We start from the raw sequence: 144,179 nt of genomic DNA, 5'->3' as shown, positions 1-144,179 counted from the left end.
TGTATTCCAGGAGACTCGTAAGTAAATATTAGGTTCTACACTTTAGATCTGCAATGACTTGCTACAGGGTAAATGAGGGTCGCATGGGGGGCGGGGAATCTGCATGGAAATCTATTTCATCTGCTGTGCTAAAGCCATAAGACATCCATAAAACTTACATCATTCAGTAGAGGCCTAGCTCCATAATTATTACTCCTTATGTGCTTCACCTCATTATAAACAGTATTTTAGTTCTGATTGAGATTTTACTTTTAACAACAATCCCCTAAATCTTATTAATCAAACCTAAAGTGAGAAACAGCAACACAGCAACTCTTTTCAATGATAGAAGGAAGTCATTGTGGTTAACAGGATTTAAGAGTTCTCTTCTAGCTGCTCATAAAACTGGCAAGAGGATTGTGCTGGCCCGTGAGTGCCTTTACATGCCAGAGCAGCCACCAGGGGACTGAAAGCACAGCTGAGGTGCTTGGATTACTTGTGTGACAAGCCCCAGAGGAACTGCCAGGCAGATGCCCACAGTAAAACTAGCATTGCCTGTGTGTTACAAATGTGAAATTAACGATGCATCCCATGGTACAGCCGTTAAGATAAAGCCATCTGTTGGTTAGCCATCCACTATTTTGTTCCTTACAGATGTGTATGAAGGAATGGTAAAAGAAAGAGGGTGAGAGAAAGAAAAGAGAAAAAAGATCATGGAAACAATTTACACATGGATGCTCCAAAGGCATACAGACATAGTCTATGTCTAGCCATTCAGAAATTTGAAACTCCCCTCCCTGTGCTGTCTTACTTTACACCATCCACATTCTTACTTGTGTCACACTCGAAGCTTACATTTTCAAACTGCAAGCAGCAGCAAAATCCGCCTAGTCATTTAAACTATTACTGTAAATATTGAGGCAGGATATAAGAGGACTAGCAATAGCTTGCAAACGTGCTGAGCATGCAGAGGTAATTGATTGGGCTCTATCAAATTAAAAGATGAAAACCCCAAAACTCGGGGTTGCCCAGCAGGACTCGAATTATTCTCAGTAGTTTTATAATAGCAAGTCTCACAATAGTGACCTCAACACACAAGTCTTGCCCTTCAGGAAAATTAGGAGCTTACCGACTTCTATAGTAAACCACAAAGTTCATTCGATACAGTCAGTATCTTCTGTTCTCTGAATTTATCTCTAAATCAAAAGAAAAAACAAAAAAACTGGGGATCTGAATGTTTTTTTCCAGTTTATGAGTTCTATACCATTGCCTTTCTGGTGTGATACAACAGCAGACCCAGTGAAATTCATGGAAGAAAATGTTTCTTTGGCTTATGTTGGCAGAGAATTCGAATCTGTAAAATGAAGACTTTGTGCTAATTCACCGCAATAGTGGCCTTTGGCACCTTGTTTCTAAGATCATTCAGTCATACGTCCCTGCCTCTTACTGCTCTTGCTTCCCACCCCTCTGTAAAAATTCATATTCCAGCATCAGCTGGTTTCCCTTTACCCTCAAACCATTTCTTCTTATTCATATCCAATCCATCTAAATTCAATCCACTAAATGCTTTGTAACGTGCTAACATCCACGAACTCTGCTGAGAACAACAGAGAAGCGTGCTTTCAATCTCAAACAAGAAAAGAATTGGGCAATACTGTTATCTGATTTTTGATAGAAACGTAATAAGGCATCTAAACGACACTTTGTATTCTGTGACGGAAATGAGAGTTTTCTGCTCCCTTCAAAATTATAGGCACGTTGATCATGTTGATAACCATTTTATACACAAAAGTAGCGCAGAATCACACAAGTCATTCAGCTATTAAAGGTTGAAAATCCAAACAGCAATCTAGGCCAGGGAACCTGCCTAAAAGACAAGAGCAACTTAAAAGATACACCTTTGATCAGAACATCACTCACGATTCCTGGAACAAAGGCCACAAGAAGCATTGTTCCTGTGTTGCACATTGGGCCCAGATGATTCTCTTAACATCAACGATGCCAAAAACAAAGCTTTGCATCTTTATTGGTGATTCCTGAATGCCGGACTCAGTAGATGCAGGTGATTACTCTTGAACTGGCAACACCATTGCTTCCCCAAATAACATTCTGTCCCTGGGCCTCCTGCTTCCACCTGATTTTGCTGCTCAAGAGTGAAGAGCATTGATTGTACTGACACATTTTATTGTGATATCATTTTCCTTTTATGTGTAAATGAAAATAAATTGAGAGAGAGAAGAGCTGACATCTGTCAAAGTTCAAGGCAAACCTCACAGAAAGATTTCCATGCACTGTTTCTGGACCCAGTGTTATCTTAAGTACCATATACCTTTCTCAGTACATTTTGACAACCCACAGTGAATATCCGTAAGAAACCTGTGTTGCCTTCTTCATCCACCAGTTCTTTTAGTTTAGTGAATTTGTTTTTACGAAGAAAACCATTAAGGCTGCAGCGACTTTAGATTAATATACAGCCAAACCTGTAAATACGACTTGGCACATCTTTCAGCCCACAAACATGGGAGTTGGAAAAGCAATTGACTTGTTTCTATTTTGTTTTCAGACCAATTCTAAATTTGTCTGGGTTGTCAAGATCAAAAGTAACCTTTCGAAATGTGATTTATTGTTCATTATTTGTATCTAAAACCAAAAAGGGTCTTTCATTGATTTATTGATTCTTAAGAGCAATTACGGTGGTTTCAGACACTAAAATTGCTATTAACTATGACTTTATTTGGGCAGTAGCAGAGCCATGCTATTAGTTAACAGTCAGACTGATAGTAATTGCCATTTTTCATCATAAACATAAATATACTCAGTATAAATGCTCAGCTTTTTTCTCTTTGAGAGTTATGATTCTACCAAAAAATATATTAAACATATTACATGCCTATGTCTGTATATAATATAAGATTAACTGCTACTTTATTTCTGCACATTTAATATTTCATATGTCCTTCTAATGAAAAACATTTACTACATGATTATTTGGTTCATTTACTCTAAGTTTCTTAACTTTCTTTTATTTTCTGAACATTCAGCCTCCTTTCTTTATTAAGAAAAATGTAGATTTGGCATTATCTCAACATGGGAAGAAAATAGATAATGAAACACAAAGTTTTGTTAAAAAGAACTTCAGGCAACTTATTGGAATTGTTACAACGAACTGATTGTTAATTAGTCAGTCAATTGTAACTAAGTGGTAAGTAATTGTTACAACTTATAAATTATCAGACTTTACAACAAAAGTTTATGAATGGAAATCCACAATGTCCATAAATAATCAATTAAGTTAGTGAAGAGAAAAATATCTATTTATGTAATCAGAAAGACTGCAGTACTTGAAACATGCTCTAAATAAATAAACCCATAAGCTTTACTTCTTCAGGAACTGTTTCTCTTTTTATCTGTAATATATATATATATATATATATATATATATATATATATATATATATATGTTTATTTTTCATTTCTCAATTTTTCATGGAATATATATTTGATGACATTCTTTCCCGTAGCCAATTCCTCCCAGAACATCTCTACCTTATTACTTCATTTCATTTTCCCCCGAACAAAATAAAATGAAAATCAAAACAAAAACAAACCAATTTGACAAAATCATACAAACAAGCCAAGCATAGTAGTGGACACTTCTCATCATCACTTTGGAGGCAGAAGCAAGAGAATCTCTGTGGATTCAAGTCTACCCTTCTCTACATAGAGAAAGAGACCCTGTTTCAAAACCAAAAATAAGAGCATTAAAAAGGAAGAAAGGGAGGAAAGAAGGAATGATGGAAAAAGGAAAGAGAAACAAAAGAATGAGAGGAAGGGGAGGAAAGGGAAGGAAGTAAGAAAGAAAGCAAGAAGGAAGAAAGAAAAAGCAAGAAGAAAGAAAGAAAAAGCAAGGAGGAAGGAAAGAAGACAGAAAGGAAGGAGGGAAAGAAGGAGGGAGGAAGGGAAGAAAGGAAGGAAGGAAGGAAAACAGGAAGGAAGGAAGGAAAGAAGGAAGGAAGCAAGGAACCCGTGCGCGCGCGCGCGCGCACACACACACACACACACACACACACACACACACACACACACACAAATGTAGAGTCCTTTTTGTGTTGGTTTTCCATTTGCTGGGCAAGGAGCCAGCTGTAACATGTGGTTAATACAGCCAGTGACCCACCTTTGGAATCACTGATTTTCCCTTTCCCAGGGGGTATCAATTGCAGTTGCTTCTTGGGTGGAATTTGTGTCCGCTTTCCCTTCTCGGTGATGGGATTTTGTCTATTCTGAGTCCTTGAGTCTTGTGCATGCTGTTACAGTATCTGTGAGTTTATATGTGTATTAGTTCTGTTATGTATGGAAGATACTGTTTCCTCAGAATCATCTACCACCTCTGGTTCTCACAGTCATTCTTTCTCCTATTTCATATAACTCCCTGATCCTTGAGGGGAATGGCCTGATGAAGACGTATAATTTAGGACTGAGTGCTCCAAAGTTTCTCACCCTGTACATTGTCAAGCTGTGGGTTTCTGTGTTAATTGGCATTTTAGTGCAAACAGAAGCTTCTCTGATGGTGGCTGAGCAATGTCCTGGTCTATAGGTATAGCAGTATGCCATCAAGAGTCATTTTACAGCTATGTTCCTTTAGCAGAATAAAGTAGTAGGTTTTCCCTTAGCCCATAAACTGTCTAGTCTTGGGGTCTTGTAGACCTTGGCAATGTTATATACAGAGTCTATCTCATGGAGTTGGCCTTAACTAATCAAGATGTCGTTAGTTACCCCCCATAAATATTGTGCCTTATTGCTTGCACCAACTTATCTTCTAGTCAGATAGCTATTGTAGGTTCCAGGGTTCGTAGCTGAGTGATATTAATGATTACTTTTCTCCTCCAGCAGTATGCAAAGCCTCTTCCGGCACGTTGAACATTAGTAAGTAGAGGTGAAACTTCTACTTCGTTAGCAGTCTTCTTTCTCCATATTTGATAACATAAGTGTTATCTTCAGCAAAGGAGTTTTACAATAGTTTATGGAGAAAAAAGCAATAACCCCGAGAGTACCCTGTGATGTTTGGTGAGATCTAAGGGATCTTTTTGGCCAATGTCTCCACAAGATATAACTTGTTCCTGGTCCTGAATGTTTTATTTGGTGGCATAAGTTATCTAGTTGGGGTATTGTCTCTTCTACTATATGGAGATTACATTTAAACTATAGATAGATAGATAGATAGATAGATAGATAGATAGAGATATAGATATAGATATAGATATAGATATAGATATAGATATGTAGATATATATATATCCCTAAACTCTGTGACTACTCAGACCAAAACACATACATTGAAAGCTTAAAAATCTAACATCCATATATATGAAAAAATATGCAATATTTGTCTTTTGGGTCTGGGTTGGTTTCCTCATTCAGGGTAACTCTTTCGAGCTCCGTCCACTTTCCTGCAAACTTCATGACTTTCGTTATTTGACTGACAGTTAGGCTATTTTCAATGATTAATGAGCAAGTGTCTCTGTAGCAAGACAGATTCCTTCAGGTAAATACCCAAGAGTGGTATAACTGGATAGTGGGGCAGATCAACTTTTAGCTTTTTAAGGAATCTCCACACTGATTTTCATAATGGATCGGCCAGTTTTCATTCCCAGAGAGGGCCTCAGATGCTCACCATAGAATATTTTCAAATGATTAAACTTATGTTGAAAAGCAAGTAAGTAACTGGTTAAACTGTTCAATCCTACGTGGGCAGCTACATAGCCTCCTCCAAAGGACAGGGGCCATCTTGGAAGAAGGAATCAAAAGAAAGCTGAGATGCAGTGACGGGAAACATACAACAAAACGGTATGTTCTGGGCTTGGCATGGCTAGGATGAACTCAAGGAACTGAAAAGTGGTGCATCAACAGCTCACCGTGGATAGGGCTGCTCTCATGGATCCTGCTCTCATGGAAAAATGTTAGTTGGCAGATGTTGGGATGCCAATTATCATTTTATTCCACGGTATAAACACTAATAGGTTGTTCTCGTTCCAGTAGATACTTCTCACCCATACTTGATAACAAAAATATAATTCAGCTCAGTGGGACACATGAAAATAGGAGGCAAGAAAGTCATAGTGGGACAGAGAGAGAAGGAAGCGTTTCAGTGGGAGAGGGAGGAGCCAAAGAGAAAATCGCAGTAGCAAATGACTACAATTAATTATATAAATGCCAAGCAATAGAAGTGTGATAATACAACTAGCTATTACAAACAACAACTTGGAGAGTGAGAAGATGTTCACCAAATATCTCAATTCTTCTATGGCTATAAAAGTCTTAATATGTGAATAACTTATGTAATTGGTCTTCCTGAAATTAAGTGAATAAAAATGAATTCTTACATACTGAGAAGATCATATTTGTATAGTTAGGAATATATAACATATATGTATGTACATATGTATATGTAATGTAAATATATATATATATATATATATATATATAAACAACTAAATAAGATGATACCAGAGATCATGAATTTGAGAAAGAGCAAAGGAGGGCCTGCCTGGTAGGATGAAAAGGAAAGGAAAAAATGCTGTATATATAGTTAGATAACTTGCTATTCGTATATAGTAACACAGATTTTTATATGTTGAATTTGTGACTGGCAACTCCATTAATCTTGTTAGTCCTATATTTTGGTTGTGAGCCTAGCCTTTAATGGCTGAGCCATCTGTCTAGCCCATAATGCTGTTAGTCTTAACAGTATTTTTGTGGAATTTTTAGAGTCATTTATTGGTATATATTTATCAATCTGTAAAAGTGGCATATTTTTTTCTTCTCCAGTATAGATAAATTTTATTTTCCTTCTTTGACCCTTTTGTCCAGGACTTCCAGTTCTGTGTTGAACATACAGACAACAGCTTTTGGGATAGCCCCCTATCATGCCCAAAAATAGTAAAAAAAAAAAAAGTAAATTAATTAACAAATTTAAATAGCCTTAGATTACTTTTGATTCTTATTAAAATATTTTGTTGAACCTTAACCCCCAATATTATGAGAATTTTAATAAAAATAAAGTAAGTAGCAGATATCATAAGGACACATTATCTCAGTATGAACAGCACACAGTAGAATTCTAGGGATTATATTGGTTATTTTTGGAGATGGATTGTCAAATCAGAATCATCCAGTGTAATATTATGCCTCCTAAGGTTTGAGGTGGACCAAACTACTCCTGTTGTTTCCATACAGGAGTACTTTCTTTTAAACAAACATATCAATATAGTGGTCAACTGGACAATCTCTTACTGAATAGAGAAAAGAGCTATGCTCCGTTGATTAGTTTCAAATTAGATGTGCATTAATCTCTAAATTCTATTGAGTGGATAAAGCCTTACAAAATATGAAGTAAATGGGATAGAGTAATAAGAAGACTCTTCATGTGAAAAATTACAGAGTTTTGAAGAGCTATTACACTATCATCGAAAGCCCCTTTCAATTATAACAAGGAAATGGAATGTGTAGTCAGCAGCAAAACACAGAGTCATAAATCCATGTTACTGTTGTCTGAGAAGATTTAAATGCAACAAAATGTCTGCCTGAAATTTTAAAAGGTAGTGTACAATTATCTACATGCACATTTATATAAGCAAGCATTTTGGTAATTATTTTAAAATACTGCATAATTCCTCTTCATATTTGACTGAAAAAAAATATATCAGCCTTCTGAGTTGACTTTTCACTGAAGTATTTAAGGCCTCAAAATATTCAGTGGATCCTTATAAACGTTGCTTCTGTCTTTCTTCATTTTCTAATGGTCTCAAAAATGTATCTGAGCCAGGATCTCCTCATTTTAATCAAAATAAAATCCTTAAGACATCAGATATTCTTTTTACGTTTTCCTTCATGAAAAATATTTTCAAACATTGTGGAATGATTACGGATATCTGTTTAAATGTATTAGCCTACCTAGAATGATTAGAAAAAACAAAATTAATAAATTAATTAAAGTTAAACAACAAAGTGAATTTTTCTCTTTATCCTAAATTAAGATTGATTTGAGTGAATCTGCTCTTAAGAGTTACCTGAGACTATCCATCTAATCACATGATACCTGGTCTATAGTCATCTTTCTTTTTCATCCTACTGTGTCCCCTTTCTGACGGTATCTGAAAGCCAGGAAATAGAGGTTGTCATTTTATTCCTACAACTCTGAATCATATTTTATTAGCACTTTTGGTTTTCTAACAAGCAGAAAACTTACTTAATCAACTTACTTTAATTCTTTGCCTCTAAACATCCTTAAAATTGTATGAGACACAAAAATATGATTTTATACTATTTTTATTCCATAATAAGTATATTTATCCACTGATGATGTCTGACTTAAATGTGTTTAGTTTTCCTTCTCACCTGGTGTAATTGAAGGGAAAAGCTATGATGTTGCTACTCCCTTTGTTTCCATGTTTGTATAGTAACACATAGCAGACCAGTTGTGGTGATTTGAATATGCTTGACCCATAGTGAGTAGTATTGTTAGGAGGTGTGACCTTGTTGGAGAAGGTGTGTCACTGTGGGTGGGCTTTGAAGCTTTGTCCAGTAGAAAAGAGTCAGTCTGCTCCTTGGCTACTTTTGGATGAAGATGTACAACTCTTATCTCCTGCCTGGACACTGCCATGCTCCTGCCTTTTGATGATACTGAACTGAACCTCTTAACCTGTAAACCAGCTCCAAATTACATTTTGTCATCTATAAGAGTTACCTTGACCATCTTGTCTGTTCACAGCAGTAAAACTGTAGCTAAGATACCAATATAATGAACTTAACCTCAAATTACATGGAAATAAAAACACTTTTCTCCACTCAAAAATGTTTGTCTTATACTTCTATTATACTAACATAAACACAACAAACACGACAGAGATACGTTTTTGAAAATATATGTATTTTATAAGCTAAGTGGTTGTTTTGTTTAGAAATATGTTAAATAATAATGTCAAATCACATGGATTAATTCATTGTGGTGTTAGAATACATTAGAATGATGACATCAAACCATTCCTAATTTTATAATGCTAACTTCTATTATTTTTTTTAAAAAATCCTGGTTTTTAATAATAGGCCATTTTTTTAAAAGTGGGGGAAATAACATAGTTGACCGAGATGCATTTAATTTTAATCTTATTGCAAAATATTTTCATGATCTGCTATGGAGTGAAGCATAATCTCATCATTGATCTATAATTATGCCTAGATTAATAGAATGCAAAACCTCCATAAACTATTATATCCACCTAGGGAATATGAAAGCCCTTTGTATAATGCACTGCTTAGCGTCTAACTGAAAATCTAATTAAGTAAAACCTTAGATGCCAAAGAACCTTTGGGCTTTCAATTGTCTGCATTAGTTGCTGACATGCAGATAACTTTCAGCTTGCTATTTTCAAATTAATAATAAAGTCCACTAGTAACCATGGCTTTTCATTAAGTAAATGCCTTTTGATTGTCAAGTCAGTTGTGTGTATTTCCTCTTAGTAGTGGCTCAAAATGCTTAGGTAAGTTTAAAGTATCATGAAATATTTATTCAGGTGCATTTGCAAATTGTATACTCACATGAATAGCTGTGAAATTGACAAAGCTTCCTGTGCAAGTTTCATGTCTTCTATTTGGTTGTCTTCCTCCTCACGAGGCAGCTTAGCAATTCTCCATTTATGAAAATCTAAACTTAAGAATTTTTAAACTAATGATTGTTACAATTTTGAAAGTTAAGGTTTCTGCAAATAACAGAAATGTCAACAACCTCATGTATACCTACGTTTTAGCTCAGCTTCATTAATTTCATGGTTTCTAATTGTGCTATTCTAAATGATGTCCTTGAATTCTCTCTCCCCTTTGATGACTTTACCAACTTTTGTCCTAGATCCCATTCCATGTCATCCAATGAGAGGCACCAACTAATTTTTAATCCTTGTTTTCACTAAATTTAAATTGAAAATAATTATTTTATACATTTATCATTTCATAAAACTTGTATATTAAAGTTGTTTAACACCATGTTCAAATTTCACTTGAACCCATACTTCAACTTAAAACTACGTAAGTATACAGGTCAAGTTTATCCACCTTTATAATTTTACTTTATTCCAGCTTTATTATAATATAAATGACAAGATTATACATATTTTACATGTTCAATTAATATTTTGTTATAAACCTATACTTGAAAATTATTAACACTCTGCAAGATAATTGACCTATCATTCCTTTACATGATTCTGCATGTGCTGAAAATCATCTGTGTGTAAGAGAAAGGGAAGTTAAGTGGATATATAACAGTGTGTGTGTGTTTGTGTGTGTGTGTGTGTGTGTGTATGTATGTGTAAGAGAAAGACATTGTGTATGAGATATATGTGTATACACATATATATGTACATGTATAAGGGAAACTGTGTATGCTTATGTATGGAATAAGATCTAATTTACTAGCAAAATTGATATTCTCCTTAATAATAGTCACTATGTGCTCTCAATTAAATCTCTAGAGAAATTCTACATGCATAAAACTTAGGGCCCTTTTATTAACATCATTTCATTTTTCTTCCGCATATCCCGAAACCACAATTCTACTCTGTCCTTTGTATTAAGCATCTTGCAATTTCACATCTAAGTACAACCATGAAGCATTTGTCCACCTTGTCTTGACTTATTTTACTTAGCAGGCATTCACCAGCTTCATAGATATCACAAACAGCAGGGCATCCTTAAGACTAGGTGTTAAGGCAAGGAATCGTTTGAATGTGCTCATCACAGCTTCTTTATTCATTTATTTATTGATGGACATTGGAATCAGTTTCATAACTTGGGTATTATAAGCAATGCTGAAATGAGCATGGGACTCAAAAGCATGTATTTTTGAATTGTCACTAGCATATAAACATCATATAAAGACTGATACGCAAAAGAAACATTTTCTCTCAAATCTTCCATTGTTCTAGTTCCCCAAAGTTCACGATTTTTAATTAATTCTGATCATGCTTCTTTGTTTACATTTTATGATGGTTATTATTAATTATCTACTTGACCAAATCTAGAATTACCAGGAAGACGGACCACTGAAGATGTGTCTTGGGGATAATCTTGATAACATTAATTGACATGATGGGAAAACCCATCTTAATTATGGGCAGAGTATTCCCTGGACAATGAATCCCAGACTCCAAAAGTGAAAATGAAGGAGCTAAGCACTCACATGTATGCATTCCTCATTCTCTACTGGCTACAGACCCCAGCTGTACCTTCAAGGCCCTCACATGTTGACTTCTTCACTATGATGAACTGTAACCTGGGACAGTAACCTTTAGCCCTTCCGTTGCTTTTGCCAGAGTATTTTGTTACAGCACACAGAAAGGAGACAAGGGCACATACCTTTAAGGCATATGCCAGTACTGTGTTTTTAATTTAGCAAACTATGGTGTATTTAACTATCAATTGGGATTTAGTTTGTTGGTCTCTTTTTCTTTTAATATCCTACATCTTGGTACTACTATCTTCCCTGGTCTTTTGATGTTTCTAAGATTACATTTTGTGTTCCATCAACAGCATCACTTGACTTCCCATTCCATGACTGTTGATGAGGAATGCATGCATTTGAGTGCTTAGCTCCCTGATACTTGACAGCAATGGTTTTATTTTCTCAGGATAACATTTTATTTTTTAGTTAACTTAGGTTGCCCTGGTGCAAACCACCATAGAGGCAAGACTGCCCATCTATGCACACTGTATCTTGTTATTTTCTTAATAGTAATACTGTTTACTTAAGAAAGAGAAATTTAGGAGTTGGGGATTTAGCTCAGTGGTAGAGCGCTTGCCTAGCAAGCACAAGGCCCTGGGTTCGGTCCCCAGCTCCGAAAAAAAGAAAAAAAGAAAGGGAAATTTAAGCAACAATATGAAGAACAAATTGGCTGACAGCTCAGGTTCATGTTTCCCTATATTGATCTGAGGCATTTCTTCAAGCGTTTTTTTCAAATACATGTAAAACCTAGCCTTTGAGATATATCCTTTGTGAGGTTCTCAGCAAGAATAGCATAGTGAAGAGGTAAGGCCATTTCACTATGCCTTAGTCCTGAACGTTGCAGCCAGTCCCCCATTTCCACTTTATAGCAAACACAAAGTCAGCTAAGTATGCGTGGGTGGAATCTGATTATGTTAAAAAGTCTGTACGGTATTTCTGAGTCACAGAGAAAAGGCATAATGAACTTTTATGGATAACAAGTTGTATCTCTCATGTGCAAATACATATACAAGCAGACATATACAAACAGCATACTATACATTATATATCACATGCATATATTTATTATATATACATGCATATAAATTTCCTAATAGTGTATGTGTTCATATGCGTTTGTGTGTGTGACATAAGAAGTGCTCAGAATAATAGATGGGATCTTCATCAGTCAAGGACAAGGACACTGATTTCATTTCTATTGCCATGATAAATAGTATGACCAAAACCAACCTGGGTAGGAAAGGGTTTATTTCTTCTTACAATTTAGACTCCATCATAAAGGGAATTCAGCTGAGAAATTCTGATCAGGCACCTGGAGTCAGGACTAAAGCAGAGGTCATGAAAAGGCTAATTACTGGCTTGTTCCCCATAACCTGTTGAGCTTGCTTTCTTACAACACCCAGGACCACCTACCCAGAGAAAGCATTGCCAACAGGAAAATGACCCACAGATTTGCTGATGGAGGCATTCTCTCAGATAACACTAGCCTCTATAAAATTTACAAATATCTAACCAGAGAAGCAATATAGACAGTCTGGCAAGCAGTGGCTAAGGCCAGAAGTATTTCAAGTGTATAAGTCTTCACCAAACCTGAGTCACCCCTGATTCTGCCTATTGGAATATTGCTAGCACGAACCAGATGGTGCCTAAGCGAGCATCACTTAAACATGGATAAAGAAATAAATAAATACTGCCTGCAGGAAATTATCAGTGTTAAATTATGATGGACATTAGCGAAAAAAATCCAAATTAAGTGAACTTTCTTCTTTTATCTTGATCTCTCTTTAGGACTAATGACCAAAAATGAACATTGAAGGGGATAAGGTTTTTTTTTCCACCACATGCATAGACTGAAAGATCACTTGGCCACGTGATCTTGCTTTTTTCTAAATAGCTTTATTATAAATGAGAAAGTGAGCTTTCCAAAGACTTACCAGGCTTAAGTGCTTCTTTGGAAAGAGGCAGTAAATGAAAAGCCAATCTGTCACAGGGCTTAAAAGGTCCTGATGATCTTTATCGATAGCCAAGTCTTGAAGAAGAGCACTAAGTCACACTCGGGCCAGTACTGCAGGGCCAGCAACAGGAGGCTTACAAAGAAATGTAAATTATTTTTAAAGATGCTGATGGGAAAGCAAGAAACTTCAGATAACATTTCTGATAGCAGCTGCCAGTGATGCGCAGTACAAACTCGGGAAGAAGATAGTTCTGTGTAAATGTCTTCTATGAGTGGAAAGAGTGGACTTACCACTAAGATACTTCATTGTTCAGGTGCTGTAGGTCTGTAGAGGCAACAGGAACTTGGCCCATTAGACTTTGGTTTTGTCTTCAAGCTGGGCAACTGGAAGCACCTGGTATCTTAGGGAAACCATCAGTAAGAAAACATCCTTAGGTACCATTGAGTCCCCATGATAAGTCCTGAATTCTGCGAGCATTATTATGGACAGGAGTTATACTCTAAATGTTGGGAATTTACTTCTATCTTAAATTTGACTTCAGTTAGAAGTGGTTTATAACAATTTTATGCATCTGTTTTATTGAATTCTTTAGTCTCTTTAATCAACCCAGCACCACAGAAAGTTGGCTTTGAAAATATGAAGTCTGCGTGTGACTGAACCAACTCTAGGGAGACAGGGTCTTCGCGGATATTAAACAAGCTTAGCTCATCCCCTTCATCGACAAAGTCTCTGAGTGTCAGCCAAGGAAGAGACTAGACATGTCTCTGGATTTTACCTGGATTTCAAACCCATGGCTACCTTACTTTAATTTTCAAAGATAATTAATGATTTCCCCAGGACATTCATAGGTAGACATTCTCAAAATTGTGTAAGCATGTGTGGCTGTCATTTTATTGCTTATATACTTCTTCTATGATATCCTTATTTACATTGTATATTCCAAATTCACCAAATCTATAAGGCTTGCTATAAAATGAAGGAATCCTCATCAGGGATGACTTCCCAAATACAAAGTGCCTTTAGTCCTCTGTTGAATGTTGACATCAATATATATATATATATATATATATATATATATAGATAGATAGATAGATAGATATAGATATAGATATAGATATAGATATAGATATAGATATAGATATAGATATAGATATAGATATAGATATAGATAGATAGATATAGATATAGATATATACATATTGATATATATTATATTATATGAGATCATTATATATATACATATATATATATATAAAACTTGAAATAATTTTTATTCAAGATCAAGCTTCTGCAGCCCATAAGGTTTTGCTTTGCATTACCCATGCTCTGTTGCTGTGTTTACCACCTTGCTTAGATTCCCATGAGAAATAATAAAGACTCAATGTATTTTGTACTATGCCAGCCCAGTACCTTAAAGCATATTTTCTATGGGTAATAAGTTATTCAAAATAGCTATGAATAATCTGCCATAAAATACATGACTGATAGTGACCAATAATACCACCAACTGACATGGGAATGATAAATATCCAAAATAAAACCTATCTCTTGGTAATGGTTTCTTCATATATTTTTTAATTTTACTATATGAATCCCATAGGATATACATTTTTCCCAATCTGTGAAGTCATTATTGTTTGTATAGAAGTTGATAATTGCACACTCAAAATTCAATGACAAAATTAAATGTTGGAAAAATCAAGAATTACAATTCAGGTCCAGCTAAGACAGAAAGTATAGAGCTAACTTTTAAAGAACCCCAACAAAGCTGCACAATAATGTCTGAGATCTGAATCTGAAGAAGAATTGGTGTCCTGTGAATTCAAATGTAACATTATAAATGTCCTTAAAATCTCTTTTTCAAATGTGCTTCCTGTCTCCTTACAAAGAAGTATATGAGTCTCTCAAAGGAAGATGAAATCTACTTTTTTATATTTTCCATAAATCACAGGATGCCTTTCTTTTTTAAAATGCTCATTAAGTTGAACAGACTTCCTGTGAAGAAATATTTGGCCAATTTAAATTTTCTAAAGAGTGAAAGCTCTTGAAGTTATAGGAAAGCTTTCATGATCTAGAACTACAGAACTATGTAAAATGTTTACTTAAAAAGCAGAGAATCTCAGGCCTTATGTTTGATATTTTGTTTGACATTATTGCTTTTCATTACAATTTCACTTTCTATTAATACTGATGATAATGTTATCTTCGTATTTCTTACTTATTTCTTCTTTCTTCCAAGGTTTAGTTTCAAAATCACTTATTGGAGAAAATTTATTCGATGCAATGACTCAATTATTTATATAGATATTTTGTCTGACTGTCAAGACAAATTGATTTACTGATGGGCATTAGTTTAAAAGGTATATAATAATGTCTATAAAGATTGTGGTTCAATATATAAATTTTACATGTTGGGCTGGAGAGATGGCTCAGCGGTTAAGAGCACCCGACTGCTCTTCCAGAGGTCATGAGTTCAATTCCCAGCAACCACATGGTGGCTCACAACCATCTGTAAAGAGATCTGATGCCCTCTTCTGGTGTATCTGAAGACAGCTACAGTGTACTTATATATAATAAATAAATAAATCTTAAAAAAAAATTTTACATGTTAATGCATACAAACAGCTCTAAAACATTGTCTGATGAATAAGAAATTAGACTCTAATTTCTAATTTGACATTTAAAACTTATTCCACATTTTAAGGTTATGGTTTAGTAAATTTATTTAGAGTATTCGTGAATATATAGTGTACAAAATGCCTTTCCATTTGAAACAATGGGTCCATAAGCATCACCTTTCCACAGAGTCTGAAAAGGTACCAAGCATGTTTCCAAAGGGAGGTAACCAACAGTCCTATTTTTTCTGTTACTGTACTTACCAAACACAACAGTCAGCAAGCCATGACAGCCCTATGTGTTCATTCATTGGTGGCATGCAAATCTTCATGGTAACTAGCAGCGCTCTGTGTACCCACTAAAGAAAATAATGCCTGGTACTAGAAACTTACCCAACTAACCAAGACTAGTGAAGTCATGGATCTTGGAAGAAAACCTACAACTGCCACTTTACTAGATCACTGCAATTCTTAATTATACTCTAAATATTTAACCTGATACCCACAGATAAGCATAGTCCTCAGCCCTCACCAAGGAAATTTCTCTTTGTAATAGAAAGAGTCAATTGTAGAAAACTACAACCAATAAAATGTGCATTTGTAACCCCAGTCCCAGTGGCTATATCTACAATACAACTCTTGCAAATAAGGCTCGGTTTGGGACATGGTAGAAAAAGAAGTGCTTTTGTCTCAATTGATTTTGTTGTTGTTGTTTGATTTTGGTTTTGGTTTCTCAAGACAAGGTTTCTCTGTGTAGCTCTGGCTGTTCTGGAACTTGCTCTGTACATCAGGCTTACTTCAAACTCAAGAGATCTGCCTCCTAATTGCTGGGACTAAAGACATGCACCATCACTGCCTGACTTTACTCTATTAACAGCAGAAAGTGAAATGGCAACTCAATTCCCATGAAGACTACAATTAACCATTATGTAGCAAAAGTTCTGGCATCATTGTTCCCAAAACTTTCTGTTACTCTTTTTCTAATGTACTAACAACTTTATTTACTTCCAACACTTCAAAAGTCCCTCACACTTACATAGCAAAACCTTCTTCAATTAAAAGTTTAACCCTGTGTCCTCAGATCCCTACTGTATATGTCCCTTAAGATGTTCAGTAATGTTTTAAACTCAATGAATCCTTCAGGTGAAATAGCATGGCTACCCCTGAGATCAGCTTTCATTGTTAATATTACCATACCTACTGATCATATATTCCTGAATGATTGTTGGAAGAGGTGAGGTGTTGCAGTCATGCAAAGACTTAGATTATAAGAAGACCCATGTAGATGGGAAACTGATGATCACTGTGGTTTAATAAAATGAGAGAACATATGGCAAGACTACAAGTGGAAATGTTTTTGTAGGATGGACGTTTACCCAGAGAAAGAAAACAACTCTTAAATAATGTTGAGCCAGCTAAGAGGATCTTCCTTTACCATCAACAATCTGCTTGTGAAAATCAGACTTGGTGTTAAAATATTTATTTTTAAGAATGTAATATAGTTACAACATTTTTCCTTCCCTTTTCCATTCCCTAGCCCTCCCACTTGCCACTCATTACTCTATTGCTATTGTTTTCATATACACACATGGAAACACATACAAATTCCTAAATATAGCCTGCTCAGTCGGTATAATACGACTTAAATGTATGTTTTCAGGGCTAAGCATTTGGGATTAGATAAGCAACTAGTGTGCTCTTTCTTGAGGAAGAATAATTGTTCCACCATCAGCCTCCCTTCGTTGCCTGTGGTTCTTTTGTGCTGTTGAAGCCTTTGCAGACTTTCTAGCATCTGCCTTAGCCTGTCTAATGTCGGTCCTTGTTCAACTCAAGTTGATGAGACTTTATAAGTGTAGCTTCCAACATTGCAGGGAATTACTAGGAATCACAGTCACACAGAAACCTCTCTGGTTTCCTGGCTGTTAAAATCCTTCTGTTGCTTCCTCAGCAATGTACCCTGAACCTTAGGTGTTTAAGAGTTGTATCTTAGAGTTCAGGCTGACAGGAGCCAGATGTAGATCTCTCCTGAGAGACACAGCCAGAACACAGCAAATACAGAGGCGATTGCCAGCAGCAAACCACTGAACTAAGAACAGGACCCCCACTGAAGGAATCAGAGAAAGAACTATAAGAGCTTGAAGGGGCTCGAGACCCCTTATGAACAACAATGCCAAGCAACCAGAGCTTCCAGGGACTAAGTCACTACCTAAAGACTATACATGGACTGACCCTGGACTCTGACCTCATAGGTAGCAATGAATATCCTAGTAAGAGCACCAGTGGAAGGGGAAGCCCTTGGTCCTTCTAAGACTGAACCCCCAGTGAACATGATTGTTGGGGGAAGGGAGGCAATGGGGGGAGGATGGGGAGGGGAACACCCATATGGAGGGGGAGGGGGAGGGGGAGGGGTTAGGGGGATGTTGGCCCGTAAACCGGGAAAGGTAATAACACTCGAAATGTAAATAAGAAATACTCAAGTTAATATAAATAAGTAAATGAGTTGTATCTTAGATACTGGGCTCTATCACACTACATTTTATTGACTGGGTTTTTCTGAAATTGTCTCTTTCTGTAGCAAATATCTGTGGATGTATGGACAAATATTTAGGGGAGGGGTGAGTTTGTGTTGTTATTCACAAGACTTATAAATCAGCTGTTCCAGTCATTGTGAACTATTCAGATGAAAAGTAAACATTTAAAGTACAAAAACATACAGATACAATCCTAATCAACACAATCTTTATCCATTTTCACCAGCAAGAATAGGTAACATTGTATTAATAAATGGTAAAGAAAAAGATTTAAAGTTCCTATAAAATTGAACAAAATTTACTTAAAGAACTCCTGCCAATACAGATGTGAAGTCAGCCACAAGGCAATGCGAGTGAGATCCTGGGTGTGACAGAAGAACTTGTAATAACAGTAATAAAATCTTTTCTATTGTATAATACAATGGCAAATTTTTGAAAAATATTCCCGTCTCACATTGATTGTCATACTGTGTTTTCAGTAAATGGACAAAATCTGAGTGAAGGTGTTTCTATTTCACTAAACAATTCCACTTTTCCAAATGGATTCATATTGATTTTTATGAATGCCTCCTCACAAAAATAATGTGTTTCTGTCTGTTATAACTACCAGTTACCTCTTCCTGTTATTGTAACATAGCAATTTTTCAAGAAAATAAACATTCCAGAACTAGGTACAAAATGCATTTTAAAGAGTCCCAAAACAACAAAGGAGGAAAATGTCTTGGACCTTAGAAATATTAGTAGTTTATTCTTTGTCTAGATAAAAATTTTATATCAAGACATTATAACAATAGTTATTAAACATGGTTTTAATAAATACTATTATAAGGGAATGACATTTGTTATGTGTAGCAAACCTCAGATTCATCAAGAAAGTGCATATTAGTTGTATATGTGCTCTTCTTACTGTGTATGACATTCTAACATGAGAATTAATGTAGACACTTAGTAATTAGGGTCTTCATGTTACAAGTACTAACAAGGTTCTTGAACATAATTCTAAGTCAAAAATTCCATATTATGTGTTAAGTACAGACTGGAGCCTAGCATGGCTGCCCTCTGAGAGGCCCAAAAAGCAGCTGACAACAGCTGGGATGAACAGCAGTCTCAATAAACCTGGGCCCCTGAGATCTCTCAGATACTCAGCCACCTACCAGGCAACATACAGGGACTGGTCCAAGGCTGCTGACACACATACAGCAGAGGACTGCCTGGTCTGGCCTTGGTGAGAGAAGGTGCACCTAGTGTTTGAGAGACCTGGGACCCCAGGGAGAGGAGAGGCCTGGCAGGGTAGATGGGGTTTGGGGGTATAGGGATATCTTCTTGGAGACAGGGGAGGGCACAATGGGAGGGGGATAGAGAAAGATGGTGTTGGGATGGTGATGGTGATGGTGACAGTGATGATGATGACAATGATGATGAAGAAGACCAGCAGTAACAAGGATTTACCTAAAGGTTATATAATTTGGTGTTTAACATGTGAGAAGGGTAACCATATGTTCGGATATACCAATAGCAATCCTTACCTTATATTCTTTTACAGTTTCCATTAAAGTGCTGATTAGTTCACCATCTGAGGACTTTTTTTCAGGTAGTGTTATTAGCTAAGGGTGTAGAGAACAACACAGTTAATTTATGAACTCTCTGCTTTCACTTAGTTTACCTTGCATTCAGAGGAAATGAAAAGCAGACATAAAATACCTAAATTGGAAATTGTCACTCTGTCTCACAGAGAGCTGACATAGAGTAATACAAAAGAAATTCTGTCATCTGTGACAACATGGCTAAAGTTAACAGACATTATGATAAGTGAGATAAAGAAAGCACAAAGAGCTCATGAAATTCTCTGAGTTTTATAATTTTGGCCTCTTTCTCAAACCCTTACCATGGGAAACCATTAATTCGGGTCTCAGAGAAGTGCTATTAAATGCTATTATTTGAAAACCTCACATATTAAGCATGATATGTGATATGGATAATAATCAAAGAATACCTCATGCACTGGCTTTAACTGAATTACTCCTTCCTTTGCGACTACACAGATATTAACTCTAAAATAAGTCAGTGTCTAGGCTAAGAAAACTTTAGCCCTTACTTTATTGAATTTTATAATTGAGATATTTACTTTAATGGAGCTAAGAATCTTAAAGATATTTTTACTGTATAAATCAGTAGTAAACAATACAGCAGATGCAGCACAAGAGTCATTTGTCTTCCCATTTCTAATACTTTAAAGTTAACCTCTACTATGAACAGAGTTTGCTTTGTTGTTTTTGGAATTAATCTTACTATTTGAATACATTTAAAAACATATAAGAAGAAAATAATACACAAATGCCTAAATCAAAGAGGATGTTTCTTCTATGGTGAGTAGATATAATTTTAATCCAAGCAAACATGAATTCTAAATAATTTTATTTATGAAGAAATCTTACTAACCACATTAAACAATAATATTAAATCCTAGATTCCAAGAAATATAAACAAAACTATAGGGTAATGTGTCTATTTTGAGACTTGGAAAACTGATTTTCTTACTGATATATTTAAATTAAAAATTTATGAAAATGTAAAAGCTTCTTTATATCTTATATTGAATTATAACTTGGAAAATTACACTTTAAAAATAAAAAGAATGACAATCTTATATTTCAATATCAAAACTGTACTTTTTGCTGAATAATTTAATTGGATCCAAACAAGGTAAGTTATAAACATTTCACTCTCAGATGAATTGATGATTTCCTTTCATGTTGGTGATACTCATAAAAGAAACTCATTCTCATCCATGCAACAAATTGGAACCTGAGGCGAAAAGTTTATTGCTCTCCTGTGAATGGATGGGTAGCTGCCTTAGCCGAAACCCTCATTTGTCTAGAGACATCTATGTACATTTATACTCAGCCTTATTCTTTCCCTAAAAGTTACAGATCCAGGCTAAGGAGAAAATTCAGTGCAGAAATTTCTCTTTTGTTGCTGTGATAAAACACCAAGGCTACTTATTGAAGAGAGTTTATTTGGGCTTATGGTTCCAAAGGGATGAGAGTTAATCATGGCAAGGAAACATAAAAATTAAGTGGCAGGGATGGCAGCCAGGAGCTGGGAAATCTCATGATCAAACATCATCAAACAAAGCAAACAAGAAAACTACCCTTGCCTCTCTCAAACCTAAGCTTCAGCAGCAATCTCTCAAGGTTTTTACTGGCTGCATGTTTCTCACCAAGTATTAATTTCCTTCTTTAATCACTCAGCAAAACTTACAGTAATTATTATTATTATTATGATTATGATTATTATTATTATTATTATATCATTTTTATGGTCCAGTCGCTATCCTTCTCTAAGTCTGCCCTCCTACAATTCCTCCTCCAGAGTCTCCAAAAGGATGTCCCTACCCTCCAATCTCCACCCCACCAGATCTCCCTACTCCCTGAGGCCCCATAAGTCTCTTGAGTCTTATGTGCCTCTTATCTCAGTAAGGCTGGACCAGGCAGTCCTCTGTTGTATATGTGTCAGGGGCCTCATATCAGCTGGTGTATGCTCCCTGGTTGGTAGCTCAGCATCTGAGAGATCTCAGAGGCCCAGGTTAGTTGATATTGCAGGTCTTCCTATGACATTGCCCTCCTCTTCAGCTTTTTCCAGCTTTTCCCTAATTCAACCCCCCAGTGTCCCTGGCTTTTGTCCATTGGTTGGGTGTAAGAATCTACACCTGACTCTTTCAGCTGCTTGCTGGGCCTCTCAGGGGGCAGCCATGCTAGGCTTCTGTCTGTAAGCACACCATAGCATCAGTAATATTGTCAGGCCTTGGACACTCCCCTTGAGCTAGATCCCAATTTGGGCCTTTCACTGACACTCTATAGCAACTCCCTAGCATTTATCCATCAAAAACATTTTAAAATCTTACTCATCCAACAGGTTCGAGGTCTTCCCCTCCTTTCACTCCTGCCAGAATTTAGTCCCTAATTATAAAGTGACTATTGTGGAAATCTTTGATAAATAGAATCATGTCATATTTGTTCTTCTGTGAGTTGCTTATTTTACTTATCAACTCCTATAACTCAATTACAAAAATTACATGGTCTAATTGATTAAAAAACAGAGCAAGGTGGAAAGATGGCTCAATGGTTAAGAGAATTGGTCTCTCTTCCAGAGGACAGGTGTTTGCTTCCCAGCACCCAAACACATGGCCCTCTTCTGCCTCTGTGAGTAATATATTCAAGAAGTACACAGACATGCACACATACAGACAAAACACCCATAGAAATGATTAAAAATGAACCATGAAAGTTTAAATTTTTCAAATTGGCTAAATTCTTAAACATTTTTCAAAAGAATGCATACAAATGACCAATGAGTTCTACCAAAAGATGCTTACTGTCGTCAATTAACAAAGAAAGATACTAATGTATACCATGACTAGATATACTGTTCTGCAAGGTTGGCTGTTTCAGTTTTCTTCTGTGTGCAATAGCCTCTCTATTTGTAGCCATAACATGTTCTTAAGGACCTTGCAGGGAACTGGCAACTGGTTCATATAGCATAAAATATGTTTGTCAAATGAGGTGTTTTCTATAGCTATTTTTCATGTTCAATGAACTAAGAAAAACCTGGTCTGTCCAGTTCTCTGCAAGGTCCTAGAGAAGGTTTGACTACAAATAAAAAATGAAACTGGTAAGAGCTACCCCATGAGTAGGAGACTGGGAAGAAGGGAGTCTCAATCATACTGTAAAGTCAACAGATGATAGATAAATAGACATACAGACAGATACATGATCCATGGATGCATAGTGTATGGACAAATAGACAGAAAGATATACAATAAACGGCATATGAGAGGCTCCCAGGATTCAATGGGGATGCCCTTAGCCAAAATGTCCAACAGTGGGAAATGGGACTTGGAGAGACCATTTCCAGTACTTAGATAGGGCCTCCATATGAGAGATGGGTCTACTCATGCATCTTCAAAATTTTGGACACAAAATTGTTACTATTTAAAGGAAATGTAAGGACAAAACTGTAGCAGATACTGAAGGAAAGGCCAACCAGTGACCAACCCAACTTGGGATTCAACCCATGGGCAGACGTCAAACCCTGACATGGTTATGGCTGCCATGTTGTGTGCTTGCAGACAGGAGCCTAGAATACCTGTCCTCTGAGAGGCTCTACTAGAGGCTGACAGGGACAGGTAAAGATAGTTACAGCCAATCTTTGGTCTGAGGTCAGGAACCCCAATGGATGAGTTAGAGGAAGGACTTAAGGAGGTGAACGGGATGGCAAGCCCATAGGAAGAACAATAGTGTCAACTAACCCTGACCCCTCAGAATTCCCAGAAGCTAAGCTGGTCTGTGGTGCCTTCTACACATATGGTAGAAGACTACCTAGTCTGGCCTTAGTGGGAGAGGACGTGCCTAATCCTGAAGAAACTTGCTGCCCCGGCAAAAGGGGGAGGGGGCTTGAGGTGAGGGGAGAATCTTCTCAGAAACAAATGGGAAAAAATGGGGATGATGAAACAGGGGAGGGTAGACTGAGGATGGGGGCAACATTTAGAACGTAAATAAATAAAATAATTTAATATCAAAAGTATTCCAAATAAATAGATAAATAGATGAAAAAAATCTCACTACATGAAGTTGGAGAAATAGCTCAATGGTTAGAAGCAAGTACTACAGTCTTAGAGAACTGCAATCAGTTCCCAGCTTCCACATCATTAAGTTGCTCACAACAACCTGTAACTTCAGCAACAGGAGATCACACACACACAGCACACACACACACACACACACACACACACACACACACACACACACACCCTACAAAGGACCCATCAGAGTTCTGCTCTGCTAAAATGCCAGGATCCTATAGTACCAGAACACTGTGTGTTCTTAATTCAGGTGATTATACTTTTGATAATTATTCTTGAGTAAAAACTACATTAATAAAAATTAATAAAGTTGACGAGTCTATAAAGCTAAAAAGTTGTTATTATCTATAATATATGCCTATATTTTATCTCTAATTATTTTCATGTGAGCTCATCTCTGAAGGAAGTAAGGTGCTAAAATTATGTTGGGATTTTTCTTTTGTTTTACACCAAAGGCAAATCTCTCACAGGAGCAATATTGATTGATTGATAAGTCAATCTCACCACTGGCATCTTCATGGATCCCTCAAGACAGGCATTAATTAAGTATACCTTAGAGGCACCTAATCTGAGGTAACTCTTTTCAGAAAAAAAAAATCTGAAATTCACATTATATTAGAATTCTTATAAAAGCCACATTATAATAATTGATTAAATTTACCCATTCATCAAACACAATAAACTTTTGCTTTTAAACATTTTCTTATTTGTGTGATTGAGTATGTGCCCAGGCCAGACGATAATTTATAGCAGTTGTTTCTCTTCCCACCACAAGTCCTGGGATCAAACTCAGGTTGTCAAGATTGATGGCAGATGTCTACACCCTTGTCTGAGCTATCTTGCTTGTCAAAAACAAAAAAACAAAACGAAACAATAAAAGATTATTTTAGCTTTATTTATCCGTGTGTGTGTGTGTGTGTGTGTGTGTATGTGTGTGTGGTGTGTGTGTGTGTGTGTATGTACCCAGAGAACAATTTATTGGAGCTGGTTCTCTTCCGTCATGTGTCCAATAGAACTTAGATTACCAGACCTTCCCAGCAATAGCCTTTACTGACTGAGCCATCTCAGTAGCTCCCTGAAATACTATGATCAAATACCACACAAAACCTCTCCAACATAAGACATAGCAGCTCAGAAGAACACACTCTCGGACCTGTTTTCAGACATTTTCGACAATGTTCTTAGTAAGTTCTTTCTGATAATATGATTCTCTCTGGGGGATGAGTTTGACTCTGCCACTAAATAGCAGCCATCTTGATCTGTTTATGTGACCTTAGAAATGTATCAGACTTGTTGGTTTGGGAACAACATGAATTACTTTTAGTCTGGATTTGGAAATTCCAATGTAAAGAAGTTATCACACTTCAAGTTCAATAAGTTTTTCCACTAAGTTTTCTCACTATTTTGAAGGTTCAATAGCTACTTAAAATAATGAGTCTGAAGTTGGGGATTTAACTCAGAGGTAGAGCACTTACCTAACAAGTACAAAGTCCTGGGTTTTGGTCCTCAGCTCCAAACGAAAAAGGAAAATTAAAGTAAGTAGTTCTTTTATGTGTTAAATGATTGAGGTATGTGGTGAAGTGTCTTCAAGTTTTCTAACATCAGTAATAAACTTCACAATATTTTTCCATAAGCATGGTAAATTGTAGGATGATAATTTGAATTATGGGGCAGTTATAAATGCCATTGATAAGTAGCTTTAATTGCAAAGTACCTGTGTTGTCTCCTCTGTCCATGTATGAGAAAATGTTACTTAATGGAAAAACTTATTAAAATTGCTGATTGATTGATGACAGGTAGGCAAATGTATAGATGACTGAGATGTTTATAAAAATATTCTAGTCAATGACCAAAGGCATGTTAAGAGGTACCATAAGAAAGTATCATCTAATAATGTTGTAGATTTCTTAGTCTTTGTAATTGATGCTTGCATAGTGAAATCACTCTAGTGAGCCAGTCATCCAGCAGGCAGTTTTCCATTTCACCATAGCCCAAAACCTGAGAAGGAATCAAAGGTGTGAGAAGACTTGAGCTATAGCATTGAGTTCCACACACTCTACACTAATAATTCTGATTTTTGTTTAATGTAAGGTAATTCTCAGACAGCACATCTCTGCTCTCACATGGCATCTCCATTTTTGTTAGAATGGCTGTTACTTTATTATTTGGATTCTAATTGCAAACCTGTCATTTTCAACATATGGACAGCCCTCCAAAACATAGGCTTTTCATTTTTTTCATAGAACACAATAAATGAATGATGAATTGGACCTTATACATTTTGCTTTAAAAACAAATACATTAGACATTATATTGCTGTGCCCAGCAGCAATCATTGATTACATTTTAAATGAAAGGAACCAAAAGAATTGTCAGTGGGCAGAAAGTGATTCATAAGCCCTGACAAGGGGATTCTAAATTAACTCGAAAGTAATATTGTATGTTTTTAATATGGACTTTAAGCATAATGAGAGCAAATAGAATGTTGTAGATTTTTGCTGTCCTTGAGACTCTCCCAGTACGCAACCCACTTTAGGACATTATAAAGGATAAGCAACTGAGACATAGAGATATAGTTTGGTTTTCGTACTAAAGAGATAAAAATCAACCGGTACTCTTGGCCTTCTTATCCCATATAGTTGCCTAACAGTTGTCTTCAGGATTTAAGGTCTGTGTCTGGGTAAATAGGTACTAACAGATAATTTACCTTAATGTGCAAAGAAAGCACTAGCATTCTTTAAATCAAGAACCTTGTGGAGTAAATTACTAGAGGGAACGCAAGTATCTACACAACAGTCCTCATCTTCCTTTCTAAGGAGCGACCCTCTCCCCCATTCACATATAGATACATATTGGCATATTATACCTAGCCTAGGTAGCCAGGTCGATTGTGCCTACCCTAGCCACAGAAGTTACCTTAAGAACAATCCTACATGTAGGATTATATTTTTAAAAAAACTCTACTTTAATAAGTGTACTTAAAGGTTTTAACCACCCTTTTAGCCTACCACCCACCAGTCTTAGTGGGCTTTTTTGGGGGGGCAAATACAATCTCAATTGTCAGGCTATCCGCAGGTCAGTTCACATGAATCAGCAGTAGTAGTACAATCCACTCACAAACACCATTCATGAATCAGCATTTACAGCTTGATCCAGAAGAAACCATGAGGCTCTACCAATCTGCCTGATTTTGAGGAAGCAACAAGAAGCTGCCAGAACACCACCAGAAATTCTCTGGTTCATTTCTCTCTACAAAGCCATGACAAACAATGATCAAAGAAGAAGGTAAGGCAAGCCAATGAAGACTAGCAAGAGTAAAGTCAAATGAAGACCAGCAAAGAGTAGCAAGATGAACCAATGCCTTGTAGCATCATCCACTGTCTGTTGGGTTATATTTATACATTTTCCAAACATCATGTGTTCTCTCAAGCATCCCCTCTAGCAAAACATCACATGTTTGCTGTCCTTGAGCTTCCAGAAAAATACCACATGTCTATTATTAGCAAAACATCCTTCCACATGTCTGCTGCAGCAAAAACAACCTCTTATAAGACAGTTTCCAGGAAAACCTCATGTAATACAACTGAGCCTCCAAAGAAAGCAGAAGTTTCCACTTCACCTGCACTCAAATCTAATCAGGGTATTGTATGAGAAGTTATAAAAGTCTTAAGAATCAGTCATCCAAGGACTGTTGGAAGAGGGCTCTATCTATAGTGTAGTAAATACACTGTGGACGTAAATTCAACAAGGAGAAAACCAGAGCATAAAGCAGAGAGGGAAGGATGTGGTCCCATCCTTACATGCAATAACACAGAAGCCAAAAGTAACTAGGAAATTCTCGATTATTTTCATCCAGGTGCTTGTGTTCTATAGATGCACTAATATTTATTTATAGTGATTCTAAGTGCTGCTCCCTGACAGGGAATTTAGGGTGACCAAAGAACAACAAAACAACACCAAAAACTTCAGCTGAGCAACACAGGCATCAACCCTATCACCTGGGAGGATGAAATAGAGTTCAAGCTTATCCCAGGCTACCTAAGACCTTGTCTTAAATGACAAAAAGGGAAGAAAGAAAGAAAGAAAGAAAGAAAGAAAGAAAGAAAGAAAGAAAGAGAAAGAGAGAGAAAGAGAGAGAAAGAAAGAAAGAAAAAAGAAAGAGAGAAAGAAAGAAAAAAGAAAGAGAAAAAGAAAGAAAGGAAGAAAGAAAGAGAGAAAGAAAGAAAGGAAGAAAGAAAGAGAGGACAAAATAAAGAGAGAAAGAAAGAACAAAAGAAAGAAAGAAAGGAAGGAAGAAAGAAAGGAAGGAAGGAAGGAAGGAAGGAAGGAAGGAAGGAAGGAAGGAAGGAAACTAAACCAAATAAACAAACCCTGAGCACCAAGGTAATTGTAGCTAAAGGTAAGTTCTCCAAGAGATGACTAGACCATAAGTCTGCCAAAACTATTGGGAAATAAGATTTTGATGTGTAAAAGCTAACAATTCCATTATATTTTGACCTAGCTTCCTGAACAGGCCCATGTACCCCTTACTTGCTTTGTTTTGTATGCAGCGCCCACAGAAAGCTAAGCTGCCCATGCTGCTTGTAGGACGAATTGGAGGAGATATTTGGTGAGAAAAGAGAAACCAACTTCCACATCTCCCTGGGCAATGGAAATAAGAAAGACCAAGGGTGGCTTGACAGCAAGCATTTGGAAGTTTCCATAAGCAAAGGAGAAGTGACTCCTACTGTTAGTCATTTGTCTTGTTTCTGCAACACAATGTCCTGACAAAATCCATTTGAAGAAGAAATGGATTTTTTGGCTTCTGATTTCAGACATTTGTGGTAGTGAGGTTTGGGTTTCAGGTTTGAGGCAGCACTGATGGTCACGCTACTACCTTCACCATGAGGAAGCAGGAATGAATGACGGCTGCTAAAGACTATCTGTTTTATTCAGCTCAGGGCACAGTACAGAGAAAGGGATCACAGCAGTTAAAGGTGAGGCTTGCCCCTCAGTGAATATAGATAATCTCTCACAGAAATGCTGAGAGACTGGCTGTGACTAGATATCCCCTCCCTGTGTTTACTACTCTCTTACAGGACTTGATCCTGTCAGGTTGACAATAAATGTAAACCATCAATCAATGCAAATGTCCCACAGGCTTTGAAGAAGTTTCTCTCTTTCCATATTTGACAGAGGACACTGAAGAACTCTACTGAATTAGAACTTAGGATGAGACTAAATCCAGGTTAAAATAAGTTTCTTATTTTTGTATGTCCTTGGAGTTTCTGTAGGAAATTCACATTCAAATGATAGTTTAAAACCACTGCCTGACAACTTACAGAGGCTGGACTAAAACACAAACCCAGGTACAAAGCCTTCAACCTACAATCCATCTTACCTGCAAGACGGACTGGGGGTAGTAGAGGTGCTGAGCTTGTGGGGGCAGCCATCTGAAGGCTGGTCCAATTTGAGGTCCATGCGAGGAGACAGAGCACATGCCATTCACTGCCTGGATGGCTAGGAAAGGAAAAGGCTGGATACCCCAAAGACGTAGGATTTAAAATAATAAATCTGTTCCCTGATAGGTTCGACCAGCACCTGACCAATACATGTGTGGATACTCACAGCCAACCATTGGACTGAGCTTTGGGACCCCAATGGAAGAGCTAGGGGAAGGACTGAAGGAGCTGAAGGGAATTGCAACCCCATAGGGAGAACAGTAACAACTAACTGGATGACCCAGAGCTCCCAGGGATTAAACCATAACCAAAGAGTATACATGGAGGAAGTGATGGCTCTAGATACATATGTAGCAGAGTATGCCTTTATCTGGCATCAATGGGAAGGGAGGCCTTTGGTCTTGTGGAGGCTTGATGCCCCGACATGGGGGGATGCTAGAACAGTGAGGCAGGAGTGGGTGAGTGGGTAGAGGAGCTCCCTCATAGAGGCAAAGGGGAGGGGGGAAGAAATTGAGATTTGTGGAGGGGTAACTGGGAAGGGAGATATCATTTGAAGTATAAATAAATCAAATGATTAATAAAAAATAAAAGAAAGATATCAATAATGTCAGTCTAATGTCATTTTACTATACTTATAGATGAGTATCAAGCCCAGTTATTATCAGATAGGCTTCCTTCAGCAGCTAACGGGAGCAGGTGCAGAGACCCACAGCCAAACATTAGATAGAGAAAAAGCCTGAATTGGAGTTCTACATTCCCCTCAGAGCTGGGGAAACCCTGTAGAGGAGGGGAAGGAAGAATTTTAGGAGCCAGAACGGTGAAGGACACCGCAGAGAATATGACACACAGAATCAACAATGCAGAACTCACGAGGGCTCACAGAGACTGAAGGGACAGTCATGGAGCCTGCATGGGTCTGTGCCAGGTCCTTTGCATATATGTTATGATGTTAGCTTGCTGGTGTTGTGGGGCTTCTAACAATGGGAGTGAGGTTGTCTCAGACATTTTCACCTGCTCTTGAAAACCTTTTCATCCTAGTGGGTTATCAACACAGCCCAGACATCCGGGTTTGTACCTAATCTTACGGTAACGTTTAATGCTACATAGAATAGGGTTGATATCCCTGGGAGGCCTGCTCTTTTCTGATTGAAAACAGAGGATGAATGGATCTGAGAGAGATGGGAGGTGTGTGTGTATAAGGAGTGCAGACTGGGAGAAGTGGAGAAAGAAGAAAGCGCAGTTTGTATGCATTGTATAAGAGAAGAATTAATGAATAGATGGATAAGCAAACAACCCTGCCTCCTTGTGATTTTTACAATGAAAGCAAACACATCCCTAATTCTTTATCAGAAAGATTTAAATAACACAGAGCATTCAAGTTTGATATTTTTGTCAGTGACTTCTTCGTCACTTAGGACCATACAAACAATTCTGTGACTTAAAAATAAGAAGTAAATCAACCCAGATTTCTAAATTAGCAAAAACACATTATGTAAAGAAATTCTCAAACACTCAAATTAGTCACCTCTGCACACAACAACCTCATTGCCAATTTTATGTTATTCAAATTTCTTTTTCTGTCCAAAATCACCAAGTTACTGGATTTTTGAGGCTTTCTTTTATAACATTTTAGGTAATTCAAAAATTAAAAGAATATGTAACGTGGTACAAAGCCCATTATTAGAAGCAGTAAACTAATCCTGAAAAATGAATAATTCATGTAGTTAAATGTAATTTTGTGTCCAAAATGAAAACAAGGACTGTGGGAAAGTCTCTTTTAGCATTATATTTTTAATAGGACAGTTATGTCATGAAAAATGTGTTTTCTAGAGTAAAAATCAAATAAATAAATATATAAATAAACAATTATGTTTCCAAAATCAAGAGTGGATAGTTGTGGTAAGAACATTCACATTTCACTGAAGCAAATCACTACAAACTTAAACAAAAACTGTATTTAATCAGATTTAAAATGTTAAGCATGGGGCTGCTGGCTGGTGACGTGGCTTCCTGGCAAAGCAGGTCCTTCCTGGAGGATTTCTCTGTGCTGCATTAAGAACACAACAAAAAGAACACAACACTGCCACAGATTCGTGGACTGTTTCATCAATAATTTCAACGAGAACACCTGGGAAGCCTTGTGTCCATGTTCCAGGAATCTAAAAGGTTGTTGATATGTTCTGAGGACAAGTCATAAAAACTCCCTAAGCTACTTTAGGAAAAAGACTAGGGAAAACTATTTTGAAGAACTTGAGAATATCACTTGAATAAGAAAACCCTAAAGAAGGTTGAGATTTGGTTTCTTTGGTTTCTATGGTGTCCAGCAAGGGAAAGTGGCAGAGGGGTTAGAGAGATGATGGTCAAAATATATGAGATAAGGATACAGTTTCTCACAAAGAACTAGAATCAACCTTTCCCTCTCTTCCCCTCTTTGTCTCTCTGTCTCTGTCTGTCTGTCTCTTTCTGTCTCTCTCTCTCTCTCTTGCTCGCTCTGTGTGTGTGTGTGTGTGTGTGTGTGTGTGTGTGTGTGTAATACCTCCTCTTATTTAGACAAAATAGCTGTACACAAAATCATCTGGCATCTTGTGCACCCTTTACTGAATTCTGTGATTGAGGAAGGATGAAACCATAGCTCTAAAGTCCTTTCATCAGAATATACAGTAGGACACAAGCATAGATATGGAATAGAGATTTGTTACAGGGAAAGCTCTAAGTTTATAAGAACTGATATGAGGGAAATCTGGGGTATTTCCTTGGGGGAAAAGGAACCCCCAAATTTATTCTGAAAACCTCAAAATACATTTTTTAAAGTATGAACTTTTTGAATAATAGAGGAGTGGGTGGCAGCGAGTGTGTAGCAAAGTAGCAGCAAGAATGCCCACTCTTTGACTAAATTTATAGAATATAATAAAAAATTAGAAAGACATTTGTCATGCATTTTAGAGAAAAAAAAAGGAGATCAAGAAATGAAGTTACCCTAGAAGGTATTAATCCACTTGCTTTCGTTTTGAAATCAATTTACATGCAATCGAATGTATATGGGTTTTCTATTTATTGTACATAAAATAAATTATTTATAAGAGAAGTTTTTTGTAGCTTTATTTTTAAATATTCTTTCTATGTTGTTTGTAAAATTAAAGGAACATGTGATAGAAGCTCGAGAGACAGCTCAGTGACTAGGAACACTTGCTGCTCTTGCAGAGTACTTGGGCTCTGTTCCCAATACCCCAATGGCAGCTCACAACCATCTAAACTCAGGTCCAGAACATTTTACACCTTTTCCTGGACCCTGGGAGCACCAGGCATACACGGTGGACATGAATACATTGAGCCAAGACTCTGTAAGTTCTAAAGGTTACAGGTAAAAATGAATGCGACTTTCGTCACACTACACTCCATAGAATTGTTGAACCAAGGTGAATGGGAAATTCAGCCCAGTAAATTCCTGTTGCTACTCAGTCTTCTCAGAACACATCTCCCAGACTCAAGTAGGAAAAATGAAAAATATCATCAAACCCAAACTGCTCTGGGCTCAATTCCTGACTTGTGATTTTATTTCATTTTTTTAAAACATACTCATGAGTCATTTTCTGCAAATGCCAGAATCTCAGGTTGTTCATTCTCAGTGACCTGCAATAGTGGTTCTCATAGTAGTGCCTCTGTGAATGATTACTGCTGTTACACATGACTAATGAGGGTGTAAAACAGTGTGGGAGAACGTCTGGGGCATCTTCAAAGGGGAAACAGAATTAACATATGACCTATCAAACACTGCTTCTAGAATGTATAAGAACTAAAATTACAACTCCTTACAAAACATGGTCACAAAATTCTCACCGCAGCTTCATCTCCAGTACTCAAAACAGTTTATCCTGGGTCAAACTTTACATAGAAGCCTCCCTTCACTTTCTTATTGCATTTCCTTACCTCAGAATAGAAATGGAATAGATAAATGGTGATAAATGCCCTTTATAAATGTTATTCAAATGTCATAAATAATATTAGGACTAACAACTGCTATTATAAAAAATTTCCCTGCAATTATGACATATTATCCAAAGGACCCCTAAAAAAGATATAACCTTTAAAAAGATGTAATAGTGCCTATTTGCGAAATATGTGTTTGAAGGCATAATTTAAACTATATTTAAAAAATGTTATTATAGCAATGGTGGTTCCGATTAGCAAGGAGATACCCACGGAACTTATGTCTAACTACCAACCTGATAACCAAGACTTATTCAAAGCCATTTTCTCACGGTTTATATCTAATTCTGGAAACTGGAGGGGAAATAGATGAAATGAGAAACATGACTACACACTCATTGAAACTAAGTATTTTCATTTGGACTCAAGCTAATAGTCTTTTCAATAATGACACATTTGTTTATGCCGTGATAGTCAAACCAACAGAGTAAGTTCAATTTATTTCCCTAGAAGTGTATTCTGCATAATTGACTGGTGACATACTATGCTAAACATCGTTTAATAGAAGGAGGTACTTTATTATTTAAGATATGAAATAATTCTAGGTAAACTATGAATGAACTATTTAATTCATAAACATTTTCTTTAATTGTGTGTGTGAAGGCATATGCTTGAACAGAGCACAGTGTACACATGCAAACAGAAAGAATGGCTAGAGTCAGTATTCATCTTCCATCATGGGGGCTCCAAAAATTGAACTCAGTCCTTCAGTCTTGACAGTGAGCACCTTTGTACATAAGTAATCTCAATAGCTGGCAGTTGTTATAAGTTTAAATACATTTTGACCTGTACAACACTTTATAATAAGTCAAATAAAAGGACACTTGACATATTAAGACATATTAAGTATTTTCTCACAAATAAGTACAGGTTTTCCTGTTATCCACTATCTGTAAAACATCAGAGATTTGAGATCCTGAGTTCAACAAAGCCCCTTTTGTGCAGTAGATCAGTAAAGGGTGGCACAGTTTGTAATATCTTGATATATTTCACTGAGCTACGAAGTATGAATTTATAAATTCTTTGTATCAGGTCTTTTTATGAAAATACACTCACAAACATTATCAAAGAACTCAGTGATAAACATCTCCAAAGGATGAAGAACTGACCATAGAATATCACAGGTATCTTTTGGATGTATGTCTAGAAGTGGTATATATATCTGGTTCCACTGGTACCACTATGTCCAGTTTTCCGAGGAACCACCAGATTGATTTCCAGAATGGTTGTACCAGCCTGGAATCCCACCAACAATGGAGGAATGTTCCTTTCTCCACATCCTTGCCAGCATCTGCTGTCACCTGAATTTTGATCTTAGCCATTCTCACTGGTGTGAGGTGGAATCCCAGGGTTGCTTTGATTTGCATTTCCCTGAAGACTAAGGATGCTGAACATTTCTTGAGGTGCTTCTCAACCATTTGATATTCCTCAGTTGAAAATTCCTTGTTTAGCTCTGTACCCCATTTTTAATAGAGGTAAAACTTCTTGAGTTCTTTGTATATATAACATATTAGCCGTATATCAGATGTAGAATTGGTAAAGATCTTTTCCCAATCTATTGGTTCACGTTTTGTCCTATTGACAGTGTCCCTTGCCTTACAGAAGCTTTGTAATTTTTATGAGGCCTCATTTGTTTATTATTGATCTTAGAACATAAGCCATTGGTGTTCTGTTCAGAAAATTTCCCCTGTGCCTATGTGTTCAAGACTCTTCTCCACTTTCTCTTCTATTAGTTTCACTGTATCTGGTTTTATGTGGAGGTCCTTGATCAACTTAGACTTGAGCTTTATACAAGGAGGTAAGAATGGGTTGATTTGCACTATTGTAACATGCTGACCTCCAGTCGAACCAGCACCATTTGTTGAAAATCCTGTCTTTTTCCCACTGAATGGTTTTAGCTCCTTCATCAAAGATCAAGTAACCATAGATGTGTGGACTCGTTTCTGGGTCTTCGATTTTATTCCACTGATCTACCTGCCTGTCTCTGTACCAATATCATACGGTTTTTATCACTATTGCTCTGTAATACAGTTTGAGGTCAGGGATGGTGATTTCCCCAAGAAGGTCTTTTATTGTTGAGAATAGTTTTTGCTATCCTGGGTTTTTTGTTATTCCAAATGAATTTTCAATTTGCTCTTTCTAGCTCTATGAAGAATTGAGTGGGAATTTTGATGGGGATTGCATTGAATCTGTAGATTGCTTTTGGCAAGATAGTCATTTTGACCATATTAATCCTGTCAATCCATGAGCATGGGAAATCTTTCCACCTTCTGAGATCTGAGATCTTCTTCAATTTCTTTCTACAGAGCCTTGAAGTTCTTGTCATACACTTCTTTCACTTGCTTGGTTAGAGTCACATCAAGGTATTTTATATTACTTGTGACTGTTGTGAAGGGTGTCACTTCCCTAATTTCTTTCTCAGCCTGTTTATTCTTTGAGTAGAGGAAGGATACTAACAAATTTTATATTTGTTAATTTTATATCAGCCACTTTGCTGAAGTTGTTAATCAGGTTTTGAAGTTATCTGGTGGTATTTTTGGGGTCACTTAGACTTACTATTATATCATCTGCAAATAGTGATAAAGATGCTCCAACCTATAACAAGGACACATGCTTCACTTTGTTCATAGCAGCTGTATTTATAATAGCCGAAAACTGGAAGCAACCCAGATGACATTCAACAGAGGAATGGATAAAGAAAATGTGGTACATTTATCCAATGGAGTGCTACTCAGCTATTAAAAACAATGACTTCATGAAATTCTTAGACAAATGGATAGAACAAGAAAATATCATCCTGAGTGATAATATCCCAGTCACAAAAGAATACATATGGTATGCACTCACTAATAAGTGGATATTAGTCCAAAAGCTCAGAATATCCAAGTACAATTATAGACCATATGAAGCTCAAGAAGGAAGACCAAAATGTGGATGCTTTGGTCCTTCTTAGAAGGGGGAACAAAATAGTCATAGGAGGTAGAGGGTGGAAGGAACTTGGGAGAAAGAGAGGACAGGGAGGGGGAAAAGGTGGGCATGATCAAGTATGAGAGAATTCAAGGATGAACATAGTGTGTAGCAAAGGGAGATGTGGAACTGGGGGTAGTCACCAGCAAGACCCAGATGCCAGGAAAGCAAGTGGCTCCCAGGACCCAACAAGATGAGATTAGCTTAAATGTTCAAAAAAGGGGAAGAAAAACCTGTAAAGACCATATCCAGATGCCAGGCAAGACCCCAGGCTGGGGGACCAGGTCACCAGCCTTCTCAAAATTTTAACTCAGAAATGTTTCTGTCTAAAGGAAATAATAGGGATAAACAGTAGAGCAGAGACTGAAGGAAAGGCCATCCAGGGACTGCCCTACCTGGGGATCCATCCCATATGCAGCCACCAAACCCAGTCACTATTACTGATACCAAGAAGTGCTTGCTGACAAAAGCCTAATATATGGATGTCTCCTGAGAGGCTCTGCTAGAGCCTTACTGATATAAATGAGGATGGTTGCAGCTAACCATGGACTGAGCACAGGGACCCCAATGGAGGAGTTAGAGAAGAGACTGGAGGAGCTGAAGGAGTTTGCAACCCCATAGGAAGAACAGTCATATCAACCAACCAGATTACTCAGTGCTCCCAGGAACTAAACCACTAACCAAAAAGTACACATGGAGGGATCCATGGCTCCAGCTGCATATATAGCAGAGAATAGCATTGTCTGGCATCAATAGAAGGAGAAGCCTTTGGTCCTGTGAAGGCTTGTTTCCCCAGTGTAAGGAAATACCAGAGTGTAGAGGTAGGGGTGGGTGGATGGTAGGGGGAGCATCCTCATGGAAACAGAGGGAGGGAGGATGGGAGAGGGGGGAACTAGGAAGGGGGGTAACATTTGAAATGTAAATACATAAAATATCCAATAAAAAATAAAGTTTAAAAAAAGAGAATATCATGGACTTGGACTACTAAAATCTCAGCTCTTAGAGCTGGGGCTATAATTCAGTTGGTAGAGTGCTTGCCTAACATGCACAAAGCCCAGGGTTTGATCTTCACCAACACCTTAAGTAAGTATGGTGCCACATACCTATAACTTCAGAACTCAAGAAGCAGAGGCAGGAAGCTCAGAAGTTCAAGGTAATTCTCGGTTATATTGTGAATTCCAGGCTATCCATCAGTACCTGTGACCCTATATCAAAAAAAAAAATAGTTAAATCCTAGCTCTTCAACTTCTTTACAATTTAAATTTGTAAATGAATTTTCATAATCATTTTTATTTTACTAAACTACAGAATTAATGTCTGCCTTAATGATTGTTAAATGATGATAGATTAGATAGAGAGAGAGATAGATGATAGATAGATGACAGAAATATAGATTATAGATAGATGATAAATAGATCAATAGATAGATAGATAGATAGATAGATAGATAGATAGATAGATAGATAGATAGATAGATAGATAGTAGATAGATGATAGAGATCTAGATGATAGATAGATAGATAGATAGATAGATAGATAGATAGATAGATAGATAGATAGATAGATAGATAGATAGATAGGAGATAGATGATAGAGATCTAGATGATAGATAGATAGATAGATAGACAGACAGACATGGATACACATTTAAATGCTAGGTAGTTGAACAGACAGATAAAAGACTATTTTAGTACACAATAAAAGTTGTAGATAGGCCTCGCTTGCTAAGCTTGTGCAACAGTTTGGACAGTTTGATAAGTCAGAAATTGCATTGCGATTTTAATTTTAAATTTTTTTTACAATCTAATTTTAATAGCATCATATGTTATTAATGGGTAAGCTCTTTAACTCTCTCTAGTAAACAAGCATTGAGTCTCTTTCCAATTATAACTCCACTATTAATAATTGTGTTTCTTATGAGCTTTTTCAATATCAAACATGTTTATACTTATTAATAAATGTGGTTTTAATTTTCCTTTATTTTCCTAAGAATAGTTCTAGTTGCATACCCCAATAAGGTTTATTGAGACAAAGGAATATGCTTGCTTTTTTGTGGCTTATAGTATAGTGTGGGATATAGATAATAATCTCATGTGATCTAGAGATTTCTAGATGTCAAAAACTTATTAGTTATAAGCTTTTTTGATAAAAAATGAATGTAACAGACAAAAATGAAAAAAAATTTGTTCGGGTAATACTATAGATTAGGGAGGTACGCTGATACTCAGAATAGCTAACAGCTATAGGGCTTTGATTGAATAGACATCCTCTAAACAAAATCATTACCCCCATGTGAAATATTTATGGGCATCCCATGGTATGGATGGACTGACCTCATTCTTGTTGAAAACCAAATCCTCCTTTTATTAATAGCTCGCAGAAGTTCCAGTGGGCACAAACTTTATTTAACTGTGGGATATACTTTATATCTCCATTCTTCAAGCCTGCCTTTCCTACTGTGTTTGTGATTTATTAGCTATCTCGTTGCTCAGGAATCTCTAGAAATAATTAGTACATTCTTTTTTATTTTTTATTGGTTATTTTATTTATTTACATTTCAAGTGTTATCCCCTTCCCAGTTTCCCCTCCACAAACCCCTGCTTCTATGAGGGTGTTCTCCTACCCATCACCCACTCCCACCTCACTGCTTTAGCATTCCCCTACACTGGGGCATCAAGCTTTCACAGAACCTCCCCGCCCATTGATGACAGATGAGGCAATCCCCTGTTACATATGCTCCATGTGTACTCTTGGTTGGTGGTTTAGTCCCTGGGAGCACTAGGAAGGATCTGGTTGGTTGCTATTGCTGTTCTTCCAATGAGGTTGCTCCTTCAGTCCTTCCCCTAACTCCTTCACTGAGGTCCCCATGCTCATTCTGATGGCTGGTTGCAAGTATCCACATCTGTAGCATCTGTATCAGTAAGGCTCTGGCTAACCTTCTCAGGAGACAGTTATATCAGGTTCCTGTCAGCAAGCGCTTCTTAGTATCAGCAATAATGTCTGGGTTTGGTGTCTGCAGATGGGATACATCCCTAGGTGGGGCAGTGTCTGCATGGCCTTTCCTTCAGTCTCTGCTCCACTCTTGTCCCTGCATTTCCTTTAGACAGGAGTAATTCTGTTTTTTGTTTGTTTTTGTTTTTGTTCTTGAGATAGGTAGGTGGCTCCATCCCTCAAATTAGGCCCGTGCCTAACCTCTGGACATGGTTTCTACAGGTTCTCTCTCCCTTTTGTTGAGTATTTAGGCTAATGTCATCCCCACTGGGTCCTGGAAGCCTCTTGCTTTCCTGGCATCTGGGACTTTCTCGTGGCTAATACCCATTTCCCCATCCCCCACTGCTGTGGCTCTGCTGTTAAAGGTTAGGTTCACAACCAAAACTTAGTACCTTCTAAACTTTTACTTCAAACTAAAATTAACCTATTTTTATTTTCTCTAGATAAGGAACGCTGCACCTATATCTATCCTTTGACTTCCTTGTGAGGCACGTCTTAGCGTCACACCCTCACCTTTTGACCTTCCTCTTAATTATCGTACACACCTGTAACCTCACCTGTACTGTCACTCGATCAATGCTGCCTGTGTTGGTATATCCTTTCCTGTGACCAAATACCTCAGTAAGCCAACTAAAGGAAAATAAGATTAAATTCGGGTTACAGATCTGAGGTTGCATCCACAGTGGTGGGCATGAGAACTACATGATATGGCAGTCATAACACAATGGGCAAGAAGCAAGGGAGACTGCACAGGCTGGCATGTTTTCCCCTTTATTCTGTCTTGTACCTCAGCCTATGAGAGGTTGCTACCCACCTTCTGCGCAAATTTTCCCCACCTTACTTGTCTCTGGAAATATGCTTGTAGACATATCCAGAGCTGAGATTTACTAATGCGGAAGATCCTCAATCCAGTCAATCAACAAACATTATTAACCATCTCATTGAGGTAAATTTCCAAAATCACAGCTTTGATCATAACTCTTCTCCATTTAGACAAAAACATTTTTGCATCCAATGATAAAATTTAATATATTTAGCTTTGCTTTAAAATCCTTATGTTGATCTAGGGATTTAGTTGATGTTATATGTTATCTTGCCTAGCACACATGAGACCAAGGTTTAATTCCTAGCTAAACAATGAAAAGAAAAGAAGCAAACACAAAAGAAAAAATGGGCAACGTATTTGTTTCTAAAATACCTTTTGGAATACTTACTGTGGTAGTTTGAAGGAGAATGGCCCCCATTGATGTACATGTTTCAATGCTTGGTTCCCTCTTGATGTGTTAATCAGGTCGAATTAGGAAGTATGTTCTTGTTGGAGGATGCATGTTTCCGAGAGTGGATTATAAGATTTCAAAGCATACACCAGTCAAGCGCTCTTCTCTCTCTCTCTCTCTCTCTCTCTCTCTCTCTCTCTCTCTCTCTCTCTCTCTCTCTCTCTCTCTCTCTCTCTCTCTCTCTCTCTCTCTGTCTCCCCCTGCTAGCTATTTATCAGAATGTAACATTCTCAATTACTGCTCCAATGACATGCCTGTCATGATGACCATAGACCTAGAACTATAAGCAAGCCCCTACCTGAATCCTTTCTTTTATAAGCATCGCCTTGGTCATGGTGTTTCATCACAGCAATAGAAACCCTAAGTCACTTACTAATCTTAAAACATATGTATTAGTCTGACTACAAAGACAAGGGAATTATGCTTTTGAATACAAAGAAAATGGTGGCTTATTATGTTACCCATATCGTTTTTGATAGATAAACAATCCTGAAAGTTCTAATATGTGTTCATAATTAATCTCCTCTTATTAGAACTATTGGAGTATATGTATAAAGTGACCATGAAATTCCACCAGCCTGCTGTAACTGGCTCTACCCTCTCATGTTTTAGGGCTTATATAGCCAAGACACGGCACGCTGGGCCAAGCTTTTTCCCTAGCAATGCTCCCATGGAAGCTGACGCAATACCTTGATACCTTCCGCGCATTCTTCACCTCCTCTGCTCTTTTGAGGCACCATCGCTGGTTATTTCTCTTGTAGCTGACCTCTGAACAACCTTACCCCTGCCGAGCCAGTTCTTTATCCTGTGTCCTAATGTGTTCCTTTCTTGAGGGAACTTATCCATTGGAATTCAACTGCATGGTTAGTTCCTAATTATTTCCCTGTGTTCATATTCTCCTTAGTCTAGGAGTCTCGGGAGTCTTACTTAGAATCTATCTGCTTCAATGTCTTAAAAATGTGACAAAATTAACGTATTCAGAGCTAAACTTTTGATGCACCATCAATAAATAATTTTGTCTCCCTTTATCTTTATTTTGCCACATCATATTCTGTAACAAACCTGGGTCTTTTATACCCTACTATGTTTTCACATGCCTACAAATATCCATAGTCTCTGGCTCTTTAAAAAGGTTAGTTGGAACAGCATCTCTTTAAATGGTCTTTCCTGATTCTCAAGTAATAAAGTTCCCACAGACCTAAACTCTGTCTTAGGCATGTTAGATTGTTTTACTGAAATTACTATTTTGGTATTTTAATACTTAGTATTATGTTTATGTTTTAAATATTTACATATTATGTTTTAAATATTTCAAGTATCTTTTTGTCTGTCTCCATTATCTGACTCACATCCATGAGGACAGACTCCATATATTTGTAGTTTAATTATGTAGCCCAATACATAGCATATAGTAATATCTATAAAATATTTGCCAAATAATGCAAAATAAAGGCATGGAATAAATATTTAAGACACCATTATATATGAGTATCTTTGACAACTAGTCTACATCTGTTTTGCAGTTTACAGAACCCAAATATATACACCAGAAAAGTCAAACTCTAATAATCGTTTAAAAAAGTTAATAACAGTTCCATGCATTATTCAATTTCATCTAAGCAATCAGTATTTACCGTATACTTTCTGCAAGTGTCGAGGAAGGCAGTTGACAGCATGTGTAGTTTATTCATAAAGAAACTGAAGGGGGTGTTCGTTTTTAGCTACAGATCCACATAATCAAAGGCCAATGTCTGAAGAGCGACATTATCTGACTTTCAAAGTTTTCATGCCTAACAACAATTTACTCTAAAAATATACCAAAATACTTCTAAATTTAGACCTCTTTCTCAATATCATAAATGAATTTGAATTTTTAAACACAAAGCAGAAGCAGACCTTCAGAACCATAACTGCAGTTATCAAATAGGTGAACTGCATCCTGACCGCAAACAATGTTTTAAATGTGTGTATGTATCTCCTTCTGATTTAAGTGGAACTTTGTAGGTCAGCTGTCTCTGATTTCAAAGGGGCAAACACCCCACCTTATCATCTTACCATATGTTTGAACAACCACACATTCATCCATGAGTTAAACTCCATAAACAATAACCGTATCTTCAAAACTGACAAGTCAAGAAAAGCTTATAAACTTGGCCTCAAGTGTCTCTCCAAAGGACAATTCTCTGTAGTCCAATATGGACTGTCAGGAATTTTACAATTATTGCTATCATAAAACTTTCATTTAATCAGAACTTTAGCATTAAGAGTCAAAGACTTCTGGTAGATAATGTAATTCTTAGAACAGCCCTTCACCTGCTATTAAAATTAATTATGAGAAAAAGTAATTTTGTGTATTCCTTACATATGGCTTTAGATACAATCTCTGAATGCAGTGTTGCAATGTTTTGTTTGTTACTTAAAGAAATGATCTACTGTCATTATGAGGGAAAAGCAAGCTGCACCATGGTTCTGGGAGGCTTAGCATGTACAGCCTAAAATGTTTCTTCCTTTTCTATAAACCAACTTAGTCATCAATTTCTAGATCACTAGTCATAAGAGTCTCCCATTTGAAGTTGTTTAGAAATTCCATTTTTTCTGGTTTCTCTTACTATTTTTGGCTATTTAGTATTTACAAAAAGCTTCAGTTTTCTTCTTTCAAGAATTTAGACCTGTTCTTTTAACTTTAACTATCATTTTCTTTTTTTTTATACCGTAGCCAGTCTTCACTTATCTGTAAAGAAAGATGACATCAAATTTCTACTTTTAGATATTATTTTCTGTGAACAAAAGGTAACTTAAGGGCTTGCTTGCAACAAGCTCTTAAATGTAGAATTAACTTGATGTTAATCAATAATGAAATAATTAAGCATATTAATAATAATTAGCACATTTATGACACTTATGATAAATTATAGGAGGCCTAATGATAAAAAAGTGGATTCCACATGACATGATTATATGTTCATGCATCAAAGAGTGGGGTCTGGAAACTGAAATTGTGTCCTAACTGCTAAGTCATTTCCTCTGTCTCACACAATTAAACATTAAGAGCATAGCAAAAAGCCTTATTTATAATAGCCAGAAGCTGGAAAGAACCCAGATGCCCTTCAACAGAGGAATGGATACAGAAAATGTGGTACATCTACACAATGGAAAATTACTCAGCTATCAAAAACAACGACTTTATGAAATTCGTAGGCAAATGGTTGGAACTGGAAAATATCATCCTGAGTGAGGTAACCCAATCACAGAAAAACACACATGGTATGCACTCATTGATAAGTGGCTATTAGCCCAAATGCTTGAATTACCCTAGATGCATAGAACACATGAAACTCAAGACGGATGATCAAAATGTGAATGCTTCACTCCTTCTTTAAAAGGGGAACAAGAATATGGCAGGGAATAGAGAGGCAAAGATTAAAACAGACACAGAAGGAACACCCATTCAGAGCCTGCCCCACATGTGACCCATACATATACAGCCACCCAATTAGACAAGATGGATGAAGCAAAGAAGTGCAGGCCTACAGGAGCCGGATGTAGATCTCTCCTGAGAGACACAGCCAGAATACAGCAAATACAGAGGCGAATGCCAGCAGCAAACCATTGAACTGAGAACGGGACCCCCGTTGAAGGAATCAGAGAAAGAACTGGAAGAGCTTGAAGGGGCTCGAGACCCCTTATGAACAACAATACCAAGCAACTAGAGCTTCCAGAGACTAAGCCACTACCTAAAGACTATACATGGACTGACCCTGGACTCTGACCTCATAGGTAGCAATGAATATCCTAGTAAGATCACCAGTGGAAGGGGAAGCCCTTGGTCCTGCTAAGACTGAACCCCCAGTGAACTAGATTGTTGGGGGGAGGGCGGCAATGGGGGGAGGGTGGGGAGGGGAACACCCATAAAGAAGGGGAGGGGGAGGGATTAGGGGGATGTTTGCCCGGAAACCGGGAAAGGGAGTAACACTCAAAATGTAAATAAGAAATACTCAAGTTAATAAAAATAAATAAATAAATAAATAAATATGAAAAATAAATAATAAGCAAACATTTTGAACAAAAAAAAAGCATAGCAAAAGTGTCCAATGTAATGTTCATCTTGAAATAGTGAAGCGGCAGACAGTGCAAAGTTTTCCTAAACAGGTAAAAGTAAATCACTGAGATGTGACAACCTCTTCCAGCTCAATAACAAGTGGTGATTATTTTTCCTGTTCTTCAAGAAGTTTGCACGATGCTCTTGCTTTTTAAGAGGACTAGAGAAGTGATACTATTACTCAATGGACTTTGAAGGAATGTCCTGAGAGGCACCTGTCTTTGTTCCTGGCTTTACTCATGAATTACCTTAGAAGCCATTTACCAATGCCAAGACTTCTATCTACCCCATTGGCTGTGTAACAGAGATGAGCTGTACTTCTTGACCTGTAAGTTGCACAAATTATAGGCCTATGAGCAAAACAATTGCTATTAATGTTTTAAACCATTGAGATTATTCTGATGTAGCAACAACTGATAGAACAAATAGTAAAAATCAAGGAGAAAATGCATTGATATTTGAAAGGAAGACAAAATTATTTCTAAATGGTAACTAACACAATTATGTAACAGAAAAAATGGTAAGTGGACCTTTGCAGCAAAAATAAAATTAAAATACTTTAGATAGACTTTGCAGTGTTTATTGTGTGTGATATAAGGTGATGATGACCTAGGGCTCATGGATGGAGTGCATGCCTAGTAAATGCAAAGCCATCAGAAAGGAACCAATCCTCAGTATTTGAAAAGAAGAAGAAATTTGAAACAGAAGAAGGACAAGAGGAGGAAGAGGAGGAGGAGGAGAAAAGGAAGAAGCAGCAGCTGCCAACTGAGTCAGGCATGTTCCACCTTGGAATATCAGTCAGGAGGCCCAGAATTCCAAGGCCAAACCTGACCTACATAGTGTGAGACCCAGTTTCAAAAACAAATGAATAAAGAAATGAAACGAAAACTTTAAGAGGATATATGGCTGTGCCGGGGTTTGCTATATAAAGACGTTTTCAAAACACAGCTGTGCTACTGGCAGTGTAGTGGGCAGGGCTACTGATGAACCGATCATTCTACAAGGAACACCTCTCACACTAAAGCATCGTCCTTTTTCTTTTTCTTTTTTTATTAACTTGAGTATTTCTTATATACATTTCGAGTGTTATTCCCTTTCCCGGTTTCCGGGCAAACATCCCCCTCCCCCCTCCCCTTCTTTATGGGTGTTCCCCTCCCCATCCTCCCCCCCTTGTCGCCCTCCCCCCAACAATCTAGTTCACTGGGGGTTCAGTCTTTGCAGGACCCAGGGCTTCCCCTTCCACTGGTGCTCTTACTAGGATATTCAATGCTACCTATGGGGTCAGAGTCCAGGGTCAGTCCATGTATAGTCTTTAGGTAGTGGCTTAGTCCCTGGAAGCTCTGGTTGCTTGGCATTGTTGTACATATGGGGTTTCGAGCCCCTTCAAGCTCTTCCAGTTCTTTCTCTGATTCCTTCAACAGGGGTCCTATTCTCAATTCAGTGGTTTGCTGCTGCCATATGCCTCTGTGTTTGCTGTATTCTGGCTGTGTCTCTCAGGAGAGATCTACATCCGGCTCCTGTAGGCCTGCACTTCTTTGCTTCATCCATCTTGTCTAATTGGATGGCTGTATATGCATGGGCCACATGTGGGGCAGGCTCTGAATGGGTGTTCCTTCTGTATCTGTTTTAATCTTTGCCTCTCTATTCCCTGCCAAGGGTATTCTTGTTCCCCTTTTAAAGAAGGAGTGAAGCATTCACATTTTGATCATCCGTCTTGAGTTTCATTTGTTCTAGGCATCTAGGGTAATTCAAGCATTTGGGCTAGTAGCCACTTATCAATGATTGCATACCATGTGTGTTTTTCTGTGATTGGGTTACCTCACTCAGGATGATATTTTCCAGTTCCGAACATTTGCCTAAGAATTTCATAAAGTCATTGTTTTTGATAGCTGAGTAATATTCCATTGTGTAGATGTACCACATTTTCTGTATCCATTCCTCTGTTGAAGGGCATCTGGGTTCTTTCCAGCTTCTGGCTATTATAAATAAGGCTGGGATGAACATAGTGGAGCACGTGTCTTTTTTATATGTTGGGGCATCTTTTGGGTATATGCCCAAGAGAGGTATAGCTGGATCCTCAGGTAGTTCAATGTCCAATTTTCTGAGGATCCTCCAGACTGATTTCCAGAATGGTTGTACCAGTCTGCAATCCCACCAACAATGGAGGAGTGTTCCTCTTTCTCCGCATCCTCGCCAGCATCTGCTGTCACCTGAGTTTTTGATCTTAGCCATTCTCACTGGTGTGAGGTGAAATCTCAGGGTTGTTTTGATTTGCAATCATCCTTTTTCTAATGCTAACATAGTCAGTTTAATAATCCCTACAATGATAGCTGTGGGAATAAGCAGTCATTGGTGACAGGACTGTATTTGAAGACATCTAATGCAGGGACAATGATTCCTGGCTTTGAGACTTTAGCAGCTGACCTGGGATCACGACACAACGGTCATTGACAATAAGGAATGGGGAACAACACTTTCACACTTAGGGTGATCCATAGTTCTGTTTTTTTTCTTTTATTGGATATTTTCTTAATTTACATGTCAAATGTTATTCCCTTTCCCGGTTTCCCAGACATAAGCCCCCATCTCATCCCCTCCCCTTTTTGTTTTGAGACACCTACTACAACCCATTTTCCCCTCCTTCCTAACCTTCCAGTCCCTTTACCTCACCTTCCCTTTTCCCCAAGGTCCACTTTTCCTCCTCTGTTTTCCTTCAGAAAAGAGCAGGCCTCATGGGGACATTAACCAAACATGGCATAATAAGTTACAATAAGGCTGGGAACAAATCCTCATATCATGACTGGATAAGGGAACCCAGTAGGAGAAAAGGGGTCCTGAGAGCAGGCAAAAGAATTTGAGATACTCCCAAACCCACTGTCAGGAGTCCCAGAAAAACACCAACCGAAGAACCATACTACATAGGCAGAGGACCTAGCACAGACTCAAGTGGTCTCCATGATTGTTGCTTCAGACTCTGTGAGCCCCTATGAGCCCTGATTAACTTATTCTGTGGACCATGTTCTCTATGGTGTCCTTTTTGACCCCTCTGACTCCAACAATTCTTCCTCTCCATCTCCACAAGGTTCCCCAAGCTCCAGGAATCCAATGTAGATCTCCAATTTAGGCCCTTTCTCCATCTAATATTTAACTATGATTCCCTATATCTGCTCCCATTGACTGCCAGAGGATGCTTGTCTGATGATGATTTTACTAGAATAATACAGTAGAATATAGTAGAATATCAGCAAAAAGCATTTCATTGATTTTTTTCTATCCTAGGTCTCTGGGGTATCCAGTCTCTGGTTTCTGGTCCTCCAGGCAGTGTCAGGGATGGATTTCTTTTCCTGGTGTGGGCCTCAAGTTGGACCAGTCCATTGGTTGGCCACTCCCACAAGTTCTGGGCCACCTTTACCCTAGCACATCTTACAGGCTGGACAAATTTTAAGTTGAAGGTTTTGAGCTGTGTTGATGACCTAGGTCCTCCACTGGAAGCCTTGCTTGGTTACAGGAGATGACCAGTTCAGGCTCTGTGTCACCCATCACCAGAGGTCTTTGCTGTGGTAATCCTCATAGTTTACAGAGAGTTTCCACTGTACTAGGATTCTACTGCACTTTCAAACACCAGCTCCCCACCCCCATTTCAGTCATCTCTCCCAGTACTCCCTACCTCTATGTACCCATGGAAACAGAAGGGATCAGTGTTGGGAGGCTGTACTTTCAAAGGAACTTTGGCAAATGACAGATCTAAGCTCTGTTAAGCTGTTCCTCCTTCAGTCCCCACAACTTTATAAAAAATGTGTCATCTAGCATCTGAGTAAAAGAGGAAAAAATTATCGGTTTCTAGAGGCTCTACTTTGAGAGTTCACAACAAAGGAAAAAAGGGAAAAGGGAGCCTGAAGTTATTATACAAGTCAAACGCGCCAACCCAAATAATAAAAAATCTAAAATCGAACTTGCACTGCAGCCATGTAGCAGCACCACTGCATTCTTTCCTGGGCTCGATGGAGATTGAACTCTTGCCTTCGTTCTTGCAATCAGCATATCTTAATTAAATCCCTCCTGTAGATTGGAAGTTACTTGCCATCTGGAATCGAAGAGCAGCTCAGAGACTTTTAACTTAATTGGGGTGCAAGCCCTTTTGCTTGGCCCCACTGCCGTTTGGCAGCCCTGTCCTGTGCTGCAGTGTGGGGTGAGCTTCCCCTTCAGACTGCAGTCAGCAAAATGAGATGTCAGGAAAAGCGCTGATGCCCGAAGCTCTGCAGCCCCAAACCACTTAATTAATATACAGGCTTAATGCACTGGGCGATTAAAATTTAATTCTTTCAAGACACAATAGCTACAACTCCTCTTGCAAGCATTGAATCCATTGCTGCTAAGGAGCAGGGAATGACACAGGGTTCTTTCTCTTTTTAAGCATTCATCACACAGCACTGATCAGCAAATGATAGCATGTGCTTAGCCCTGCTTGATGGATCGCTATTCTGGCTAGGATTTCTCTTTTATGGATTTTTTTAATTCTGTCAGAGAAAACCTGTGCATGCAAAGATATTCTTTTTAATGTATTAACAATGCAATATAAACAAGGCCACACATATTTAAAATACTGTGAATAAGAAATAGAGTTGGGACCTGTGAAATGTGACTGTACACACATGCAGGCCTACACACACACACACACACACACACAGAGAGAGAGAGAGAGAGAGAGAGAGAGAGAGGGATTTAACAAGAATTTTAAGGAAAATGTAATACATGCAGGCATGTACACACACGCACACGTGCGCACACACACACACACGCACACACACACACAATTTAAAACAACCATTGAGGAAAAGAGGACTTACTAAATCAAGTATGGACAAAACCACCATATACTTTCACTCTTCTGGAACTTGTCTAAAATCATTGGCTTCTCAGTTAAGTGCACCTGTGTCAGTATTTCTTCTAGGCTCCGCCCCACACTTAACTGGCAACAGCCAGGTAAGGCTGACTGTTATAAAAGGGGCTGTTAACTCGCTCCCCATCTTCTTACTCTCTTAAATTCTCTGTGTGCTCTCTCTCTCCATTCCTCTCCCTTCTCTCTCCACATGTTCCTGCTCTCTCTCTCTCTCTCTCTCTCTCACAACTCCCCTCCACATGCTCTAAATAAACTATTCTATACTATATCCATCATATGGCTGGTACCTCCCTGGGGAAAGGGATACTTCACAATGGGTCCACAGAGGCACCCCCTTCCACCTCACCATATAGCACCTCTACAAAACATATCCTGGCTCTTTCTTTTGTACAAGACACAGCAACCTGCCTTTGATACTAGTCTCCTCACTTGTCACACTTTGTGTGAGACGAAGGAAAGCACTTCTCTTTCCACACATCCACATGTCAGCTGCAACTTGAAGAAGATAAGACCTTTTTTTTTCCTGGGCTATTGAAATAATTAAATGGGATATCCAAATAACCTACCTGTGTAGAAGCATAGTTTATCATGATAGAGTGCCACAGACTTGGTGGGTTAGGACATTTCTTACTGGAAATAGAATCCATAGTCTTGGGATTTGTAAGCAATCCTCTTGCTACTGGAAAGTATCCATGATCTTTTGTTGCTGCTGTTGCGGTGGTGGTGGTGATGGTAGTGGTGGTGGTGGTGATGTTTTGTTTGTTTGTTTGTTTGTTTGTTTGTTTGTTTGAGGCTAATTGTCTGGACTGACTGTGATTGTTCACTCATTCTCCATCAGTCTTCTGAGTGGCTGAAATTCCAGGTATTGCTGTCACACACATCTTTTTTACATATCAAGAACCTTCTTCCCAGAGTCTGGTGCAGATCTCATTAGACCAAAATCAAGATGTTGGCAGAGCTACGTTCCTATACTGAGGACTCTGGGAAAGACTACCTCTCAGACCTCCTGTGTTCCAGAGAATATCATTTCTCTGGCTCATGGTAGAGAGCTTCCATTTTGAAAGCCAGCAGTGCTCAGCCATCAAACTGGGCCAAATCCCCCTGGTGTTGTTAGCCATCACATGCTGTGGGCACAGCTAGAATTGTGCTGAACGTGTAAGGACTCTCAGGATAAATCGGGGCCACTCTGAGGAAGAGAGAGCAGGCATGGGGTGGGGGCATACTGCTTATCAAGGTGAATGAGAAAAAGCTTCAGGTATTGTCTTAATTTTAAATTCTTTATTATTTTCAACTTTCATACATTGATCAAGTAACCCATACCACCTTCTCTCCCACTAATCCTTTCTCCTCCTAGACACTCTAACCTCTACCTCCATGTCATATACACATATAGAATTGTATATATGTATGTAAATTCTAAGAGCCACAAACAGGACAAAACATGTATTTGCCTTTCTGACACTGCCTTAATTCACTTATGGGACTGTCTCCACTTACATTCATTTTCCTCCAAAACACACAGCTCTGTTCTCCTTTAAGTTATGTGTGGCAGGGAGTACCACATTTTCTCAATCCACTCCTCTGCTTTTGTAGACCTAGGTTGGTTTTATAACTTAGCTACTGTGAACATTCTTTGATGTGTAGGAATCTGGGCAACCAAGCCCTAGTTTCAGAGAGGAAATCCACTCCAGTACTACATGAAACTAAATGGTTCAGTGAGAGGCCAATCTGGGCTATGTACTGAGTGAATTCTAAACCACTCTGGGCCACTAGACAAAATCTTTTCTCAAAATTTCAACAAACAAAACCATCCCAAGATAGAACAAATCTTTCTGACAAGCATAAGTGAAAGGAAACCATCTGATGTGCACAGTACCAACATTTACAACTTCACATACCAAAGAGCTCTCTTCCAAGAATTTACATTTGCATAAATGCTAAGATATTTCTTTCCCTATCCACGTTCCATCATTTCATGTGAATTCCTTATTGAGACAGGAAGTTTTCCTCTGTCTTGTGCATTACAATTTATGTAGCAGGCTTGTTGACCTGTCCCCTCCAAATTCCAACAACACCTCTTCTCCCTCAATTATGACAAACAAGTGTCTTCAGATATCGCCAAATGTCCTTAAGGGTCAAAATTGCCTTCAGTTGAGAAACACTGTTCTGAATTAAAATATATAAACTGTCTAGTTAATGGATGTACATTTTAAAGAATAGCATTTTTAAAAACAGAAAACACTGGGTCCTACTGCCAAACTGTTCTTGAAACATTGAAACTGGTTTTGAAATATTCAATATTCTACTTGCCTACATGCCCAATACAGTAGTAAACTGAAGAGAAAACACACGCATTCTGAAGTTTTTATTTCCCTGATATATTTGTTTTCCCAGAAATGTCATCTTCTCAGCAATTCCTCCTGGGTATGTAGGGGATGTGATCAGAATCCAGAGAGGAGACAGAAGCAGTGTAGCACAAGTGTCTATGTTCTAATCTCCGCCTTTACCCAATGTCAATGAGGATGTATAGAGAGTTTCTTCTATCACTGCTTCTTGTGTTTCAGGCAAATATTGGAATTCTTCAGACTAAAGATTCTATAAAGAAACTCTGAATGACCAAAAGTATTCAAGATTGAGGAAAAGAAGACGACCCCCACAAACCTTTGTGTGCGATAAGCACTGAACAGTTCCTTCTTCCATCAAATGGAAAAAATTCCAATACATGTTCATTTCCACCACTGACAAAAGCATATGTCTAGTATCTGTATATATTCTTCTAATGATGCACACCTCAATTTCATAGCAAAAAAAAAATCTTGGAATCTTCTATGGTTGAAATTAATCTTTAAGTAAAGCATGCTACAAAGCCACATTAGTCTTTCTCAATTGCCAACTTCATATAGGCTCTTCACAAAAAAATAAAACTTCTTTGGAATTGATTTATTTTTAGATTTCTAATCTATTATATGAGACAACAATTATACACTCTTGTTGGAACAATAATATTTAAAATGGTAAAACAATAACTTTAGAATTAATAAAATAATTATCTGAAACGTATCCTAAATTCTATGTGTAAAACATACATGGACTGTGGTTATTTTATAAATATTAAATTGATGAGGTAAAATAATCCACTACCACATTTAGTTCAACAGCCTGACCATGGAGCCTCCAGCAGTAGATCTGGCCAATATAATGCACAGCTATAAAAGGCCTCTGCACATGTTGGATGGTCTCCAGTAATTACTGCAGAAGATGAGACAGTTTCGAATATGGCATTTTTATTCACATGTTATGGCCCAAATGAGAACATCTGCCCAAAGGCATTATGGGCATGCCATCTGCTCTTTGGCTAACCCAGCTTCCCTGAATGAAGAAAGACAAACTCTTCTTGGAAAAACACATAGAATTTTAAATAAATTGTAATTATCATCTCAGAGGTATGCTTAACAATAAGTTATTACTTTTAAAAGTCTTGTTCTTCTTATCACAACTACTAGAAGATGCAATTTCATTTCATATTTGGCCACCATTAAATATTTCTTTCTGATTGTCCCCAAATGTATAATGGCAGATGAGCAAGACACACTGTGGAGAGAAAAAAACTCTCGAGCAGATAATAGACAGCACACTATGATAAGCACTGTGATAAGATGCAGTTTCAAAGGTATCCATGGAGTCCTCCGTTTACACACTCTTGATTCTTCTGCCTGACCTCATGCTTCTGCAAGTGAAAGGCACAGTCTGTGCAGCATTTCCTTTGAACATGGGTAGTATTTGTGGTCACTGATATCCAGCTTTCATCCATGGTGAGCAGATATGAGACTAATGTCAGTGTAAAAAGTGATGATGGTAGTACCATGTGACACCTATGATGTAATCGTAGTTGAAGTTAGAAATTCCACCTTCCGTGCAAGCTGCAATACTATTGAGAAAGCCAAGGAACCTGGAGAGAGACCAGGAGTCAGTGCATTTGTTGACAGCCTAGACTTTAAGTATCTCCAACCCCAGAAGAGTCTTACAGTGAATATAAATCAGAAAACATGAGGCCCTAGACATCCTTCCAACTTTAAATACTGTGTGTGTGTGTATGTGTGTGTATGTGTATGTGTGTATGTGTGTGTATGTGTGTGTATGTGTGTGCATGTGTATGTGTGTATGTGTGTGTATGTGTGTGCATGTGTATGTGTGTATGTGTGTGTATGTGTGTGTATGTGTGTGTATATGTGTGTGTATGTGTGTGTGCATGTGTGTATATGTGTGTGTATGTGTGTGTATATGTGTGGTGTGTGTGTGTGATGTGTATGTTTGTGTGTGTGTGTGTTCATATGTGCATAGGTTGTGCATGCATGTTTTTGTGGAGGTCCAAGGTCAGACTAGGGTGCCTTCCCTCAAGAGCCATCCACTTTTTTTTTTAAAACAAGGCCTTTCATATGGCCTGGAACTCACAAATCCTGCTAGGCAGGCTAGCCAGGGCAACCTGGAGATCCTCTTGTCTCTGCCTTCCCAGCCCTGGGTTATAAATGTATGCGGCCCCACACACCCAGCATTCTCTGTGTATTCTGGTAGTCAAACTCAGATCTCAAAGTCATGTAGGGCAAGTACTTTAACAAGAACTATCTCTCCAGACCCTACTGCAAACTTGTCTCATCTAACTCCCTGATATTTTAAAACAAAGTCTTTATCCACTTCCCTCTTCAGAAACTCCTAACTGACAAAAGCCATGACCACACACATTTTATTCAGCCAAATTTGGGCAGATTTTTTTCCATGACAATAATCATTGGAACAAATGGACAAGCCGCAGGCAAACATACTTCAATATTATATTTATAGAGAATTAAACAAGAACAAATCCATGACTGCAGTGAACTTAACTGACATTACATAATCTGGAACAGAGTTGAAAACTAAGTCCTGACTGACTTTGATTTGCTACTTCATGTGGGTGATTTTCTTAAGTTATTTTTAACAAACAATAAAACTGGTAAATTCTGAAGTTTAGGCAAATGAGAGTTTAATATAAGAAACTCCTTTTTCTTCTGAAGATAAATTAACTGGGACTTGAGAGATGTCTCAAATAGATGAAGATCTTGGTGTCCTCTTAGGAGGCTGCACAAGTGTGATAACCAGACTTCAGGTCCCCAGGAATCCACCTAACTGCCACACAAGTATGGTGATTCACCTGCAATCCCAGCAGAGACAAAATCTGACCTTACAAGCTACCCAGCTAAACTAGCCTGGACTCAATAAGAGTTCCTGCATTAATAATTTAGAGAATGGTCAAGGAAGGCACTTAATTTCAATGACAAACCTAAGTACTCATGCACATGCTCACACACATGCACTTGCACACACACACATGCGCATATGCACATACAATACCCTACACACTCTCTACAAAAAAGCACACATATAGGTGATACTATCATTGTACATACATGAACATATACAAAAACATACAGAACATTAATTCAGAATGAGTTGCTTTTTATGTTCTTACTCATACACTGCAGTGTTTCTACAGCTCTCCTAGGATGGTAAGTCACTTTACCTTCCCTCCCAGTGTGTGAGTATCTAACACCACAGAATGAGCAGCATGGCCATTTGGCCTGCAATCTACTGTGAGAGCGCCCTATGTCTACAGAGCCTTTAAATTTGTTGCTTCCAGGATTTCCTTTCAGTGGATTGATGGGGTTGAGGCTTTAAAGCTACTTAGTACAAGTCTTGTCTGTCTTAATTAGCTTTTTATGCTGGCCTTGGAAAGGACAAGAATTAAATCAGTACCTTCCCTGTAACACTGACTACTGAAGCCTAAATGCTACATCAGAAAGAAAATTTTCTGTGAAGATCGTAGTCCCCATGACTGTCTTTCTTAATCAGATAAACTCTGTGAGACCTGCTCCAATTATGTAAGGAACATGGTTTCCCTAAACTCAATGGCCTTGCTGCTATATCTTGCAATTTCCTGAAAACCTTCAATACTATTCCCTTTTGTTTTGCAATTTTCTTTTTTTTCCATCTTTATTAACCTAAGTATTTATTTACATTTTGATTGTTATTCCCCTTCCCAGTTTCAGGGCCAACATCCCCCTAACCCCTTCCCCTCTCCTTCTATATGGGTGTTCCCCTCCCCATCCTCCCCCCATTACCACCTTCCCCCCAACAATCACGTTCACTGGGGGTTCAGTCTTAGCAGGACCCAGGGCTTCCCCTTCCACTGGTGCTCTTACTAGGCTATTCATTGCTACCTATGAGGTTGGAGCCCAGGGTCAGTCCATGTATAGTCTTTAGGTAGTGGCTTAGTCCTGGAAGCTGTGGTTGGTTGGCATTGTTGTTCATATGGGGTCTCAAGCTCCTTCAAGCTCTTCCAGTCCTTTCTCTGATTCCTTCAATGGGGGTCCTGTTCTCAGTTCAGTGGTTTGCTGCTGGCATTCGCCTATGTATTTGCTGTATTCCGGCTGTGTCTCTCAGGAGAGATCTATATCCGGTTCCTATCGGCCTACACTTCTTTGCTTCATCCATCTTATCTAATTGGGTGGCTGTATATGTATGGCCACATATGGGGCAGTCTCTGAATGGGTGTTTCTTCTACCTCTGTTCTAAACTTTGCCTCCCTATACCCTCCCAAGGGTATTCTTGTTCCCCTTTTAAAGAAGGAGTGAAGCATTCGCATTTTGGTCATCCTTCTTGAGTTTCATGTGTTCTGTGCATCTAGGGTAATTCGAGCATTTTGGCTAATATCCACTTATCAATGAATGCATACCATGTGTGTTTTTCTGTGATTGGGTTACCTCACTCAGGATGATATTTTCCAGTTCCATCCATTTGCCTATGAATTTCATAAAGTAAGTGAGAATGGCTAAGATCAAAAACTCAGGTGACAGCAAATGCTGGTGAGGATGTGGAGAAAGAGGAACACTCCTCCATTGTTGGTGGGATTGCAAACTGGTACAACCATTCTAGAAATCAGTCTGTAGATTCCTCAGAAAACTGGACATTGAACTACCTGAGGACCCAGCTACACCTCTCTTGGGCATATACCCAAAAGATGCCCCAACATATAAAAAAGACACATGCTCCACTATGTTCACAGCAGCCTTATTTATAATAGCCAGAAGCTGGAAAGAACCCAGATGCCCTTCAACAGAGGAATGGATACAAAAAATGTGGTACATCTACACAATGGAATATTACTCAGCTATCAAAAGCAATGACTTTATGTTTTGCAATTTTCAAATTATTCATGGAGACTGTTATAAAAGGTTACTGTACTTGGTATACAGGTAGGAAACCCTACCTAGTGCATTTTGTTTCACAGTAGAAGCTGAGCAAGAACAGTTTCCCTGGTATCTCCCACTTCTTTCCTTTCTCCATCCCTCTCTCTGTTTCTTCTCTCCTTCCCCCTCATCCCTTTTCTTCATTTCTCTCTCTTTCTTCCTTCCTGTTTTCAGAGAAACATAAATTCCATATTTTCTATGATGTTGAACTTACAAGAAAGGACAGGCTACCCCAAAGGAGCCCAAGAGGAAAGGCCAACCTTGGGAACAGTGATTAAGTAAGGCTGGCTTGATAATCTGTTCTCTGATTTAAAACTGATCGGTATTCCTACTGTCTTTTGAATTCTCCAATAAAACTATTGTTCTGTCCGTCATGAAAAACCAAAATCTGATGGAGAAGATGTGTGTGTGTGTGTGTGTGTGTGTGTGTGTGTGTGTGTGTGTGTGTGTGTACTAAAAGGACAAATTAACAGTAGACTAATTTCTGTGATTCAAAGAGCAAGTTTGCTGGAAGACTGTCTCAATTTCTTCATTATACAATGCTCATTCAAATTCCTCCTTCATAGACACAAGCTCTGTCTTATGTGGATTGTGTGACAGCTCACCATTCAGTCCTGGACCACTTCTCAGGCCTTTGCTAACCTGTTTCTAGCTATCTTCATCTTAGTATATCATGATAACAACTTTTCTCCAGTAAACATAACCTCTTAGACAAAAAGAGCATATCATTCCCATTTTATGCCATTTATACATTCTACCTTTAAATAGCACAACTACTTCTGAATTTTACCATCACTGTCATAACTGTTACTGTCATAGTCACTGTTATCATAGCTATTGCTATCTTGAAGTAGAAAGACTTGTCGGAAAAGCCCCTTGAGATATCCAAGGCTTCTAACATCTGCTTATGGAGCTAGTTGGGGGTCACATGGTTCATGAGGCCCTCATTATATCCCCACAAGATCTTCATCTTCTTGTTTCCCTCACCATAATGCCGATCTCTACTGCATAACAGAAATTAACTAGAATGGACCTCCTTAGTGTTACAGGTTTTCATAAATCATCTAAAGAACTTCTTGGTGTATTGGTGGTATAGCTGTCTTATGACTTACCCATGTTCCTGTAAATAATCTCAATAAACTACCACTCTCATCAAGCTGAATTTGAAAAACAAATATTCTTTGTTTAGTCTTCTGGTGTTCTATCTGGGGTAAATATTTGTTTTTTTTTATGTAACTCCAGAGAAATTATACAATACTTTCAAAAAGATATTAAGTGTAAAATTCATACTGTAGATGCCTATTAATTAAGGCTAGCTCTGAAATTATGGTAGGCGTCATTGGACCTACCTCTCCTTCTAGTTCTTGTCCCTTTCTTACTTACTCAATCAAATACTAGCATAACCAGCACTCTGTAGGGCCTTGGGAGAAGAAGATAAGATTGATAATCAGTTAACCTTATTGAGGAAGAAAAATGTTCCCTCTATGCTTTTAGTTCTGCCTCTTAGGGCTTATGAATTAAACTAACAAAGAACAGAATAATAAGAACTCCCAATTTAATTAATATTTACATGAATGATAAATTGTGATGTGACAAGGACATAAATATTGGTTCTAACAGAACATGAAAGGTATTTTAATAAAGTCTGTTTATGCAAACTCACTTTGGAATCACCTTCCCATTCTGGTGATGAGTTCTTTCTGTCCCTGGTAGAGGAGCAGGAGGCACATCTACCTTGAGGAGAATTTTTTATTCCACAAATATAAAAGGTTGCAGAATTGTGACAACATGTGTTAATTTTAAATTTATGCCAGCTCAAAACTGTCCTTATGCCAAAGTGACATATTCTGATTACATCATGAAAAGTAGATATATTATCTTGCAAACCGTGACTGAGGGTGGGGGAATTCTAGGGTACTGAGGCAGGAGTGGGTGGGTGTTTGGGAAGCACCTTCATAGAGTCACAAGGGAAGGAGAGGGGATAGGGGGTTTGTGGAGGGGAAACTGGGAAGGGGGATAACATCTGAAGTGTAAATAAATAAAATAACCAATAAAAATGAAAAAAAAAGAATGACTCAATGTGACACTCTGTTTTGAAGATGAGAAAAAAACAAAAAACAAAACAAAAGTAGAGATAAGAGATAAGGAATTTCTCAACTTCTAGAAGCTACAAAATACCTTCAGTCAAGATTCAATAAGGGAATGTCAATCCCGTAGTCCCATGCATCATAAATCTGACAACGTTACAAATTAACTTAGAGGTAGAGTGATGGCCAGGACTTGAGAAAGAATTGGTTCTTATGGCAAGTGATTTCAGTTTCACAAAATGCAGAATCCAGTAGATATCACCTAGATTTTTCTTATTGAACAATAAACATATTTCTAAGCAATTTCTTTCCAGATTCGTTCTATAAACAACAAAATGTATACACTAAATGGTAGTTTTTATAATAATTAACCTTCTATAAGCATACTGCTATATTTAAGAAACCACTTAAGAAGATTACCACAGACAGCACTAAAGAATGTCAAGAGGGCAGTGACCCCAGACTTCAAGAAACTGATCTAGAATTGACCTGGACACCCTTTCTGAGGACAAGCTCCCTTAATGGCCAGGTGCTATTTAAGCTGCTAGGAGAGAAAAGAAGTCAAAAGTTCTACTCAGGGGGGCTGGAGAGATGGCTCAGTGGTTAAGAGCACATGGTGGCTCACAACCATCTGTAAAGAGAGCCGATGCCCTCTTCTGGTGTGTCTGAAGACAGCTACAGTGTATTCACATACATAAAATAAATAAATAAATATTTTTAAAAAAAAGTTCTACTCAGTTGTGGCATCTATGAACATCATAGCAATATACGATAGTGGCACTTAATGACCAATGGCCATTTAATTTTAGTTAGGACGTATTCAGTAAAAGGGAGTTTGTGACTGATACTATAAACACAGAGAACTATCCCTGACTGGTAAGGGCCCTGGAAAAGAATCTAATACTGCTGCCTTCTTAAATTAATATAAATTTTAACTGTGTTCTCTAAACTTATTCTCATACCCACAATAAATGTAGTTTTCACCATTCATCAAAGAAATTTCTTTTACAACATATGAAAACCACATAGAAATCTACAAGTGCTAAAAGTATAAGAATTAGGTGATCTTGGGGTGACCAACTCCAATTTATACATCTACAACATAACTTCTACACATAAATTCTGAGTGATATTATAGAAGTAGAGGTGGAAAGATTCTCTGACAAGAGAACCAGGACATCTGCTGTGAAATAGTGTCTTCTATATATGTAAAAGTAGCATGCAAACATGGATGGGAGAAATCTCTTCACAGCCCACACCTAGATGAAGAACTACATGTAATGTATGGCTACTAAAAAGAGAAAATAAAGATAATACAAAATCAGTGTACTCTTGGAGTGAGGCCTTTGGTGGCTTATCCAATCCCAAGAAGTTGTTATCACAAAACACGGACACATCTGTGCAACACTAATGGACTCAGCAGATTGCATGGTATATATAAACATGTGCATGAATATATAAAAATAATTAAAGAAGAGTCCATGAATTGAAGAGGGATCTGAAGGGGATATGGTACGAGTTGGAGGCAGAACAGAAAATGGTTAAAATAAACACTTATGTATGAAGGCTCCAAAAATTAACATGATTAAATTAAAACAACAGAAGGGACATCAAAAAGTTCTTCCATAGACTGCCTATAATTTAAGAATATAATAAGATTACTTTAGTCTATAACACAAAGAGGAGTGGAATCAAGACTATCAACCATTCAAGGTCAGTCTGCTCTACATGAAAACTTGCCTCAAAAACAAAACATAACATCAGTCAATAAATAAATAAATAAATAAAAAAGCAACAGCAAAACTAACAGGAAATAAATTTTTATCATTTCTGCCATTCAGTTAGGTGTAGTTTGATGTAACATGTTGAAGTAAGACATTGCATCATTTTGCAAAGCAAGCTGTCTATTACACAACAGCTTAGTGACAACCACTTGATGACATTAATTTACATGAGATAGGCACAAGGCTCCTCAAGGGACATCATATTATCCAAAATGTGAAACTAGTTGATCTGATTATTGTGATGAAGACACTATGCAAAACTTTGCGTGTCCTACTGTTTACTTAAGCAATATAGCTAGCTGAGGGACTAGACTATCCATGTTTATAAAAACCAAAAGGCTGAGACTTGGGGAGATGAGCATGACCCTCACATTTCTTATAATTGTGTGAGATATGGTTCTAAGAGTTCTATAACATTTAAGTGGTTAAATATCTGTCTGAATATGTGGGCTTCTTCAGTAGAACATTCCTTTATCTGGTGGAGAAATGGCTTCTGGCTTCAGAGATGTGCATATGCAGATGGTCTTTTCAGTGTGAGCCCCTTTCATTCTGAGATTAGCCAGGCCCAGCAATTATATCCAGATGGAGGAGCCACACAAAAGACAACAGTTCACCTCAGAAGGACACTTTCCCCTTTCTGGTTTTACCATCAAATGTCATTAAAGCTGAATCACAAACCTGACTCTGGTGATTGTTTTACAAATCAGGAAGAAATTAAATAGGACAGAAAAAAACAAACTCAAGCAGTATGTTCAGCAAAGAAAAATAGATTCACCAATTATACAACAGGGAGACAAAGGAGTGTTTATACAGACATCAGTAGCTTTAATCCATGACTACTGAGAGGGCAAAGAACCTCCACACGAACTTCTGTTCAGTGACAACTAACCTTTTAAATTGGTTGTTTTGTTGTTTGTAGTAATAGTAGGAATAGGAGAAGGAGGAGGGTGTGGTTTTTTTTGTGTGTGTGTGTGTGTGTGTGTGTGAGAGAGAGAGAGAGAGAGACAGACAGACAGACAGACAGACAGACAGACAGAGACAGACAGAGACAGAGAGTTTTTGTGTATATGGGTTGAAAGTCAACTTTGGGTATCTCGCTCTATTGATCATCACCTGAATTTTGCATTGATTAATTTTGTTCTTTCACAGTCTCATACATGTCTGTAATGTATTCAGATTACTATCACCCCACACCAACTTCTATCTCTATTAACCACACCTGAGAGTGGAATAGTTACACCAGGTTACTCACACTTAAAACTGAGTTCCACAAATAAGAGAGAACATGTGCTACTTGTCTTTCTGAGTCTAGGTTATCTCGGTGTAATTCTTTCTAGATCCATTTATTTACCTGCAAATTTCGTAATAAGTAAAAGTACTACAGTAGTAAGATAGAAGCAGCCCAAGAGAAGGGATGGAAGGAACAGATGCTTTGAAGTGGGGAGAAATCGGAAAGAAATCTTTCTCTAGAGAGGGAGGAAAGAAACAAGGTAAGGAAGGGAATGTAGAGAAGAGGATTGAAAAAGCTAGATGAAAACATTATTTTATGTTTACTTTAAAATACATAAAAGTACATATTATATATAATATATATATATATGGTTACCACTCTTGAGGATATAATTCTCCACAAAATCATAGACAATTCAGAAACTTCTGTGCTGGGAATAGATTTGAGCTGTTGGTCAGAGGAGTTCAAGAAGATTCCCAACAAAGTAATATAGCCTATTCCATTATCCTTAGCTGTCTTCTTGGAAAAAAGATGCTATAGCACACTCTGTGACTGCAGAAGCTAGCCACTGGAAAGGAGGCTTCCAGGTCACCTCCAGCCTGTTTTATCTGTATCTCCTTGCTTTGGAAATCTGTGGAACTTCCCTAACAATAACTTGTAAGGAAACAGAATATTTGTTCCTATTCAGTTAAGAAGTACTTGTCAACCCCTGAACTAAAGGAACTAGCAGTGTCTACCATGATTCATAGAACCCAAAACAAATGGCCCTGGAATGCCAATGGAACTATAAAGACAGAGATTATTTAAAAATAGAAATATCTTTCATTTGAAGTCTGCCAAATAACCTTAACTTTTGCGTATTTAAAAAACTAATAAAGAAATGTATTATACTTTTTTGTATGCATGGTATAATATTTAAATGAACCTATACCTATCTATATATTCAATTATTTTAATCAAGGCACTCTAAAATGTTTATTTTTTTTAAATTATGGAGTGTATGAGTTCTGCCACATGTGCGGAGGTGAGAGGAAATTATTTGGAGCCAGGCATGGCCATCTATCTTGTTTGGAGGCAGAGTTTTTGTCTGCTCTCATGGTTCTGCTCCCACACACTATCCTCTGAGATTGCTTACCTGAGCACTTCTGCAGAGTTCTCCTGTCTCTGTCTCCCAACTCACCACAGGAACTCTGGGCTTAGGAATGCATGACACTGCACCTTTTCACATGGGCTTGAGAGATCAGACTCAGGTTGTCAGGATTACCATGCAATCTTTATTTATGCCCACTGGGCCACCTTTTTGGCTCCATTTATTTTTATTTCCTGTTAAAACAGCCAAAATTCTGCATGTGGAAAAGTAATAAAGTAAAAGATAAAAACATACACTGAATTATGTCACACTACTGTTCAAAACCACATCAGAATGTTCTACCAAACTCTTCAGTTAATCCTCTCTGGTCTACATTAAGATGTAACTAATATGTAAATTGAGATCACAGCTAGAAGCCTAACACAAGAGCTGACTGATTTTAGATTCTTATACTTTGCTAGCACATTATCTGTTTGCTAGCTGGTTGACAGAAGAAGCCTAGGCAGTGTAATTTAAAGTACAGAAGAACTTGAGCCCAGGAAGCCGTGTGAGGCCCATCAACATCTGGAGAGGTTACCTTGGGGCCTGCAGCAGGAGCTGCACAATAGCCAAGAGCTTCCTAGAGGCTCACTTTCTGCGTGTGTAGTGTGCCATTCTTCTGTGTGCACGCTGCCAAATCCCAGCACTGCTCACCCAGGTAGGCTACTTTTAAAATTACTTAGATGCGCAAACTCAGGAGCTCTAAAAGGAAGAGCTCAGACAAATGTGGTCTGCCTAACAAGATGGTCTAAGAGAACTGTAGCGTATTTAAAACACATTACTGCTGTCATCTGATGATCAGAACATGAAGCTACTCTCTCTTTGCCAAGCAGAGCACACAGGCCAAAAAAAGAAGGGGGGTGGGAAGCTAAAAAATGAGGATAGAATTGGAAAACGGGCAAGTCACTTTTGCCCTCTTCCAGGATACTGAAACACTAGCTAACAAGAAGGTACACAGTTCAGCTTTGATCAAAATCGCATGAGGCAGAAACCTAATGTTTGTTTGCAATGCCAACAATCTGGAAAAAAAATAACTTTTCTGGGACAAATAAAGAAAGTGAATTCTCATCTTCCCTCTTTATAATGTGGATCCAACAGGATAGTAAGAGGCTCAGAATAACTGCTTTTAAAATAAAGTAGTGAGAAACTGCCAAACAAAATAGCAATCGTCACCATCTCCATTTCCCAATCCTTTTTTGAGGCTGACAGAATCTTTCCTTGGAATACAGTGAGAGTTACATAGACAAAGAGTTGTTACAAAGATAGACATATTCTACTTCACCCATGCTCACTATATTTATAATAAGTAAATAGAGTAAGTAAATAGTTTTTGTTTAGAGTGCTAAGGATTGAACCCATGACCTTGTGCATGCTAGGCAAGCACTCTAATACTGAGCACTCCCCATTTCTTAAAATTAAATGTGCAACAAAATAAAGATCACTCTTCTCTCTTTATTCCTTCAGAGAAAAGTTGAAGATTGGATAGTATAATTCATTATAACTTAAAATTTGCATACTTTATGGTCAAAACCATCGTGATTTTTCAATAGTTTTCTATTGCTTTACTTTGTTAGAGCAATTTTGAATATAACGTGCTTTCTTGAGACATCTTACCTTTTTACTTCAGTAAGGTATCACTTCCTAAACTCGTGTGCCCTGTGCCGTACTCCTATCTCAAATCAAGCACTTGTAGAAATTAAAAGAAGTAAAGCAATCATTTGGGAGTACACACAGTTTCACGTTTCTCACGAATTTTAAGAGAAGATGGAAGAAAATCACATTCAGCATTTACAACAATAAAATGTAAAACAAATATTTAAAGTGTGCTCTGTCGTGAAATGGAGCTGCGAAAGCTGGCTGTGTCCTGGGGTCAGTGAATTAGATCCCGGTGGCCTGTGTGTACGTGTAAATCACCTTAAATTAAACACTACCTGAAATTGCTTTGGGTGACACAGGCTAGAAATCATTGCAAGTGACAGGGACACCGGTTTGAGGGAAGCAGGCTCCATGTAAATGTGGCCTCAAGGTAAGTCGTCCTTGTGAAATGAAGAATGATAAATGAAACTACCAGGTCTCCTAGCGGCAAACCGAAATTGCCATATTGTTTTACATTACTCACATTTAGATGCTTCGAGCTACATGTTAACTAAAAAATGTGATGCCACAGTACAATATAATAATGCTATAAAATATGAATAATTACTTTCTCAAATATCAAATAATGCTGATATAATTTCCTTCACAATAACTGATGCCAGGAATTTAAAATCAAATGGGCTTTTAATGTAAAGATATATATGCAAAAGTAGAGATAGATGGACAGGTAGTCAGTCTCAGATACTGGGGAGTAGAAATAATATTTTTAAGCAAGCTCGAATAACCTAACAAATCATATGTAAAATATTTCAGATGAATGTGCTTAGCTACTAATCACTAAACAAATTTTTCTATCTACATTGTGGTGTTGCCTCAATATACTTACCTGAGTTTCGTTAGATAAGTTAATGGGAAATATGAGACTCAAGAATTAAAGGGGAAAACTCTTCGATTATATTGAATAAATGCCAAATATGTAATTTTGTAAAAGTATGCCCTGATTAATAATCCCCGGCAAAAACTAATTTTTCATAAGCTAAGAAGTTATTACTCTGAAAAAAATATTTGTAAGTTGTTAGAATATTTGAATAATGACATTTTCATAATAGTAATGACAAACAATGATATAGCATTAAACAAATTATAGAGACTATATCAAATAATTCATATACTTTAAACCATTTTTATTATCTAACTAGCACTAAAACATAAGAACTACTTACTCTGTTCTTTATGTACAAGAGGTCAAACTCAGGCCCTTACATATGTTTGATAAGCACTCAACCATGAAGCTGCAAATGCAGCCTGTTATACTGTCTTCTGTACTTTGGATAGAAAGTAACACAGCTATTATATGAGAAAACTGAAAGTTTTTTTAGTTCTCTCTCCCTCCCCCTTTCCCCTCTCCTCCTCCTTACCCCTCCTCTCTCTCTCTCTCTCTCTCTCTCTCTCTCTCTCTCTCTCTCTCTCTCTCTCTCTCTCTCTCTCTCTCTCGGTCAAACTATAACATGCAGGATTTATTTCCCTCCTTCAACCATGTGGGTTCCAGTGACTGATGCCAGTCATCAAGCTCAGCAGTAAGTGCCTCTAACTAGTTATGTCATCTTGCCAGCCCCAAAACTGAGATTAAAATCCAGGCTTCATATACTTAATCATAATTTTTAAAAATTACTTGAAATGCAGTTTGAGATGAGTGGCAAATCCATCCCTTTATATAAAAGTAAAGATAGACACAAACGTTAAAATCGTGACTTTTCAACTTTTTGTAATATTAACTACGTTAGACAAGTGGACATGGAATAACTATTTCATATTGGCTGGAAGTAAGATGTATCAACTGACACACACATCTAAGCAGAATGAATGCATAGCTATGGTGCTCTCCCTTGATTTCTTAATAGATAGAGAATAATTCAGGGTGCTTAACCTGGAAGTTGAACTCTCAGCACTTAGTGTCATGACAGATAGAATATTTATGCTACTCATTGCGTTCAGTTATAAAGTGTTTCCCTCTAGGACTTCCTATAAGTCAATCAGTTCTATCCACTGAGAAGGAACATACTACAGAAGGGGAGGTAGCTGATTTAATTGAGCTTCATGAAGTGCTGATTCCTTCGGTTTTAGTTGAATCTTAACTAATGAGTGGTAATGTTTCTCCCCCTCAGACATTTGTTTATACTGGATATCTAAACCCTTAGAATGGTTCAGCCTGAGCATAGAGACACACACGCACTTAAGCACTCTGCAGCCATCAAAAGCAAAGACACCCCAGAATGTCAGCTCAGTTTACCATGCACTGCTCTAGGCATTGAGCCAGATAGAGTTGGCCTGATGACGGCCCTGGCAGACCTGACTACATACGTAATAGGAAAAGAACATTTGAACATGGGGGAACTCCAGATTAAAGAATTCTTGGAATAGAAAACTGATGGCAGAAAGTTAAGAGGGGGGGCGAAATGGGGTTTGTTATAGGTTACTGAGAAGGTAATTGCTTAGCACAAATTTGATCTGTGGTGTTATGGATAAAACATTGTAAGAAAGCAAGGAGAGGAAAAAATAGAAAGGGGAGAGAGGGTGAATGGGGTTGGGGAGGGAAAGAGGAAGGGGAAGAGAGCAAGGACATTAAGAACAACCTTCAAATTAAATTACTTTCCACAGTGAGATGGTCCAGGTGTATTGACCTTGATTTGGACTCTGATCTCCAACCCTGCGAAGTCAGAAACTGAGGCTTAACACCGACCTCAGGTAAATGACACAGGAGCCAACCAAATGCTCAAAATTAATACATAGTGTAACATAGCATTTGGATAATCACATAACCTCCGGTATTTATAGTCAGTAATTGGATCAGTTGGTGATGAATGACACAGAATTAAAGTACAGTCCAAGGACTGACATGTGTGGTAAATAACCTGACGAACTCTCTGGAAATAGTTCATCACTTGGGCCAGAGATGGAAGCGTACACTTTTAATCTCGGTATTCGATGGGGGGCTGAGGAAGGTGTTCAAAATTGTCTTGGTGTACAGGACAAATTCCAGGCCAGTCAGAGCTATATAGTGAGAGTTTGTCTCAAAACAACAACAACAACAATAAAAACAAACAAACAAAAAACCCGAACTAACAAGAAACGAACTTTCTGCTTCACAGCACAGTGAGCTGAGTCCCACAAATGATGTCTCATTCCCCAAACACCTAAAATGCAATTTTGTTTTTTTCCTTCAGAAAGCTTCTGGAGACAAGCTAATCTTTTAGCTGTGTACATAAGATTTCAAATCTTAGTAGGTATAAGAAGTCATGAGTGATTGAAGTTCTGAGTGGGAGCGTATTGTGATGTGACCATGGCCTGTCAAAGACTCTAAGACCTCTCTGCCTATTGTATATTGTAAATCCATTACCCATATGGGCCAGGCTCAAGAAGAATGGAAAAGCTTTTCTTGGGAGACACAGTGCAAGTGTTTATATAGGATTGATTAATGTATGCAAACGTTAGCAGCCAGGGTGCCCACTTCCTGAATGTTTAGAGCCTAAGACTGCTTACCTACAGAGGCCTTCCGTGGAGACTAGTAAAGATATCTCCTTGCCCTGTGCATAATAAAGGGGTCTGGGTTGCAGTGATACTGAAGTGATACCCAGAGAATTAGAGAACCCTACCTGACCCCAGTTCACTGTGCGTGTGTATCTATGTGTCTTGGTGTTTTATCCTTCCTTCATGCCTTCATAGAACTGCATTCCTGGATTTCCTTGGACAATTTAGAGGACAGTCTCCTCCCCCAAACAGTTGCTGCTATGTGTGTACTTGGCGTGGAGGCATTATGAATCATGTAACTTTCAGGAGCTTCTTTAGTCTTATAATTTTCTTCAGCTCTTACCTCAGTCTTTCCTTCCTTCCTTTCTTCCTCCTTCCTTCCTCCTCTTCCTCCTCCTCCTCCTACTCCTCCTCCTCCTCCTCCTCCTCCTCCTCCTTCTTCTTCTCTCTCTCTCTCTGACTCTCTCTGTCTCTCTCTGTCTCTCTCTCTCTCTGTCTCTCTTTCTCTCGGTCTCTTTCGGTCTCTCTCTTTCTTTCTCTTTCTGAATCTTACTAGTTTCTTACCTCCTTCCAGAAGGGTATATTTCAATTAAAAGGAAATATATAAATGTAATCAGTCCACTAACGTTAGACTAGAGTTGGGAATAGTCATCTAACATGAAGCACATTTTTTCTATTTGATTTTATTTTGTGTGTATGGTTGTATTGACTGCATCCTTGTGCATATTGTGTTCAGTGCCCATGGAAATCAGAATAAGGTGTTAAATACCCTAGAACTAGAGCTACAGATGGTAGCATCCTACCTGACTTGAGTACTAGACTCTAAACCAGGTGCTCGGGAAGTGCAGCCAGTATTCATAGGCCCTGAGCCATCTCCAGGACCTATGAAGCACATTCTGTAATCCAGCCCTGAGTGTGGCATGTATTTTGTGGAGGTCTGTTTCAGAGGCAAAGACTACAATGAATGCATGAGTATGTTTACACAGCATGGTAACAAAATATAGTAAGTCAAGTCATCTTAAGTATGGAACCCAATCCCAATCTCCTCAATCCCAGGTGACCTCACTCAATAAACCCTCATTTTTTTTTAAAACAAAAAAGGCTTTCCTACTGAAAGAAATGTCTAGCATGAATACAAGACATCATGCTTCTAAAACAGCATGAAAAAACACCGAACCCCTACATCTTTTCAAGCAAGTGCCACATTTTTAAGAGTGAAAAAAGCTGCCACAGTCATGTTACCAAACTTCTAGAAATATAAATATAGCTATATCTTACATTCAAGTGCTCCAAAAATGCAAATATTTCCTACCTGCCACCATTACCAATTCTCTACATGGTTTAAGATACCAATAACATGAATCATTTGTACTGGTTAAACAGCATTGCTTGTCTCAATTGACAGATTGGTGTCTACAGCTTTTCTTGTACCTGGAAATTTTCAGTGCCAAAATAGTTAGCAATCCCTGTGGAAAATTCAAATTTATATCCAGATTTCAAGATTGACCTCCCCTGGGTTACAGTGAGCCTAGAAAGACTCTTCATACTAACGTATAAGGTGTAAGGGGAGCAATCGTGCCAAGGCATTTCTAAGACAACAGTGGTTCACTAGAAGACTCATACTCTTCATAAAACTATTAGCACTAAAAAAGTAAAATGGTCCTGAGTTGGGTACTCTCCTGGCTACATGGGATTATAGGCCATCCAGAGATCAACAAGTCTACCTTCCCCTTCTATAAGAAACATTTGAGGTCAAGGGAGTGCACAAAGGTTGGACAAGTGCATGGCCTTCCTATTCTTCAACTCTGTTTTCATCTTTTCATTTACCTTCAGATCCAAAGACAGTGTTCCAGGAGCAGACTTCAGAAAGTTGCCTTCTTCCTAGAAATGGAGTCATTTTTATTAAATTAGTCTGCTAAGGCAAGAAAAGTAGAGACACAGCATTTAGTTTCTGTAGATTTAAGTAAGAGGAGATGGAACAGAACAATGAAGTAGAGACCAAGAAATAATTTGCTATAATTAATGTAACTGGGTAAGAACCCTTTTAGCACCATGGCCCACAGGGTAGTTCCTCAGTCATCCTGACTATTAGTTAGATGTCTTCATAAGATACTGGTCCAGTGTTTCAGACCCATTCCCATCTTTGCCCCCATCAATTCTGGGTAGCATTCCTTTTTAAATTAACCAAGAAATAAAATGAAGAAAAAACATCATACCAATACATCCAGAAAGCTTTTGTCACCTAGAATAGACAATGCAATTTCTGAGGTGATTTCAGCTACAATTATCTGTGTAATAATATGTAGCTACTAGAGTTTCGTTGAGTTTGCTGAATGGAACCACTGAGGTACCTGAATTTCATAGGACTCTGAGGAACACAAAGATTGCATGCAGCCAAGGCCCCATCATCAGGTACACTGGGATGAACCGATTCCTACTACATTCACTTTTCTTTAGTACATATTTCTACTTCTAAATTGTGACTATAACACCTCAAGTACAAATAATAAAATTTTTATTGGACATTTTATTTATTTACATTTCTAATGTTAACCTTTTTCCTGGTTTCCCCTCTACAAACACCCTATCCCATCCCCCATCCACCTGCTTCTATGAGGGTTTTTCCTCCGCTTACCCACCCACCCTCACTTCACTGTGCTAGCATCCCCCTACACTGAGGCATCTAGCCTTCAGAGGACCAAGGGCCTCTCTCCCCATTGATGTCAGACAAGGCCATCCTCTGCTACATATGCAGCTGGAGCCTTGGGTCACTCCATGTATACTCTTTGGTTAATGGTTTAGTCCCTGGGAGCTCTTGGGAGTCTGGTTGTTTGATATTGTTGTTCTTTTATGGGGTTGCAAACTCCATCAGCTCCTTCAGTCCTTTCCCTAACTCCTCCTTTGGAGTCCCTGTGCTCAGTCCAAAGGTTGGCTGCAAACATCTGCATCTGTATTTGTCAGGCTCTGGCAGTACTCTCAGAAGACATCCATATCAGGCTCCTTGTCAGCAAGCACTTCTTGGCATCTGCAATTGTTTCTGGGTTTGGTGTCCGTGTACGGAATGGATCTCCAGGTGGGGCAGTCTCTGAATGGCCTTTTCTTCAGTCTCTGCTACACACTTTGGCCTTGTATTTCCTTTAGACAGGAGCAATTCTGGTTAAAAATTTGGAGATGAGTGAGTGGCCCTATCCCTCAACCAGGGGTTGTGCCTAACCTCTATATATGGTCTCTATAAGTTTTTGTTCCCCTTTGTTGGGTATTTCAGCTAACTTCATCCATGATGGGTCCTGGGAGCCTCTTGCTTTCCTGGCATCTGCAACTTTCTTGTGGCTACCCCCAGTTTCCCATCCCACATTGCTACACACCTCTGTTCAATTTCCTGACTCTTGGACATGATACTACCTGCGGACCTCCCTATACCACTCCTAAGCATATACCAAAAGATGCTCCAACATATAACAAGGAACCATGCTCCACTATGTTCATAGCAGCCTTATTTATAATAGTCAGAAGTTGAAAACAACCCAGATGAATGGGTTGTTGCTCAAAAGAGGAATGGATACAGAAAATGTGGTACATTTACACAATGGAGTACTACTCAGCTATTAAAAACAATGACTTCATGAAATTCACAGGTAAATGGGTGGAACTAGAAAATATCATCCTGAGTGAGGTAGCCCAGTCACAAAAGAACGCACATGGTATGTACTCACTGATAAGTGGATATTAGGCAAAAACTCGGAATACCCATGATACAACCCACAGACCATATGAAGCTCACAAAGAAGGAAAACCAAAGTGTGGAGGCTTCAGTCCTCCTTAGAAAAGGCAACAAAGTACTTAAAGGAGGTAGAGGGTGGGAGGGACTTGGAAGTAAGAGAGAGGGAGGGGTAAGGGGGGGCATGATTAGGTATGGGAAGAGATAGGGATGACAGACATACACACACACATACAGACACATATACACACACATACACACACATATGCATACAAACACAAACTTACATACATACACACAGAGAGACACATAACACACACACATACTTGCGTGCGTGCGTGAACGCAAGGTTATAACATGCCTATCTTTTATCTGACTACCTATTAGGGGGAAAACAAAATATTACTGAAACTGTTAGCTTTTAATTTCTACTGCAAACACACTTAAGTTTTTCCAGGGCCACATCTGCAGAGGAGTGCCCTGCTCAGACAAGAGGCATCAGCTCCCATTTGATATATCTCAGGTCTTGGCTGAGAGCGTTTCATCAGAGATGTACTGCATCTAATGCAATCAGAGGAATTAAAGCAGTTAAAGGAATGCAGTTCCCTGCCAAGAAACTTCTCTGCATTGTGCCCATGTTCGTCCTGTTCCAGAAAGTCTGTAGCCAGTCCTAATAGACACTGGCTGCAATTCCAGAAAGAGCAGCAGGAAAAAAAGATGCTGACCTCAGTAAATTTGCCCTCACTTTACAATCCACGAAATTCTCGCTGATTGATCTGCAAGGCGACGCGCCCATCCATTCCATTACTGTTCTTTCCAAGTGCCTTTTAGGAACTCACAGGATCAATATAATTCTGTAAATGAAATGAATCTCCATCAAGATGACTATAAATATGATAACAGAAAACCTTGTCATATTTTAATTGATAGTTATTTAAACCAAAGAACATGGACGGGAGGTACCTCTACTAAGGTAATACGATTTGGCTTCAAAAAAAAAAAACTTGTAAATAATACAAAAATAATAAACTTGTTTACTGAATTAATGGAAGCTTATTTATACCTGTTTCAGATTACATATCTTAGATAAAGATGGACAAAATACTTTCCCAATTTTGGCTTAAATGTAATCAAATTTTAAATGTGTAAAAATGTGTGACATAAACAAAAGAGAAATTTTACACTATACAGAAGAATAAAGCCTTTTATTAGCCTGCCTATAATTCTCGGACTATTATATCAAAATATAATTCTAAATATAAATTTTTAGATGTGCTGGAAAATAGTCTTGCTTTAGTAATTAAGCTTTATATAGTAAACCAGTTTTTTGCAGGAAAAGCATAATGCAGGCTACTGAAATGTATCTCAGTATCTATGAAACTTTTCAAACAAAATTTTTTCTTATTTTTTGTGGCAGAATTTCCACTGCAAATTCGGTGTTTAAAGTTTTATTCACATTGAAAATACTCATCATGTATGAACATAAAAATACACAGTATGCTGCACATTTAATGTTTATATAAGGCTCAGATGTTCAAACCCAGAAGCCATTGTGATAGCAAATGACTGACTACTTATTGAACCATTTCTTCCAGAAATGCCAACATCTGCAGATATGCAGGAACGTACATGCATATACTCTCATGTAGATACAATGGCTGTCATTTATTTTAGAGAGATGCTAAGGCAGCATTTCAAAGGTAGATAACAGTTTTGTGTAAGGAAGCTGTTAATGAGACCTTTAGACTGGCAGGTTTAGTTCAGTATTTCTATAAGAGAACGACTGAGAGGAAAACAGCCCTACACAACAGTGGACCTGGAGCTTAAGACACATCACAGAAGTCAGGAAAACCTTAGCAGTGGGGCTGAATCACCAGGGCAAAGCAGTAGCTGGGAAGCATTGCCTGTGGAGGAGGCGGGGAAGAGGGCACTTCACAAAGGCAAGTGAACTTCATTAGCCATGTATCCGTGTTGTAATTCTCACCCATTGACCTTGTTCTATCTCTTCTAACACGCGAAATCACAATAGCTGTTTTCAACCAGTTTCTGTGGAGGTGAGGGATTAGGGGGCTAGGGGCGGGGGCGGGGGCAGAGTTGAATGCTGATAGACACTGAGAGAGATGAGTACGGAGACACCAGTCATAGGAGCAACAGTAAAGAAGTAAAGAAACAAGAGTTCAGACATTAGGGGGACACACAAAGCAGAATCAGAGGTATCTTGACTGCATGAATTTCTTTAAAATGTTTAGAACTAATGTCCTGGTTCCACATATAAATAGGCATAGGATCCATGATACGTGAATACTGAGAAGAGACCTAGACTACTCAGGTAGACAAAGCACCCATCGTTTGTCTTCGGCATCATTGGAGGAAGCAATACTGATGATTCGGTGTGATACGTTTGCAGTGAGATGAGCAAAAGAGAGTTTTTCTCTGTTTATCAAAATACACTGACATTTGGGTTTCCATCTAAGTACATCTAGTAAGATTACCATAGTAAGGCAGATTATACCTAAATCTGTAGCTAGTGTATTATGTAAGGAATATCAATGTATGTTACATATGTGTTTATTTATATATAATATGCTCTAATTTGGGACAGAGGGAATTTTACTTTCTTTCCACTCAACCATAAAAGAGTCTAAATATTAGAGATCACCCAAACATGCGCAAGCTTACAGAGACTAAAAAAATGGAGAAATTGGCCATTAAACAAAAATGTGCAACAAATACTTATTTTCCTGTCACAAATTAATGGAATACTTTTAAAACTCAGTTTAGAATGACAATGACCATTCACCAAAGATATAGTGTTCCCCACTCCTAAAGTTTATAGTACTGGAAGTTATTTTAAAGAGAATATAAATAGTGAAATTGAGCATCATTCTGAATTGTAAGTTGACCATAAGGATCAACTATTTTGAGCAGAATTTTATGCAAATAAAAATACCATCAAGATTAGTAACTATGGTTAGCATGAAATAAATGTATTTAAAAATTAATGAGAATGGAAAATACTGTGGAATCAGCCCCATTCTGCCACTTGTTCCTCCACAGTTAAGCACCTTTACATATTCTGTTACATTCCTGTCTTAGAGGTTTGGGGTAGACTTTCATCCATAGTCATGCCAAGACTGGATTATTTTGCACAACAGCATTTCCCTGAATTGTAGTCCTTTCATATTCACCAATGTGCATATTTAAAGCTATGTTCCTTATGATATTCTGATGCAGAGTAGAAAGTTACGGTAATAAAAAGTTTCAAATTAAAAAAAAAATACCACCAAGATTAAATAAGGTGAACCATGGTCTAAAGAGATGGCTTAGTGGGTTAAAGTGCTTGTCCTATGAGCATGAAGGCATAAGTTCAAATCCCAAGCACACAGCACACACCTGGGCATGAAAGTGTTTTCACTCTAGCCCTCTTACTTCAAAATGAATCATGAGAGAGGAGAACTTCCAGAAGCTTTTATACTAGCTCTCTTAGTTCACAGCAACAAAACATAAGAACCAGTATCAAAGTAGAAGGCGGAGACCAACAACTAAAGTTGTCCTCTGACATCCTCACACAAGACAATAGCATGTTCATACTCCCATTCACACATGTGAACATATGTAGACAAAAATATATTACCCTCCCTGTGTCACAACACACACACACACACACACACACACACACACACACACTTACAAAAAGAATGAATATTATTTGAATGTTGTTCATACATTTAATTCCTCTCACTTCAGGAATGCTGAAGGGTCAGAGCTGACCAATATTTTAGTAACTGTAGCTAACATGTGAATGAAATCACCAGGCATACATCAAAACAAATACAGTATTATAGAAACTTTTACTCATTCACTAACTCATTCAGCAACACACACGCTACACCTGTCATGACTTGCAAGCTGCACTAGGCACAAGGGACACAAAAATGAAAGGCGTCTTTTGTCAATCAGTTTCCAGTCTGCTTTAATGAGCAATTATCCTCTAACAGAGCATTGTACTGTAGTAGATATATCGAACTATACCATTGTTAGCTCAGTGGTTAGTACATGTTTAAAAAAAGACTTCAAAGGAGATGAATATTGATATAAGAAAACAAGCCAGATAAAACAAAGGGTAAAAAGATAAACTTTGGTAGAAACACAATAGTCTAAGCCATGCCCAGAGGAGAGTTGAGTGGAGTGTGGGTCACCACTTTGTTTCCACAAAACTGCTCAATTTTTATCTCTTCTACGTTCTGAGTTTCCTCTAAGATTTTCTTTTAATGAGGTTTTATGAAAATCAAGAAGGACAAGAAGCTATAATAGGACACTATAAGAAATTAGAACCAGCTCTACTCCAACTGAGAGGCTATGTGTGAAAACGGCAGAGAATTAAATTAACATGATAGGCAAAGGGCAAATTGTAAACTCGATTAAGCGTAAGCATAAGAGGAGGAAATGAAATGTCCATTTTACACAACAACGAAAGACCCTGATCAGATTTGACACCGCCATTCCTCAATAAAAAAGAAAGAAAGAAAGAAAGAAAGAAAGAAAGAAAGAAAGAAAGAAAGAAAGAAAGAAAGAAAGAAAGAAAGAAAGACATTTGCTTGTACTAAATGTGGATTCTCTAACCCATGCATAGCTTGGGTAGTTCATGAAAGAGCAGATTTTTTTAATTCTCAATTATGATAAAAATTTACTCTCCGACAGTGGAGGATGTGTTTAGTAGCCAGGTTAATAGAAAAAAGTTACATTTTCCCTTTTTAAAAAAAAATTGGCCTTGGTTCTTTGCAAACTAGAACAATTCTCCTCTCTGGTAAATAGACAAGAATTAGCAGCACCTCTTTCATAACCCCCCAAAGGCAAGATATATGAATAATTGACCAATTATTAAAGAATTAGCCAAGTTTTGAGGAGGTGATGCCTCCTCATTCTTTAAGAGAAACCTTAAGAGGAAGTGTCAACTATAGGTACTCATGCCTTCCAAACTCCATCTGTCCTTACGGTAACGATTGTAAAATACAGTTGTCATTATTTAACAGTAGCAGCGAAGATGATTACAAGCTGACAGTGACAGAAGATACCAAATATAAAACAGGATGATCAATGGGGAAGTTGCACTGCTCACCTCCCTCATATAGCAATGAGTAACCTCGTCGTGAAGCATTAAAGAATTATACAGATGTATACACACAAAGATGGACGTGAGAAAACAGTGTGTTCTTTATCTTGCACAGGGATCAAGGTTCATCATTGCAAGGAGTTGATATTCTACTTAAAGGTCATTCTCAGTGACAAAGGAAGTTGATAGACACATTTCTAAACTTGGATAGGTAGATAAATTACATATGGGTGAAAACTGATACTTTATTAGGAAGATGAGAGGTATCTTCACAGATGACTAACATGCAGTCAGCTTATTTTACCCTTGAGGAACCCACAGATTAGAAACCTCCAACTTCTACAGATAAAGAAGGCTGCAGGCACTCCATCCAGTCTATATCTTACAGGAGACATGAACTTAATACTGCCCAGCAAACTCACATCTTTTTTGTTATAAGGATGTGCTGTTGGCTGAGGTATGGTTGCTATCCTGTTCTTATATATCAGGATGTTGGGATTCTTCACACCTCAACAGTATCTTTAGGGAATTTCCTGGTACATAGCTAAGTAATTCATACATTTGTTTTAATTGTGTAAGAGACAAACCATATAGTGGAAGATAAATCGTGGGGGCCCTTTGCGTGCAGCTCACATTCAGACTCCTCTACATACATAATCAAACCACTTATTTCATATAGATTATGTCTTACCTTCATTGTGTGCATGTGGTGATGCATGATGACATAACTTGAAGAAGCCATGTATTTGTCCACTTTTGAATGATAAAGCGAAACATATAGTAAGAGTTTGGATCTCACACATGAAAATAAGGAGCACGTGAGTGTTCAGCCTAAGTGGAACATCTGTATCATCCTTTTCCACTTGGGTCAGGAACACTGCAGAAGAGGGGCAGAAAGAATGTGAGAGCTGGAAGTTCAGGGAGTGATACGCTATGCTCTCTTCTGAACAGGACAAAGCTGCTACATTCATGAGTTCGATATGACATCAAGAGGAGGAACACGCTACAGGGGAGTCTGAACATGGTTGGAGGGGAGAAGTAGAGCATGGCTATGCTCAAGATGTGTTGTATTAATAAAATATATTTTCTAGTATTAAATTTCAAATGCAGGGACCAGGGTATGGAGCAAAGACTGAGCAATAACCTGCCTAATAGAGACGCAGCCCACAAACACCAGTCTCTGACGCTATTGATGATGTTCTGTTACGCTTCCAGACAGGAGTCTAGCATGTCTGTCCTCTGAGATGCTCGATCCAGCAGCTGAGTCAGACATATTCAAAGACTCACAAGGAAACAGTGGATGGAGCTTGGCGACTCTTGTGGAAAAGTTGGGGACCCCTCATGGGATAGGAACTCCACAGGAAGACCAATAGAGTCAGCTTACCTGTACCTTTGGGTCTCTCAGAGTCTGAACTAAGTACCAAATAACATACACAGGCTGTACACATAGCCCTCCCACAGCTTACCTGCACACACACATGTAGCAGATGTGCTTTGTGATCTCCATGTTAAACTCGAACAACTGGAGTGTGAGCTGTTCCCAAAAGCTGTTAACTGTCTGTGGGATATGTTCTTCTAGCTGGACTGCCTTGTCTGGCCTCAATGGGAGAGGATGTGCCTAGTCCAACAAAGACTTGATGTGCCAGGATTGGGGAATACCCAGGGCCCCCACCTTCTCAGAGGAGAAGGAAAGAGGAGGTGGAGAAGAGATTGTGGAAGGGGACAGCAATTGATATGTAAGGTGAATAAATAGAAATAAAAATGTATTGTTAAAAATTAAATAATAAAGTCCACTAGGATAAAAAACTAATATTTAATTTATTTAATTGTATGGTTTTATGTGGAAGCATATGTTCATTTCTGTCTAATTTCTTAGATATGTATTAATCAGATTTCTCAAGATTCCATCAAACTATTAATGCCTTAAAATACTTTTGTGATATTAGAGACCAAAGCCAGGGACTCTCAGATGCTAGGTCAAGTGTTTTGCCCCTTAAAACAATGCTTTGTTTCTCCCACAGTTCACTAGTGTCTCTCTATGCATTAGACATCATAGAAGCACCGACATATAAAGTACTGTCTTCTTTTAGAAAAAAAACTAAATAAACAAATAATAAATAAACTCCCAGAAAACTGCAGTTACTTCATAACACGTCATGAACTATGCCATGTATTCTTTTTTCTTTTCTTTTATTGGATATTTTTTATTTACATTTCAAATGTTATTCCCTTTCCCAATTTCCTCTCTGAAACCCCTATCCCATCTTCACCTACCTTCACCTACTTCACCCACCGTCTCCCTCTTGCCTCCCTGCCCTGACATAATCCCACACTGAGGATCCTAACTTCACAGGACCAAGGGCCTCTCCTCCCATTGATGTCCCACAAGGCCATCCTCTGCTACATATGCAGCTGGAGCCATGGGTGCCTCCATGTGTACTCTCTGGTTGGTGCTTTAGTCCCTGGGAGCTCTGTGGGTCTGGTTGGTTGGTACTGTTGTTCTTCCTATGGGGTTGCAAACCCCTTCAGCTACTTCAGTCTTTTCTCTAACTCCTCCATTGGGGACCCTGTTCTCAGTCCAGTGGTTGACTGCAAGCCTCTGCCTCTGTATTTGTCATGTTCTGGTAGAGCCTCTCACAGATATACACACAAAAATGATGTGAAAGGGAGAGGTCTTGGCTAGGAAGGAGCTCAGGAGTAGAAACAGGGAGGAAGGCGTGAAGAGTGGGCTTGTATCTGCCATGTATTCTTTTCCTTATATATTCTTGGTCAAAGCCAGTTTCACTCACATTTTTAAAAGAAGTCACTGGAGCTAAGTTGGATTATCTCTTTCATACAGCTGGAAGGCAAATAATTAGGTTTAATAATAAAATTATACCCTATGTCAACACTTTAATACTTACTACTTATTTTTTATAACTTTATACATGTATATAGTATATTGTGAACAAACCCACACCTCATGCCTTCTTTCCTGTTTCTACTCCTGGTCTTCTTCCTAGCCAGGCCCTCTCCCTTTCACATCATTTTTGTGTATACGTCGGTGCAGACAACCACACCTGCAGTGTGACTGCAGTGCTGAAGTCATGCCATACCCAGCATGTAGCACTTCACATCTCCCCTTTGAACTGCTCTTACCGTCATGCATACTCTTCCACAACGTTCCCTGGCTCCTAAATGAGGTAATCCAGATACCTTAGGACTGATCACCTAGGAGCATTCTTAGCAGGCTAACAATTTATAAAACACTTTGCTCAATAAAGTAATATACTCTGTGTGTGTGTGTGTGTGTGTGTGTGTGTGTGTGTGTGTGTGTGTGTGTGATACATTGTATATTAGATAACTGTAAGTCTGGTTGAAAGCCTATAGCTCCAACAGGACACTTATGTTATGGTAAGCAGACAGCTGATTTACCTTCCACATATTTACTTTTAGACCCTTATATTAGTACTGTTCCGAGTGTTGATTAAAACATTCTAAGTTGGAAAAGTAATTTTCCTCAAATGTTTTTAATACCGACAGAAGGAAAATAGCAAAGTAAGGAAAGAAAAGGAGGACTGTGTCAATGATGTCAATAAAGGACCAAGCTGGAGGTGGAGAACGCCATGGGCACCACAAATGCATAATAATACTGGGAAATTTCTAGGAGGCATCTCCAGTAATGATGTTGGGTCTAAGTCCTATTCTGTTCATCATTACTGAAGAAAAACATCCAAATTAATTTAAAACAGGGACAATGGAAGATTTAATATTATATATTAATATTTTATGATGGAAATGACTGGAAAAAAGGAGTAATATTTCCAGAGTGCAAATTCAACTCTTTATCCAAGCCAATGTGATACTCCAGCATTATTGATATATTAAATAAAAGAGTTATGAATCACAATGCAAAACAGAGTTAAGGGAATAGATTTATATTGCAACATTTCAAATAATTTGTGGCATTGTCTATAAAACATTTTGTTTTATCTTATTACTTCGAGACACTGTGTTGAATTAATGTTTGTGTCTCCCTTCCCCCATATGTCTGTTCTCCAGTAGTAGGAAGTAGTTCTTGAGAAAATTAGGCAAATGCTCTCAGAAAATTAGGTCATGAGGTAAGGGCCCCATTTGGTAACACTCTTATTCATATAAGAAGAAATGCCATACTACATCCTTTTTCTCTCTTTCCTACTTGGTGAGGAAACAGAAAGATAGTGGATATCTGTAGGTTAAGAAGGGCAGTCTCACTAAAATTCAGATACCAGACTCCCTGATCTCAGAATGCTTATTTCCAAGGCTGTCAGGGAATAGATATCTGCTGATTAAATCCCTCAGCCTTCAGTGCTCTTTGAAGCAGTGTGAGCTGGCTCAGACCGATCTTTCACAGAATAAATACAGCATATAAAAATACAACGTCCATGAAGAATTGAGTTGTAATTTTGATGGGGATTGCACTGAATCTGTAGGTTGCTTTTGGTAAGATGTAGAAAGATCAATTCTCAAATTCATCTAGAGTAACAAAAATCACAGGAAGTGAAAAAGAACTTCTCGGGAATCACCATTCCTGATCTCAAACTGTATTACAGAGCAATAGTGATAAAAAAACTGCATTGCATTGGTACAGAGACAGACAGGTAGATTGATTGAATAGAATTGAAGAACCAGAAATAAACCCAAACACTTTTGAATACTTCATCTTTGACAAAGAAGCCAAAATCATGCAGTGGAAAAGGAAAGCATTTTCAACAAGTGGTGCTGGTTGAACTGGTGGTCTGCATTTAGAAGAATGCAAATCAATTGATTCTTATTGCTCTATGAAGAGTTCAAGTCCAAGTGGATCTTGGACATAAAACCAGATATGCCGAATATAATAGAAGAGAAAGTGGGAAAGAGGGCCCAGTGAAAATTTTCCTGAACAGAACACCAATAGCTCAAGATCTAAGATAAAAAATAAAAAAATGATAGCTCATAAAATTGAAAAGCTTCTTTAAGCCAATGGACATTGTCAATTGGACACAAAGGCAACCTACAGAATGGAGAAAAATTTTTTGAACAATCCTACATCTGATAGAGGGTTAATGTACAAAATATTCAAAGAACTCAAGAAGTTGAACTCTAGAGAGCCAAATAATTCTATTAACAATGTGGTACAGACAGAAATTTCCTAAACAGAACTCCAAAGGCTCATGCACTAAGACTAAGCATTGATAAATGAGACCTCATATAACTGGAAAAATTCTGTAAGGCAAAGACAAAGTCAATAAGACAAATCGGCATCCTACAGATTGGGAAAAAAACTTTACTAAATCCACATCTGATAAAGGGCTAATATCCAAAATATATAAAACCTCAAGAAGCTTACCACAAAAAAAGCAAACCACCCAATCTAAATTAGGGTATAAAACTAAACCGAGAATTCAAAATAGAAGAATCTCGAATGGCCGAGAAGCACCTAAAGAAATGTTCAAAGTCCTTAGTGATCAAAGAAATGCAAATCAAAACAACAATGAGATTCTACCTTACACCAGTCAGAATGGTTAAGATCAAAACCTGAGGTGACAACAGATGTTGGTGGGGAGAAAGAGGAACACTTCTCCAGTGCTGGTAGAATTGCAAACTGGTACAAGCACTCTGGAAAACAATCTGGAGGTTCCTCAGAAAATTGGAAATAGAACTACCTAAAGATCCAGAAACACCACTCTTGGGAATATACTACAAAGATGCCCCACATGCCACAGGGGCACATGTCCCACTATGTTTATAGCAGTCTTATTTGTGATAGCCAGAAGCTGGAAACAACCCAGATGTCCCATGACAGAAGAATGGATACAGAAAATGTGGCTCATTTATACAACGGAATTCTACTCAGCTACTAAGAATGAGGACATCCTGAGTTTTGCAGGCAAATGAATAGAACTAGAAAATGTCATCCTGAGTCAAGTAACTCAGACCCAAAATGACATGCACAGTATTTTCTCACTAATAAGTGGATATTATTAAAAAAAAGAAAAGAAAAGAAAAAGTGCAGAATACCTGAGATACAGTCCACAGAACTCAGAAAGGTCAACAAGCTGAATGCCCCTAGTGAGGACACCTCAGTTCCGCTTGGGAGGGAGAAGAAAGTAACCACAAGAGGGGAGGGAGAGACAGAGGAGGGAAAGGGGATGGGCATGGGTGGGAGAGGGGAACATGATCTGGTATTGGGTGGAGGAAAGGACTGAAGCCTGAGGGCCAGCAGAAAGAATGAGAACTGGTAACCTCAGGAGGAAGGAGGTTGGGAAGACCCTCTAGAATGTACCAGAGACCTGGGAAGTAAGAGACTCTCAGGAATCAAAGGGGTGGAGGGGACTCTAGATGAAGGGCCCTACAATAAGGAGAGGGAACTTTTGAATCTACCTCCAGCAGAAAGAGAGGGAATCAAGTGAGGGATGGGGTTGCTATCCCACAGTCAAAGCCCCGACCCATAATTCTTCCTGTCTGAAAGAAATGCAGGGATGAAAATGGAGAAAAGTCTGAGAAAAAGAAGGTCCAATGACAGGCCCAAAGTGGGATCCAGCTCAAGAGGAGGCCCTAAGACCTGACACCATTGCTGAAGCTATGAGGTGTTGACAAAAAGTACCTACCATGACTGCTCTCGAAAACACTCAACAAGCAGCTGAGTCACATGCAGATATGTGCACCCAACCAAGGAACAGAAACTTCTGACCCCTGTGGTTGAATTGGGGAAAAGCTGGAGGAAGCTAAGGAGGAGGGCGACCCTGTAGGAGGACCAGCAGTCTCAATTAACCTTGGACCCCTGAGCTCTCTTAGACACTGGATCACCAACCAGGCATCATGCACCAGCTGAGATGAGGCCTCCATCCTCAGTCAGAGAAGGTGTGCTAATTCTCAAGAGACTGGAGACCCCATAAAGTTTAGAGGACTGGTGGGGTGGGTGGGGTGGAAACATCCTTGTGAAGACAAAGGGGGAGGAGTGCAGTAGGGCAGGGAGGAGGTATGGGATGTGGATCCCTCGGTGGGGTAGACTGGGAGGGGAATAAAATGTGGAGTATATAAATAAATAATAATGTGGTACAGAGCTAAACAAAAAAAATCTCAACTGAGGAATCTTGAATGGCCGAGAAGCACCTAAGGAAATATTCAACATCCTTAGTCATCAAGGAAGTGAAAATCAAAACGACCCTGAGATTACACTAAGATTGAAAACTCAGGTGACAATAGATACTGGCAAGGATATGGAGAAGAGGAATTTTCCTCCATTTTTGGTGGGATTGCAAGCTGGTACAACCACTCTGGAAAACAATCTATTCGTTCCTCAGAAAATTGGTAATAGTTCTACCTGAAGAACCAACTGTACAACTACTAGGCATATGCCTAAAAGATGCCCCAACATATAACAAAGATACATACTCCACTATGTTCATATTAGCCTTATTTATAATAGCCAGATACTGGAAAGAACCCAGATGTTCCTCAACAGAAGAATGGATTAAAAAAATGTGGTACTATTCAGTACTACTCAGCTATTAAAAGCTATGACTTCATGAAATTTGCAGACAAAGGGATGAAACTAGAAAATATCTTCCTGAGTGAGGTAACACTGACCCAAAAGGACACACATGGAAACACTGGGAGAAAAAGAATGGAGCAGGGAGTGAAGGAAAGGCCATCCAGAGACTGCCCCATGTTTGAATACATCCCATCTGTGGACACCAAACCCCCACACGATTACTTATGCCAAGACATGTTCCCCAACAGGAGCCTGGTATGACTGTTCTCTGACAGACTCCACTAGCATCTGACCAATACAGATATAGATACTTGCAGCCAACCATTGAACTGATCCCAGGAACTCCAATGGAAAAGTTAGGGGAAGGACTGAAGGAGCTGAAGGGGATTGCAACCCCATAGGAAGAAGAACAATATCAACCAACCAGACACCTCATAGCTCCTAGTATAAACTGCCAACCAAAGTATATACAAGGATGAGTCCATGACTCCAGCTACATATGTAGCAGAGGATTGCCGTATCTGGCTTCACTGATAGATTCCTGTGGAGGTTTGATGACTCAGCATGGGGGGGGATATGAGAGTGTTGAGGCAGGAGTGAGTGAATAGGTAGGTGGGAGAGCAAAGGGGAGAGGGATGGTATGGGGGCTTTGCAGAGGGGATACCAGCAAAGGGGACATCATTTAAAATGTAAATAAATAAAATAACCAATAAAATATACAACCTCAACCCGTCTTTACACGTGGAAGTGTTTAAGCATATATAAAATATTTTAAGTGGAGCTGGAGTGAGCTTTGTTGGTAAAGCATTTGCTGAACAAATATAAGGTCTTAGGTTCAAATTCTCAGAACCTGCGTAACGCTACATGTGGTGGTGCACATCAGTAATCTCTATGCTACGTCCAAATGGAAAGCAGAGAAAGAAAATCTCCTGGAAGTTTATAGGCCAAGTACCCTGATGTGCACTGGGACAGCAATTGAGAGAGAGCCTGAATCAAAAATAGTAGAAAATGAAGATTGAGGGCAGAGCTTGTCCTGTGACCTCCACTCATGAGTCATGGATATAAGTACTCAATTTTACACACACGCACACACACACACACGATCACACACGCACGCACATGCACACACACATACATACATCATACACATGCACATAGAGAACATCATAGACTTGTGTCAAATTATTATACTACATATTTCATAAATATATTCAAATGGTATGTCAATTAAAACATAATTATCATAACATGAAAACAAGAGAGATAAACAGCATTATCCACGAAGCAAGTTGTATTTGTGTAACTCAAGTAATGGACAAACCTTTGCCAAGCGGGAGTCTGGGAGCAACACCATGTGTCTTTTCAGAATTGGACTTGGTGTTCTCTTTAGCTAATTGGAGGAACAGATTCTTCTCAGAGAGACTGGCCAACACCTGTTACTATGGCCAATCCATTAGGGTGCTTGGGCTTTGCCACTCTGACAGATTTCATCTCCATTTTAAGGGTGGGCTGCTAGTTCCCAGGAACTCAGCCTTGTGGACACAGTGACTTTCCCAAGCCGCTTTTTATCCATGTAGATCCACCATATCCTCTATTTAAACACAAAGCATCTCATTCTGTTTCAGTGTTCAAGAACTGTTCTAGTCACACACAAAGGCATAGAGAACATGGAGTCAGCCCTACCAGCCACCCTCTGTAGAGGAGGAAGAATATCGGGGATAACAAAAGCCAAAGCCAATATTCGATAAGCACTTCTGTTATGTTCCTGACATGGAACAGAAAATTAATTTAGCCAATAAAATAACCTTCTAACAGGGATAATATTACTGATTTCAGAATAAGGAGACTGAAATTGACAGGCATTAAGTCAATTCTTGTATCATCATCCATAGATTTAAACTCTTAACACAGAAAATAAGCTGGGGAAGGGTACTGATTAGTGCACACATATCATTTTTCCCTCTGATCTTTCTCACTCTGCTGAAGTGAAATAGTCTGTAGACACTTCTTGTGAGCACCATCCTAAATGCATTTTCTTTCAAAGCATGCATGAAAGGGCTTGGAGAGATGGCTTAGTAGGTGAAACTGATGTCAAAACAGGAGAATCACCAGAAGCTTGTGGGCATCTGGCATATACAGATAAGTGGAGATCAGCACCTAAAAGGAGAGAGAGGGGGATATATTCTCTCTTAGGATTGCTGTTACAAATCTTTACAGAGAGACACAGACATGTGAAGGAATACTAGGGGGGGATTGCACACACACACACACACACACACACACACACACACACACACACACAAGCATCTACTCAACAAAACTGCCAGGCATTCATCAGCCACATTCCAGGAAGATCACACCATTTCTATATTATCAGAAACTTAACTGAATGCAATTTCCCAAAGGGTAAGTGGTCCACTGGGAGAGCTTAATGAACGTCTTCTTGCTGAGAGATTTTAATGCATTTCTTCTTGTATCTAAAGTGCTTCATTTGAGGTTCTCTTGAAGGTAAGGTAATGCCAGATATCTGTGAAGGTCCCTTCCAGATGTCAAGTCCTATTAAGAGGACAGTAGTTTTCTAAAGAACTCCAGAATTTCTGCCATCTATTATTCAAATTCACAGAATTTCCTCTGGTTGTGCAGCATCACTTTCTCCTATTAAGTGCATTAAACTATTCCCTTCTATGCTTCCTTCCAACCCTTTGGCCCTTCTACTGCAATGCGTTTAGAACAGATGCTACGTGAAGGAGTAAAATTCCTATAAATTAACAAGGTTTGTCATGGAAAATGTCAGATTCCAAGTGCAGTAACATGGCAATAGACCAAAAGCAATTCCACAAAGTAATGGAACATGATGTTAAAAATCCTTTATCAGATATTTGGTGATTAATAAGGAGTTCTAACCTTATTATAATAGAAATTATATTTCTTAATGTTTTATAATGTAGAATTTTATTAAAATAAAATCACAATCATTTTCTTTTTATAATTAAGTAAACTTAATAGATATTGTTGCTATTGAATATGTACCTAGTAGCACTGGACAAACTCCAATAAGAAATAAAACATATTTGTTTGTTAAATGTATTGAAATGTATTTTTATATAATTATATGAATTTATAGAAAAATATATAAAATAGGTTCTATAAAACACTGAACTATGAAGTGGACCCAGCTATGTAGATAAAGAATGTACTTCACTTTGAATTTTAAAGACGAGAAAAGTGATCCAGTCTAATAAATATACAACAAATTTATAAAAGTATCATTAGCAAGTACAAAAATATTAAGAATAATTTTACATAAATTAATTCTTTGAGTCATGGGTAATATATTCCTAAGTGTATCTATGAGATGATATATGACAGCATATTTTCATATATAAATTTCTTCTTACTGATGCTCCCTTTGCAAACCTCCATAACCTCTTTTCTCTACAATGTCACTTAGATTATCTAAGTGCAAAGTCAGATTACCAGATCATCTTTCATACTTGCAGATGACCAGCTTTCATTGTATCCTCCATGAAGGCTAATAGGAGAGAGGGAACTATTATGTCTCTTCTTATAAATCAACTAATTCATCCTCATTTCAGAATCTAATCACTGTCCAGGCCCCATCTCTTCATCCTGTCACTTTTGGGGTTAGGCTTTCAGCATGTGAAGGACACAGACATTCACTCAATGACAGATGCCTACAGTGCTGTTTATTGACTTTCTCTTTCTTTTTTTTTTTCCTTTTTTTTTTGTCTAAAATATTTTTTTTATTAACTTGAGTATTTCTTATATACATTTCGAGTGTTATTCCCTTTCCCGGTTTCCGGGCAAACATCCCCCTCCCCCCTCCCCTTCCTTATGGGTGTTCCCTTCCCAACCCTCCCCCCATTGCCGCCCTCCCCCCATAGACTAGTTCACTGGGGGTTCAGTCTTAGCAGGACCCAGGGCTTCCCCTTCCACTGGTGCTCTTACTAGGATATTCATTGCTACCTATGGGGTCAGAGTCCAGGGTCAGTCCATGTATAGTCTTTAGGTAGTGGCTTAGTCCCTGGAAGCTCTGGTTGCTTGGCATTGTTGTACTTTTGGGGTCTCGAGCCCCTTCAAGCTCTTCCAGTTCTTTCTCTGATTCCTTCAATAGGGGACCTATTCTCAGTTCAGTGGTTTGCTGCTGGCATTCGCCTCTATATTTGCTGTATTCTGGCTGTGTCTCTCAGGAGCGATCTACATCCGGCTCCTGTCGGTCTGCACTTCTTTGCTTCATCCATCTTGTCTAATTGGGTGGCTGTATATGTATGGGCCACATGTGGGGCAGGCTCTGAATGGGTGTTCCTTCAGTCTCTGTTTTAATCTTTGCCTCTCCCTTCCCTGCCAAGGGTATTCTTTTTCCTCATTTAAAGAAGGAGTGAAGCATTCACATTTTGATCATCCGTCTTGAGTTTCGTTTGTTCTAGGGATCTAGGGTAATTCAAGCATTTGGGCTAATAGCCACTTATCAATGAGTGCATACCATGTATGTCTTTCTGTGATTGGGTTAGCTCACTCAGGATGATATTTTCCAGTTCCAACCATTTGCCTACGAATTTCATAAACTCGTTGTTTTTGATAGCTGAGTAATATTCCATTGTGTAGATGTACCACATTTTCTGTATCCATTCCTCTGTTGAAGGGCATCTGGGTTCTTTCCAGTTTCTGGCTATTATAAATAAGGCTGCGATGAACATAGTGGAGCACGTGTCTCTTTTATATGTTGAGGCATCTTTTGGGTATATGCCCAAGAGAGGTATAGCTGGATCCTCAGGCAGTTCAATGTCCAATTTTCTGAGGAACCTCCAGACTGATTTCCAGAATGGTTTTACCAGTCTGCAATCCCACCAACAATGGAGGAGTGTTCCTCTTTCTCCACATCCTCGCCAGCATCTGCTGTCACCTGAGTTTTTGATCTTAGCCAATCGCACTGGTGTGAGGTGAAATCTCAGGGTTGTTTTGATTTGCATTTCCCTTATGACTAAAGATGTTGAACATTTCTTTAGGTGTTTCTCAGCCATTCGGCATTCCTCAGCTGTGAATTCTTTGTTTAGCTCTGAACCCCATTTTTTAATAGGGTTATTTGTTTCCCTGCGGTCTAACTTCTTGAGTTCTTTGTATATTTTGGATATAAGGCCTCTATCTGTTGTAGGATTGGTAAAGATCTTTTCCCAATCTGTTGGTTGCCGTTTTGTCCTAACCACAGTGTCCTTTGCCTTACAGAAGCTTTGCAGTTTTATGAGATCCCATTTGTCGATTCTTGATCTTAGAGCATAAGCCATTGGTGTTTTGTTCAGGAAATTTTTTCCAGTGCCCATGTGTTCCAGATGCTTCCCTAGTTTTTCTTCTATTAGTTTGAGTGTGTCTGGTTTGATGTGGAGGTTCTTGATCCACTTGGACTTAAGCTTTGTACAGGGTGATAGGCATGGATCGATCTGCATTCTTCTACATGTTGCCCTCCAGTTGAACCAGCACCATTTGCTGAAAATGCTATCTTTTTTCCATTGGATGGTTTTGGCTCCTTTGTCAAAAATCAAGTGACCATAGGTGTGTGGGTTCATTTCTGGGTCTTCAATTCTATTCCATTGGTCTATCTGTCTGTCTCTGTACCAATACCATGCAGTTTTTATCACTATTGCTCTGTAATACTGCTTGAGTTCAGGGATAGTGATTCCCCCTGAAGCCCTTTTATTGTTGAGGATAGCTTTAGCTATCCTGGGTTTTTTGTTATTCCAGATGAATTTGCAAATTGTTCTGTCTAACTCTTTGAAGAATTGGATTGGTATTTTGATGGGGATTGCATTGAATCTGTAGATTGCTTTTGGTAAAATGGCCATTTTTACTATATTAATCCTGCCAATCCATGAGCATGGGAGATCTTTCCATCTTCTGAGGTCTTCTTCAATTTCTTTCCTCAGTGTCTTGAAGTTCTTATTGTACAGATCTTTTACTTGCTTGGTTAAAGTCACACCGAGGTACTTTATATTATTTGGGTCTATTATGAAGGGTGTCGTTTCCCTAATTTCTTTCTCGGCTTGTTTCTCTTTTGTATAGAGGAAGGCAACTGATTTATTTGAGTTAATTTTATACCCAGCCACTTTGCTGAAGTTGTTTATCAGCTTTAGTAGTTCTCTGGTGGAACTTTTAGGATCACTTAAATATACTATCATGTCATCTGCAAATAGTGATATTTTGACCTCTTCTTTTCCAATCTGTATCCCTTTGATCTCCTTTTGTTGTCTGATTGCTCTGGCTAGAACTTCAAGAACTATATTGAATAAGTAGGGAGAGAGTGGGCAGCCTTGTCTAGTCCCTGATTTTAGTGGGATTGCTTCAAGTTTCTCTCCATTTAGTTTAATGTTAGCAACTGGTTTGCTGTATATGGCTTTTACTATGTTTAGGTATGGGCCTTGAATTCCTATTCTTTCCAGGACTTTTATCATGAAGGGGTGTTGAATTTTGTCAAATGCTTTCTCAGCATCTAATGAAATGATCATGTGGTTCTGTTCTTTCAGTTTGTTTATATAATGGATCACGTTGATGGTTTTCCGTATATTAAACCATCCCTGCATGCCTGGGATGAAGCCTACTTGATCATGGTGGATGATTGTTTTGATGTGCTCTTGAATTCGGTTTGCCAGAATTTTATTGAGTATTTTTGCGTCGATATTCATAAGGGAAATTGGTCTGAAGTTCTCTTTCTTTGTTGTGTCTTTTTGTGGTTTAGGTATAAGAGTAATTGTGGCTTCGTAGAAGGAATTCGGTAGTGCTCCATCTGTTTCAATTTTGTGGAATAGTTTGGATAATATTGGTATGAGGTCTTCTATGAAGGTTTGATAGAATTCTGCACTAAACCCGTCTGGACCTGGGCTCTTTTTGGTTGGGAGACCTTTAATGACTGCTTCTATTTCCTTAGGAGTTATGGGGTTGTTTAACTGGTTTATCTGTTCCTGATTTAACTTCGATACCTGGTATCTGTCTAGGAAACTGTCCATTTCCTGAAGATTTTCAAATTTTGTTGAATATAGGTTTTTATAGTAAGATCTGATGATTTTTTGAATTTCCTCCGAATCTGTAGTTATGTCTCCCTTTTCATTTCTGATTTTGTTAATTTGGACACACTCTCTGTGTCCTCTCGTTAGTCTGGCTAAGGGTTTATCTATCTTGTTGATTTTCTCAAAGAACCAACTTTTGGTTCTGTTGATTCTTTCTATGGCCCTTTTTGTTTCTACTTGGTTGATTTCAGCTCTGAGTTTGATTATTTCCTGCCTTCTACTCCTCCTGGGTGTATTTGCTTCTTTTTGTTCTAGAGCTTTTAGGTGTGCTGTCAAGCTGCTGACATATGCTCTTTCCTGTTTCTTTCTGCAGGCACTCAGCGCTATGAGTTTTCCTCTTAGCACAGCTTTCATTGTGTCCCATAAGTTTGAGTATGTTGTATCTTCATTTTCATTAAATTCTAAAAAGTTTTTAATTTCTTTCTTTATTTCTTCCTTGACCAGGTTATCATTGAGTAGAGCATTGTTCAATTTCCACGTATATGTGGGCATTCTTCCCTTATTGTTATTGAAGACCAGTTTTAGGCCGTGGTGGTCCGATAGCACGCATGGGATTATCTCTATCTTTCGTACCTGTTGAGGCCCGTTTTTTGACCAAGTATATGGTCAATTTTGGAGAAAGTACCATGAGGAGCTGAGAAGAAGGTATATCCTTTTGCTTTAGGATAGAATGTTCTATAAATATCCGTTAAGTCCATTTGGCTCATGACTTCTCTTAGTCTGTCTACATCACTGTTAATTTTCTGTTTCCATGATCTGTCCATTGATGAGAGTGGGGTGTTGAAATCTCCCACTATTATTGTGTGAGGTGCAATGTGTGTTTTGAGCTTTAGTAAGGTTTCTTTTACGTATGTAGGTGCCCTTGTATTTGGGGCATAGATATTTAGGATTGAGAGTTCATCTTGGTTGATTTTTCCTTTGATGAATATGAAGTGTCCTTCCTTATCTTTTTTGATGACTTTTAGTTGGAAATTGATTTTATTTGATATTAGAATGGCTACTCCAGCTTGCTTCTTCTGACCATTTGCTTGGAAAGTTGTTTTCCAGCCTTTCACTCTGAGGTAGTGTCTGTCTTTGTCTCTGAGGTGTGTTTCCTGTAGGCAGCAGAATGCAGGGTCCTCGTTGCGTATCCAGTTTGTTAATCTATGTCTTTTTATTGGGGAGTTGAGGCCATTGATATTGAGAGATATTAAGGAATAGTGATTATTGCTTCCCGTTATATTCATATTTGGATGTGAGGTTATGGTTGTGTGCTTTCATTCTCTTTGTTTTGTTGCCAAGACGATTAGTTTCTTGCTTCTTCTAGGGTATAGCTTGCCTCCTTATGTTGGGCTTTACCATTTATTATCCTTTGTAGTGCTGGATTTGTAGAAAGATATTGTGTAAATTTGGTTTTGTCATGGAATATCTTGGTTTCTCCATCAATGTTAATTGAGAGTTTTGCTGGATACAGTAACCTGGGCTGGCATTTGTGTTCTCTTAGGGTCTGTATAACATCAGTCCAGGATCTTCTGGCCTTCATAGTTTCTGGCGAGAAGTCTGGTGTGATTCTGATAGGTCTCCTTTTATATGTTACTTGACCTTTTTCCCTTACTGCTTTTAATATTCTTTCTTTATTTTGTGCGTTTGGTGTTTTGACAATTATGTGACGGGAGGTGTTTCTTTTCTGGTCCAATCTATTTGGAGTTCTATAGGCTTCTTGTATGTCTATGGGTATCTCTTTTTTTAGGTTAGGGAAGTTTTCTTCTATGATTTTGTTGAAGATATTTACTGGTCCTTTGAGCTGGGAGTCTTCACTCTCTTCTATACCTATTATCCTTAGGTTTGATCTTCTCATTGAGTCCTGGATTTCCTGTATGTTTTGGACCAGTAGCTTTTTCCGCTTTACATTATCTTTGACAGTTGAGTCAATGATTTCTATGGAATCTTCTGCTCCTGAGATTCTCTCTTCCATCTCTTGTATTCTGTTGGTGAAGCTTGTATCTACAGCTCCTTGTCTCTTCTTTTGGTTTTCTATATCCAGGGTTGTTTCCATGTGTTCTTTCTTGATTGCTTCTATTTCCATTTTTAATTCCTTCAACTGTTTGATTGTGTTTTCCTGGAATTCTTTCAGGGATTTTTGCGATTCCTCTCTGTAGGCTTTTACTTGTTTATTAATGTTTTCCTGTGCTTCCCTAAGTGTGTTCATGCCTTTCTTGAAGTCCTCCAGCATCATGATCAAATATGATTTTGAAACTAGATCTTGCTTTTCTGGTGTGTTTGGATATTCCATGTTTGTTTTGGTGGGAGAATTGGGCTCCGATGATGGCATGTAGTCTTGGTTTCTGTTGCTTGGGTTCCTGCGCTTGCCTCTCACCATCAGATTATCTCTAGTGTTACTTTGTTCTGCTATTTCTGACAGTGGCTAGACTGACCTATAAGCCTGTGTGTCAGGAGTGCTGTAGACCTGTTTTCCTCTCTTTCAGTCAGTTATGGGGACAGAGTGTTCTGCTTTCGGGTGTGTAGTTTTTCCTCTCTACAGGTCTTCAGCTGTTCCTGTGGGCCTGTGTCTTGAGTTCACCAGGCAGCTTTCTTGCAGCAGAAAATTTGGTCTTACCTGTGGTCCCGAGGCTCAGGTTTGCTCGTGGGGTGCTGCCCAGGGGCTCTCTGCAGCGGCAGCAACCAGGAAGACCTGTGCCGCCCCTTCCGGGAGCTTCAGTGCACCAGGGTTCCAGATGGTCTTTGGCTTTTTCCTCTGGCGTCCGAGATGTGTGTGCAGGGAGCAGTCTCTTCTGGTTTCCCAGGCTTGTCTGCCTCTCTGAAGGTTTAGCTCTCCCTCCCACGGGATTTGGGTGCAGAGAACTGTTTATCCGGTCTGTTTCTTTCAGGTTCCGGAGGTGTCTCTGGCAGGGGTCCTGCCGCTCCTGGGCCCTCCCCCACGGGAGCCCAGAGGCCTTATACAGTTTCCTCTTGGGCCAGGGATGTGGGCAGGGGTGAGCAGTGTTGGTGGTCTCTTCTGCTCTGCAGCCTCAGGAGTGCCCACCTGACCAGGTGGTTGGGTCTCTCTCTCACCGGGTCTGGGAGCAGAGAGCTGCTGTGGGCCGGGATCCGCAGGTGTGGGACTTCCGGTAAACACAGAACGTGCCCGGTCCTAGAGAAATTCTGCTTCCGTGTGTCCCAAGCTCACCAGGCAGCTTTCTTGCAGCAGAAAATTTGGTCTTACCTGTGGTCCCGAGGCTCAGGTTCGCTCGTGGGGTGCTGCCCAGGGGCTCTCTGCAGCGGCAGCAACCAGGAAGACCTGTGCCGCCCTTTCCGGGAGCTTCAGTGCACCAGGGTTCCAGATGGTCTTTGGCTTTTTCCTCTGGCGTCCGAGATGTGTGTGCAGGGAGCAGTCTCTTCTGGTTTCCCAGGCTTGTCTGCCTCTCTGAAGGTTTAGCTCTCCCTCCCACGGGATTTGGGTGCAGAGAACTGTTTATCCGGTCTGTTTCCTTCAGGTTCCGGAGGTGTCTCTGGCAGGGGTCCTGCCGCTCCTGGGCCCTCCCCCACGGGAGCCCAGAGGCCTTATACAGTTTCCTCTTGGGCCAGGGATGTGGGCAGGGGTGAGCAGTGTTGGTGGTCTCTTCTGCTCTGCAGCCTCAGGAGTGCCCACCTGACCAGGCGGTTGGGTCTCTCTCTCACCGGGTCTGGGAGCAGAGAGCTGCTGCGGGCCGGGATCCGCAGGTGTGGGACTTCCGGTAAACACAGAACGTGCCCGGTCCTAGAGAAATTCTGCTTCCGTGTGTCCCAAGCTCACCAGGCAGCTTTCTTGCAGCAGAAAATTTGGTCTTACCTGTGGTCCCGAGGCTCAGGTTCGCTCGTGGGGTGCTGCCCAGGGGCTCTCTGCAGCGGCAGCAACCAGGAAGACCTGTGCCGCCCCTTCCGGGAGCTTCAGTGCACCAGGGTTCCAGATGGTCTTTGGCTTTTTCCTCTGGCGTCCGAGATGTGTGTGCAGGGAGCAGTCTCTTCTGGTTTCCCAGGCTTGTCTGCCTCTCTGAAGGTTTTAGCTCTCCCTCCCACGGGATTTGGGTGCAGAGAACTGTTTATCCGGTCTGTTTCCTTCAGGGTCCGGCGGTGTCTCTGGCAGGGGTCCTGCCGCTCCTGGGCCCTCCCCCACGGGAGCCCAGAGGCCTTATACAGTTTCCTCTTGGGCCAGGGATGTGGGCAGGGGTGAGCAGTGTTGGTGGTCTCTTCTGCTCTGCAGCTTCAGGAGTGCCCACCTGACCAGGCGGTTGGGTCTCTCTCTCACCGGGTCTCGACTTTCTCTTTCTTAATAGTATATATGACTTATAAAAGATGGGATGTTCCTAAAAATTAAAACCTTTTATTTAAAATTTGAATATGCTAATGCAGTTACAATACCATATAAAGTCCATGTACTCCTTTAAGAATTTAAAAAGCATGAACTTGTGCTTATCTTTTTACATTGATATTCATGAATATTTACATAGACTATTATAAAGTACAGCTCAATAACAAATATGAAACATTTCCTGTTGTCTGTACATACCACGGTCTATCTCTGTAAATAGGAATTGTGTAAAAATGTGTCATTGTAAGGATAGCACACCTAAATAAAATAACAGTATCTTAATGCAATTAATCAGTGCTTGTAAATGTATTCTTTACATCACTATTTTTTTATAATCACTTGCTTGAATTGAGAAAATATCACTATCAGTAACAAAAACTGAATTAAAGCAGCCTCTTGGTAATAAGCTTAAGTTACTGACACCGTGAGGAAAAAAAGAAAACAGTGAGAGTAGAAATAGTAAGGATCTAGTTTTGAATAGGAATGGAAGCAATGTAAGGCTGGGTAGATGGCTTAGAGGATAAAGCCCCTGCCATTTAAGTAGGAGAACCTGAGTCCAGAGTCCAACTATCCCTTTCCAAGTCCTTGCACTGGGGCACACATTTATAAATGCAGTGCCTAACAGTTGGAGGCCAGGGGACAGCAGATGTGCTGGACAGTCAATTTTCCCAAAATGGCATGTTTCAGGTTCAGTAAGACACAGAGATCCCATATCAAAAAAATTAAGTGAGGAATCAATGCAGTAAGATATCCTCACATCAAACTCTGGTCTCTGGACAGGTGAGCACACAGGTGCACCTCCCTCACAAAAACATACAAACATGCATACACACACAAACACACACATACACATGACACACATGCACACATACATTCATGAATGCACACACACATACACACAAACACACACACACATACACACACGCACGCACACACACACACACACACACACACACACACACAAAAGCCTTCTTGAAAGCTATTATGCATTAGGCAAAGGTGGGCATTGTGGCAATCCAAAAGCCTTAAAAGAGCAAAGGTAAGCTTGGTGAGTCTTTCATAGCATTACTGACTTCCAGTTCAGGACCAGATCCTGTAGCGTCTGGTTACTGACCAACTACTTTACTTAATTTTGAATGGAGTGTGTTCTTAGTCAAAGGGTTTAGACAGACACCAAGGCAGTAGCAGCTATAAATCATCTGCTAGTCCTGAGCATTTTTCTGAAAGGTTCTGTCCCTCCCAACGTGGTATTATGCAAGCTCTTCTGCTTTCTGTCATGGGAAAGTCGTTGCACAGGCTCTCAAGTTCAGTTCAAGACAATCCTGCTAACTCAGGTTCGCAAGGATTGAAAGCATGAGTAGACACGCCAGGTTCAAATTTAATTCAATAATCGCATTGAAACTTAATATTCCTTTTGGAGAGTTCAGTTACAAACTATGGGTTTTGCATACAGTTTGACAGCACTCTAATCTCATTTATGGTACAGATTTTCCTACTGTTTGACATCCTTTCCTGAATAAAAACTCATTATGCCCCTTTGCATTATCTTTACACTCCTCTCAAATTATTGATCAGTCATATAATTAATCAATCATAAATTTAAGTGTATATCTCTTGTCCATAATTATTCATATGCATTGTTATTCCCACTCTGAAAAGCAAATGCCCTTCAAAATTTTTGATAGGAATTCTACTGAATCTGTAAGAGACATAGCTGAATATTTCCACTTTAATCCTAACTTCAAGAATTAACCACCTTTTCATATTGCTTTATTGTCAGTATATTGTAGTTTATTTACTTTGTGTGTTTTCTAACTTCTATATCTTCATATATTTTAGATCTTGTATAGTTTATATCTCGAAAACTTGTTAATTTGGAATACAAATATTTTAATAAATTTTTATTTTCTATGAATAAGTTTATATTGACTGTGAGAAGAGATAAGTTTATTTATTATTTTTAATTGTGCATATGTGAACTTGGCATGTTGGTACACACAACTCCAAGACTTGGAGGTCTGAAGCAGAGGGGAGGCAGTTCAAGACCAGCCTGGGTTAAATCAAGGCCTTCAAAATAAAAAAAAACTCTGCAGGTGATTCTTTCATAATTTACTTCTTTAAAATTCACAGAAAGATATGGGATAGAAGATAGGGTGAACGTTGTTGTCTTACTCCTGACTATTGGAGGAAAACTTTCAATGTTTGATTTTTTTTTCAACACTGACCTGAAAATTGTGAGCTACTCACAGATGCCGCTTATTATGTTGAGAAACCTCACTCTATTCTTGTGTTTTTATGAAAGGAAATTAATTTGATCAGTTTTTCTGTAGCTAAAAGATAATATTGTAATTTTATTCTTTAGAAAAACATGATATGCTGAAGTTCTCTCATCTACTGAACCATCTTTGAATTCCCATTCAAAGTATACTATAATATACTGGGTCACAATGTATTCTTCCTCCTCTATGTAGCTGAATTTCTCAGAGTATTGTTTTTGTTTAAGCGTGCACGTGTGTGTGTGTGTGTGTGTGTGTGTGTGTGTGTGTGTGTGTGTCATCAGTGCTGAGTTTTTACTACTGCTGTCTTATTCTACTGTAGTTCTCAAAGCACTATTACCCTTATGGAATGAAACAAGGATTAACTTATCTTTTTACAGTTTTGAAAAATGAACTGAGAAATAGGTGTTAATTTTTGAAACAATCATGACAAATACACACTTTATAATATTTCAAAAATTAACCTTTAACAGTGAGTTTAGGCTAGTATGTCAACTATTTATTTGTTATGATGCCATGCAAGTTTTATGTTTTCCCCATGAAGTATTTCTTTTTTTTTACTATTTATTTATTTTTATTAATTGATTTTGTTGCTTGACAATTTCATGCATGCAAATAATGTAACGTCATCACTCTCTCGTTCTTACCCTCTCTGACCTTCTTACTGCCTCTTCTGCTCATCCACACCAGTCCCTTTTCCAGATTCTTGGTTTTTGGTTTTGTGACTCATTTAGTTTAATCAGGGCCATCTGCGTAGTCATTGTGTTGGAAGTGTCATCGGCACCTGGTGGGGTCATCTATGGGTTCACAACTAAACAGAATGGATTTCTCCATTCCCTGAAACTATCAATAGCAAAGTCCCCTTGATGAAAGGTAGCGCCCCAGAGTCCCTCCTCCACCCATGTCTGACTGTTGACAGATCCGTTCCTTCAAGGATCCAGTGCAGGCGTCCTCAGTAGCTTAGAGGCCACGATGTCAATGTCCAGCTAGAGTTTTCATGGCAGTCTCAAACTGCCCTCAGAGAGTTCCTTTGGGGTGATTGAGCTGAAACCTAACCTGATCAACACAAGACACCCCAATCCTTCCTCAAATCTGCTGCTTTCAACCATCCTCACCTAACTACACGCTAACTCCAGCCTGGGTGCGGGTACTAAATCCCTCAGAGTCATTTCTAAGGCCTCTACCTTTCCATGTTAGATTTAACTGGAATTCTCACTAGCTTCATCCTCAAACTCTGTTCAAATACGATTACTGCCCTCCACCTCTGTGGTCACAAGCTCAGTCAACCCTTGCTGCAAAAGGCTCGCACCGGTGTAGCTGCTCCCACTCTGATCTTTATACTATTTATAGCATAAAAGGTTGACAGATCTTGGGAGATGGCTCACTCAGTCAAAGTACTTGCTGTATGAGTACAAAGACCTGATTTCATCCCAGAGCCTAGGAGAAGAATCTAGGGGAAATGGAGCTCACTTCTAATCCCAGCTCTGGGAACGCAGAGATGAGACTACAGGACTGGATGGCTAGCTAGCCTAGATAAACCTGTCAGCACCAAGCACTGACCACTGAGGGACTTTGTCTTAAACACAAAGAAGGAAGTGGCTCTTGAGGAGTGACACCCAAGGTGTCCTTTGACTTCCCTGTGCACACATGTGAATGAACACCTGCACACCCCATGTGCATCCACATGGATGCATGGACAGAAAGATTGATCCTTTCGAAATTAAATTAAATCAGGTGATCACTTCTTTGCCTGCCCCTCCAGAATCTGTCTTCTTGTCTCCCCAACCTTTCCTCTGACCCCTAATTGTTCATTCCTGTTTCTCTGCTTCCAGGCACCTTGTGAATACGTGGGACATAGTCTGCCCCAAAGTTCCTCATCTGCCTTTCCCTGTTTCTGAAAACTTCTTATCTACTTCTGGCACATCTCCTGCAGACATAGGAGTGACTTCTTTCCTTACCTCCTAAGGATCTTTCTCAAATGTTCTTTCCTTCTAAGGCCTTCTATGACCATCCCAACCTAACTGAGTAACACAGTACCACTGAGCTGAGTAACACAGTACCACTGAGCTGAGTAACACAGTACCACCGAGCTGAGTAACACAGTACCACCGAGCTGAGTAACACAGTACCACTGAGCTGAGTAACACAGTACCACTGAGCTGAATAACATGGTACCACCGAGCTGAGTAACACAGTACCACCGAGCTGAGTAACACAGTACCACCGAGCTGAGTAACACAGTACCACCGAGCTGAGTAACACAGTACCACCGAGCTGAGTAACACAGTACCACTGAGCTGAGTAACATGGTACCACCGAGCTGCATCCTCGCCCAATCTCCGGGGACTTAAAACAGCAGTTATTGGTTTTTGCTGCAAGCACATCTGTAAGTGCCTGAGGGTCAAGGCGATCCTGGCTGAGCTTAGCTTTCAGTCACAGCTTGTCTGGCCTGCTTTCTCCCTATCTGTAGATCAGATAGATGGCAGATGAGTCTTCTGTGGAGTCTGCGTAGCGGGAGCAAGAGCTTCCTAGGGAAAGCATGTGTCTTGGTGATGGCCAGTTGGGCTGAGCACAACTTGCAAGTGACATACTTCCCCTTCTCTGGTATTGACAACACCTACACCGTGGGCTTGTTTTTATGATGCGTTTATTGTCTCGGTCTTGGCTTGGATGGAATGTTACTATTAGTGAGCTGGAAGCACTCCTGCGACTCCTGTTATTCAGATTCTTCCTCCTGAGAGCCACTCTCCCTGACAACAGATCCAGGTGGAGCATCTTTCTCCGATTCTCCTCTACCTGGTCTTTTTACATAGCATTAGTCTGTACACACCACACCACATCACTCAGGCTCTAGCTCCTTCTGCCTCTTCTATCAAAACACAAGCTTCTTGAGACTAGATTCTTCAAACAGTTCCTGGAGTAGAGTTTTAATGAAAACCACTCAGTATGGCCTAGGGAGACAGTTCAGCAAGGAAAATCCTTGCCATGTGTTCCCCAAGTTGCTTTGGTCACTGTGTTGTCTCAGCATCAGAAACACAAGTTAAAATTTTGTGTCAAACTATGACTTGCATTCAGACCTGCAGATCTACACAAACTGGGTGTGGCCACGCACACCTCTAATCCTGATGCTGGACATCAGAGGTAGGAGGATGTGTAGGAATCATTGGTCAGCCAGTCTAGCCAATCGGTGAGCTCCAGACTCAGTGACAAGAGGAAAGACCCCTAGTATTGACATCCGGCCTCTCCATGTGCACACATGGGAATGTATGTAATCATACCTGTACATACACATACATAGCCCCCTATTCACTGAACAAATATAAAAAAAGACAGGAAAAGTCTAAAGCTCTAGTAGAAGTCATCATGGGAGGTAGAAGCACTGTAGTATTATATCATACCATTCGTTTCTTCAGGGAAGAATTTTATTTGTGTTTTCTAAGTGTTGGGAATATCACCTAGAGTCTCGTACAGTCTCTGCTGCTGAGTTACATTCTCAACGCTGGAGGAAGAGCTCTTGTTGATATAGCATCAATAACACTTTGCATTTGTGTGTGTCTTTAAAATTTGCTTATGATAAACAGCCCACGTAGGAGAATTTCTGAGTTTCTTACGATACAGTACATGATGTTTTGATTATTCCTGAAGCGCTTCTCAGAGCTTGTCATATACCTATACTTCTTTTTTTTTTACAGTCTAGATTTTTTATTTATTTTTGTACAGTAAGCCACAGATTCACAGGGAATGGGCTCTAGCAGCTCAGGCTCCTCCCCGTCGGTCCTCACAGCGCATGCTTCTCTGGGTGGAGCCGGCTGTTGAAGCTAGGTGCCTTTCTCTTTGGCTTCCTTCTTTTTTTTTTAATTTATTTAATACTTAATAATAATTCTTTGGTTTCCGGGCAAACATCCCCCTCCCCCCTCCCCTTCCTTATGGGTGTTCCCCTCCCAACCCTCCCCCCATTGCTGCCCTCCCCCCAACAGTCTAGTTCACTGGGGGTTCAGTCTTAGCAGGACCCAGGGCTTCCCCTTCCACTGGTGCTCTTACTAGGATATTCATTGCTACCTATGAGGTCAGAGTCCAGGGTCAGTCCATGTATAGTCTTTAGGTAGTGGCTTAGTCCCTGGAAGCTCTGGTTGCTTGGCATTGTTGTACATATGGGGTCTCGAGCCCCTTCAAGCTCTTCCAGTTCTTTCTCTGATTCCTTCAACGGGGGTCCTATTCTCAGTTCAGTGGTTTGCTGCTGGCATTCGCCAACTTGAGTGTTTCTTATTTACATTTTGAGTGTTATTCCCTTTCCCGGTTTATGGGCCAACATCCCCCTAACCCTCGCCCTCTCTTTCCTTATGGGTGTTCCCCTCCCCATCGTCCCCCCATTGCCGCCCTCCCCCCAACAATCACGTTCACTGGGGGTTCAGTCTTAGCAGGACCAAGGGCTTCCCCTTCCACTGGTGCTCTTACTAGGCTATTCATTGCTACCTATGAGGTCAGAGTCCAGGGTCAGTCCATGTATAGTCTTTGGGTAGTGACTTAGTCCCTGGAAGCTCTGGTTGCTTGGCATTGTTGTTCATATGGGGTCACGAGCCCCTTCAAGCTTTCCAGTTCTTTCCCTGATTCCTTCAACGGGGGTCCTATTCTCAGTTCAGTGGTTTGCTGCTGGCATTTGCCTCTGTATTTGCTGTATTCTGGCTGTGTCTCTCAGGAGCGATCTACATCCGGCTCCTGTCGGTCTGCACTTCTTTGCTTCATCCATCTTGTCTAATTGGGTGGCTGTATATGTATGGGCCACATGTGGGGCAGGCTCTGAATGGGTGTTCCTTCAGTCTCTGTTTTAATCTTTGCCTCTCTATTCCCTGCCAAGGGTATTCTTGTTCCCCTTTTAGAGAAGGAGTGAAGCATTCACATTTTGATCATCCGTCTTGAGTTTCGTTTGTTCTAGGGATCTAGGGTAATTCAAGCATTTGGGCTAATAGCCACTTATCAATGAATGCATACCATGTATGTCTTTCTGTGATTGGGTTAGCTCACTCAGGATGATATTTTCCAGTTCCAACCATTTGCCTACGAATTTCATAAAGCCGTTGTTTTTGGTAGCTGGGTAATATTCCATTGTGTAGATGTACCACATTTTCTGTATCCATTCCTCTGTTGAAGGGCATCTGGGTTCTTTCCAGCTTCTGGCTATTCCCATGAAGTATTTCTAATTGTTATTCATTTTCTAGAAAATTGTCTGTTCCTTCCATTATCTATTCGCTTTGGATTCTCCACTCATTGTACTCCCCTTTAAACATTTTTATGACTTGTTTTTGATAGCAAGGGCTACCTTTTCATTTCAGACTTGAATAGTTTATTTTTTATTACATTTTGATATATTAATTGAGAAGGAGCACACTCCACGATGGGCCTGTTGAGGTCAGAGGATGGCTCGCATGGTTTGATCTCAACCTCCGTCATCGAGTCCCACAGATCCACAGGTCATCAGGCTTAGCAACAAGCACATATAACTCACAGAGCCATCTCCCTGCTCAGCAACTTTGGTTATTCTACATAGTCTCTCATTGTGTCCTGATAAAGATTTATTTTTGGTGGTCTTTCCTAACATAAAATTATGGCATCATAAATTGTCTTTATCTCTATTGTATTACCTTTTCTGTGTTGATAACTTCGGCTTTGATTACTATTCCTGCATTCTAAATTTTCTTTGACTTTAACAGGTTAACTCTGGTGTGAATCCTTTTGAGTTCTCACATATCAATATTTTTAGCTTTATAATTTGGCAGAATAAAACCTGGAGGTTTGAGTCATGTTGTCCCAATCTAGTGTCTGAAGAAATTTTCCAGATTGGGAAACAATCTTTACCAATCCTATATCCGACAGAGAGCTAATATCCAATATACACAAAGAACTCAGAAAGTTAGACTCCCAAGAGCCAAATAACCCTATTAACAAATTGGGTACAGAGCTAAACAAAGAATTCTCAGCTGAGGAATATTGAATGGCTGTGAATCATCTAAAGAAATGTTCAACATCCTTAGTTATTGGGGAAATACAAATCAAAACGACCCTGGGATTCCACCTCACACCAGTGAGAATGGCTAAGATCAAAAACTCAGGGGACAGCAAATGCTGGCGAGGATGTGGAGAAAGAGGAACACTCCTCCATTGTTGGTGGGATTGCAGACTGGTACAACCATTCTGGAAATCAGTCTAGAGTTTCCTCAGAAAATTGGACATTGGACTACCTGAGGACCCAGATATACCTCTCTTGGGCATATACCCAAAAGATGCTCCAGCACACAACAAAGACACATGCTCCACTATGTTCATAGCAGCCTTATTTATAATACCAAAAGCTGGAAAGAACCCAGATGCCCTTCGACAGAGGAATGGATATAGAAAATGTGGTACATCTACACAATGGAATATTACTCTAGCTATCAAAAACAATGACTTCATGAAATTCGTAGGCAAATGGATGGAACTGGAAAATATCATCCTGAGTGAGATAACTCAATCACAAAAATCCACACATGATACACACTCACTGATAAGTGAATATTAGCTCTAAAACTCGAAATTACCCAAGATAAAATCCACAGACCACATGAAGCTCAAGAAGAAGGCGACCAAAGTGTGGATGCTTCAGTATTTCTTAAAAGGGGGAACAAAAATATTCATAGGAGATTTGGAGACAAAGTTTGGAGCAGAGACTGAAGGAATGGGCATTCAAACCTTGCCCTACCTGGGAATCCAGCCCATATATACATACAGCCACCAAAACTAGACAATATTGAAGAAGCCAAGAAGTGCATACTGACAGGAGCCTGATATAACTGTCTCTTGAGAGACTCAGCCAGAGCGTGACAAATACAGAATGCTAGCAGCAAACCAATGAACTGAGAATGGGTTCCCCGTCAGAGGAGTTAGGCAAAGGATTGAAGGAGCTGAAGGGGCTTGCAACCCCATAAAGACAATACCAACCAACAAGAGCTCCCAGGGACTAAACCACTACCCAAAGAGTATACATGGAGAAACTCATGGCTCCAGCTGCATATGTAGCAGAGGATGGCCTTGTTCGGCATCAAGGCTTGATCCCTCAGTGTAGGGGAATGTCAGGACACGGAGGCAGGAAGGGAGGTGGCTGGGGAGAGGGAACACCCTCATAGAAGAAGGGGGGCTTATGAATGGGAAACTGGAGAAGGGAATAACATTTGAAATGTAAATAAAAATCATCCAATTAAAAATGTGTATATATGCAAAAAAGAAAAAAATTTCCACTGAAGTTTTTTATTTTATGTACTATATCTTTCAGTTTCAAACTGTCTTCTGTGTATTTTAATGAATAATCAGCATATCTTTATTCATACCCTTTACTAAGTGAGATAGTTCATTCAAACTTCTTTATTTTTGTAAGTATTTTGTGTTTTTTAAAGATATTTACTATAGCAAATTTACTGGAGTTTATCAGAGGAAATTATTAGTTTAAAATCTGGAGTCTATGTTCATTTAATTTCAATGTCAGTTGAAAACTTGACAAATATTTTCACAAATGTCTTAGACCAGTAAAAATCGTATTCTTTCTGGATGGGTTACATATGCAGTAAACAAGGCAGTATTTTTTTTATTGCTTCTGTAATATTACCTCAATGTAATGGGTTAAATAAACACAAATTTGCCTAAAGGCTCTGTCATCAAAATTCAGCATAGAATTGGGGCTGGGGATTTAGCTCAGTGGTAGAGTGCTTACCTAGGAAGCGCAAGGCCCTGGGTTCGGTCCCCAGCTCCGAAAAAAAAAACCAAAAAAAAAAAAAATTCAGCATAGAATCATTGGACAGAACTCAAGTTTCTAACAATGTTAAATCCTTTGTATATAAGAGTATGGGTGATAACCCAGTTCCACAAACTTTGTCACCTCCAGGGTTGCATGTTTCATGTATCTAATATTTTGGGGTTTTTTTTAACATTTTAAGGAGTTTAGTGATTAGATTGAGATCACTTGATTATTCAGGTTTAGTCATATCTGTGGTGTCCCCATTACCAAATAAGTAAGCATATTTATAGATTCCAAGGAATAGTCATTATAACCAGAGCTCTTGTGAGAGAGGGTGAATTCTGCTTCTCACGACATGGCAAAGCATGTCCTGACCTATCCTTATGTCCACTTACTGAACATTAACACTATATCACAAATGCACGTGGACTTCTGGACCCTCGGGAACATGTCAGACATTTTTTTCTTTATTAACTTGAGTATTTCTTATTTACATTTCGATTCTCATTCCCTTTCCTGGTTTCCAGGCCAACATTCCCCTAGCCCCTCCCCCTCCCCATCTAGATGGGTGTTCCCCTCCCCATCCTCCCCCTATTACTGCCTGCCCCCCAACAATCACGTTCACTGGGGGTTCAGTCTTGGCAGGACCCAGGGCTTCCCCTTCCACTGGTGCTCTTACTAGGATATTCATTGCTACCTATGAGGTCAGAGTCCAGGGTCAGTCCATGTATAGTCTTTAGGTAGTGGCTTAGTCCCTGGAAGCTCTGGTTGGTTGGCATTGTTGTTCACATGGGGTCTCGAACCCCTTCAAGCTCTTCCAGTTCTTTCTCTGATTCCTTCAATGGGGGTCCCGTTCTCAGTTCGGTGGATTGCTGCTGGCATTCGCCTATGTATTTGCTGTATTCTGGCTGTGTCTCTCAGGAAAGCTCTACATCCGGTTCCTGTCGGCCTGCACTTCCTTGCTTCATCCATCTTATCTAGTTTGGTGACTGTATATGTATGGGCCACATGTGGGGCAGGCTCTGAATGGGTGTTCCTTCTGTCTCTGTTCTAAACTTTGCCTCCCTATTCCTGCCAAGGTTATTCTTGTTCCCCTTTTAAAGAAGGAGTGAACCATTCGCATTTTGGTCATCCTTCTTGAGTTTCATGTGTTCTGTGCATCTAGGGTAACTCAAGCATTTGGGCTAGTATCCACTTATCAATGAGTGCATACCATGTGTGTTTTTCTGTGATTGGGTTAGCTCACTCAGGATGATATTTTCCAGTTCCATCCATTTGCCTATGAATTTCATAAAGTCATTGTTTTTGATAGATGAGTAATATTCCATTGTGTAAATGTACCAAGAAAAACTGATTTTAACATGTAAAGGGAAAACCAAGAAGTGGCTATCATAGGTGGCTTATAAAAGTCTGACATGTACACCTATGATAGCCACTTCTTGGTTTTCCCTTTACATGTTAAAATCAGTTTTTCTTGGCTCTTGTTGGCATTTCTACTTAGGCAACTCCAATATTAGCAACAATTGTGACATTTCACTTTCACAAACTCTGTGGGGATAGAACTTGGAACCCATGCAGAACCTCATATGCTGATAGATAACCTGATGCTCAGAGGATTGGAGCAAATTACACATGCAATGGGCTCCATACACAGATTCCGTACACAAAGGCGAGGTTGTTTGCTGCCTTCAGTAGATGTGTAAAGGGCATGTCTGAACGTTTACATGGGCTACCATGCGACAAGAGACTCCTACTTAAAAATAGGGATATATGACATCTGGTCCCAATAGTATGGGGGGTTATTTGCCTAGAAGTTTTTATCTGCTGAATTATAACACGAAAAGGCATTTGTGTGAAGATCAAAATGATTCCAGATAGTTTTACCAAATGTCAAAGAAATATAGAATATTTTATTTTAACTTTCAGGTTTGTCTACAAAATTAGTGTAGGTGACACCTGAGGTAGAAAAATAATAGACCTTAAAGAGACCTTTATTCATTGCTCCATGATCCTGTGTTCTGCACCTTAAGTAACCTAGCTCAGAAAAGAGCTGGAACTTCTCACTGCATTCCTCAGTTAGATGCACTGCCTATCTGTATGATACCATAGAGAAACCAAGGGATCATCCAAAAAGAACTGCAGGTTTGTGCATACTCTGATTGATGGTAACCTGAGCATGTGACTGTGGGAGAGATTATGATGCTTTCTGTCAAACAATAAACATAAAGAGATTAGTGAAACCACTTTAAATTGATGGACACCTTAAACTTGATAAATGGATAAACGTCTAATGGAAGCATCACCCTTAGGGATGGCAGGAAATGAACATTGACGTGATGAATGGAATTTCTAACTATCAAGCCATTAGCTGTGGTGTGTTTGGTTTCTAATCTACATTTATGATCCCTTTTGTCAACCTCCTTCATTTCTAAGCTATTTCAACCATGCTCTAGTCTTTGGTGATATTACTTCCACAGTCACATAGAAGTGATAGACCTTTTGACATTAAAGGGAGCCCATTAATATATACTAAATGTGGAGAAGATATGTGTTGATAAGGGAAGTTTTGTAGCTTCAGAGTTGTTAGACATTGGCATGATGTTTTAATTAGCCCTCCCAACACCCAGGGACTTTCTCCCAGAAAATGTTGCAACAATATGCTAGCTTTCTATTTAAACTGCACACATTAATTACCATGTTTCAGCAGGATACCCATATTTTATAAAAATTTAATGGAGTATATGGACCTTATCCAGAGACTGTAAGGAAGTATAAAAGATTAACAGATCTTAAAGATAAAAAGAGTGTATGCCTATAGTAACGTTGAATTTAGTCCACCTTACGAAGTTTTGTTTTAGTTGTGAAGAAAATAACAATAAAGAGGGGAAACTAATCAATTCAATTAAAAAAGTTCAAGCATCCTATCTTCAAGTGTCATTTATCACAAAGTATCTTCAGGAATAGAAGCTAATACAAAATGATACTTTTAATTAAACTTAAGATGGCAACTGCTAAGAACAATCCATTTGGGTGATAGTATATATGTATTTAATGTACATGAAAATGGGGATACATCAGCATTTACCAAGCCTGATAGGTAATAAAACCCCGAAACCTTCAAACTCATACTTGGACAGATGGAAGACAAATACCAAAAAGCAACCCCCCTCCCAAAAAATCTAGTTGCTCTACCATGCAACTATGAAAATTCGATGGCAGTGGCAGTGTTAAGTGGCATGCTATGTTATACTCTGACCTTACAATGAGGTGACAGAAGGACAATGTTGGTAGTGAATCTACTTTGCCGGTGTTGAAAACATTGGAATTTGTACCTTGAGTTTCTTGATCATTATTATAGTAGAATATGAGATTACATTAGACGACACTAGTTGAACATAGAATTTCAACTATATGGTAAGATTTGGATAGATGAATAGATAAAGATGAAGGCTATTATATTCACTAGCTATTCTTGCCATGTCACCTAGTTTCAAAAAGTATGAAGACTATGTATAATGTAGAAAAGTAATTAAATATAGATGGATGGGTAGATACTTGATAGATACATACCTGCACATAGATACATGCACACATATGAATACTGTATAAATACTAATCCATATTTATTTTAAGTAAAAATAAATGTAAAAATAATGAGCAGCTTAATTTTGATGACGGAATAGGTTTTGTATGAGTCAGTGTGGTCTACTGTTTGAAGAAAGAAAAAGCATAAGCTAAGATAGGAGAGAGGGAGAGGGAGGAAGGGAGAGAGAGAGAGAGAGAGAGAGAGAGAGAGAGAGAGAGGAGAGAGAGAGAAGAGAGAGAGAGAGAGAGAGAGAGAGAGAGAGAGAGAGAGAGAGTCACCCTCTACAGTTCTAGCTCACAGACTTATAAAAGTCAAATCAGAACTAAGGGCAATCTGGAAAAAAAAAGAAAACACAACCCAGGAAACAAATTAGCACAAATAATATTTTTTCCATTATTTTCTGATAGACAAGAGTTGTTAATTCATGAGTAAAAGATAAATTTGTCTTGGACATAATCCATAGTGTATACTTAATAATAAGATCAGCACATTGTGAACAATTTTCTTCAAACCTATAACTATATTTTTTTCTCTTATTCTGTGGCTTTGGGATTTTTCAAAAGATACTAAAGAATATTTTTTATCTCTTCACTAAAAGGAAAGAGATGCAACCTGAAACCATCATCTAAAGAACTTTGAACTTCTGAATCTCACTGGTAAAATAGAGCAAATAACTTCAGCAGATCCAAAAGCATTCATGCTTCATCCATGGCACTAACTCTTCTAGGTTTTAAAAGGAAATCTATACTTTCAATACGAGGAATCTGAGATGTTAAATGCAGATCTGCCTCAAGCATATTAGATGATTTCCAACACCTGGTATCTGTGACTTAAGACTATTCATTTATGTGTCTTGAAGCTCCTTCCCACACCCAAAGCACAGCTTTAAAAGCTACATACATTTCTATTTATCTCCTTCATTATTCTGCTGTTAGGTGGCACCTCCATAAATCTACTATGCTGATATCTCAGTAGCTTAACCTAGAGCAACGTCTTAATAATTTTGCAACCACTTGGGTAGTTCAGCGGTAGAAGGCTTGCAGATGAACACAAGGTTGGATTCAATCCTTGCCATCACCAAAATGCAAACAAAAATAAACAAACAAAACCCTATATATGTTTCCTCCATGCAGCTCTTAAACCAATATCAACCTCACCTAGTTAGATAAACTTAAGAGGGAAGTAAGCAGTCAGGTGATTCATCACCCCAAGGCACATTTTCTATTGTATTTCACCTAAACACCAAGATATGAAACAGAGAATGGGTCAGCAGCTGGTAAAGAATTGGGGTTACATGGGAATTGAAAAGAAAAGGTTAAAAGGTCACAAAGAATTATTAAAGATCACTTGTTCATTAGCCTAAGAATGATGAGGCTTCGCTAGTGTATGTCTGAGTGGTGTACATTAAACATGCATGGCTCATGTTTTTTAACTTATGGGATTATAAAATAAAGCCTATACAGTATAAAAATAAATTAAGCGTAGAGAGATTTGGAGTTCAAGTTAAGTAATCTCTTCTATCACAGTTGCAGACCAGCATCCTGAAAGATGTATGGAAAGAACTGCAAAAAAGAAGAGTTCCCTGGAGCGGTCAACTTGTCCTTGTGTTGTTAGATGCTGAATGCAGTGGCTAAACTATAACAACAGCATTCTCAAAAACAACAACAACAACAACAACATCAACAACAACAACAGCTAAGGAAGAAAGGAGATGATTAATGGAAAGAAGTGAGGGAGAAGAGAGTGATACAGACAAGTGCTAGGGGAATTTAGAGTTGTTTTGCATTTGAGTATAGAATGGGTTGTTCCATTACATCTTGGGTTAAGTGTTTAGAAAAGAATTGTTAGTCTTATACAAGAACAATGTCAAGTAAATTATATGAAATATAAGACCTCTTTATGTTTCATTTGTTATATCTTAGAAGCATTCCGGTATCAGATGCTGCTTTGTACTTTTACTGGAAGAGTGGCTTCTGATTGCATGATAATGCTGGATAAGGCTCAGCCAGATAATAGAAAGATTTTAACTTTGAGACCAGAATGTGCAAGAAAAAAACTTTTGAGAAATGTCTCCGGCGGAAAACTGAAATTTTTGAGAAGGATCTCACCACTGGAAGGCATCGTCCATCTTGCTCTCCTCCACTTCCCAGTTATGTGCATTAGTATAACTCAAAATAACTCACTAGGAATGGGGTTCTCTCAGTTTCACATCTCAGACGTCCCTATATTTTCAAAGGAGTTGATGTTCTATAAACATTTATTAAGTGTATTAGGACACAAGCTCTCTTATCTAAATTAACTTATGTTGTCTATCAATTAATCTTGAAAATCAGGTAAGACTGGAAATAATTAAAATATGATGTCTGTGTGCTCTAGAGATTGCGTGGGAAGGGAAAAGGTATCCATGCAAATTGATTTCCCAGTCTATTTCAAACCTAGTTGCAGTCAATGTATAAACAACAATAACATAGACTGCACGAAATTTCACATTTCTCTAAACTGGAATTAAAAGGTAAATACTACTGTGCAGTAAGGCAAACACAGAAATTTATTTTAACTTTTATTTTGTATATGTGTGTGTGTTTGTGTTCATCTATGTGTGTGTTTATGAGTGTACATGTCTGTGGGCATATGCACACCCATGTAAAGGCCTGAAATCAACCTCAAGTGTTGCTACTCATTCATTTTATTTTCTGAGATAGTGTCTATATCTGGACTGAGACTATCATGCTGTAGGGATCTGCTTATTTCTGGCTCTCCAATATTTAGATTGCAAGTGGACAGTACCACATGCTCTAATTTTCTTAGGTTCTCCAAATTGAACTCAAGACTTCATGCTCACAAGGCAAAACTTTACCAACCAAACAATATCCTAGACTCCATAATTTTCATAGTATTTTAAACAGAATATTGCTTAAAGCTAATGTAACCATGATTTTTAAATAATTCATCTTAGTCAAGTTTTCAAAATTATTTTCAGCTAATAACTGCTTCTATTTTAAAATTTCATTGTGTAAAAGATTATTTGCTGAATGTTAAATATACAATTCATCTATTTCCTCTTTTTCCTCCTCTGCTAAATTATAAGCTACTTACCAGTACAAAATTCATGAGTATAGCCATCATTCTATTTCCAGTGGAAATATTTATTTTAAAATACTGGTATAAACAGGACTGAACAGAAACAAATGCAACTGATTCTGTGTTACATACTCAGTCAGTAACCAAGGAGGCCAAGTCAGCCTCTGAGTTGCGAGCTTTCAAATTGCATGAGACATCACTGGGTATGTAACATTAGAGCAATGGAATTGGCATTGCATCTAGCAGATGGTTGGTGGTTCCTGAAATCACAGCACTTCCCAATATTTATCTCATTATAGCACCATGGAAAATTACACTGTATAGACTGTTAGAATAAATGATCCAACAAAACTGTCCTGGGGGCTCCAGATGTCCAAGTCTCTGCCCAGTCATCCTCTGGGCTAAGGGGACCAATAACCCATCAGTAAACAGTCGCTCCAGGCTTGGAAGCTCTGGTTCACAGCTTCTACTGTTATGACAGCTCATATTGGGCACAGATACATTACCTACTGTACGAATGCTCTGCTCTTGGTAATGGAGCACTGTGATAGTCTGACAAGGTTCATCTGCCACTGGCAACTGGTGCCTTACTGGCTGACCCCTTCAGCAAAGCAGCAGTAAAGCTACTTCATGCAGAAGCTCTGGTTATCATAAAATGATATGCACTCAAGTTCAATCCATTCTGGATTCCATCAGTGTTTCAACTTCTGTTGGAATCCTTGCTCACTGACTCAAACAGCTTGTACAACCATGTAAAAAATATTATGGTACTGTCAGTCGAGACAAAAGGAAAAAGAATATTTTTTTAAAAAACTGGTAGAATTGTTTTTTAAAGAGATGTTGATTTTACTTAATCCTGTAATATGAACACATAGGTGTAAAATATGAGTAAGATGCTTTATGAGATGCTTTACAGCCTGTGGTTCTGCCGGTACAACAATGGCTGTGCAATGGAAAGTGCAATAATCCAGTAGTTACTTAGTGTTCAAGGCTGGTCTTCATTATATACTGGAATGCAGGAAAGTAGAATCTAATGTCAGTGAAGAAGTGTACCTGGCTTACAAGGCAACTAACTACAAGCAAGCAAAGAGCAAAAGCATCCTTCTTCTATGGTCTTATGTAAACATTCAGAAAAAAAAAACATTGCTGAAGTTAGATCTGGATTCAGGATATGAATTAAAGTTGTGTCTTCCTGTCCCGCGCTATTGTCTCGCCAGCAAGAACGCACGCGAACACCAGGATCCTTCTGCAGCAAAGCGTTTATTGCATCTTCAAGAGGAGACGCCGCGGCCCCAGAGAGCGTTAGCTTTATATCCCCCAAAGCAACGTGTTCCTTCCTGATTGGCCGCATAGCCCGTGATCTCATTGGCACGCCCTGGGGTGGGCAAAGACTTGGCGCGAACACACCCTTGCGCATGCGCACTGCGTCCTTCGGGGATGGACAACAGCTGTGCCCTGTACTAACAGACAACACCTGGTACGGGTGGCTACCAACATCTTCCTCCCTCAAAGATCTGAATTAGAAGTATACCTTCCCAGTTATTAAGCATAAATCCTTCATAGGTATGTCCTTTATTTTGAAGTTTTAATTAATTCCAGATGAAGTCAAGTTGAAAACTAAGAATTGCCATCACAGATACTAGCAATAAACATGGGTTTTTTTTTAAGACATTGACATACAGTTGGTAATTGAAGACATAAGAACTTTAGATCACTTAAGAAGATTTACTAATTACCTAAAATGACAAAGAACTTATAGACTGTGTTCCTAATAATGTCATAATTCAAGGAATAGTCAGGGACTAACAAATATATAAACAATGTTCTTAAGTAATGGTTTTAGAAGTAAAAAGAACATTAAATAACATTTGGAAGACTAGTAAAGACTATTGGATACCATCAAATGTATCCTCTGCATTCAATCACTCAGTAGGTCATCAATTACCTTTCAAGAGCTCTTAGAGAGGAGAAGTAAGAAAAACCTTTACCTCATAAGTCTACAACTAATGAGATATTGAAGCTAAAGCATCCTAACTTGGAGAAGCCTGCAAGAAAGCATTGATCTCACAGCAGAATCATCCCTAAGTTCGAAACAATAGACAAAATATTCAGTGAAGAAACAGAAATTAGCTTTTCCAGTAGGATGAATCAGTGCAGTACAAAATAGGAAGCCTAAGCAGAAGAAGGGAGAAGAATAACAGTATTAATTTGTAGTACTGATCAATAAAAAATTACACATGGAAAGATTTGGTGCATCTGACCATGTATAGTCTTTCCAAAATAAGAATTAAGATGGGCTGATATATGGGACAGGGGAAGGGAAGCAGAGAGTTTTGTGAAGTTTCGAGCTAACATGCCCTGGCCTGATTGGGAGTTCTGCTAAAATTATGCTAGACCTGGCAAAGCCGCATTAGAATTATTTTGCTTATGATTAACACTCATGTTGGAAAAATCGGTAACTATTGATTTGAGGGGAGCTTTATAGAAGGAGCCAGACATTATCTTCATAATTTGCACCCAAGGAAGAGGCTCCAAGTACCAGCTCTGGAGCAAAGACTTGAACAACAGGAAATGCTCTGGACAAGGACTTTGCAATTTCCCCATATACTCACTGTCATTCTCATCTCTGAAAATCTGCTCCCTACAGCTATTCTTTGTGTTTAAGGGTGTGTTCATGTGTAGTAATACACACATGTATGCATGAGTCTAGAGGCCAGTGATCAACCACAGTTATTTTTCCTTTGATACTTTCCTCAATGACTTTTTTGGGCAATGTCTCTCATTGGTCTGGTTCTGGTAGAGAAGGCTAAGTTATCTGGTCAGACATCTACCTCTTTATTATTACTTCCTCACAGCTGTCTGAACTTATAAAGACATATCAGCTTTGACAAGGGTTCTAGAGATAAAACTCAGATCCTCGTGCTTACAATGGCAAACGTTTTACTGACTGCTATATCCCCAGCCCAACTCATTTTGAAAATACAAATGTGACTGCATAAGTCATACACTGCTACCTAATAGTACATTGCAGTGATCTGAATGAGAATGGGGCCCAAGGATTCATATGCCTGAATTCTTGGTCTCCAATCAGTGGACCTGTTTGGGAAGGATTAGGAGGTCTCCCTTATTGGAGTTGCAGTAGCACTTAGGGTGGACTTCAAGGATTCAGTTTGAGGTTGCCATTCCCAGAGTGCTCTCTCTGCTTCTTGCTTGTTGATAAGGATGTGAGCTCTCAGCTGTTCCTACCACCATGCCTTTGCTCCACTAACATAGACGCTAACCTTCTGAAGCGATGAGCTCAATTAAATGCTTTATTTTAAAAGACCATTGCCTCATTTCAATGTTTTGTCACAGCAATAGAAATGTAACTGAGATAGCTACTCTAAAATATTTCATCTATGACAACACCATTTATTTATCTAACCAATGAACGGAAGACAATTCTAGAGTCTACTGAGTAATTCTACTGAACTCGGGTGGATTCACTCAAGAATTTGCTGCCAGCTTGACTTTGATGGCTTCACTTTGATATCTAGCAATTGGCAAGCAAGTGTTGGGGGCAGGCTGCTTTATCTCAGCCTTCCCTGTAATGACTGGGAACTGTAGTTTCTTTAGTTCCACGTCTATTTATTGAACGGCTGTGCTCTCAAGAGCAAAGTTTGACATCACTTCTTTGTAAACTATTAACTAATTCTGCAGGACAGAGATTTATACCAGCTCTCCCAACTTTCACAATTCCTTACACATATTTTTAATAGCAATTATTTCTTTGTATTATTATTATTATTATTATTATTATTATTATTATTATTATTATTATTTATCTGTCCTAATCAGCACACTGAAGGTAGATACTATAATTTTACATCATTTTTAGCTAACACAGCATTTGTTTACATTATATAGATAATAAATGTGTTCTGGTGAAGGAATATTTTACTATGTAATTATCTTTCACATCCTTCAAGATTTGGAAGAGAAGTAACAGGAGAGATGTCCACTGAGTGAATTTTACCCCTAGATTGTGAACAAAGTTCCCCTCTGTTGAACAGTGTTAAACTGACTTCTTCTCTTGGTTGCACCAAAGGAATCTGAAAAAGTTGGCATAAACTAATCTCACGTAATAGAAATCTCTCAAGTTCTTCAGATCAACTTAAATTGTAAAGTGAGTAACTGGTGAGAAGTCATTTTCCAATGAAACAAATTATTATAATTTATAGCATATATCATGAAAATGAATATGTCATTAAAAGGAATACTCAATGTGTGATTAAAATTAAAATATGTTAGCTATTCAGAATTCTCATTCTTCCCTTATATAGTCTATAATAGCAGCATTGAGATTTTTATATGTATGACAAATGCTAACTCCTGAGTCATATGTAAAACATTTCAGTGAAATTACAAAAATTAGTTAACTCCATTAAGTTGTTTTAAACATGATTTGTAAAACTCTTCTCTCTTCATCTTCAGGTGCTTTGAGTTTAATACTAAAATGGCAGGTGTCTGGTATGTAACCATCTCTTCCTATAAATGAGATTATTTTATTAGCTACTATAAATGTTCTCCAGGAATTCAGGTATATCTCATTTCACCAGTTCACTTACTTGTTACATGTCTTACATATGAGGTAAAACTCAATACTAGTCTTAAATTATAATTGTAGCATATTATTCATGAATATCCTCATACTATGACAGCTGACCAAACTTGAGGTGAAAACTGTAGAGTTCTAGAACAAAATAAGAGGGTTCTATTTACAAAATAACTAAGGATGTAACTATAAAAGAACAGTTCTTGAAAATGAACAAAAGAGATATAAAACATTTATTCCAATAAGAGAAATGTATAAAAGCAAAGAAGCCTGGGTCAGTAGAAAAGGTGGAAAACGTTGAACACATCATTGGATCAAGTTTTACTGATATCTAAGAACCCATTTTCATGGCTGGATTTCTAATCCATTTATTCAGAAAGAACACCTACAGAAGTGGTTTTCAATAATTCTTTGAGTCAATGAAACCTTAATAAAAGAAATATACCATATTGCTGTGTTTAGGAAAACTTTGTAGTTAACGTTTAGGAAACTCTTTAAGACATATGATGATTAAAAAAGAGAGGTGAAACTAGAGAATATTTTAGGGCAGGATTTTTCAAGGAGGTAAAACTACAGGGTGTTTGTTCTACAGAAAGATGTAACACTCCATCCTGCAGCAAAACTTGTTAAGACATAAAATAAACAACTCAAAACAACATCAAGAAGTCCCAGAAACTGAACAGATCACTATGCCTCTCCAACTTAAGAATATATAACTGTTGAAAGAGTAAAAACTGTTGAAAGTCACTCCTACACAAGACAAGCTACAGCAAAGACTCTCAGACAAGCCAAGGTATCCCTTTTTCAGGGACTTTTTTAATCAGTTTATTTTCTTTAAAGAAGGTAGGAATATCATGTATATCAATGACAGAAAGTCTGAGGAAATGGGAAAGATAGTTAGTGACCTGATATGATAAAAATCCCTTCTTCCCATTCACTCTGCAGACTTATATCCAGGCCACCAGATAACTTGGCTGTCTTTGGATGTTAGGAATCTGCTGTACCAAAGTCTATACTTTTGGATCCTTTCTTTTCTTTAATTTTTTCCATCTTTATTAAATTGGGTGTTTCTTAATTACATTTTAAATGTTATTCCTTTTCCCGGTTTCCAAGATATCTTGAAGAATCAAAGACTAGCCAATCATCCTAAACTTCTGAAAGAAAGAGAGAAAAATTGGACTGTCTAGAAGAGACAGACTGGTTGAGATTCCTAGAAGAGACTTTAAACCAACTAAGCCACTGGGAAAGGCTGCTCTCCAACTGGTTGAGCTAGTTTGTTGTGTAGCGTGCTTCAGGTATCTAACTTTCACATACAATCACCCATGATGGAATGGACATTGGTGTGGTGTCTGCTCATTTCTGCTCCCGTATATCTCACCCATATTTCCATAATTATCCCCAATCAAATTCATTATTTTACTAAGTTGAACTTCATTGCTGTTTGTACATCAGTCGGTCAATAATTCCTATCTAAAGTTGAGTAGATATTTCTTATATATCCCCCCAAATATTGTCACATAACATGTATCCTTTCTTAGTGGACATAATTTGGAGTTATAAAAGCAATTTCAAATAGCCTCATATTTGAAATGTATTGTGTTACTTTTCTATATCAATTATTCTATGAGAGCCATCTAACCCCCTTTTTAATTTACTAGCACCTGAGTTCCTAACCCTTGAACATGAAATGTGATTGGTCTGGGTTGTAAGTTTTATATGGAATAAGGGATTTATTTGAAATCAACCAAATACACTCTGATTACAGCCAGCAAAGACATTAGTAAAATTGTATTACAGACAAATTGAAAAAGCTGACTTATAAAAAGCATAAAAATCAGGCAGGCATTTTGGTATTAAGGCAATATCATGCAACAAAATAATTCTAGTATGGGTATTACAGTTTACTCTGAAACCACTGGTCCTGACTTGCTGGAGGAGGCTACTATTCTATCATTTCCTGAAGCATTTAATTCTGAAACTCTCATTCTTCATATCATTAGGGCATAATGCCTCATGTAGAAGCTTTGTGACTGTGTAAGCCTGTCTTCTGATTTTATTCTAGTTGCCAAGAGAGAATAGAAATAGCTGAGTTTCAGCTTCTTTTTAAAGGGTGCTCTTGGTCTCCCTCACATTCAAATTACCAAAGGACTACAGATAAAATCAGGGCTCTACAATTAGTTCAGGTTAAGCAGAAACATAAATAGGGACCATTGTGAAGGCAAGGGGTTTGGAGGAAAGGGGGTGGGAGGCAAGGGGTGCAATATACATACATAAATTCCTCATCTTTGCTGACAATGTTTCCACCAAGAGCCATAGACTTTATAACAAGACACAAACACAAACCATGGAATAGTTGGTCACAGTGACCCAGGAGAATCCCAGAACCTTGCAGTTATTGCTATTGCTCCTGGTTTTCCCCCATATTTAGAAGGTAAGTCTCTGTGACTGAAGGCACCATGAGCATCAGACACAGGAAGAGCTGGAACTGATGTGAGAGCTTCCTCTGTGACTCCTGGCTCTCATGATACCAGAAGGTGCCACATAAGCTTTCAAAGGAAGGAAGGAAAAAAGTCAACAGCAATCCAGTCCAGCTAATGCTTATGAACTGCAACAATGGTCAGCATGCCACTTTGACCCTAAGAGTATGGTAGCAGTATGCTTGGTGACCAAGAGCTTTTCAACTAAACTAAAGATCGGTTCAACAGGGGGGAAATGAAGTCTGGTAATGGAAACCTAGACAACTACCCAGGACTAGTGAAGTCATGGATCTTGGAATTATACCAATGAATGTGAACAAATAACTTATCAATAGACATGCTAACATGGATGGTTAAAAGCTCAGGAGGGATCAACCCTAGTAAGAGAACTGCAAGCAACTAAGAAATATTGAGAGAAGAAGCAGAAAATAAAAGTTGTCCCAAAGGGAGAACACACCAATCAGTTATCCAATACCAAATGGTCAGCCCTGAAAACCTTTGATAAAGTTTGAATCCCAAATTATATCCACTTGAATGTAAGACCACCACAAAATCATGAGTTACAATAAGGACACTGTGTTTAGGGATAATTTTTCAACGTAAAAGATATATACACACTGGCTGGTTCTCATAGCTGACTTAGGTTCCAATTTGAGCTGCGTGTGCCCATTTCCATGTGATCTACGCCCTAAAACGAAAGCGTAGAGTATACAGACTTCAAATCTACTTGTTTTTAAACAGAAGAAATGTTAAATTTTGTTATTCTAATTTTTCCTTTTTGAATAAGAATTTATAACATAAAATATCTTGTGCTTTCATGTTAATTTTTCATTCGTATGTTCTATGAGGCTAGACCTTAGTATTTCTATTTCATAAGAGAAAATGTGCCTTAAGTACAAAGCTACCTACCCCTTCTGTGCACACCCTTGCCATTAAATTAAAAAGCTTTTCATCTGTTCCACTGTTAGTCTGTTGTAATGAAAATTTTAAGACAAAATAATCTATCTTCTGTTTGGATTCCAGTAGAAAGCTTAGTGTTATTGCTATCTTTGTGCCAAAATAAAATTTTAGGATGAAAAAGCAGAAACTTATGCCAAGGAAGTTAATGCTATTACTTTTAGTTCCAACTCTTACTTTGAGTTTTGTAACATCTCAGTCGTCTGATTTCTGTCCCTCCAATACACTAAGAGTACAGTCTTTCTCTTCAGCAGACACAGTCCAGAAGCTTATCTATCACCAAAATATTCACTAGTGCCCTCAAGCCTTCATTGTTCGGACTGGTCCCACTTGCCTAAAGACTATGAAATCAATACAAGACTTAGAGAACTATGAAAGGCATTTCTTTAGAGCTTATCAGTATGTATCCTTCTTTGTAATTTTTAAAGGTTCTGCTATGGTTTAAATCTGCAATAATCCCTATGGGCTGGTGTTTTGAGTTCTTTGTGGGTGAGCCCAGCTGTTGGAGTGTGAGGAAGCAGAGTCTAGCTGTTCCCAGTGGATGACAAAGAGTGGGCTTAGTGCAAATTCCATCTTGTCTCTGCTGCAATGTGACCAGTCACATTTTCCTTCTTCATGAACTCCAGTATAGCCTCCCTACAACTTAGACCTCTGGAACTGTGGCAGAAGATAAGTCTTTCTTCCTTTAAGTTGTTTCTGTTTGTGGTATGATCTCAGCAATATGAATATAGCTGGCAAACACTCCCTTTATAGCTAAAGGGGACTGCAATCCCATAGGTAGAACCATATCAATTAACCAGACCACCCAGAGCTTTCAAAGACTAAACCACTAACCAAAGGGTATTCATGGAAGGATCCATGGCTCCAGATACATATGTAGCAGAGGATGGCCTTATCTGACATCAATGGGAGGGGAGGCCCTTGGTCCTGTGAAGGCTGGATGCCCCAGCATAGGGGATGCTAGAGTGGTGAGGTGGAGTAGGTCAGTGGGTAAAAGAGATCCATCACAGAAAGAAAGGGGAGTGGGGAGAGGGGAGAGAGGAAAGGGGGATGGAATGGGGAGTTTGTGAAGGGGTAACAAGGAAGGAGGATATCATTTGAAATGTAAACAAATAAAATTATTAATAAAAAACTATTGATAATATCTTTATAACCCTTACAAACAGACAAGAGAAAAATGTAAATAAACTACAATCAAAGAAACCCTCAGTTTACATAATTTCCATAGATGATGAACTCGTTAATATCTACTAATCACTCATATCTTATTTTGTGATTTTGGTGGATTAAGTAAGAGTGGTGTCCATAGGCTCATATATTTGATCCTTAGTAACCAGGGATGGTACTACAGGCGTGGCTCTGTTGGAGGAAGTGTGTCATCAGTGGTGGACTTTGAGGTTTCAAAATCCAATCTCTTTTTTCCTTCTGCTTATGCATCCAGATGTAGAACTCTCAGCTACCTCTCAGCACCATGTCTGCCTGCGTGCCACCATGCTTCCTGCCATGATGATTATAGACTAAACCTCTGAAAGTGTAAACAAGCCCTAATTAAATATTTATTTTATAGGAGTTGCTGTCCTCATGGTTTCTCTTCAAAGCAATATAACACTGATGAAGACAAGGATATTTTTCAAATAAATATTTTTTGTGTCTTGGTACAGTTAAAATTCACCTGAAACCTACCAGCATTCAATATACAGTCACTTATTGTAAATACCAGACCTAAAAAATATTCAGGTAAAGGGCCATACAGCAGATTTCCAAAATAATAGAAGGATGTTTATGACATTTCTTGGGAAATTGACAATAATAACGCAGATGTTTTAAGAATTTATTCACATAAAGTGGTAGTGTCGCTTCACTGAAGTCTCAACTTACTAAATGTTTCCACGTGCTTTGACCCATCAGAGAAAGGTGCACGCATAACTGTTTTGTATGGTGCTGAGCTTACACTTTTGCATCTCTGTCCTGGCAAGGCCTGCTATTACAGAACATTAATCAATATTAGTTCCTAGACCTGAGCAATCATCAGGTACTCATCTTTAATTGGAAATTTTCTCTTTAAATTTTCCTTTCTTTTTAATACTTATTAAATTTTGGACCACTTCATCTGCCTCAATTAAAGATATACTTTTCAAAACCAATTTGGATCATAACCAAGCAATATGGATTTCATTATGGAAACTAAATACAAGTTTCTCTCATTTTTCAGAGTGGCACACAGTAATTTCAGTAATGCTCTTTACCCAGGATAAGAAACTTTTTAATAGACATTTAAGTACAAACATCAGCAAAAAATGTGGTAACTGGAAATACACTATGCTATTGAAAATATATCTACTGGCTTCATTTCTTGTCTTTCTTTTTTTTTAGTATTGCAATATTTTCAATTTTGTTACATGATTATATTTCAAATGCAAGTCAGGCATCTTTTTAAAGACTGTGTCAAGTATATTTATATGTCTTTTAGCTAGTAAAAGGAATTCCCTACACACTTAGTTCTAAAATGTTTCTAAAGCTGACTAAAAGGAGTAAGAAAATAGGGTGAAAAGTGGGAAGAAGGAAAAATAAGACACTATAGGAATTTTTTCTTTTCTTTTATTGGCTTTTTTCTTTATTTACACTTCAAATGTTATCCCCTTTTCCAGTTTCCCCAACTCCCTATACCCTCTCCTTTCCCCCTGCTTCTATGAAGGTGCTCCCCCACCCACCTACTCACCATGCCCTCCTACCTCCCTGCCCTGGCATTCCCCTACACTGGAGCACCAAGACTTCACAGGACCAAAGGCCTCTCCTTCCAATGATGTCAGACAAGGCCATCCTCTCCTACATATGCAGCTGAAGTCATGGGTGGATCCATGTATAATCTTTGGGTGGTGGTTTAGTCTCTGGAAGCTCTGGTGTGTATGGTTGGTTGATATTGTGTCTTCCTTTGAGGTTGCAAACCCCTTCAGCTCCTTCAGCTTCTTCAGTCCTTCCTCTAACTCCTCCACTGGGGATCCCATTCATAGTCCAATGGTTGGCTGCAAGCATCCACCTCTGAATTTGTCAGGTTCTGGCAGAAACTCTCAGAAGACATCCATATCAAGCTCCTGTCTGCCAGAACTTCTTGGCATATGCAATAGTGTCTGGGTTTGGTGACTGTGTATGGGACGAATCCCCAGGTGTCTCTGGATGGCCTTTCCTTCAGTCTCTGCTCCACACTTTGTCTCTTTATTTCCTCCTGTGAGTATTTTGTTCCCCTTCTAAGAAGGACTGAAGCATCCACACTTTTGTGTTCCTTCTTCTTTAGCTTCATGTGGTCTATAAATTTATCATGGGTATTCTGAGCTTTTGGACTAATATCCACTTATCAGTGAGTGCATATCATGTGTTTTCTTCTGTGATTGGTAGTAATTCTCGGTTAAAAGAAGAGGCTAGCATAGTGTTCAGGTGTAGAGCACTTACCTAACATGAGCGAGGTATTGTGTTCAATCATAGCACAAAAACAACAATGATGAAAGAGAAGGATGGAAAGAAAGAAAGAAATGAAAATTTTGGGGTGTGTGTGTGTGTGTGTGTGTGTGTGTGTGTGTGTGTGTGTGTGTTTGGAATCTTTCCCAAATGTCAATTTATTTTCAGATTTCTTTTTGACTCTGTTGACTGCAGCCTATGCTGCAGTTTAAATGAGAATCCCTGCCATGCTCCAGCATTTCCTCAGGGGACATGTGACACATTTACCTGCTTTCTCTAGCATTGCTCTTGTATTCCATTTCTTTAGAGACCAAATCTTTACTGGTCTTGTATGTATAACATCAAGCTTCTAATCATTCTGTGCTCAAGTGTACTGAAGTGCACAGTTGCATTTAAAGGATCCATGAATTATAACTCATCAGTATGCACTGACAAGGTCATTGTTCAATGTTTATTTCCAATGTTCATTCTGAGTAGCCAACATTATTTGGGATCAATTGTTAAGTATTTTCTCTAATGACACTGACTGTGGACTCATTTTTCACTACTGACATTCATTTATCTTGCAACCTCTTACTCTGCAACTCTCTTCCCTTAAAATTTTTCATAAATATTTACATTGGAAGCTTCCTTTACTTTGGCTCATCAAAATAAAATCATCCATCTGACTTCCGTTTGCAATAAATGTAAGCTATCTTGTTTGCAAATGGCCACCCCATCCCCTTTGCTTTGCTGTAGGATTAAAAGCTTTTTTATTTCTTTATTGTCATTTGAATATCATCTTAGAAAGTAAATATGTATTACATAGCTTAATCTGTAGTTGTGTAGCTAAAACTACATTGAAACCATAGAATAAATTACAAAAATAATGTAAGATGGGTTAAAAATATAATACATCCATGAATTCATTTAAAAGATAAAAGTCTATGATATTGTGGGTGCTGCTTTCATATTTCAGATGCTATGACCAATAAAATGGGTTAGAGAGTTTATAATGTAAACCAGTGTATGAACAACACAATTTAATCAATATAGAATATGAAGAAATTGCTTCTCCTCATTGGAAAGGTTTATAACAGAAGAAAAATTAGACTCTAAATTATATCTTTAAAAATCGCAAGTGATAAAATATCAGCACATATGTTTTTAAGTTATAGGAGAAATGGAAGCAAAATTGGAGAGCAGAGAGGAGAGGAAATACCTAACAGAATGAGCAGGGTGAAGTATAGAAATGAAAGTCTATATCATATCCTTTCACTGAAGCCAGGGGCCTCAGTCTTCAGGGTCGGGTGAAGCTACATTGATAAAGCTATACTTCAGTTGCAGCCACAGGAATAGACTAATGTACATTGAATTATCACCTGGCCATTCAAAATGAGGATGAAATCTTTTGAGTTGCTGCAATTTGAGTAGATCTGGAGATCACTACATGATGAAATTAGGCAGGAATAAAAAAGGCAAACATTCACGTGTAAAATGTAAATTTGATCAAGGAAGTTAAGGATAAAAATAAGAGTTAGCTGAGGCTGAGGTGCATACAGGTGAAGGAGGAACCAGGAAAGGTGGATGAACAGGTGTGAAGCTACAGTTAGGTAAGACCAGAAACTCTGTTCTATTACATAGTAAGATGAATTTCCATAGTAATATGCACTATATTTCCAGAGGACTAGGGGAAAGTATTCTGAATGTTTTCACAGAGCTTGCCTGAGTCTATATTAGGTTCTCTGCATATATGTTATGGTTGTTTGTTAGATTTTTTGTTTCATCATAAAAGTAGGAGTAGGGGTGACCTTGATTCTTTTGCCTATTCCTGGGCCCCTTTTCCTATTACTCATCTGGCTCTGATATGAGGGATTGTGCTTAGTCATATTGTATTCTTTTGTATTGTATTGTATTATACTTCACTGCACTGTACTGTATTGTATTGTATTCTGCTGTGTTTCTTTGATTTACCTGGTAGGCTTGCTCATTTCTGAAGGGAAACAGAAAATAAGCAAATCTGGAGAAGAAGGGACATGGAAAAGGGAGCAGGAGGAGTGGAGAATGGAAAACTGCAGTCAAACTGTATTGTGTGAGAGAAGAATACATTTTAAAAAAAATATTTCTTTAGAGTATGTAAACAAAACCTTGAAAGATATCAGGCAAAGTCTAAAAATGATGGAACATTTAAAACAAAGCATACATGAGACCTGTAAAATCGTTTTTCTTAAGGAAATGTGAGTGAACTTGAAAGTTTATGTAAAGAAAGGATCTCCTAGTTTATCCACCTATCAAAGCACATAATTGGCATTCTATCACTTGATCCTGGATGAACATCTTTCAGAGATGTCATAGGAAATCTCAGGAGCTATTTTGAAGTGTGCAACTTTACATTCAGGGATTAGTATCAAGGAAATGACTCATACAAGGATTCCTCGTGTCTTTCCCCCTCATAACACTCACAATTGTTTTAGTTTTATGTCACCCATAGAAGAAATGGCTGTAGACCACATAAAGAAATGCCAAAGAATGACACAAATGGGCAGTTTCCAAAGGTAAATGGCATCACTATGCAAGATGTAAGCCAAGGAGCACTTCATAAAGAAATGATGTTATGGCTGAATATAAAGGCCACTCTATCCATGCATGTTGGGAAAAATAAGAGCCAATTAGGAGAAGGTAAATATAAGAGTGGGGTAAACAAGTTACTATAAACTCTTGGGACAACTCTAACAGAAACAGGCATGCCACTGAATCCAAGATGTTGCAGCCAGGGAGTTAGAAGTAAGATAACTATTTGCTGAGCTCTGTCTTTAAATTTAGTCCTGAAGAATAAATTGGGGATTTACTTTGAGAGTGATGTCCCTCTATAAAGAGACTTTTTTAACGTATTGCACTAATTATGCGTGTAAAGTGAGTTCCCCCATGTTTCTCAGGAAACAAGACCCACGCCTGGTACTTCAGTCAATATGGAATCCTAATGTGGTAAATTAATTAGGTATAGAATTCTTGTAATGACAACAGAATTGAAGGTGAAAAAATGTCCTAAAATCTTCAGGTGACTGTCAGCTTTCGAACAAGTTAACACTTATTTCTGCCTACTGCAACAAGCAGATTGACTGACACTGGAATTTCCAGAAGGCACAGGAAGCTTGTCTCCTGCCAAAGCTCACAGATGAGCGTACTGCAAACAAAAGAGCAGGAACACAGTTTTATCTCCCTTTAAGCCCTCAAATCTCACACAAATGTGTCTCTAGTAAAATGAAACCTTAACTCTGCTAGTAAGAGATATTAGAGAGTAAAACCCCTGCAAGTCAATACCTCATGATACAACATGAAGCAGAGAAAGGATCAATATTAATTTTTATTAAAACTATATAGACAAATTGCACAGTTCTATGTATACATGTAAATATAGCCTTACATATAGCGGTTATGCACTCACATGTTCAGGGATATATAATGCAGTCAGTGAATAAGAAATTAAATTTCTCATCTTTAGAGGAATTGTAATACAGCAACATGGCTGCTCTGGCAAGAAATCTCATCCAAAGGTATGATCCAGATGGAATGCAGACACACCACATACTTTTAATCTCTCTGGCTGGAATACATACCTTTGAAAACTCTGGCTGGAATACATACCTTTGAAAACTCTGGCTGGAATACAAACATGTCTTTAGTATACAACTTTAATCCCAAATAATGGCTTTTAATTGAGGCACAAAGTGATGAATCAGAGAAAGATTTGACAGAATGAGCCAGAGATAGGATATAACCTACTCTCAGGAAAAGAGGCAGAAAAAGAGGGGACATTTAAAGAGCAATGAGGGAGAAAGAATTCAATTCAGTGATGTTCAGTTCCATGTGAAGCAGTTCAGTTCCTGAGGCTCACAGGCAGTCTTTCCCAGCAGAGCAAGTCAGTGAGAAGCTGAAAGAAGCCCTAGTCAGCTTGGAGAGTTCAAGCCAGAGCAGATGAGTTGAACCAGCCAACCAGAGTTCACAAAGAACTAGAAAGAATGAGTTTATTCAGAGTTAAGACTTAGAGGCTGAAACAGTCTAGGACTGGTTAACCCGATAGAGGCTAGAAACTGAAGCCTTCAACATCTGGCCTTGCAGAAGATTGGATTGTATGGAGGCTAGAAGCTTCCAAGCCTAAACCTAGGGATAGTTAGATAGAATTGCTCTGGGATCAGCCCAAGCCATTCATAAAGCTTGGGCACAGCTTTCATCTCAATGCTTCATCTCAGAAAATGAAACGGACACTTTCATTTACACTCAGCATCATTGCAAAAAATAGTCGGCCAGAAATCTGAGGAAAAGTAAATTAAAAAGATAAAGGAAAAAATGGGATATCTGTTGGGCTGCTCATTTAACGTATCAGTCATGAAATCCTATAAAACAATCACATACTTGTTCATCTTTGCTAACAAGTAGAAGTCATATGGCAAAGTGATTATCAGCATAGGCTTTGACCCACGTGCTGCCTGAGTACACACCTACTGTTGGATTCCCGTCCACTACATGGCTTTCAGCAGAGTAACACGCCAGAGCTACAATTGTTATGGAGTTGTAGAACATATTGTGTATCTTACAAGGTTACTTGAGAATTCCAATGTAATATATGAAAAGGACAGCTCTCTGCTTTCTTCCTGCACCCAGTAGAATTTGTTACTTTGAATCAGAACTAACTCTGAAGATCACCTCAGAAATCACATATGCAAGAAAACTTTTAATTTTTCAAGCATAATCAATTGACTCCCTTCCCTTGTGTTACAGCTAAACTTAAGAAAATAGACTGCGGGGATCCTAAGAGTAGTCACCTCCATACAATCCACTGAGGTTGCTGTACAGACGCACACCTTCACGTGCCCTCCTCAGGACTGGTGTCTGTAGGTGTACCCACTTTCCCCTCTTTCTGTCAACTTCCTAACTCTCTTTCTCTTCTTACTCCCACAAGCGACAACCTTTGAAATTTAGAGAACTTCATATAAACTTTGAAAAGAAATTCTCTTTAACGTGTATGACATCTTTGGGGATTTCAACTTTCCTAGAAGTGGGTCAGTATAACTCGGTGTGTTCTCTTCTTTTTTTAGGAAGAATTATAAAGAACCCTAATAGTAGAATTTATAAGAAAAGAATTTAAATTTCAGAGAAAATTTGAAAAATACTGTCAAGTAAACGCATGCACCACAAGTTATAGATCACCTTGTCCAAATCTTAGAATGAATTCAAGTGAACATATTAGAAATCACAAGGAAATACAATACACATATTCCTGTCTAGATCATCACCATTTCTTGCAATATCTCAACATATACATAATCTCATCTACATTCCAACTCTATCTTTAAACTTAGACAGGATCCACCCCAACAACTCAGAGCATCAAATAATTACAGTCTCGCTTAGAAATTCTTACCCAAAGTAACAACTTTGAAAAGCTCATTGCCACAAAGTATCTTATTTGCAGAAGACATGTTACTATACACAAATGCCCTCCAAAACTCCACCAGGAAACATTTACACCCGATAAACACTTTCAGAAAAACAGGATACAAAATGAATATACATTAATATTCTCCTTATATATAAATGACAAATGAACTAAGAAAGAAATCAGGGAAACAATGTCTTTCATTGTATCCTCAAAAATAGTATCTGGGGGTAACTCTAACAAAGTAAGTAAAAGATTGTATAGTAAAACATAAGACTTTAAAGGAAGAAATTGAAAAAGATCAGATGATGAGAAGATCGCCCATGCTCGTGGATTGGTAGGATTAATACAATAAAAATGGTCATTCAACCAAAAGCAAGCTACAGATTCAACACAATCCTCATCCATTAAAAAAATTGAGACCTCACACACCTATGGTCACTTGATTTTTGACAAAGGAGCCAAAACCATCCAATGGAAAAAAGATAGCATTTTCAGCAAATGGTGCTGGTTCAACTGGAGGGCAACATGTAGAAGAATGCAGATCGATCCATGCTTATCACCCTGTACAAAGCTTAAGTCCAAGTGGATCAAGGACCTCCACATCAAACCAGACACACTCAAACTAATAGAAGAAAAACTAGGGAAGCATCTGGAACACATGGGCACTGGAAAAAATTTCCTGAACAAAACACCAATGGCTTATGCTCTAAGATCAAGAATTGACAAATGGGATCTCATAAAACTGCAAAGCTTCTGTAAGGCAAAGCACACTGTGGTTAGGACAAAACGGCAACCAACAGATTGGGAAAAGATCTTTACCAACCCTACAACAGATAGAGGCCTTATATCCAAAATATACAAAGAACTCAAGAAGTTAGACCGCAGGGAAACAAATAACCCTATTAAAAAATGGGGTTCAGAGCTAAACAAAGAATTCACAGCTGAGGAATGCCGAATGGCTGAGAAACACCTAAAGAAATGTTCAACATCTTTAGTCATAAGGGAAATGCAAATCAAAACAACCCTGAGATTTCACCTCACACCAGTGAGAATGGCTAAGATCAAAAACTCAGGTGACAGCAGATGCTGGCGAGGTTGTGGAGAAAGAGGAACACTCCTCCATTGTTGGTGGGATTGCAGACTGGTAAAACCATTCTGGAAATCAGTCTGGAGGTTCCTCAGAAAATTGGACATTGAACTGCCTGAGGATCCAGCTATACCTCTCTTGGGCATATACCCAAAAGATGCCTCAACATATAAAAGAGACACGTGCTCCACTATGTTCATCGCAGCCTTATTTATAATAGCCAGAAAATGGAAAGAACCCAGATGCCCTTCAACAGAGGAATGGATACAGAAAATGTGGTACATCTACACAATGGAATACTACTCAGCTATCAAAAACAACGAGTTTATGAAATTCGTAGGCAAATGGTTGGAACTGGAAAATATCATCCTGAGTGAACTAACCCAATCACAGAAAGACATACATGGTATGCACTCATTGATAAGTGGCTATTAGCCCAAATGCTTGAATTACCCTAGATCCCTAGAACAAACGAAACTCAAGACGGATGATCAAAATGTGAATGCTTCACTCCTTCTTTAAATGAGGAAAAAGAATACCCTTGGCAGGGAAGGGAGAGGCAAAGATTAAAACAGAGACTGAAGGAACACCCATTCAGAGCCTGTCCCACATTTGGCCCATACATATACAGCCACCCAATTGGACTAGATGGATGAAGCAAAGAAGTGCAGACCGACAGGAGCCGGATGTAGATCGCTCCTGAGAGACACAGCCAGAATACAGCAAATACAGAGGCGAATGCCAGCAGCAAACCACTGAACTGAGAATAGGTCCCCTATTGAAGGAATCAGAGAAAGAACTGGAAGAGCTTGAAGGGGCTCGAGACCCCAAAAGTACAACAATGCCAAGCAACCAGAGCTTCCAGGGACTAAGCCACTACCTAAAGACTATACATGGACTGACCCTGGACTCTGACCCCATAGGTAGCAATGAATATCCTAGTAAGAGCACCAATGGAAGGGGAAGCCCTGGGTCCTGCTAAGACTGAACCCCCAGTGAACTAGTCTATGGGGGGAGGGCGGCAATGGTGGGAGGGTTGGGAGGGGAACACCCATAAGGAAGGGGAGGGGGGAGGGGGATGTTTGCCCGGAAACCGGGAAAGGGAATAACACTTGAAATGTATATAAGAAATACTCAAGTTAATAAAAAAAAATAAAAAAAAAAAAGAAAAAAAAAAAAAAAAAATTGAGACCTCATAAAACTGAAAGGCTGCTTTCTGTACAGCAAAAGATACTGTGATTCAGTCAGGGCAATGGGCTACAGAATGAGAAAAATTTTTTACAAACTATACATCCAACAGAGGGTTAAGATCCAAAATACATACTAAAAAATTGATATCAAGAAAACAAATAGCCTAATAAGGGACATACCTAAGCATAGGTCTCAAAAGATGAAACACACGTGCCTGAGAAACACTGAAAGAAATGTTCAATGTCCTTAGCCTTCAGGGAAAAGCAAACCAAAGCTACTTTGAATTTCATCTTACGCCTGCCAGAATGGCTAAGATTCACAACACAAATGGCAGCTGGTGAGGACATAATATATGAGAAACATTCAGTCATTGCTGGTGGGAGTACAAACTTTTATAGCTACTGTTGAAATTAGCATGACTGTTACTCAGGAAGCTCGGAATGTATCTATCTCAAGGTCCAGCAGTAGCATCCTTGGACATACATCCAATGGACTCTATATCCTACTACAGAAACATTTGCTCAAATGTGTTTATTTCTCTTCTATTCAGTGTATCAGAGAGATTGGAAAAGGCCTTGATTCCCATCAATGGCTGAATGGATAAAGAAAATATCACACATTTACATAATGGTATATTAACTTTCCCAAGCCAAAACCATGAAGTTCATAGGTATATGGATGGAGGAAGAAGAAAATCATTCTAAGAGAGGAAATCCAGACCCAAAAAGGCAAATATAAATTTTCTTACATGGGGATGTTAACTGTTAAGTCTCTGGTAAACAAGCTACAATCCATAAAACAACAGAGCAGAAGTTAGGTATAGAATAAGGGAGTGAGAGGGGCTGGGGAGGGATTCCCAGATTAAGAGGAAATAGGATAGATAGTTATAGATGGACAAGATGGGGAACTGGGAAGACAGAATCATTTCTGTTGAGTTTTTCTTATAGGGCAGGGAACTATGTAAACGTCAGAAGTTACTTAGGAATGATTTCTCATTATCCGAAGAGCTGTGTCCATAGCCTGTTAAGATATCTTTCCAGATAAATGAGAGCTTCCCCATCATGAAATCATTAGAAAAAGAGTAGTTATTTTTCTATGTAATCAATTCTCTCAGGCATGTGATGGGTATCTCAGCAATTCATTCAACATTAATTAGATTAATCTGTCTCACAAACCAAAATGCTTGAAAGATTCTGTCCATCATGCACCTCACCTCAATGTTCATCTATGAATGATATAAGTTCAGAATTATACCAAATCAAACAAAATAATCTGCCATGCCACACTACACATTCTCAGATTTATTTTCCACTTCTTATTCTTTAAAAATAAAAACATTTTAATAAATTGTATCACAACAATCTAGAAATAATCTTAAGCAAGCTAAAATGTGATACTATACAAATGATTTGAAAAAATCAACTATGGATAATAAATCATTAAAAAACATATTACCTATTTTGAAGTGTCTGAGTTTGGGACAGAAAATTAAATAAAATATAGTGTTAGGCAAAGTCATTTTGTCTCTTAACTATTGTTTTCTATTGAAAAAGCAGCTATGGAAAAATAGAAATGCCAACGTAAATAATTCAATTTATAATTTGGGATAAATAATGATGACTGATCAATCATTACAACTTGCAGAGTAAAAAGATAAAAGAAATGGTTTTTTTTTTCTAGTCTAAGGTAATGGTCAATGGGAGAGAAAAGCAACATAGAATCTCGCTGAAAGCTTGAGTCTGTTTAATATAATCACTAGAAGTACATAAAGGTTTCATGCCATGACATATATTATCGAAGAAAAACATAGACGGTAATGATGACTGAAGATGTTCCTTCAGACAGACTGTAGCTGATGCATTTCTTAAGAGGAAACTACCGTGACAGCATTCAAATTGCAACCAATCTCAAGTGCCCTTGAAAGTTTTATTTACCTTATGGATGTCAATTTTTTCCACTGGTTGCTTGACATCTTTTTTTAGATTTCTACATTAATACTACCTTTTGTTCCATTTTTATTGGATATTTTCTTTATTTACATTGCAAATGTTATCTATTCCCTTTCGGGGTTTCCCCAACCCCCTATAACATCTCCTCTCCCCCTGCTTCTATGAAGGTGTGCCCCCATTCACCCATTCACCCACTCACCCACTCACCCACTCACCCACTCACCCACTCACCCACTCACCTACTCACCCACTCACCCACTCACCTACTCACCCGCTCACCCACTCCCCCACTCCCCCACTCCCTCCTGCCTCCCCGCCCTGACATTCCCCTACACAGGGGCATTAAGCCTTCATAGGACCAAAGGCCTCTTCTCCCATTCATTCCCAACAAGACCCACCCTCTGCTACATATGAAGCTGGAGCCATGGGTTGCTCCATGTGTACTCTTTGGTTGGTGGTTTAGTCCCTGGGAGCTCTGGGGATCTGGTTGGTTAATATTGTTGTTCTTCCTATGGGGTTGCAAAACCCTCCAGCTGCTTCAGTCATTTCTCTAACTTCTCCACTTGGGACTTCAATCTCAGTCCAATGGTTGGCTGTGAGCATCCACCTCTGTATTTGTCAGGTTCTGGCAGAGTCTCTCAGGAGACATCCTTATCAGGCTCCTGTCATCATGACTTCTTGGCATCCCCAATAGTGTCTGGGTTTAGTGACTGCATGTGGGATGAATCTCATGATGAGGCAGTCTCTGGATGGCCTTTCCTTCAGCCTCTGCTCTACACTTTGTCTCCATATTTCTTCTTGTGAGTATTTTGTTCCCCCTACTAAGAAGGACTAAAACATCTACATTTTTGTCTTCCTTCTTCTTGAGCTTCCTGTGGTCTGTAAATTGTATCTTGGGTTTCTGAGTTTGGGGGTTAATATCCAATTATCAGTGAGTGCATACCATGTCTGTTCTTTTGTGATTAGAATACCTCACTCGGGGTGATATTTTCTAGTTACATCCATTAGCCTAAGAATTTCGCAAAGTCATTGTTTTTAATAGCTGAGTAGTGTACTCTATTGTGTAGGTGTGCCACATTTTTTATATCAATTCCTCTGTTGAAAGACGTCTTCTTTACCTTATGGATGTCAATTTTTTCCACTGGTTGCTTGACAACTTTTTTAGAATTCCACCTTAATCTTACTCTTGAAACTTTTATGGTAGCCGTCACTTCCTGGTTCAGACTGAGATAGCCTGCAATGTTTCCTACAGCCGAAGTATTTCTTATACAACCGTTACTGTCACTGAAGAAGTCATGTACTGATAAAAATCTGTCATGGCTTAGTCCTATATATCTCAATACCAAATTTAATGATAAATAAACAACAAAATACTTAAAGATAATAACATTTTATCAGAGCTATTACCCAATCAATTCCCACAAAACCTTCTCTAAAAATTAAAAGACCATTGGATATTATAAAAGTCTTTTAACAGACTTACTGACAATCTCTACCTGTAAGGGCAGTGACAAGCTGTGCAAGAGGTGGAGTTCCATTGGTTACTGTTTTAGCTTATGCATGAATTTTTTTTTATTGTCCATGATTTATACCCAAATAACTACTTCTTTGACTCTAAAGTAACTTCCTTGTAGGACTAAAGATTGAACTCCAGGGTACCTAGAGTTTGCTGGAATTCTTAAAGACAATCAAATACCTACATTTCTTACCTTGTTCCACAAAATAAAGTGAGAAAGAACACTACAAAGTTTATTTAGCAATGCCAAATATATTTTCCTGATAACAAAACCATATACAGACACACTAAAGAGGAAAGCTCTACATTAAAACTTAAATAAAAGTCATGAAATTTAGGGAGAAAGAAGCAGTATTTAGACATAGAGGAGAAAGGAGTGAAGGTAAGTGAATATAGCACACATAGAAAATTCTCAAAAAATATTTTAAATTATCAAAGAATAAAATTTTAATAAAATTATTCCAAAAACAAATTTAAATTGGTACAGGAAAAAAAGAAAAGTACAGATCAACATTCCTGATATACATGGCCACAAATATCCTCCACAAAATATTTCAACTGAATCTAGAAAGAAGTTAAGATCACACTTCTTATATGAATCAATAACTATAGTATATCATATAAGTAAGCTTAGAAAGAAAACACATAACCATTTGGACAAATACAGAAAGAGTATTTGACAAAGATCAATACACTTCATAACACAAGTCCTGGAGACTTTAGGAATAGATGAATCAAACCTCAAAATAATAAAATCTATTTACAACTTGAGAACTTTTCTTCTGAAATCAAACATGAGATGACAACTATTATCCACTATACTTTAGTGAATTCAATAAAGTGTTTGTAGTCTTAGCCATACGAATAATGCAAGAAAAAGACAAAAAAATAGTTAAAATAGGAAAGGGAAAATTCAAACTTTGCCTATTTGAAAATGATATGATTCTATAACTAAAAACCCTATAGAATGCATTATCTGAGAAACACTTTCAGCAAAGTTTCAAGATGCAAAAATCAGTAGCCTTCAGCTATAACAACAAGGAACTTGTGTAGAAAAACACAAGGAAAATGTGAATGCTTCACTCCTTCTTTAAAAGGGGAACAAGAATACCCTTGGCAGGGAATAGAGAGGCAAAGATTAAAACAGACACAGAAGGAACACCCATTCAGAGCCTGCCCCACATGTGGCCCATACATATACAGCCATCCAATTAGACAAGATGGATGAAGCAAAGAAGTGCAGACCGACAGGAGCTGGATGTAGATCGCTCCTGAGAGACACAGCCAGAATACAGCAAATACAGAGGCGAATGCCAGCAGCAAACCACTGAACTGAGAACAGGACCCCCGTTGAGGGAATCAGAGAAAGAACTGGAAGAGCTTGAAGGGGCTCGAGACCCCATATGAACAACAATGCCAAGCAACCAGAGCTTCCAGGGACTAAGCCACTACCTAAAGACTATACATGGACTGACCCTGGACTCTGACCTCATAGGTAGCAATAAATATCCTAGTAAGAGCACCAGTGGAAGGGGAAGCCCTTGGTCCTGCTAAGACTGAACCCCCAATGACCGTGATTGTTCGGGGGAGGGCGGTAATGGGGGGAGAATGGGAGGGGGAACACTTGTAAAGAAGGGGAGAGGGAGGGACTAGGGGAATGTTTGCCCGGAAACTGGGAAAGGGAATAACATTCGAAATGTAAATAAGAAATACTCAAGTTAATAAAAAAAAAAAGAAAGAAAGAAACAAAGAAAGAAAAAAAAGAAAAACACAAGGAAATAAATGAGCATAGTTAGGAACAAACATAAAACAGAAGAAATTTAAAGATCTTTATAGTGAAAACGTCATGTATCTTAATACATCAGAGAATATTAGACTATGAAAAATGATTCTATACTCCTGAAGTGACAGAATTAATATAATGAAATTAAATGTGATCTACAGATTCAATTCCCACCAAATACCTATGTTGTTCCTCACAGAACTGAAAAACGTAATAATAATACCCAAGAACTAATATGGAACCACAAAACGCCAAAAAATCCAAAGCAATCGTAAGGAGGAAGTATAAAAATTACTGTGGCAATGATTAAGAAATGTGTCATCAATGATGGAAAAGATGTCAAACAGAAAGGGGGTCTTAATCACTGCTGATGGGAGTGTGAAGTACTATAGCCATTTGGAAGTCAGTAAAAAGATTTCTCAAAAAATATTGAAAATAGAACTATCATCTAACCTAGATATGCTTCTCCATGTCCTTCCATAGAGGTCCTTATATTTCTATGTTTACCACATGAAATTAATCAGATCTAAAAATATAATATTGTGCATGATGACCCAAAATCAGAAGGACAAACCCACAAGTACTTTCTCATATGCAGAAGGGGTGTAAATAAGGGCAACGCCTCCAAAAGCTCACTGAGACAAAGAGGAAGTACAAATAGGTGAACAGGAAGCAATAGGATGGAAAAAAAAGAGCACAAGGAATATGAAAAAGGAAAATCATCTTGGGCGAAGGTCACAGAGGACACTAAGGGAAGGTCTCACATCACACCTTTGTTTGTGTGTGTGTGTGTGTGTGTGTGTGTGTGTGTGTGTGCGTGCATGTGTGTGTGTGTAATTCAAGGTCTACATTTATTGATTTCTGCAAGTGGCAAGGTGAAGGATACACAACAGCCACAAATACTATAAAATATCTTGGTGTAATTTTAAGTAACTGAAAGGCCTGTATGACAAGGACTTCAAGTCTTTGAAGAAAGAAATTGATCTATAAGAATACATCTCCCATTTTCATGGATTGGTAGGATTAACACAGTAAAAATGGCTATCTTACCAAAATCAGTCTTCAGATTCAGTGCAATTCCCATCAAAATCCCAACATGATTCTCTACAGACTTTGAAAGAGCAATTATCAACCTCATATGGAAAAATTAAAAAACCTGTATAGCTAAAAAAAAAAAAAAAAAAAAAAAAAAGACTGTACAACAAAAAAATCTGCTGGGGCCATCACATTCCTGACCTCAAGCTGTGCTCTGCAGAAATAGTAAAACCTGAATGCTGTAGGCACAAAAGCAGGTTAACCGGTGGAATCAAATTGAAGATGCATAAGCAAACCTGCACACCTATGGACACTTGGTTTTTGACGAAGAAGCTAAAACTGCACATACAATGGTAAAATGAAAGCATCTTGAACAAATGGTACTGGTCTAACGATTTTTGCATGTAAAAGAGTGTAAATAGATCCATATTTATCACTCAAAACCTTCAACCTAAAACCAGACACAGTAAATCCAATAACAAGAAAGTGGAGAACATCCTTGAACGAACTGGTGCAGGAAACAACTTCCTGGACAGAATGCCAACAACTCATCCACTAAGATCAACAATTAATAAATGATATATAATGTGTGGTTCCCAGGTTCTGCCTCTCCTTGCCAGTGTTGCCACGGAACTTACAATATACCAGCTAGAAAGGAGAAGGCAGAACCCAAAGCCAGTGTTTCCTTTCTGGGAGACAGCATGATGCTACTCGCCAGTCCTGAATGGGAAAACAAAGTCTAGGTCAAATGTTTTGGTTCCCCTAGTCTCCTCTTTGGGTATTAGAGCACTGCCAATATACCACCTAGAGAATAATAATAGAGAATACCTAGAGGTATTGGGGGTGTGTGAAAGCACTGCTGAAGGAGAGAAGGGGCCCACAGTGAAGAGGATCTTGTCCAATTGAGAACCACTTTACATAGAACAAAGATTGAGGAAATGGTCAACCCAAATTGAAATCCACCTCATGGAGAGAGCCAACCTCTGACACTATTAATAATACTCAGCTATGCTTGCAGACAGGAGTCTAGCATAACTGTCGTTTGAGATGCTCCATCCAGCAGCAGACAGAAACAGATGCAGAGACCCACATCCAACCATCAGGCAGAGATGAGACTGTCTTGTAGGAGTCAGAGGAAGAATTGGAGAAGCTGGAGGGACCAAGGACACCACAAGAAGACCTACAAAGATAACTTACATGGGCCGTGGTGGTTTACAGAGACTAAAACACCAACCAGAGACCATGGACTGGACCTAGATCCCCTACACATATGTAGCAGATATGTAACTTCATCAGGGTCCCCTAAGAATTGGAGTAGAGGCTGTCTATGATGTGGTCTCTGTTGCCTACCTTTGGATTCCCTTAAGTCTAGCTGGATAACTTGTCTGGCCTCAGTGGGAGAGACAGCACTTAACCCGATGTGACTTGATATGCCATGGTAGTTTGGTACCCAGTGGGGGAGGGGGAAAAGAGATGAGGCAAGTGGGATTATAAGGATGGGACTGGGAGGAGAGGAGGGAAGGATACTGGGATTTGGATATAACTGAATTACTTGATTAATGGAAAAAATCTGTATGACATTTTCAGAAAACTCAAAAGAAAACAAAAGAAATTGATTACACAAGCATCAATAGGTATATACAAGATTCTGAATGTAGCTTGTAGTTAATTTCATGCTAATTGATATTATAAATATCAAAATTAATGGAAATGTCATAATATTCAGCATAACTTCTAATATACTTTCAGTCCTTTTTGCTGGTCCCCTTGGACTATTATGCCTTGGGTTGAAAGCCTTTACACTTGATACTGTCAACTCCTTCAGTAAAGGGGCTGCATCCATGTAAGTGGAATGCCATTCAAAATCTTTCTGTCACTTCAAATGACAAACTGTAAGTGGTTCTTTTAATGTTGGCCACTAAAAGCAGTATGACAGAAATTACTTTCACATCAAAAGGAATGCTTCTAACTAATCAGCAGTCTTCAAAATTGCTTTTCAATCAGACTTACATTTTTACAAAACTGTGTTTAATACTTTGAAAATATTTTAAAGACTAAATACCTTAATGTCTGCTACCAACCACATAGTTTCTGAAGCTTGTTTCAACTGATTTAAATTTAGATTTCTTTATTGAGCCACAGCACTGGAAAGCCTAATAAAGTTCTTACCAAATTAAGACCAGCAAAGTGTAAGCAAACATTAAAACAAAAGTATTCCTGGTTTTTAAAGAGGATTGTGGAATATATGTCATACAATAGCAAAGGCAAAACTTAATTTTGGCATTCAGTAGTACCTAACATCCAGGGATATGGGCTTATTACCAGATTAAATAAAAGTGTAGACCCCAAAGATCGAGCCTCTACTCATCAAAGATACAGACAGTATCTCCATATGTAGATAAGTTGAGTATTGTATTGACCAGATTAATAAATTCTCCCTATTAGACAAAACCACAAGATTACTGCCCTGTCACAGCTTGTAATGACTCTAATGCTGGAGAGATGGCTGAATAGCTAAAGAATTAGCCTCACAAGCACAAAGAACTGTGTTTCTATCTCCTATAGTGAGATAAACCAACCAGATTCCCCAAAGCTCACAGGGACTAAACCAACAACCAAGGATCACACATGGCTCCAGCTGCATATGTAGCAGAGGATGGGCTTTGTCTGGCATCAAAGTAAGGGGAGACCCTGGGTCCTGTGAAGGTTTGACGGCCAGCATAGGGAAATGCTAGGATGGTTTGGATGGGAGTCGGTGGGTGGGTGGGTGAAGCACCCTCATAAGAGCAGGGGCGAAGGGGAGTGGGATGGGAGGTTCTCAGAGAGGAAACCAGGAAAGGGAATAACATTTGAAATGTAAATAAACAAAATAACCAATAAAAAATCTAGTTTTATATTATTTATGAAATTTTGAATAAAAAGTAATTGTAACATTTTTTTAAAAAGTTCTGCAGTAGCTCATGAGCTATCTAGACGAGCATGTGCACTGTTGAATAACAAACAGACCTCTTCTTGGACAAGGTGGAAGACTAACACAGACTCCCAGGTTGTACTCCAGTCTCAACATGTGCAACAGGACATACATTGTCATTCACACACATGAACATGCACACACACACACACACACACACACACACACACACACATGCACATGTCTCTCTCTCTCTCTCCCTCTCTCTCTATCTCTCTCTCTCTCATACACACACCTACAGCTTCCCATTAAAAACAAATAACAGTGAAATAAAATAATTATAAATTAGATTAAGAGTCATCCCCATATTGCAGCTTATGAATTTGGTACAAAATTACACGTGATTAAAAGATATAAGATTGCTGAAGAGTCTTCTTAAGATTGAGTAATTTCCATCCTGAAAATATTGGTTTACAGGAAAATAAGCATTGAATATTTATGAAATAGGATTGGAAATCAACTGCATAATTTCCCAGCTTTTTAATACCACAAGTAAAATGTATAACCTAATACTTCATGGGGAAATATAACTGAGAAGCATGAATTATAATTTGAGAGCCTGAAAAAAAGGAATTATAGGTTTCCAAATAAATTTACCGCTGGCCCCATCTTATAAATAGTAATCAATATGAAAACCCTTTATAAATCCTCTATCAAAAGTTGCTATAACTTTATAGAAGAGGTGGGCATTGAAACTTAATGAATATCTGTCTTCTAAACTTGCAGATGAAGCAGCTAAATTGGATGGTTGTTTATGCTAAACAGCAATGCAGTATTGCCAGCCACAGTCTTCCAACTCTTAGGTGCCACGACAGCACTCTTGCTAAAAGTGTTTTTAATGCATTTCTTAATACCCTCAAACAATTAACCAGAACTTCTTTTGAGTGTTCCCTGCCAAGAAAACCGAAAGTGCCATGGTCTCTCACATTCTATCAAATTTGTCTTAAATTCTTCATGTCCTAAGTGCCTCTGAAAAATAAGTGGCCTCTCGCCAAATCACGGGTGTTCTTCTAAGTGTCTTAGAAGTTGAATGTAACAGTAGTCTTCATGGTTCTTCTTCCAGGCTTCATCAGCATCTTGATTGCCATCTCCAGGAGTTCCATGCTTCCTTTAGAATTCTCCACTTGTTAAATACTATTTTTGTTATGTTTCTTATCTTCTTACGGAAGAGCTTATACCACTGGCACAAAATGTCAAGAACCCAAATACATGTACCCTTAAATTCTTACATGTATTTGACTGAACTACGTGCACTATGATTGAGAAAACCAGGATATCCATTTGCCCACTTACTCATTGAACTCATTCACTGGCCTGATAGCATTTTAGGATTTGCTGTGGAATAAACAGAATATTTAGATTAAGAAAATCAAAGATGAATGATACGGCCCATATTCACAGGAGACAGATAGTGCTTAGTAAAATGTCCATTGTGATGCAGGGTCCCTAATTCTAGCTTGAATTTAAAAGTGGGTGTGACTGGCTACGAGAGGAAAGAGTTTGTGTGCATGTGCATTTGTGAATGCATGAGCCTTTGTGTTCCAAAGTAAATGTTGATGAGATATTCTTGATGTCATTGCACACACACACACACACACACACACACACACGCATGCATGCACACACAACCCAAATAACACAAGATCTACAAGTGACAAGCAGCAAATTCAAGAATATTGACAGTGTAGTTGTAGGCCAAGTACAAGTGACAGAAACAGAAGAAATGATGGTTTGAGTTCCATTGTGGAAACTGGTGACTGCAAAATTCAGAAAGAGTGGGTGTCTCCATTCATATACAAAGATTTTTCTAAATCAAATTTAGGAAAATTTAATGTCCTGGTTCATGGTATTCAAAGAAGTTTTTCTGCTTGACCGTTAGCCATCACATGTATCTACAGGACAAAGAACAAATGAGACAGTCATGACCCATGTTTCGTGTAATGGTTTTAATCATTTCCTAGAAATTACTTAATACAGTTTGTGCTGACCATTGCTTTTTGGTGCATCAGTCACCAAAAACAAAACTGGTAAGTAATGCAGTTGAAAAGGTATTAGAAAATTTTTTAAGTTTGGAGAATTTGTGAGAAAAGAAGGGGGGAATTTTTTTTCAAAAAAAAACCACACAACACTGAAATCAATTATTGGACTTGGAGGATGACATAGTAGGGACAGGTGCCTGCTGCATGTGCATGGGGCTTGAGTTTGGACCTATAGCAGCACCACTTAAAATGGTAAGAAATAGAAACTGGGTGCATTTCTGACAAAAACATATTTTTACCCCATGAGTACATGATTGATTTCCTCTTAAATCAATTTTTCCCCAGAGAGAAAAAAAACAAAACTGTGCATCAACAGTGATAGCCCCTTCAAATTAACTAATGCCATGCTGTTCGTCTCCAATATATCGTCACTAATAAATTAGAAGTCGTCAGTAAAGCTTGCCAGGAGCTTCCTAAATCTTAGCTAAGAGTTCACTCACCTACTGAAATGTCTTTCCATCCTTTTCTCCCATCTTCCCTGGATTCTCCTTTATGAACACAGACTCTTGGGAACTCTGTTCATCTGTATTTGTTCCTTTCCTTTCCTCCTCAAGGGTCCAGAAATCATAAGAACATCTCAGGAATGTTGGGAAATGTAAAAATAAAAGTACTTCTGCTGATTTTCTTTTAGATAATTTTAAGATCCACAGTTGTTTTTACTTTCTTTTTTTCACCTTGTATTTATTTTATGCAGCATTTTTTCTTTTTTTAAACTTTTTCTTCCCTCCATCTTTATTAACTTCAGTATTTCTTATTTACATTTCTGTTGTCATTCCCTTTCCTGGTTTCTGGGCCAACATCCCCCTAACCCCTCCCATCCCCTTCTATATGGGTGTTCCCCTCCCATCCTCCCCCCATTGCCGCCCTCCCCCCAACAGACTAGTTCACTGGGGGTTCAGTCTTGGCAGGACCCAGGTCTTCCCCTTCCACTGGTGCTCTTACTAGGATATTCATTGCTACCTATGAGGTCAGAGTCCA

The sequence above is a fragment of the Rattus norvegicus genome, chromosome 11 (genome assembly GCF_021556685.1).
Source record: "Rattus norvegicus strain SHRSP/BbbUtx chromosome 11, alternate assembly SHRSP_T2T, whole genome shotgun sequence".
Taxonomy (NCBI): Eukaryota; Metazoa; Chordata; class Mammalia; order Rodentia; family Muridae; genus Rattus; species Rattus norvegicus.
The sequence above is the reverse complement of the archived record's forward strand: the minus strand, read 5'-3'. Positions refer to the sequence as shown.